The sequence below is a fragment of the Salvelinus fontinalis genome, chromosome 12 (genome assembly GCF_029448725.1).
Source record: "Salvelinus fontinalis isolate EN_2023a chromosome 12, ASM2944872v1, whole genome shotgun sequence".
Classification (NCBI taxonomy): domain Eukaryota; kingdom Metazoa; phylum Chordata; class Actinopteri; order Salmoniformes; family Salmonidae; genus Salvelinus; species Salvelinus fontinalis.
In genome coordinates, this window is record NC_074676.1 from 24,149,784 (window position 1) to 24,271,679 (window position 121,896).

At 41.7% G+C, this 121,896-nt stretch overlaps 3 protein-coding genes and 1 long non-coding RNA gene across 6 annotated transcripts; 3 read left to right on the forward strand and 1 right to left on the reverse strand.

Moving 5' to 3' along the window:
• Positions 1-3,565: 3,565 nt before the first annotated feature.
• Positions 3,566-5,043, forward strand: LOC129867034 (uncharacterized). The gene is made up of 3 exons (XR_008761572.1): positions 3,566-3,672; positions 4,136-4,207; positions 4,566-5,043. It is a non-coding gene; the product is annotated as an uncharacterized LOC129867034 (long non-coding RNA).
• A 3,379-nt stretch (positions 5,044-8,422) lies between these two features.
• On the forward strand, positions 8,423-11,679 carry LOC129867030 (peroxisomal membrane protein 11A-like). Its single transcript, XM_055940135.1, has 3 exons — positions 8,423-8,620; positions 9,168-9,283; positions 9,642-11,679. Exons 1-3 carry the CDS (start codon positions 8,565-8,567, stop codon positions 10,208-10,210), a joined length of 741 nt encoding a protein of 246 aa, XP_055796110.1. The 5' UTR covers positions 8,423-8,564; the 3' UTR covers positions 10,211-11,679.
• A 1,886-nt stretch (positions 11,680-13,565) lies between these two features.
• LOC129867021 (RNA polymerase II elongation factor ELL2-like) lies at positions 13,566-66,936 on the reverse strand. Its single transcript, XM_055940121.1, has 12 exons — positions 66,600-66,936; positions 58,946-58,993; positions 46,440-46,567; positions 38,956-39,116; positions 32,553-32,797; positions 31,574-31,698; positions 28,893-29,010; positions 28,050-28,506; positions 27,174-27,237; positions 19,455-19,626; positions 19,282-19,326; positions 13,566-19,119 (listed from the first exon to the last, which is right to left on the reverse strand). The coding sequence occupies exons 1-12, from the start codon at positions 66,735-66,737 to the stop codon at positions 19,009-19,011; spliced, it is 1,812 nt and encodes a 603-aa protein (XP_055796096.1). The 5' UTR covers positions 66,738-66,936; the 3' UTR covers positions 13,566-19,008.
• LOC129867025 (peptidyl-prolyl cis-trans isomerase FKBP8-like) lies at positions 65,586-121,695 on the forward strand. 3 transcript variants are annotated; one of them, XM_055940130.1, is made up of 10 exons: positions 65,586-65,684; positions 66,700-66,818; positions 69,544-69,971; positions 70,386-70,555; positions 70,915-71,003; positions 113,560-113,777; positions 116,021-116,205; positions 116,414-116,491; positions 120,872-121,009; positions 121,114-121,695. In XM_055940130.1, exons 3-10 carry the CDS (start codon positions 69,548-69,550, stop codon positions 121,198-121,200), a joined length of 1,389 nt encoding a protein of 462 aa, XP_055796105.1. In that variant the 5' UTR covers positions 65,586-65,684; positions 66,700-66,818; positions 69,544-69,547; the 3' UTR covers positions 121,201-121,695. The 3 variants fall into 3 exon arrangements, with proteins under 3 accessions (XP_055796105.1, XP_055796103.1, XP_055796102.1); XM_055940128.1 differs by having other exon boundaries at positions 66,700-66,750; XM_055940127.1 differs by lacking the exons at positions 65,586-65,684; positions 66,700-66,818 and having other exon boundaries at positions 68,009-69,971.
• The last annotated feature ends 201 nt before the right edge of the window (positions 121,696-121,896 follow it).

A 121,896-nucleotide genomic window follows, 5' to 3' on the forward strand; every position in this document is an offset into this window, starting at 1 on the left:
GCACTCCCAGGAATCCCAGTTCCACAACAAATGTTTGTTTTGTTCGATAACGTCCATAATTTATGTCCAAATACCTCCTTTTTGTTTGAGCGTTTAGTTCGAAAATCCAAATTGATGACGCACAGGCCAGACGAAAAGTCAAAAGATTCCATTATAGTTCGTAGAAACATGTCAAACGATGTTTTTAACATAAATCTTCAATAATGTTTCAACCAGAAAATTCCTTTGTCTTTAGAAAGGAGAAGGAACGCAGCTACCTCTCACGGGGGCGCGCCTGAGTGAGCTCATGGCACTCTGCCAGACATCTGACTCAATCAGCTCGTATTCCCGCCTACTTCACAGTAGAAGCCTGAAACAAGGTTCTAAAGACTGTTGACATCTAGTGGAAGCCTTAGGAAGTGCAATATGACCCCATAGACACTGCATATTGGATAGGCAAACCTACAAACCTCAGATTTCCCACTTCCTGGTTGGATGTTTTCTCAGGTTTTTGTCTGCCATATGAGTTTTGTTATACTCACAGACATCATGCAAACAGTTTTAGAAACTTCAGAGTGTTTTCTATCCAAATCTACTAATAATATGCATAGCTTAGCTTCTGGGACTGAGTAGCAGGCAGTTTACTCTGGGCACCTTATTCATCCAATCTACTCAATACTGCCCCCAGCCATAAGAAGTTAAACAATTAATACTTACCTGAATACTTAAACAAGCAATGTAACTATATAGAATGCAGCCAGATGAAGAACCATTCTTTTCTTTATTTTGGTTGGCTTCTGGTTGTCTGTGTTTCGGCAGCTCGTGGGGGGGGCTGCTGATTTAAACACAATCCCAAATACACTACAAGGCTGAAAGCATGATTTCCTTAAATGTTTTTAAAAACTTTAATAAAAATGGAAAGAACCTATGCGACATGAACAAACGTGCCTGTGTCATGTGTTCTGTAGTTTTGCAATTCGGGTATTTATAAGCTCTCTGATATTGATTCCACATTGCAGAGAACTATTGCAAAATGATACATATAGCTAGTAGTGTAGTGTAAGTAAATCCTATCAAATCTACTTGACACATCCTTGAATTGATACATACTTCCAATTTCATATCAGTCTCACTGCATTATTTTAGTTGAACTTTTTTGTAATTAGCTTCATGTAGGCCAAGATTAGCGTGTAGTTTAGAGCCTTCTCTGGTTTCATATTTCCTTGAATGGGATTTCCCTCTCTCCAGCCACGCACGCACACATACAGTGCATTCAGAAAGTATTCAGACCCCTTGACCTTTTCCACATTTTGTTACTCTACAGCCTTATTCTAAAATTGATTTTTGTCAACAATATACACACATGTAAATAAGGTATTTTTGTGTTTTCTATTTAGTAAATTTGCAAACATTTCTAAAAACCTGTTTTCAATTTGTCATTATTGGGTATTAAGTATTCAGACCATTTGCTATCAGACTCGAAATTTAGCTCAGGTGCATCTTGTTTCCATTGATCATCCTTGAGATGTTTCTACAACTTGATTGGTAAATTCAATTGATTGGACATGATTTGGAAAGTCACACCTGTCTATATAATGTCCCACAGTTGACAGTGCATGTCAGACCAAAAACCAAGCCATGAGGTTAAAGGAATTGTCCGTAGAGCTCTGAGACACGATTGTGTCGAGGCACAGATCTGGAGAAGTGAACCAAAACATTTCTTCAGCATTGAAGGTCCCCAAGAACACAGTGTCCTCCATCATTCTTAAATGGAAGACGTTTGGAACAACCAAGACGCTTCCTAGAGCTGGCCGCCCGGCCAAAATGAGCAATCGGGGAGAAGGGCCTTGGTCAGGGAGGTGACCAAGAACCCGATGGTCACTCTGACAGAGCTCCAGAGTTCCTCTGTGGAGATGGGAGAACCTTCCAGAAGGACACCCATCTCTACAGCACTCCACCAATCAGGCCTTTATGGTAGAATGGCCAGACGGAAGCCACTCCTCAGTAAAAGGGTCATGACAGCCCGCTTGGAATTTTCCCAAAGGCAGGTAAAGACTCTCAGAACATGAGAAACATGATTCTCTGGTCTGATGAAACCAAGATTGAACTGTTTGGCCTGAATGCGAAGTGTTAAGTATGGAGGAAACCTGGCACCATCCCTATGGTGAAGCATGGTGGCAGTAGCATCATGCTGTAGGGATGTTTTTCAGTGGCATGGACTGTGAGACCAGTCAGGATCGAGGGAAATATGAACAGAGCAAAGTACAGAGAGATCCTTGATGAAAACCTGCTCCAGAGCGCTCAGGACCTCAGACTGGGGCGAAGGTTCACCTTCCAACAGGACAACGACCCTAAGCACACAGCCAAGACAACACAGGACTAGCTTCGGGACAAGTCTCTGAATGTCCTTGAGTGGCCCAGTCATAACCTGGACTTGAACCCGATCGAACATCTTTGGAGAGACCTGAAAATAGCTGTGCAGTGACTTTCCCTATCCAACCTGACAGAGCTTGAGAGGATCTGCAGAGAAGAATGGGAGAAACTCCCCACATACAGGTGTGCCAAGCTTGTATCGTCATACTCAAGAAGACTCAAGGCTGTAATCGCTGCCAAAGGTGCTTCAACAAAGTACTGAGTAAAGAGTCTGAATACTAATGTAAAAAAATACATTTTGCTTTGTCATTATGGGGTATTGTGTGTAGATTGAGGAAAAGATTATTGAATCCATTTTAAAGTAACGCCGTAACAAAATGTGGAAAAAGTCAAGGGGTCTGAATACTTTCCAAATGCACTGTACATGTACGCACGTCATAGTTTGGTTCTCTTTTAAATACACATTTCTGGGTTATAAAGAGGGAGGGGCTCACCTCATTTGCCACTAGTAACCAAAGAAGGCACACCCTATCTGAGAAATAGGCAGTGCAAAAAATGAAACTAAAAGATGGATGTTGATGTAAACAAAACAGACAAAGAAAGAAGTAAAGCTTGCTGACACACACACGCACACACAGACACACACACACACACACACACACATACACAAACAAACACACTGTCACGATCGTCGTAATGATGAGACCAAGGTGCAGTGTGACTAGAGTTCCACATAATTTTAATCAACTGAAACTCACCTATTAAAACAACAAACAACCGAACGAACTGTGCCGCTACAGGTGTGCACTCAGGCAACTCAAAGTAGACAAGATCCCACAACACAAACGAGGAAAAATGGCTACCTAAATATGATCCCCAATCAGAGACAACGATAAACAGCTGTCTCTGATTGGGAACCATATCAGGCCAACATAGACATACAAAGCCCCTAGACATACAACACCCCTAGACATACAAAAACCCTAGACATACACAAAAACCCTAGACATACAAAAACCCTAGACATACAAAACTAGCGTACCCACCCTAGTCTCACCCTGACCTAACCAAAATGTATAGAAAAACAGAGATATCTAAGGTCAGGGCGTGACACACACAGTGCAGGCTGCTTGTCTGAGGTGCTGTCAGACAGGGCTAAAGAGTTCACGGTATAGGATGAGGGAGAGTAAGAGGAGGAGGAGGGAGAGGAGGAGCAGAAGAGTAGGAGGAGGAGAAGATGGTTCTCAGGGTTTATAAGGAAGATGCAGCGATTCATCTGTCCTTTCTATCCTGCGGATATGTCTGCTGAAGGATTCAGGGGTGAGTTTTATCTTTATAATGATAAAGAACTTACTGTAAACATTGACCTGTGTTATTTGACCTAATGAATATTTAGTACAGTTTACATTCATTTCAGTATAATTATTGCTTTACACTTTTTAAAGTAAAGTTGATATGACAAACAGGAATGTTTTTTAAAAACATTTAAAAAACTTTAAATACATTTCCCGTATTATGAATAAGAGCAGTACAAGTAGAAGTTTAATGTGATGTACAGTAATGATCATATGACAACAGCCTGTTGTTGTTGTTGTTTAGTCAGAGAGTAGCAGATTTATTGAGAACATATGAATCATAATTCAATGAATAGCTTTTGAATTATTGATAAACCATGTAATACATTGAATTCAGAATCAGAAAAATAGTCTGATCAAAGGGAAGTGACCATGTTTTGTAATTACTGACTGCGTCACATCTAAGTCTGTCATTCCTTGTGTTTCAGGGCTGGTGACCTTAATTAACCCTTTAACAGGTCACCCATGGAGTCCCATTCTGTCTGCTTGCTATGAATCATGTAAGTATCTCTGTTTGAAGTATCTCTGTAAAACAATATATTACTGTTCAGAGATGTCAGGTCCTAGATAATGTATCTGTAAAAAAAGGAGACAAGTACAGACTTCCTTTTTATTGCTGTAAATCAAGCAATTTCTCACAACTACTCAGAACCGTTGTCTCAATAAGTCAATAAGTCTGTATTGGAACACGTTTCAACGATACGTATCAAGACCTCTACTGCTGCTGTTTTCTCTGCCACTCCCTTGCATCACCAGTGATAAAGTACTATTTGATAAAGGTTTATTAACAAATGTGAAGGTTTTGCTGTGGTGAAGGTTTCTGAATTGTAGTACTGAACACAATCTCTCTTCCCACAGTGAGGAGGAGGAGGAGGACAAGGAGAAGAAATCCTGGGCTAGACTAAGGGCGGGTCGCGCCTCCCCCACGACCGTCCCGACATGAGAACACTACACATCGGGTGCGGCCTTCACTAGGGAGTAACGCAACAGTGGTGCTGCCTACCGCAGGTACAAGGCCGATGCGTCGTGTTCCCATACCGGGCCAGCAGGGGGTGACGTGTGCAGAGCCAGTGCTGCAGAAATGCAGTGACCTCGAAACAACTAACCAAAACTCAGACTACAGAAGCAAACCACAAAAGCCAAAACTACTTTCCACTTCCCTTTTTCCCTTTGGCTTCTGGTGGTCTGCGTGCTTGGTTAGGTGGGCTTGAGGGAGGGGCCTGCTGATAAACACAATCCCATAATAGATTCATCTAAAAAGGCTGTACGCAACAATTACTGTAAAAAAAAACAATGAAACTGTGAAAATAAAAACTGTAAACACATGCAACTTTAACATGTTTTGTCCAGTGTCTGTTGTTTTCTATGTGTTGTTTATTCCATATTATAAACCGAGTGGTTTGAGTCTTGAATGCTGATTGGCTGAAAGCTGTGGTATATCAGACCTTATACCATGGGTATGACAAAAAATGACTATTTACTGTTCTAATTACATTGGTAAGAAGTGTATGACAGCAATAAGGCACCTTGTGGGATTGTGCTAAATTGACAATTTACCACCCCTCCTCGTGCCTTATTGCTTAATTGTATCCTTTCACCAAAATATAGTATGTTTGAATTCGATGTATTGTTAGGTTGACCAAATGAGTCTTCTCCTCGTCGGCCCTACTAGTATTAGTTCAATTCAAACATAATAATGGTTTATATGAATTGTTATAGTAGGTTTCGTTTTTATAGGAGTTTTAGTGCCAATGATGTTACAGACAGGAGAACAACAGAGACATAACAGTACAATAACATACATATAACTATGAGAACTGTCATTTGCTCAATATGGGCACAAGGTCACTAGCCATTAGCAGATATAAGGTGCACTAGTGGGTGGGTGCCAGCTGGGTAGTCAAGAGTGACAAAAGCCTAGTTTACATTTAGTAACATCTGTAGTTTTAGAAGGTCTCATCATGACACTCGAGGCTCATGCACCCCACTGGTGTGACTTTTCAAATATGTCCAGGGGAAATAAATGATTACAAAGGAATGCAAAGTACAATTACACAATATTTGATAATAACATAATATTAATCATCAGATAATGTACAGTGTAACTTTTTAAAGACATTAATGTGTGTGTGTGTGTGTGTGTGTGTGTGTGTGTGTGTGTGTGTGTGTGTGTGTGTGTGTGTGTGTGTGTGTGTGTGTGTGTGTGTGTGTGTGTGTGTACATTTAGTATGCATTGGGCTCAGTCGCACTTCACTGAGACACACCCCTTTCTTCTTTCCCATCTGTTTTGTTTTCCAGAAAGTGGGTCTGAGTTTCACTTCACAGGGGAGGTGGAGACTCAGGTTTTGTTGCTACCCTGCAGTATAAAATCCACCCACTGCTCGCTCTGCTCAGTCCTGCAGTCCCCTGCTGAACGCCATTATGGTAAGCTTTATGTTTTTTGATTTGCTTCAATGACAACTTCTATTTTAGGAACAGTGCAACATATACCAGCAACACATAACTACTTACACTGTATTACATTGTATTGCTACAAAATACTGTTAGTTTTAAATTTGATATTTTGTAAAGTGATCAGTTGTATCATTCTCACTCAAATGTACAGTCAATATCACATGATAAAGGATCTCTCACACACACTGCATAACTGATATACATGTTCTATCTACAGACGACCACAGGTGAGCAGGATGAAGAGGAAGATGATGATTATGACGAAAAGTATGAAGTATAATTACTTTTTATAGTGTACAGTCAGTCTACTCCCAAGGGTAGCACACCGGGTTTCTTTGGCCCTGCATACTGCACGAATACTGTAGACCATGTGTGGGGGGTGGAACCGGTGGGCAGAAGTCCATCTGAGGCACTGAAACAGGCCTTAAAACTAGGAGGTGGAACTCCTTCCAGATGAGGAAGGACTTAAACTTGAACAAAACAGACAATCACTATCACAATGCTATGTGAAGGTACTTGAAGGGATTTCTGAGTGGCTCAGAACATATCAGGGTTGCTTCTTTGGCTAATGGTTAGGATTGCATAACTTACTATATGAGGATATTATGGTTGTAGATATCTTTTCAATAATGTAAGATATGTAGATGCATCTAACCTCCAAACCCAGGATCTCTCCTGAAATGAAGCCAGAAGTCTAAACTCCCATCTTCTGCTGTGTGTCATGCAAAAAAGCATCACAAACCGCTGAAAGGCACAAAAGAGAGCCACTAGGAGACAGGAGGGCAGAGTTCCACCTGAGGTACTGAAGATAAGACAAGATGTCTACCAGGCCTTAAAGGGAGAAGCGGCGCCTACCAGATGAGGAAGGAGGACTTAAGCCTTGAAACCTTGAAGCGAGAAGACTTTTACAATATGAAGGCAGTTTATTATGCTAATCATAACATGATTAACATAATACATAATTTCTGTTGTACCTTAAACATATGGACATACTGTATGTTCAACTAACGCTATGTGAAGCAAAGTGTCTCAGAAAATTTCAGGGTAGCTGCTTGCCCAAAATGGTCAGGATTGCATAATTTCCTATATGAGGATATTATAGTGGTAGCTCTTTTCAATGATGTAAGCTATGCATCTAACTGATAAATGAGGAAAAAGTCCTTCTATACTTCAAGTGAGAAGGCACTCACAATGTGAAAGCATACAGTTACAGGGTATAAATAACATAATAAAATAGTATGTTTATTATCAAACCATGTTTACTTGTGCTGTTGTAACCGATGTGAAATGGCTAGCTAGTAAGCGTGGTGCGCGCTAATAGCGTTTCAATCGTAACATCACTTGCTCTGAGACCTTGAAGTAGTTGTTCCCCTTGCTCGGCTTTTGTGGAGCGATGTGTAACGATGCTTCAAGGGTGACTGTTGTCTATGTGTGCAGAGGGTCCCTGATTCGAGCCCATGTAGGGGCAAAGAGAGGGTTGGAAGCTATACTGTTACACTGTTCTACTTTTAACATAGGGACTATGTTAAACGATATCTATAAGGATTTCTGTCGCTTGGTTTTGTGGCTAAAGGGAACATTTGAGGGTAGTTGTTCAGGATAAAATGGTTATGATTGCCTATATTTTCATAATGTAATATGAACATAATTTAGGGTGATTACATATGTTCATATATAATGTATATGTAGATACAACTAACTATCAAAACCAAGTTAACATCTCCCTTCACTTGGAGCCACATGTTGAATGTCCCTTCTTGTGTTTTACTTGTTTTGAAATAAATGTTTTCTTTCATTCTAATATTGTCTGTGCTTTGTATTCAAATTAATGTAAATCCTGTGAGATTAATGTGTAAGTACTTCCATGCCTATCATTATTGCTGAATCCTGTTGAACCATGATATTACTATGCCTAATTTACTTGCTTTGTTACATATTACTCGCGTAAGATCAGTGAATCTTACTCCAAGCAAGGAAATAATAAAATTATTATTGTTAAAAGTATTCGAAAGGGCCGTTTGACAAACCCACTTGTCCGTCTGCAAAACCCTCCGTACTGGAACGTAAATTCTCTAGCTATGATATGAGAGCAGTTGTCCATAGAGAATGATAGAGACCAAAACGCCATTGAGGGCGTTTGTGACCATTTTGGGGTGATGTCCAACTGGGTCATCAGGAGGGTGTGTCACCAGGAGAGGTCAGCCAATCGTGAAGAAGAAAATGTTCTACGTCAAAATTGTGATTGCCTCAATTGTCCTACATATGCTGTCATATACCCTAAAATTGCATAGATACAAAGATGAGCCCTCTATCTATCTCTATGCAGTTGCCTTACTTTAGCTTCGGCTTGGCTGCAAATTTGACATTTTATCTTCTGTTTGAAACAATAAGGCACTGGTCGCAATGGAGTCTTTTGTTAAGTTCACAAATCAAAGTCAAGGAAGGGATCGTATTTTCAGGTATGTCATTGGTCTTTGGTAAGTTAGCTAGCTAAATCGTCTTATTTAGTAGAAAGCTAACGTTAGCTGTCTGCAGTAATTTAGCTAACTCATAACTTAAAAGTTAAGGTTGAGCATAATTCCAACCGTAGCTAGCTAACTAATGCCAATGTTATCCATCATTCATTTGCTGCAACAAGTTACATATCTTTGCTAATGTAGCTTGCTGACTGTCAATTTAGCAAGTCAGATCAGCTTAGTTTGTATGATGATCTCCTTTTCAGTCTAACGTTACTAGATACAGATTGCTCCCGAGTAGCGCAGTGGTCTAAGGCACTGCATCTCAGTGCTAGAGGCGTCACTACAGACCCTGGTTCGATCCCGGGCTGTATCACAACTGGGCCGTGATCGGGAGCCCCATAGGGTGGTGCACAATTGGCCCAATGTCGTCCGGGTTAAGCCGTTATTGTAAAATAAGAATTTGTTCTTAACTGCCTTGTATAGTTAAATAAACATATAGTTGCTGAGATGTGTCTAATGGTCATAATGTCTAATGCTTGTATTTCAGGACAACCCAATATGCATGTGCCTTGGTGAAGTATTTGCTTCGCAATAATTCTGCAAGGAAAGAGCTTGTTGTCAAGCTGCAGAGTCTGGAGTCCAACATGAGTTCTGGAAGGAAATGTGAGTTTGTACAACCTTCACCACCACCAACTACTACACTCCCCAGGGACATACTGTAGCTAACTAACCGTTAGAACAAGTGTTTTTGAAACGAGCTGTAGGCTAATTATTATTGGATGGCTTTATTGACTGTAAGTGGAGAACATTTTGGGTATCAGACCTTCAACCACTCGGAAGAGTAGGATCACTAGGCTGTTTATGCAATTGCATAAGACATAGACAGTTAATAGTTACATAAGCAGTGATTTTTCACCAACCATAGGTCATATAGGAAAGTCAATCAGTCAAATGTAGCTTACTTGAGAACTGTTTTCATGAGCATGTGCTGAATTCTGTCCTTTTATGTTCTTTGTTTCAGTGTTCAGACTGGGGAACACTGTGAATTCCATTGACGCTGCCAAGCGAACCTTGCAGCTCTCTGACCCTGTGTTGCGCCTCTGCCTTACTGTGGCAAACCTCAACCGCGCCCTTTACTTTATCTGCGACAATGTGCTCTGGGCCAGAAATGTTGGCCTTGTCCCTGGTATCGACAAGGAGCGCTGGAGCTTGAATGGCTCTTGTTGCTACTTCCTGTCCCTGGTTATGAGTCTGACTAGAGATGTTTACGTAATCACCCAGACTATGGTTCAGAGAACCAGAGATAGGCAGTTTCAGCAGAAAATGGATCAGCACCTCAACGACAACCCTGATGTGGCTACTGTTATTGTTCCTCAACTGGATGCTTTTCTGTTCCTGCTCTTCGAGAGTCTTAAAAGCCATCCCTCGGTTGCCCTTGACACACTGAAAAACATTTGTGATATTTTCATTCCACTGGACAGGCTGGGTGTGTACCGGTCAAACCCAGGAGTGGTGGGCTTTTGTGGGCTGATTTCATCTCTCTTAGGGATAGTGTCAGTCTTGCACCCCAGTTTGAAAATTCAACCGTAATCTAGAGTTGAAGGAAAATGAAAGGAGCTAGAATTAAGAGAAGCCATACACAGTACTGGCATCTGCCCATTGTACTAAGGTTTATAGTCATTTTTCAGGGGTACTATCCTACTTTGAATGTCACTTCAGGGGAAGTTGCATGCTAGCAGAAGTTCACTGATGACAGCAACCCCTTCAGATAGAAATTAGGAGCTTAAAGAGCAAACACTTATGAGTAGCCAATGTGTATGATTACTGTTAGGACCAGCAACAGCTCATAGGTGGATCCATATGTACCTTTTTAGACATTTTCAAAATTAATATATTATAAAGGGAACTTTGCAGTAGTTTAGGGAGCACAAAGACACGAGGCTGGACAGGGATCTTAGTCAACTTTGTTTGCTAGGGTTTAATTGAGCCCGATGAGGTTTGTGATATATGGCCAATATACCACGGCTAAGGGCTGTTCTTACGCACGACGCAACATGGAGTGCCTGGACACAGCCCTTAGCTGTGGTATATTGGCCATATATCATAAACCCCCAAGGTGCATTATTGCTTTTATAACTGGTTAATGTATTTAGAGCAATACAAATAAATGTTTTGTCATACTCATGGTATACGGTCTGATATACCATGGTTGTCAGCCAATCAGCTTTCAGGGCTCGAACCACCCAGCAATTTATAATTGAACATAGAGCACTGTAGGTGGGGGCCATAATGCTTTATTAACTAAATAACTTGACGGATCATGAGTTGCGTGATTCAGCATTACCACACTTATCCAAACCCACCAGCTGAGTAGCACTGTCTTCTGTATGTCTTTGTTTCCAAGGCCACTTTGTATAATCATGTGAATTTGCACAGCCTGTGCAATTGATAAAAGGAAGCATTCACTTTGGAAATAAGGACCTTATGATGTAGCATATAACTGATTGAATTGAACACAAATTCAAGTGTACTTTAGATTGTAAAATGCTCCAATTAGTCACAAACAAGTTTTGTTAATGTCTTGTGTAATTGTCAAATCATGTGTAGTATTTTTCTTTATTGTATTGTTTAACTATATACCAATACTTGAAACACTGATGTTTAGGCCACTCCTGCCTTTTTAGTTACAATAATCTTCCTCTTAATAGAAGCTGTTCAGCATACATAGTCTACCTCAATTTTTAGATGGTCTACATTTTGTATTCTGCCTGGGATATGGCCTAGAAATCAGTATTTCTCCAGCGCTTTGAAATGTTTGTAACAAACACTATGGTTATAGAATGAAATCAAAGTTTCAAAAGGTTCTAATGATTAACACTAATCAATAGTTGTAATGTTCTGTTTATCATGAGAAAAGTACGAAAGGTCTATGCAAATAATGTATTCCATAATGGAAGAGCCTTATTAATACTTATTAATATATTTCTATGCATAATGCAATGTAACAAAATGGATTGAATTCGATCAAACCTGTTCAATAATAAAATGGATTCTGTTGACGTTTATGCTATAATTCACAATGCATATGCGAGGTCCTGAGTTGGACAAAGTTATAACATAGTTAAAAACCAACCATGTTTGATAAATGGGGCCCGTGGGACAGAAAAATATTGCAACACAAAGTAGATGGATGATAATTTGGGGTTGAAATGCACATTTTTTATTGGATTTCAAAAGTTCAAAGTAATACATTATTGCTCAAGGTTCCCTTTCCCCACATTGCTAATATTTACCTAATTTTCAAAGACAATAACCAAGGTTATCCAAACATGGACAATATTTGTCGTGATTGATTTTATCTAAATTTGTGCAATTTTCCCCTAACTACTCAGCAAAAAAACTGTCAACTGTGTTTATTTTCAGCAAACTTAACATGTGTAAATATTTGTATGAACATAACAATATTCAACAGCTGAGACAAACTGAACAAGTTCCACAGACATGTGACTAACAGAAATTGAATAATGTGTTCCTGAACAAAGGGAGGGGCCAAAATCAAAAGTAATAGTCAGTATCTGGTGTGGCCACCAGCTGCATTAAGTACTGCAGTGCATCTCCTCATGGACTGCACCAGATTCGCCAGTTCTTGCTGTGAGATGTTACCCCACTCTTCCACCAAGGCACCTGCAAGTTCCCAGACATTTCAGGGGGGAATGGCCCTAGCCCTCACCCTCTGATCCAACAGGTCCAGATGTGCTCAATGGGATTGAGATCCGGGCTCTTCGCTAGCCATGGTAGAACCCTGACATTCCTGTCTTGCAGACAACCACGCACAGAACGAGCAGTATGGCTGGTGGCATTGTCATGCTGGATGGTCATGTCAGGATGAGCCTGCAGGAAGGGTACCACGAGGGAGGAGAATGTCTTCCCTATAAACGCTCAGCGTTGAGATTGCGTGCAATGACAACAAGCTCAGTCCGATAATGATGTGACCCTCCACCTGCAAAATCGATCCCGCTCCAGAGTACAGGCCTCTGTGTAATGCTCATTCCTTCGACGATAAACACGAATCCGACCATCACCCCTGGTGAGACTAAACCGCAACTCGTCAGTGAAGAGCACTTTTTGCCAGTCCTGTCTGGTCCAGCGACGGTGGGTTTTTGCTCATAGGCGACCTTGTTGCCGGTGATGTCTGGTGAGGACCGGCCTTACAACAGACCTACAAGCCCTCAGTCCAGCCTCTCTCAGCCTATTACGGACAGTCTGAGCACTGATGGAGGGATTGTGTGTTCCTGGTGTAACTCGGGCAGTTGTTGTTGCCATCCTGTATCTGTCCTGCAGGTGTGATGTTCCAATCCTGTGCAGGTGTTGTTAAACGTGGTCTGCCACTGCGAGGACGATCAGCTGTCCATCCTGTCTCCCTGTAGCGGTGTCTGACAGTACAGACATTGCAATTTATTACCTTGGCCACATGCCTCCTTGCAGCATGCCTAAGGCACGTTCACACATGAGCAGGGACCCTGGGCATCTTTCTTTTGGTGATTTTCATAGTCAGTAGAAAGGCCTCTGTAGTGTCCTGAGTTTTCATAATGGTGACCTTAATTGCCGACCGTCTGTAAGCTGTTAGTGTCTTAACGACCATTCCACAGGTGCATGTTCATTAATTGTTTATGGTTCATTGAACAAGCATGGGAAACAGTGTTTCAACCCTTTACAGTGAAGATCTGTGAAGCTATTTGGATTTTTACGAATTTATCTTTGAAAGACAGGGTCCTGAAAAATGGACGTTTCTTTTTATGCCGAGTTTATAATTGACTAAAGTAGAGAATTGTGTGATGTACAGTCAATATTCAAGATGTAGGCGGCCTATAATACTTTGTGATGCAAGGAATTCCAATAAAACTGCTGCAATGTCACCACCTTAAGGAAATATAGGAATTTTAACTCAATTCTTGATGAAAAGCTTTATTCTTTGTTTGAGACAATATATGTTGTAGGCTTTTTCTAGAGGAAAAGGTGGTGATAAAGCATCCCCCCCCACTGAAAATTGCAAAAATATATATTCCATTTGCCTTTTTCCAAGGAGAGGCTTCTCATCTGCCTTTATAGACTGAGAAAAGTGTGCAAAGGAGGAACCAAAAAAAGAAAACATTAAAAGCAATAAATAGTTACAAATGTTCTCATAGGTTGACTGCAGTGACATACTGGACGAGATTTAATTTCACATTTCTTTTGAGACGTTTAATTTACCAATATCAACAAAGTAAACGCACCAGCAAAAGCAAGACAATTACCTTAAAATAATCTTAGAGTTGTTTGATTTGTAAGCAGTATTCAGATGAAATTTCAAGAGCACATTGTGGGTGTCTTAACAGTTTTTAAAGGATCTTTAGCTACGAAGCTGTAAGCCTACACATGAAAAATACAATGTAGGGACCAATAATTTGAGTGCATACATTTGGTTTCAACTGCATGTTATGCAATAATATCAATTATGAAAGATAACAACATTATGTAAACACCAATGTGACTCAGATTTTCCTATTAGAAGGCACCTAGCTAACTCCTGCATATATCACAATTAGCACTTATTCAGATGACCAGCCTCTATAGCTCAGTCCAATACTGGACACAGAGACAGTGGTATATATGCTGGTCTCATATCTGATCATGTGCTTTCCAGATTACCACAGTAGCATACATTTCATTTAGGACATTTAGAATTCAACATTAAAAAATAAACCAAACTGACAGAAGAACTCTGACATTTACATGTCAGCGGTGAATCTGGTCGAGTCAAGCACTTCTGACAGACCTTTCGCATAGACACTTATACATAGCTCTTGAACCAGGTGGTTTGTGACAGTGGTGCAGAATTGTATTGGATGAGAAAAGGCCTTTACCACAATCACAATAATTTTTTCTACTCTATTCATGATTATCAAAAAGATCCACAGACCACTCATTTGGATGAGGGAAATGAACAGAAATGAACCTATGACAAACACAAAAGGATGAGGGGCTCTATTCAATCTAACGCTGAAGCATTATAGGCTGCGTGAGAGAAATGTAAAGGTCATTTCTGATAGAGATGACATATGCAGCAATTACCGTAAATACAGTCTGCACTAACGCTGGAACATTGCCTTTAAATTTCAATCACTCTGTAATGTTGACTCATTAACCTGGCTGATGCGTGACCCACGTGACAACACAGCGAGCTGTGACTCTTACTTGATGTTAGTAAGACTAAGGACTCACATGGTAGAGGAGGAATACATCAACATTGTATTCTAACACAAAAAAAATGCTCTGACATAACGTAATATTGAAAACAACCATTAACATAAAATCAGAATTTCCTTAAACCTAAAAATAAGTGAACTAAAATACATGATCCTGAAACATCTGTGTATGTGCAGATAAATAAAAAGTATAGAAAATTCATATCAGAGACATGGAAATGTGTGATGGGTATGTTAAGGCAAAAATGAACTTTATCTTCCCATTTACACCCATCTTAAGACAGCAATTAAGTAGCAAGATTGTGTACACTGACAGTCACATTGACTTCAATACTGCTTAAGAGTAGTCTCTGAATATATATATATATATATATATATATATTTATTTATTACACACACACACACAGTACCAGTTAAAAGTTTATACAGCTGCTCATTCAAGAATTTTTATTTTCACTATTTTCTACATTGTAGAATAATAGTGAAAACATCAAAACTATGAAATAACACATATGGAATCATGTAGTAACCAAAAAAGTGTTAAACAAATCAAAATATATTTTAGATTCTTCAAAGTAGCCACCCTTTGCCTTGATGACAGCTTTGCACACTCTTGGCATTCTCTCGACCAGCGTCACCTGGAATGCTTTTCAAAAAGTCTTGGAAGCATTTCCCACATATGCTGAGCACTTGTTGGCTGCTTTTCCTTCACTCTGTGGTCCAACTCATCCCAAACCATCTCAATAGGGTTGAGGTTGGGTAATTGTGGAGGCCAGGACATCTGATGCAGCACTCCATCACTCTCCTTCTTGGCCAAATAACCCTTACACAGTCTGGAGGTGTGTTGGGTCATTGTCCTGTTGAAAAAATAAATGAGTCCCACTAAGCGCAAACCAGATGGGATGGCGTATCGCTGCAGAATGCTGTGGTAGCCATGCTGGTTAAGTGTGCCTTGAATTCTAAATAAATCGCTGACAGTGTCACCAGCAAAGCACCCCCACACTTCCTTGGTGTCCTTTAGTAGTGGTCTCTTTGCAGCAATCGACCATGAAGGCCTGATTCACGCAGTCTCCTCTGAACAGTTGATGTTGAGATGTGTTTGTTACTTGAACTCTGTGAAGCATTTATTTGGGCTGCAGTTTCTGAGGCTAGTAATTAATGAACTTATCCTCTGCAGCAGAAGTAACTCTGGGTCTTCCTTTCCTGTGGCAATCCTCATGAGAGCCAGTCTCATCATAGTGCTTGATGGTTTTTGCGACTGCACTTGAAGACATTTTCTGAATTGACTGACGTTCATGTCTTAAAGTAATGTTGGACTGTCATTTCTCTTTGCTTATTTGAGCTGTTCTTGCCATAATATGGACTTGATCTTTTACCAAATAGGGCTATCTTCTGTATACCAACCCTACCTTGTCACAACACAACTGATTGGCTCAAACACATTAAGAAGGAAAGAAATTCCACAAATTACATTTTAACAAGGCACTCCTGTTAACTAAAATGCATTCCAGGTGACTACTTCATGCAGTTGGTTGAGAGAATGCCAAGACTGCAAATCTGACATCAAGGTAAAGGGTGGATACTTTGAAGAATCTCAAATATATTTTGATTTGTTTAACACTTTTTTGGTTGTTACATGATTCCATGTGTTTTTCATAGTTTTGATTCTACAATGTAGACTATAGTAAAAAAAAAAAAGAGGAAAAACCCTGGAATGAGTAGGTGTGTCCAAACTTTTGACTGGTACTGCAATCATGCATGCACGTATGCATGTAAGCATGTAAGTAATATAACTCTCTACAAGCCACAGATAATGAACTGTATGAAATCCCAGGTGATGATACATCCAGAGAGGCTAAGTTAATGTGGTCCAGTTTGTTGAAAGGCATTTACTCCAACACATCCACATGTTGGAATGGAACATTCACTGTTTCAAACTGAAAATAAACTGTCCTATCTTGGCAATCTTTATTGTTTGTGGAGGTGAAATCTATTTAACTGCTATAGCAACACAATAAAATACCACCGGTTAGCACAGTATTGTCCTACAAAGCGGTGTCGACAGCAAGAGTGAAGAAGTTCACACACGTCAGAAAATAGATCTGTGAGATCTCATCTTTGAACAACAGGATGGACAATCTTATTTATGAGGCCCTGAATCCAGTTGAAATCAGCAGACACCAGAAGCTTTAAGGCATTACATTTAATCACTGCATGGACACAACCCTATGTTTCTTGCTGAACTGAGAAAGCAGTCACAAGCACAAGCTTATAAAAAAGGGCTTCAGGAAGTACTGTTAAATGCTCTGGTATTCCACCCAGTCTCACAAATATAATGGACTATTGATCGAGGTAATAGAAGATTTGTTAATATTGTATGAACTTTATTACCATCAAAGGTCAGCGCATACTTGCTCAAACAATGAAAACCATTTATCCAGAAGGATAAGTAGGTAATAGAATGCCACAACAATCTTGACAAATGTTCTATTAATTGTGCTTGATTGCTGTTCTTATTCAGAATAGTGTTCTTTCAGTAACGATGTCGTGTTTTAAACAGAAACATGGGAGTATACTGTATGACTATGGCACTTTCCTCTATCCTACACATTTCTGGGGGCAATTCCCCTTGCCCATATTTGATGAAGCAGAATGCCATAATTACTGCCAACAGGAACCATAGACTGAATGTGATGTTTGGGTTAGAGGCAAATGTATAGGATGTTTGACTGGCATGTCCGATTAATGACATGCACTGTATCATTAACTTTAACAAAGAGATCAATTATCAGCTCAAACAGTTAAGTTCATAGATGTCTAAGATATTTCCACAGAACATTATGTTTAGGCCACTCCTACCCTTTTACAATATTCCTCTTAATATCTGCTGTTCAGCAGTTCAGCATACATAGTCTACCTTATTTTTTAGATGGTCTACATTTTGTATTTTGCCTGGGACATCACCAATGGCAGGGATATGGGCTATGAGGCAGTATTTCTCTACAGCGCTTTAAAACATTTGTGAAATGTTTCTGTAACAAACAGGATTGTTATAGAATGAGATATACGTTTCAAAGGTTCTAATGATTAACACTATCAATAGTTGTAGATGTTTTCGGTTTATCATGTGAAACGTAGAAAAAGTCTATGCAAATAATGTATTCCACAATGGAAGAGCATTACTAATACTGATTGAAGTGAACAACAAGTTCAAGTGTACTTTAGATTGTGACCAATTGGAGCATCTACCAAACAAGTGTTTTTGTTAATGTCTTAGCTAATTGTCAAACCATGTACAGTATTTTTCTTTGTAATTTTGTATTGTTTAAAAAAAATAAAAATGTATCAATACCTGAAATGCTGATGTTTAGGCCACTCCTACCTTTTTACAGTTACAATATTCTTCCTCTTTATAGCTGCTGTTCAGCATACATAGTCTCTTCTTTAGATAGTCTACATTTTGTATTCTGCCTGGGACATCAACAATGGCAGGGATATGGCCGAGAAGTCATGTCTAAGACATTTCCACAGAACATAAAATATTTTCCAGCTTTCCCTAATCTTAATCCAGTGATTACAACCCTCTCTATAGGAATGAAGACTTTATATAATTATTTTACATTCAGTGAAACAGCAAACAAATTGTACTGGGTACTTAAATATAGCATTGATAGAAGACTGGGTATGAAGAGCATCTGTTCTTATCTGTCCTTATGATTGTACCATCAAACCAATATGCCTTTGTGTGTAGTCATGATAATAGACCAAACGATAAAAGCATTTGGGCAGGAGAGTTCATGTACATTTTGCATTACGGGTAGAAAAAGGAATTTGGCTTAAATTGTGTCATCTTATGATTTATACGCCACAACAAATTCTAGTCATTACAACACTCGCCCTCAACAACAAAAACATTAAAGGGTTTCAATTGCTCACAAGTTGCTGGTCTTGGCCCACTTCATATAAGAGAACATCCCTCCTCTCTCCCATCAACACTGGGAGGAGTGAAGTGAATTTGTGATTCATATGTGATTCCAGGTCACTCCAGGACCCAGGCTTGGCTGGGCAGTCTTTTGGTCCATGGGGAGTCTTTTGGTCCATTGATACAGTAACACCCTATGGCAGCAGGGTGCAGGCCAGTCACTATGAAGGGGCCTGGGTACGGTCATAGTCCAGGATCAGACCTTTGATGTGAGAAAGTTTCTGATGCAGATACTCGCATCGCTTCTTCTCTTCCCGATAACCAGGGAACTTCTGTAAAGTCAATGCAGAGGGGTGTCAGAGAGCTGGCATTACGGTGACATGGTCAAGGCAGAGGGGTGAAGAGTATTTTATTTGTGATATTCATACAGGCTACAGTAGACAAGACCGGCTATACAATAATTAAATTATATTTCCTGCTCATGCATTACTTACTTTCTTATACTTTCTGTATTTCTGCAGTATTTGCTCTTCCATGAGCTGTGAGGGTGGAAAAATACAAGACATTTAGTAAGTCCTTAAAAGTACATCAAACCAGGTCTTCAACTGTTTAACCAGAAGTGTTTTGTATTGTGTGAGTGGAAGTGATGTCAGTTCCTTGCTCATACCTTGTATTCCTGTGTACCGGGGGACAGAGTGTTTATCTTGGAACCCAGCTGAACAAACATCTCAGTAATGGTACCGATCCGGTCGTGCAGGGCCCTGTACTCATCGTACTCTGCACAGAAATCCTGCTTGTACTGTTGTCGCTGTTCTGAGGCTGTGATGGTGTTGTACTTTCTGGAAAGATAGACCAACATCTTGTGAGCTGTCATTTCAACAACCAACGTGGAATGGCCACATCAGGAGGTAGAAATAGAAACATTCATGGTTCTTTCCAGCAGGTGGCACTGCAGATTAGCAGAGTGATGGCCTACGACTCCCCAAAGATTTCATAGAGATTTAGAAATGTAAGACAGACACTAATAATTAGGTGCTTACATTTGTTCCATTTCACGTACAAGTGTGTATTATACACGTGTGAATTGAACATTTGTTTTTTGCATATCCCACTCCCCCTGAGATACCCTCAGAGTGGGGTCACGGCCAGGGATCTGCCATTATAGATGGCGACCCTGGAGCAATTAGGGTTAAGTGCCTTTCTCAAGGGGACATCGATGCCTAGTAAATTTTCGATTGCTGGCCCAACGCTCTTAACTGCTAGACTACCTGCCGCTCCTAGATTATTTGTTTTTCTAAGTAACTCACTTATTTTTTAACACAAAACATAAAAATAAATAACAGCATACAGATGCACACAAACATCAATGACATCCGACCTACCCAGACCCCCCCCAGCTCTCACATCACTCTCCGCCACATGGCCTCAAACTGCATCATTGTTTCTCTCTATCACCCACGCACTTTCAACATTTGACCTTTCCATTGTGTTAAAGATGGAGGACTGGTTGATTTCCAGTTTAAGTATACGTTTTTTCAAGATGATTGACAAGAAAAGTATCATCCAAGACATCGGGTATCTCACTACTCACTCAGATGCATGTATTGAAATATGCAGACAGATGGATTAAAAGTACATTTGCATTGTAATACTTCTGACAGACAACTTTCTAACTCTGCCCATAACTTTTAGACTTCATAGCATTCCCAGAAGGCATGGATTATTGAGTCATTGTTAGTTTTACACTTATTAAGACATGACTCTGCCTTTGTGCTGTAGGATTTGTGAATTTTGTCTCTTGCATAATAAATTCTACACATTTTCATTAACTTTCCTCCAGCTTGTGCCAATATCAGTTCTTTTTAAGTATTGGTTCCAATAGTTAAAAAAAATAAAAATTCTAAGAGATTGTCAGTTGGATAGGCTGTCTGCAAGGTTTTGTATATCTTAACTACACTACATGACCAAAGTATGTGGACACCTGCTCGTCAAACATCCCATTCCAAAAGCATGGGCATTAATATGGAGTTGGTCCCCCCTTTGCGTCTATAACAGCCTCCACTCTTCTGGGAAGGCTTTCCATTAGATGTTGGAACATTGCTTCGGGGACTTCATTCAACCACAAGAGCATTAGTGATGCCGGGCACTGATGTTTAGTGATTAGGCCTGGCTCGCAGTTGGCGTTCCAATTTATTCCAGAGGTGTTCGATGTGGTTGAGATCAGGATTCTGTGCAGGCCAGTCAAGTTCTTACACGCTGATCTCAACAAACCATTTATGTATGGACCTCGCTTTGTGCACGGGGACATTGTCTTGCTGAAACAGGAAAAGGCCTTCCCACAAAGTTGGAAGCACAGAAATGTCTAGAATGTCATTGTATGCTGTAGCGTTAAGATTTCCCTTTACTGGAACTAAGGGACCTAGCTCGAACCATGAAAAACAGCCACAGACCATTATTCCTCCTCCACCAAACTTTACAGTTGGCACTATGCATTGGGGCAGGTACCGTTCTCCTGGTATCCACAAAACCCAGATTCGTCCGTCAAACTGCCAGATGATGAAGCATGATTCATCACTCCAGAGAATGCATTTCAACTACTCCAGAGTCCAATGGTGGCGAGCTTTACATCACTCCAGCCGACGCTGGCATTGCACATGGTGATCTTACGGTTCTGTGCAGCTGCTCGGCCATAAAAACTCTGTAGTGAGTCTTGCAACCGAGGACAGACGATTGTTATGCACTACAGACCTCGGCGGTCCCGTTCTGTGAGCATGTGCGGGTTAAAACTTTGCGGCTGAGCCGTCGTTGCTCCTAGACGTTTCCACTTCACAATAACAGCACTTACAGTTGACCGGGGCAGCTCTAACAGGAAAGAAATTTGACGAACTGACTTGTTGAAAAGGTGGTATCCTATGACGGTGTCACGTTGAAAGTCACTGAGCCCTTCAGTAAGATCATTCTACTGCCAATGTTTGTCTATGGAGATTGCATGGCTGTGTGATCGATTTTATACACCTTTCAGGAACAAGTGTGGCTGAAATAGCCAAATCCAATCATTTGAAGGGGTGTCCACATACTTTGTGTGTGTGAGTGTGTGTGTGATACAAATATCATATGAATATCCTTTGACTCAAATAAGATTCCCTCAAGATTGCGCTGATCTCCAAAAGATTTCAAATCGAAATTTCGTGATATGAAACTTTTAAGTTGCATGCATTTAATAATCTGCATTGGACAGACTAAAATTGCATCTTAATTCTGTAATGGAAATTATGTATTTCCTACCAAGTAATTTATGGTTACTATGCCTTTAGTTTTCCATGTGGACCAATTTTAAAATCAGTGAATTATGAAAAGCTATCCAAGAATTGTTCCATACGGTTGGGTTTTTAGGGAGTGATATTGGCTCTTGTAGAATAAGTTTAATTTTCTTCCATATTGTTATAGTGTACTTAACTAGGAAGTTCTTAATGTTCTTAGCTTTAGCTTTTGAAAATAGACACGTGAAAAGATGAGCATGTGCATTTTCAATATGTATGCATTACTCTTCTTTAGTGCTTTTAATGATATGGTCACAAGTAAACACCTTGGGTGGCGAGTTGATACAATTCCAAGTCTAGAAGGTAAAAAACACCCTCAGACTTAGAAAGATGTAAAACATTCCTTTTTGTTTTATGAGTTGTATTTGCCTATATCAAGTCTGTTATGACCGAGTATACTTTTTAAATAATGTCTTCGGTGGGGTAATTGCTATTACCGGGAATAAATATACAAATGTTGGGAGCCATGCCATTCTGAAGAGGTTTATTCTACCTGGAAGATTGTTCCATTTAATTAGATCTGTTTTCATATTGATGAGTAATGAGATAAAGTTATCTTTATACATTTGTTGTTACTTATTATGTATCCTAAGTTTGTGGTCCACTTAAAGGATTACTGTACATCATGAGTAATTTTTTTTAGTTGCCATTATTTCAGGGGTTTTCCATGTTAATTATATATCTTGAGATTTCAGAGTATTCTCAAAATATTTTTTTGCAAGTGGGGGGGCATTGAGTTTTCAATATTGGTCAGGTATATCAGGAGATCTGCAAATAAGTTTTGTTTATATTCATGTTTTCCAATACTGATTCCTGTTACCTTTGTGTTCAGTTAAATTCTTTCTGCAATCAGTTCAATTGCCAGTGGAAACAGGAGGGGGGAGAGGGGACATCCCTGTCGTGTGCCCCTTTCTAAAGCCATTTCATTAGATAATGTATTATGTGTACATTTTTGCTTTAATACATTTATATAAAATTTTCATGAAATGTATTATTTCAGCTTGAAAGTTACCAAAGTTTTGAATAGAAAGGCCATTCAAGATGGTTGAAAGACGTTTTGGCCTCAACAGCCATTATTGATCAATCTATATCTTGTTTTTTTGCGTATTGTATGTGTTAAACTGAAACTTGTTCTTTAATTTGCATACATTTTTTATATACCCTGTTTGATTGATAATACCTTTGCCATTGTACTGCTTTTGAGCTTTGTTATTATTTTGTCAATTTATAAAATGTATGGGTCTGTAATCAGCAGGGGGTTTTCCAGATTTTCCTGGTTTTGATATAACTGAAATAAACTATTTGATACATGGAACTAGGAAGCACTGAATTGAGTGACGTGCGCTGTCATTTGTGTAAATAGGGTGGCGCACATTTGGCCCAGCATCGTCCGGGTTAGGGGAGGGTTTGGCCGGTGTAGGCCGTCAGTGTAAAATAAGGATGTTCTTAACTGACTTGCCTAGTTAAATAAAAGATTAAAAATATATATATAAATATTTTTTTTAAAGGGCCGTTACTTTGTCCCAAAATGTTAAATAGAATTCTATGGGAAAGTCGTCCATTCCTGATGCTTTTCTCCACGCAAATACTTTATTAGTGTCTAATATATAATTTTGTCTGATCTTTGTTTTTAGTGATTATTTTGGCCTACTGATAAATGCTTCAGGGTTGTTGAGTCTACGGCTGTAGGATCAGTCCAAAAGTTGTTTAATTCTGATTTATATAGATTTTCATAGACACTTTTAAAATTGTCATTAATCACATTGACTCTAAATAACACATTTGTATTTTAATCTTTTAAAATTGTAACTGGTTTGGCATGTATTCACTTTGTGAGGGCTGCGAGATGTTAACCAAGCTTATTTGCCATTAATTAATATGCTTTATTTGAGTTTAACCTGTAGTTGTTGGCTCTCTACAAAAGTAAAATATCATATCGCTGCTTAAGTTCAGACATTTAATTTTCTTCTTTCCAATAAGTTTTATTTTTAAATGGGCTTAAAAAAAAATATTAATAGTGATTTTCTGGGCCTCCCAAGTGGCGCAGTGGTCTAAGACACTGAGGCATCACTACAGATCCGGGTTCCATCCCGGGCTGTGTTGCAACCGGCCACGACTGGGAGACCCATGAGGCGGCGCACAATTGGCCCAGCGCAGTCCGGGTTAGGGGAGGGTTTGGCCAGTTGGGCTGTCCTTGTACCATCGAGCTCTAGCGACTCCTTGTGGTGGGCCGGTGCGCTGGCGTCAGTCACCAGCTGTACAGTGTTTTCTCTGACACATTGGTGGGACTGGCTTCCGGGGTAAGTGAGCTGTGTGTCAAGAAGCAGTGCAGCTTGGCGGCGTTATGTTTCGGGCGTCGTGTCTCACGACCTTCGCCTCTCCCGTGTCCGTACGAGAGTTGCAGCGATGGGACAAGACTAACTACCAATTGGATATCACAAAAAAATGGGGGAGAAAAAAGGTAAGCACTTTGTGACATCTGCTCATGTAAAATGGGCTTTATAAATAAATGTGATTGAATTTGATTGCTACAGTAGATGGCAGCATAGGCCTCTCCAACCAAGCTCCTCTTTAAATATTACATTTCACATAGAAAAAAAAAAAAAAAACTATTGCAGGAAAACCACATCTGCTGACAATCTCTTTAAGTGTTCAAGAACCATATGCTTTTTCTTATTTTTTTTAATGGAGCCTGTGCACATTCCGTTGGATTTTGTTGGTCTTTACTTGTATAAAATCAAAGTTAACCTTGTCTGTTCTGTCGGTCATTGACGAACCAGATATAACATTTTAGCAGACATGTCATATGAGGGTGGTGGGCATTCCATGGAATGTGAGAGTCATAATATGAATACATAGTCATTATATACATTACAAATGCAGTGTAGATTGTGTGGGCATGTGGGCTGAGCAGACATTTAACAGAATACACAAACAACAAAGTTGTTATTTTTAGGGATTTTAAACTCCAACTCATTTCCTAATGTACCAAAAGCCTGTGGATTATGTAAATTATATAATGGAGAAAGACTACCACTTAAGTATTGTGGTCAGTTTGTATTGCCTTGTAAATTCAATTAAAGTATAGTGGGTGATGGGGCTCTACTTGGGGAGAGAGTGAGTCCACCAAGAGACTGAAGTGAGATGAGTAGAGGCCCCACACAAAACTGTCTGATGTCCTCCCAGTCACCTCGTCCCAATCCCTCGGATTGAGCCTCTCTCCACTCTCACCAATAGCCACCATTGAATCTTAGCTATAATCACAAACAAGGACTAATAATGACTCGACATACTCTCCTAATCTGTCCAGAACCCTTATTTTATAGCAGGTTTGCAAGTCACAAAAAAAAATCTAATTACATTGTAATATAGTTAAATCCTTCTGACTCTCTCCCAAGCCCATTCCTCTCCACCTCCCCCTCCCAGTTTTTCACCCCCTTTACCCCACCCAAGCAAGCTTGTCCCAGCCTCCCATCCTTACCCACCCAAGTTTGCCCCAACCTCCCATCCTTTCCCACAAAAGCTAAGGTTGTCCCTCCCTATCTCCCACCCTTGCCCATCCAAGCCAAACTTGTACCAACCTCTCAACTTTTCCCACCCTTCCTACCGCTCAGACACACTTACACCCATCCACTTACTCATCCATTCTCATTGTTTCCCGCCCAACATCCATCCTATGTATCCACACACCCATTCTCTCCCATACCTATTCACCATCCCTCACTTTTCCCAGACACACCTATTCACCATCCTTCACTTTTCCCACACCCACACTTCCCCTTTTGACTTGTCTTTTCAGTGTCCATGTAGCCCATTGGCATTGGCTACTTCTGTATTTACTTCATAGAGGAAAACAATTACTTGGAGAAAGTATAGGTTGTATTGGGGGAGGAGGAAAGGATATTGTCTCAACTTAAGATAAGCTGGTGTTAGGCATCACTGTATGTAGCCTAGTGCGCTCATCGTTTTTCAACTGGGAAGGTTTCTTGTAGCTTGACTCGGGATTCACCGGCGCTTATGAATTCCATCCTTTGCGTTCCCTTCGATACCCACAGCACTGCCGGGAAGCAGAGCTGAGACTTGATCCCCTTTTTCTCCAGTGTCTGATCGAAATGTATTCCTTTGTCTCTCTCATCCTAGCAGACAGGTTGTAGATTACAATGATTGGGTATTTAGCGTTCTTCTATCTTCTGGTGATAGATTCACATCAAGGACAAGGACAAAACACTCATGTTCTTTCGTCCAATTCATCTTCTAAATTTTGCAACTTGGTTTCCAAAAGGCTTATTTTGTCGTCTTGATCGTTCATGTGCACGCCTTGTTTGTGTGTGACTGACACGATAGCATCTATTTTCTTTTTTAGCAAATCTCATTTTGTAATAACATATTGTAGCAGTTTGTTTTGTTGTGCATGGAGAGCATTTTAGCCATGTTTTCCTAGATAACCTTTAACTGTTCATTACACACATTTGCATCTCCAAGTTGCTCCTTGTCTTTTCCTCCGGGGGAAGCCATGGCTTGTTGGACTCGTGTCACCACGCCACTTTACCAACTGATTGGTTCGCTGTTGTACATAACTGATCGCTCACACTCACCCACTTGCTTGGGGATATGTTGATTTATCGATTTTAGAGGCTTGATTTAAACATTGTCTGGTTTCTACATATAACATTTGCTACTCACACCTCATGCGTCCTATTGGTACGCGCTTGCGCCTCATCTTTTTAAGTCATTCTCAGTGAAGCTGTGTTATCACTGCACATTTGATAGACCATTTAAAACTTAAAAATGTTCCACTATTTATGTGAATGTTTTCAAGCCGAATCCAGACCTTTTGGAACAAATAGCTTTCCTTTCACAACAAAAGTGACTAAAGTAGTCATACCATTAAAGAAAAACATTGAAGCAACAGATGGCAGAAACAGAACCTGAGACCACATACTGGTTTCACTTGTACCATGTTTACAGCATGAATGGGTTTCACATAACTTCAACCTAGAAGTACAACTCAGCAACCCAGGGCAATTCTGGAGAACTTGTGAATGAAGCAGTGTGTTTAAACTTACATTAAATAGTCGGGCAGCTCCTCCGGTGATGTACGAGTGACAGGTGTTTTAGCCCCCTCATTGTCTGGAGATAAAAACAAGCAGAGAAAAAAAAAGGTTCATGTAATCTGCCAATGCAAACGTGATAAAACTCATATCATACCAAGGCTGATGGAGTTTATCACTACTACGGATAAGAGACCTGCTACAAGGCAGGCGGTGACGCCAGAAGCTCCCCAGATTGGGAGTCAGAGCAGCCTGCTGACTCGATGAACCGTGGGTCACCCAGCTGTTCCACAGAATCATCTACACACTAGCCAGGGAAAGGGATGGGGGTTGCTAGCGGAAGCTACATACACAGCACCCTTTCCACTGGAAATTCTCTTCAGATCATTGATTTGTTGTCACTCTGTTTAAAACCTACAGCAATTCACTATGAGCCGTATATCTAGATAAGTCACCTATGCTATTGAGGACCGATCCCTTTGATGTTTCAAAATACTTTTCCAGAGCATGTCGTTTTTTTTTTTACTACTGTAACAAATATGGGTTAGGAAAACAGACATTTTGACTGGATTTTGACTATTTTGCAAATGGAAAGTTTTAATGACAGTGTTTATGTATATGGAGTGTTTATTTGTATGTATACAAATACTGGGCAGTCTTTCCTGTAATCTTGTTGGCTCAAATACACTGATTAGATGGTTCTTGTAAATTATTGAACTTCTCTGATTTCAATGTGGTCATAGACCAGTGGTGCTGTAAATATATCCTTTGATGTCATTACTGTATCATTATCAACATGTTCTGTTTCTGCTATCATTCCAGTCAACAAGGCCTCAAAATGATAGAATGTAGTTGAAAATTACATAGGGAATGAGATTGTGATTGTCTTACCAGTGATGTTTTCCTGGTTCTGTTTCAGGTCGGGACTGTTCTCTATCCAGTCCTGTTTTAAGCGCTCCCTGTCCTTGTCTTTGTGCTTCTTGGACTTCTTCTTTTTGTGCTGGCCGTTGGCTAGCTGCTGGTCAGTGCAGATGGAAGGCTCAGTCTGTGGGGGCTTGGGGCTTGGTACTGCTAGGCCTGGCTCTGTCCTCTCCAGCTTGGGAATACTGGAGGAGCAACCCAGTTTATGCCGTGTGTAGAGACCATTAGGGCTTCCCTGGACGTGATTGTTGGTGCTCTCAAACTCTGTTTTGGTCTGTACACTGGTGTTGCCTGGACCAGATGAGCTACGGACTCCAAAGGGACCAAGCTGTCCATTGGAAGGGGACTGCAGGGATAAACTGTGGTCTAATAGTCTTTGCTTCTTGGGGGTCTGATAATCGGATAGGTCGGAGGGCACGGGGCGTTTCTATGAGAAGGGTAAAGAAGAGGATTTACCTGTAATACTACTTAGCGAAGACCAACTTACCCTACATTTGAAAGGAATGGCTCCGCTACATTAAAACATCCTAACTGGCTCCTGAAAATGTCAGTGACTGAACTGCCTCCAGCACTCCAATGAATAAAAAGCAGATGCTACCAAACCAAGAAACGTTCCTCTCATTCCTCCTTTACTCAAGCTTATTCTGCAGTAGGCCCAAGTCAAAAGGCATAGCACTATCCAAACATAAATTATTTAACCCTTGAAATTAATCTGTGCATTCTCTTATTTCTAATCAATGTCAAGTTTAAGAAAAACAAAGAGTAAGGGCAGGATGTAGAAATTCTTTTAGAGTTAGGTAGGGGAGTATTTACCACAGAGGGAGTCTTGACCGGGCTGAGTTGTGACGGAGAATCCGCAGGGGTTTTGTGGAATGAATGGTTTGACTGGAAACTCTTCAACTGGCTACTGCTGCTCAGTGGCTGCAGTTTCCTGCAACATTAGAAGGGGAAGACATTTTTACTTTGCTATTCCGTTTATGTTAGGGCAGATAAAATGAGTTAAGCTTGAGTTGACAGATGTATTCGTTTTTATACAGCGCGTAGGTCTAATCCGGAATGCAGACTGGTTAAACCCGCATTTTAGCCGGTGTCAATTCCACAAGTTATGGGAATGCAGACTGGTTAAACCCGCATTTTAGCCGGTGTCAATTCCACAAGTTACCACCGGCTAAGTCTATGACTTTAAAAAGACCCATTTACTCTGTTCCATCTGCGCAATCCACTGTCTCATCAGCCCAGGCAGGGAAGTTATAAACTTTATCTCCACTATAAAAAAAAAAGCATCTAGACATGATCACATTTCTTTTAGACTAACATTTAGTTTTCAACAGTGGATATTTGTATAAACCTTGCTGTCTGTCTCTCTGACATTTGCAACATTGTTTCAATATTCAAATTCGATCTTCAGCTGTCCCATAGTACTGTTGAACGTGTCGGGAGTCGGGACGAGACACAGGCAGGCAGCTGTTCTCATCCAGTCGACATCAGCATTGCTCTTTGTATATATCCATACAAATGATCAATAGAAAACATGAAAAATGAAACAAAGTGCGGCTAGTTTGCCTTCTGTCCAGTTTGAAGTGATTGTGTTAGCTAGCTCCTCTGAACAACAGTGTGCTGATGAGCACATTTTCTACGGCAGGCGAAGTTGCACATCATTACCTCTTTTATTTGAGTACATCCATAATGTCACTAGAAAACAGCTTAAACAAACGCAAATGCCGCTACTTCGTTGTTATTCTGGCTGAACTAGTGTTTGACGTGGCTGTAAATTAGTCGTAGTTGGCTCGCTAGCAAGCAAGGGATAAGAATGTTGCCAGCCAGGATGGCAGTGGAACATTTAGAAGGAACGACTGGGTCGCGTTCATAGATACAGAACATAAAGACTGAATGAGTCTGGCAACTGAACCGATAGAACGCCGCTTGGGTAGCAACCCTACATGTGTGTTGGGACTATTTCTTGTGGAAGAATGAATTAGTATGAATAAATTAAAACATGTTTTATGACAATATGTAAATCATTATTTTAAAATGTTGGTAACCGGTTGTATAAAAGTGATAATGCCCTCGAAGCCGGTGTTTGGAGGATATATTGGCACGGTTTTCCGGACCTCAACTTTTTCTCGGGCCTAACAGCCGTGCCAATATATCCTCAAAACACGGGCATCTGGCATTATCACTTAAGTAAATAATGGTTCAAACTCCAATTGCAATTGCATGGTTTACAGAGAAGTGAGAGAGGTGGGGCCATGTTAACAGAGGAAAACAGAACACAAAACAGGTCAAACCGGTTGGTTACTGCAAAGTCCACCTTGATGCAGCTGTTCACATGAATATTGCATTAGAACAAATAGACCACATTGTCAGACAGATGTTACACTCCCATTATCTACACTTGACCTCAGGGTGAAACTGACATGTTTTTCAGCATGTTTCAAAGTGTTAGGCTGTATGTAGTGTTTCTAGGTTACAGAACACAGATTACATCTGCAAGAGGCAAGCACTAAGACAGAGCGGTGTCCAGTCACTTCAGTGAGGAGAACAATGGTGCCAGATGCAGGCTCTGTTAGGCCAAACACTCCTCTCTCCACTGGCAATCTGCTTCCTCCAGCTCCTTCCTCACAGAAACCTCACTGAAATCAGAGGTCCATCATACCTCCCTCAGCAGCCACATGACCTTTTCAACTACATGATCAATGGAATCTCCTGGAAGCACCACTGGCTTTCAGGACATTCCAGACATGAGACCCTCTGACAGACTAGGCTTCCAGCAATATGGTTGCTTTCTGGGATAAACTATAAGTAAAGGCTCTGATATCAAAAACAATTGGTTTTAAAAAAAGACGGTCATACACTGATGAGCCACATCAACAGCTACCTTGCCCTGTACATGCAGCAAAACAACATGTCCACTTCCATTCAGAGCTCTCTTTAGAACATCTGAGTAGTGTAAACAGAATGGAACAATAAGCAGGCAGGAGGTCCATCCAACAAGCTTATGAAACCCACCCCTTAACTGACCAGTGGCAGGATAGGACACGTACTTAACGTGGGATGACGTCCACTCTCATTCTGAACAGCTCAGCCATGCTACCTTCCTCTACATTAATGCTATTTGACAACACCAAGCAGAGAATATTTCTCTCCCCGCTTTGATGTGCCCATTAAGAAATTCATCTGTGCAGAGAAATAGTCATTTAGAGTCTCTCCTTTCACCATGATCACAGCGGCCTGCCACAGTAATCCAGTAGGCCTGCAGTCTCAACGCCAGCACGTTGTCAAAAAGCATCAGAGCATCCCGCTACTGAGGAGAGGTAATCATCCAATTACTGACGCTTAAAAGGTTAAATGAAGATAAACTACAGACTAGGGGACTCTCCGCCATGACACCAACATGATGACACAGGTAAATATTTAAATATTCAGTGGTGAAAATGTGAAGGAGAGTATGATGGTAGAGAAGACAGGTGAGTAGAAGTACAAGCCACACCCACCTGGCCAGGAGCCTATGGATGAGCGGCTTCTCTTCCTCCAGGTAACCGGGCCAATCCTTTTGGACAAGCCTGTAGAACTCATCCTTCAGAGTAAAGCTGTGATCTTTGTGGTTCAGTTTAGCAACCTGCAAATCAATGACAAACACATTTGAACCCTCTGTCCCTGTAGCATTAAATAGACTTTTGACCCCGGTTAAAAGAAAGGCTCAACTGGCAGGCTGTCAGAATAATTATACATTGTTCACCATTAAAGTAATTGATAGCAAACACAGCAATTACACTAGCATTGTGCCAAGTTAGTCACAAATACAGTACCAAATCTAGTCTACCCAGAGAGCATTTGTGACAGACAACCATTTGTCAGAGTAGTACTGGCCTGCCTGGAAACACCCCACCCTCCCCGGTGGAAACACCGTCTTCTCCTCCAGACATAATTAAAGCACAGCTCTAATTACAGCTACCAGTAGAGGCAGTAGCAGCAGCGACACAGTCGCTCCTTGTATGACTGCACTGGGACTCCCAAACATACCCAGAACAGGAAGTACGCCTCAAATATACCAACTGAGATCACTTAGCTGCTCAACATTTGGTTGTAAAAGGAGCCATTAGCATTAGATTCTGAGTGGCTGTAGAGAGCGGGCGAGGGAGACAGAGCGGCTACTCTACAGTGTTTCCATTTGGAATCCCTGGAGGGATTTAGAATTGCTTATAGATGCAGCTGAATCTCAGAGGCACTTTTAAAGACCCTGTCCTTTCTTTCAACATGAAAGTTGCTGTGATGTTTCAAATGTTTCATTTACAAAATAGATTGTTTATTCATTTCAAATGCATTACAATTGGAATACAATATGCAAAAGTTGTGCATTATTGAGTTATATCTCCACTTAGTGAAACCAGCACCTACCATGTACATTTATCTGCAGCCTAGTATCTGAGTACAGTTTTAGTGTTGTGCCGTGTTGCGTTCTACAGGTCTCACCTCATCCAGTACTGCTCCCAGGTCAGTCTTGTCCTTGGGAGTGGCCCTCTCCCTCTCCAGCCACAACAGCAGCTCAGGCTTCCTGTAGGGCTTTAAGGCCAGGACGTGGATGATGCGGTCTCTCAGGGGCCTGAGGGCTACTGGGCTGGGGGCCCCGCTCTTCTTGTTGTTAGGGGAGTGCTTGTTGCTGCTGCTGTCCATGCCTGACGACAGGCCCTGCTTCCTCTGGATCTTCACACATTTACCTGACAGAGAAAAGGAGATGCACAGAGGCGCCATTTGACGAGAAAAATATTTAGTCACTTACAAACTATCTTTGTCATAAAAGCTACCTTCTTATACTGCACACAGGAATGGCACCTTGTGTCCCTAGTAGGAAATAGCGTCTTAAAATATTTAGCCAGATCTCATGAAAGCCTCCTGTACACATACACACTAACCCTTTGATCACACCAACAGCATCCTTGCGCAAAATAGTACACAGCATCATCTGGATATGTATGCAACAAAAGTTCAACATTCACCTTCTGCTACCGTTTCTGTCAAGCCGTCTACACATACAGGTTTGACGCGTACGTTCGATAAATCCAATGCATGCACCACACCGAACGCACTGCAACACACTGCTCCAAGACAAACGCATCCTTTCATTGGAAATGAATGCAATTCTGGTGTACCAAACCGCAATGACGCTGTCGGTGTGATCGAAGCGTTAAGTGTTGGTACGCAGCACTAGGCTCGGAGTGCAGTGAAAGGGTTGACAGTAAGGTTAGCCAGTTACTGTGCAAACAGAGGAGCATGGAAACTAAAGCACCTTGCTCACTCACACAGAGACCATTTTTCCTGTTGCAGCACTAATTAACCTGGCTCCAAGCCAGCAGGACATGGTGGTACTTTTACTGTATGTACATGTATCTCCCAACCTAATCTCATTAAACGTTTAAGATCTGCTTTCAAGGTTGCTATAGGATGAAAAGCACAGCCTCTACGTGGGAGCAGCGTGGTTCTGGTATCATGCATCTACTGCATTACGTAAAGTATTGTACGTGAAAGAGTTGATCTATTATATTTTATTTAACTTGGCAAGTCAGTTAAGAATAAATTATTATTTACAATGACGGCCTACCCCGGCCAAACTCAAAGGACGCTGGGCCAATTGTGGGCTGCTCTATAGGACTCCCAATCACGGCCTGTTGTGCCTGGAATCGAACCAGGGTGTGTAGCGATGCCTCTAGCACTGAGATGCAGCGCCTTAAACCGCTGTGCCACCCGGGAGCTAGAGTAGGTTTAGATATGACAATCTAAATAGTATTTTACGGAGTATGTAAATTATTTGGCTCCATGCACTCAATTTCACATTTCTAAAAAGGCCATAGCTGTTGCACAACTGGAATGTAATAATGTTAAAGATATTGAATAACAACTCACCAAAATGTCTCTATTCATATGCATCAAACATTATACATACAATTCATTACATTTTCTTAATGTGAAAAATGACAATATCATCAACATATAATATGAACCCCAGCAACAAACTATTTTTTTTTAATCAACTCTGGGCCTGAGGGTAAATCCGAGGGTAAATCTCTGCTTTTGCCAAATGCAATGTAGTTTCGAGTGCTTGTCGTAACAGCTACCCTGGTTCAAGACGCATACATTTTACAGTCCAATATCTTCCTGTCGTGTAGAGAAATAGCCTGTATTGCCTCATTTTAAACAAGCAGCGACTAGACGCTAACAATAAATTAAATCTGCTTGTCATGTAGTTGGTTATGGGAAAGTTTGTAAAACGCTATTCTGTCTTCTGTATAGCCTTTACATAAAACCAGCAGAACTGCACATGCTTGACTGAAACATAAGTTGCTTTTCAGAAATATGATATGGGTTGTTTTCCTTGTTTGTAAAAAAACATTTGTTCAACATCATGGCGTACAAAATCAAAAACAGTAAATAAAATAGATTAGGGTTGTCACGATACCAGTATCGCGATACTCAAAAGGTATCGTTGCAAGGAAACAAAACATGAAGCGGACTAAATTTCCTGAGTCCTATTGTTGGAAACAAGCTGCCTTATATTGTCACCCAGAATCACATTTATTTTCCATGCTAGCTTTTTTAAAGGACCAAAGAGTTACGTTTGCTTTGTGTTCTCCTGTTTGCCATGGAAAATCAGGTATTGTAGTATTGCGATACTGGTATCATGACAACCCTAAACTAGATAGTCATGTTTTGATACACCAATGTTTATCACATTGAAACCACAACAGTAGCATTCATCCAACATGTATAGTTACACCGAAGACCATCATAACTCAGTTTGAGATTATTGGGTGTTCCTCATCCAACCTGTCACCAAGGTGTAATGCATTACAACAATATGTAATGTACGTCAGACTGACACCAGACCAAGCAGAGAAGTGAGGAGTTAGTGAGCATATAACAGGCTTAGGATGAGTTCTCCATGGTTCACAGGTTGGAGTTTAGCCAGGAGGGCGGGGTTAAGTTCTACTCTAGCATTAAGTGCCATAGGATCTTTAGTGATCACAGAGAATTATGATCTTGGCTTATCATCTCATCTGAAAGACAGCACACAGTTTGTGGTATTCCTCACTCCTTGGGTGTATTGGCATGTCCTACTGCTACCTGATGTTCTCCTTACCAGATAAATGAGTCTAACCAGACCCAACCATAACTGGACTAACCAAGCCTAACCTTTCTTAACCTCAATACTAGCTAGTGCTGAGCGATTAACAGACATTTTGGGGGGGGTTTCGGTTATTAATTAAACAACTAAGTTAATTGACATGGGAAACACCAAAAAATATATACATTCCTACACAAATACACTGCATGACCAAACTTAACTGTTTTTCAGTTAATTACCATGCCTGATATAGTTTGGGTATGTGTATATTTATGCTGTATATACAGGGCACATTTGTAAGAGACATACACTGCATGACAAAAAGTATGTGGACACCTGCTCGTCAAACATCTCATTCCAAAATCATGGGCATTAGTATGGAGTTGGTCCCCCCTTTGCTTCTATAACAGCCTCCACTCGTCTGGGAAGGCTTTCCATTAGATGTTGGGACATTCCTGCGGGGACTTACATTCATTCAGCCACAAGAGCATCAGTGAGGTCAAGCACTGATGTTGGGCGATTAGGTCTGGCTCGCAGTCAGCGTTCCAATTCATCCCAAAGGTGTTCGATGGGGTTGAGGTCAGGGCTCTGTGAAGGCAAGTCAAGTTCTTCCACACCAATCTCAACAAACCATTTCTGTATGGACCTCACATTGTGGACAATGGCATTGTCATGCTGAAACAGGAAAGGGCTTTCCCCATACTGTTGCCACAGAATCGTCTAGAATGTCATTGTATGCTGTAGCATTAAGATTTCCTTTCAGGGGCCTAGCCTGAACCATGAAAAACAGCCCAATACCATTATTCCTTCTCCACCAATATTTACAATTGGCACTATGCATTCAGCAGGTAGCGTTCTCCTGGCATCCGCCAAACCCAGATTCGTCCGTTGTACTGCCAGATGGTGAAGCGTGATTCATCACTCCAGAGAACGCGCTTCCACTGCTCCAGAGTCTAATGACGGCGAGCTTTATACCACTCCAGCCGACGCTTGGCATCGCGCATGGTGATCTTAGGCTTGTGTGCGGTTGTTTGGACTTGAAAACCCATTTCATGAAGCTCCCGATTGACAGTTATTGTCCTGACGTTGCTTCCAGAACCAGTTTGGAACTCGGTAGCGAGTGTTGCAACAGAGGACAGACAACTTTTACGCTCTACGTGCTTCAACACTCAGTGGTCCCGTTCTGTGAGCTTCAGTGGCCTACCACTTCGCGGCTGAGCAGTTGTTGTTCCTACATGTTTCCACTTCAGAATAACAGCACTTACAGTTGACCGGGGCAGCTCTAGCAGGGCAGAAATTTGACGAACTGACTTGTTGGAATGGTGGCATCCCATGACGGCACCACGTTCAAAGCTCTTCAGTATGGGCCATTCTACTGCCAATGTTTCCCTATGGAGATTGCATGGCTGTGTGCTCGATTTTATACACCTGTCAGCAACAGGTGTGGCTGAAATAGCTAAATATACTAATTTGAAGGGGTGTCCACATACTTTCGCATATATAGTGTAGGTCTCAATTTGTTGTCAGACAGCTCTGTAGCATACTTAGGCAGGCTAGCCTAGCTAAATAGGATGACTAAAGACAGAACGGGGACCACAGAGATAATGTTAGATGGTCTGGCTGGCCAGCAGCTACTCCCTGAGCAGAGATGAGACGATGACATTAAGGAATTCAAAATAATGTCTTAAAAGTACAAAATAATATTTAAAAGTTACATACAAAACTGCAATATTTTATTATTTCTTAGCAATTTTCTATTTTCTACTGATGTCTACCAAATTTGGACTTGACAGAGACAATGGAATATTTTCAATGTTTTGGCAATTTAATATTTACAACTTTTGGCTTTGGAATTTCTATTAAAAGACATTCTGTGTTCGAGTCCAGGCTCTGTCGCAGCCGGGAGACCCATGGGGCGGCGCACAATTGGCCCAGCATCGTACGGGTTAGGCCGGCAGGGATGTCCTTGTGCCATCGCGCACTAGTGACTCCTCTGGCGTGGCGGGCCGGGCGCAGTGCTGTACGGTGTTTCCTCCGACACATTGGTGCAGCTGGCTTCCGGGTTAAGTGGGCATTGTGTCATGAAGCAGTACAGCTTGGTTGGGTTGTGTTTTGGAGGACGCATGGCTCTCGACATTCACCTCTCCCGAGTCCGTACGGGAGTTGCAGCGAGGAGACAAGACTAACTACCAAATGGATACCACAAAATTGTGAAGGAAAAAAAAGTGGTAAAAGTAACAAAAAAATAAATAAAAATATATCTAAAATCAATGTAATGTCATTATTACATAATACAAATCGAAACCATGATAAAAAAAAAAAATCTGAATCCAACCAAAACAGAACCGACCTCAACAAGTTGTAATCATAGCATACAGGTGGTGGGAGATGGGGCTGCCAATGAGTTTCCAGATATAGCTTGCCAATACTTTTATCACTACTGAACATGTATTTAGAAACATGTCAGTTTGTGTGCTGCGTAGCGCATATGACGTATAGTTTATGACCCTTTCATTTAAGTTCCCTTTGATATCAAGTATATGGGCACCTTACGGTCCCGTCCATGCTGTGGGAAAGTGAGCCCAGTTGTGTGCCTTACACCTGATGAAACATGAGAACCAATGTCAATATTCCCAGGCTAAGACTGCAAGTGGACTTCTACATTTTTACTTGATAAACTTTAATGTAAAATGATGTATTTGGATAAGAAATAGCTCTTTGTTTTGTACTCATTCAGCAGAGATATTACACAGCAAACATGCCAGCTACATTTAACAGGGTTGTGCAAGAACACTCAAGAGGCCCATTTTCAGCAGCAGAGCATGGGAGGTAATTTGTGCTGCTTGCTTCAACAGCTGTAGAAAATGGCTTGTGCAGTAATTACCATTAATGTTATGTTGTAATTATGTTTTAGGCAATATGTGTAAAACTGTCAGTGTGTGCAAAGATGAGCTCCATGTGGCTTAAATCCACTAGTATAACGTCATAAACGCAGCAATTTTTTTTATGTGTGTCCAGGTTATAATACACAGCATCTGTAACATGTCCCTTCAGACAACAAGACATAACCCATCAGAAGACACAGAGGTATGCCTGTGTTTACACCCTCCTCCTGGATGAAATATAACTAATGCACATTCCAACGGTCCCACTGGTTCAGATGCTGTGTAAAGACATGTACAGCACTGGTATGCTCCCACAATTATTTATTTACTTTGTGGCGCAAATAAACATCGTTTTAATTTGCATCTTCATTAGTTCTTAAGTTCTTATGATGAATTATGGCCTTTGCTTCAAAGAATCTGCATACATGATTCAGTTTTTCAATAGATGAAAACTAATTGAGTCGCAGCCACTGTAATTAAACTCAGGCAAAACTTCATCCACTCAGCATGAGACTAGTTAGTGCATACTTCTGGCAAACTCAATCACATGAATGGAGCTGGTAGGCAGGTTGGCAGCGTGCCTAAGCAATCTGGTCAAAATGAAGGGAAAAGAAGAAGAAAAAGAGGCCTTCCCTCTCGCATGAATAATTGCAACCCAGTACTTTGATCAATTATGTGAAAACTTCCACACCATATGGCAATTATCAGCAGGACAAGATGCTAGAAGGCGATGGATTAGAAGCTTTCCGAGAACATTAAACACCTCCATTATTTTTCCCTTGATCCCCAGGCAGCAAAGGGCTCAGTATGAAGCTGGTTTGGACCCAACTCAGGCAGCATAGGTAAAGGCAGCCTGTGACTGCAGACTTACCATGTGTGGTGCCTGGTTTGATCTCGATGGCCGACCTGCTCATGATGTCCTTCTCAACCTGAGACATGCGCTCCCGGGTCATCTGGTATGAGTCATCAGTGGCACACACAGTGATCTTGTCCTGAATACTGCCCTGGCCCTCCAGGTGCTCCCTGCCCTCCCTGAGGAGAACACAGGATCAGACTCACATAGCAGCAACTGGTAATGTACAAAATATCACACAGTACTTCCCACTCAATAGAGCATTTTGTGAAAATGTATTTGTGTTTCTGTCTACGTGTGACATATGCCTCACTCCCATGACCGGTTCTTTGACTTCTGTCCTCATGCTCATTCCTCACATCCTATGGCATTAAGCTGTACAACAAGTGAAGATGCCTATGAGCTGTGGTGCAAACAGAGCAGCACAGAGCTACCTTTGACCCCTAAATGACCACAAACACTGATCTCACCATTCCCTGATCTCACCGTTACCCGAAACATGTGCAGTGTTGCGGGTAACGCGTTACAAAAGTAATTTTTATTTATTTATTTCACCTATATTTAACCAGGTAGGCAAGTTGAGAACAAGTTCTCATTTACAACTGCGACCTGGCCTAGATAAACCAAAGCAGTTGACACATACAACAACACAGAGTTACACATGGAGTAAAACAAACATACAGTCAATAATAAAGTAGAAAAATAATTCTATATACAATGTGAGCAAATGAGGTGAGATAAGGGAGGTAATGGCAAAAAATGCCATGGTGGCGAAGTAAATACAATATAGCAAGTAAAACACTGGAATGGTAGATTTGCAGTGGAAGAATGTGCAAAGTAGAAATAGAAATAATGGGGTGCAAAGGAGCTAAATAAATAAATACCGTAGGGGAAGGGGTAGTTGTTTGGGCTAAATTATAGATGGGCTACGTACAGGTGCAGTAATCTGTGAGCAGCTCTGACAGCTGGTGCTTAAAGCTAGTGAGGGAGATAAGTGTTTCCAGTTTCAGAGATTTTTGTAGTTCGTTCCAGTCATTGGCAGCAGAGAACTGGAAGGAGAGCCGGCCAAAGGAAGAATTTGTTTTGGGGGTGACCAGAGAGATATACCTGCTGGAGTGCGTGCTACAGGTGGGTGCTGCTATGGTGACCAGCAAGCTAAGGGGGGACTTTACCTAGCAGAGACTTGTAGATGACCTGGAGCCAGTGGGTTTGGTGACGAGTATGAAGCGAGGGCCAGCCAACGAGAGCGTACAGGTCGCAGTGGTGGGTAGTATATGGGGCTTTGGTGACAAAACGGATGGCACTGTGATAGACTGCATCCAATTTATTGAGTAGGGTATTGGAGGCTATTTTGTAAATGACATCACCGAAGTCGAGGATTGGTAGGATGGTCAGTTTTACAAGGGTATGTTTGGCAGCATGAATGAAGGATGCTTTGTTGCGAAATAGGAAGCCAATTCTAGATTTAACTTTGGATTGGAGAAGTTTGATGTGAGTCTGGAAGGAGAGTTTAGTCTAACCAGACACCTAGGTATTTGTAGTTGTTCACATAATGCGTTACGTACTCCGATTACTTTAACTTTTTCAAACTGGGTAATATTATAATGGTTATGTTGTCAAACAATGTGTGTGTTACTTTCAGAATCAAATCAAATTGTATTGGTCACATGCTTTGTAAAAAACAGGTGTAGACCAACAATGAAATGCTTACTTACAGCCCTTCCCAACAATGCAGAGAAAAATAGGCAAATAAATAAATAAACAATGAGTAACGATAACTGTCCTTTATACAGGGGGTACCAGTACCGAGGTGATGTGCAGGGTTAAAAGGTAATTGAGGTAGATATAGGTTGGGGTAAAGTGACTTGGCAACAGGATAGATAAAACAGTAGCTGCAGCATATTAAATGAGTCAAGAGTTAGTGCAAAAGGGGTCAATGCAGATAGTTTGGGTGACTATTTGGTCAGCTATTTAGTAGTCTTATGGCTTGGGGGTAGAAGCTGTTCAAGGTCCTGTTGGTATCAAACTTTGTGCATTGGTACCACTTGTCGTGCGGTAGCAAAGAGAACAGTCGATGACTTGGGTGGCTGGATTCTGACAATTTTTAGGGCCTTCCTCTGACACCGCCTGGTATAGAGGTCCTGGATGGCAGGAAGCTTGGCCCCAGTGATGTACTGGGCAGTACACACAACCCTCTAGTGCCTTGCGGTTGGAGGCCGAGTAGTTGCCATACCAGGCAGTAATGCAACAAGTCGGGATGCTCTCAATGGTGCAGCTGTAGAACTTTCAGGATCTGAGGACCCTTGCCAAATCTTTTCAGTCTCCTGAGGGGGAATAGGCTTTGTCGTGCCCTCTTCACGACTGTCTTGGTGTGCTTGGACCATGTTAGTTTGTTGGTGATGTGGACACCAAGGAACTTGAAGCTCTCAACCTGCTCCACTACAGCCCCGTCGATGAGAATGGGGACGTGCTCTGTCCTCCTTTGCACCGACAAAGTGTATTCCTTTGTAGTGTTTTTCTGCAGTATTACTTTAGAGAGCCTTGTTGCAAACAAGATGCAGGTTTTCTATTTATTTTGTATATGTGTGTATTCTTCTTTTCACTATGTAATTTAAGTCATTATTGTGGAGTCACTACTACTACTACTTCCGGCGCCGAGCGAGATGGCAGCCTCGCTTCGCGTTCCTTGGAAAATATGCAGTATTTTGTTTTTTTATGTGTTATTTCTTACATTGGTACCCCAGGTGATCTTAGATTTCATTACATACAGTCGGGAGGAACTACTGAATATACGAGTAACGTCAACTAACCACCGTTCCTACCAGGAATATGACTTTCCCGAAACGGATCCAGTGTTTTGCCTTCCACCCAATACAATGGACCTGATCCCAGCCGGGGAGCCTACGCGACGCCGTAAAAGGGGCAAACGTAGCGGTCTCCTGGTCAGGCTTCGGAGACGGGCACATCGCGCTCCACTCCCTAGCATACTACTCGCCAATGTCCAGTCTCTTGACAATAAGGTCGATGAAATCCGAGCACGGGTAACATTCCAGAGAGACATCAGGGATTGCAACGTGCTCTGCTTCACGGAAACATGGCTAACTCAAAAGACGCTAACGGAGTCGGTGCAGCCAGCTGGTTTCTTCACGCATCGCGCAGACAGAAACAAACATCTTTCTGGTAAGAAGAGGGGCGGGGGGGTATGCCTCATGATTAACGAGACGTGGTGTGATCATCATAACAACACTCAGGAACTCAAGTCATTCTGTTCACCTGATCTAGAACTCCTCACAATCAAATGTCGACCACATTATCTACCAAGGGAATTCTCTTCGGTCATAATCACAGCCGTATATATTCCCCCCCAAGCAGACACATCGATGGCCCTGAACGAACTCTATCTGACTCTCTGTAAACTGGAAACCACACACCCTGAGGCTGCATTCATCGTAGCTGGGGATTTTAACAAGGCTAATCTAAAAACAAAACTCCCTAAATTCTATCAGCACATCGATTGTCCTACCAGGGCTGGCAAAACTCTGGATCACTGTTATACTAACTTCCGCGACGCATATAAGGCCCTCCCCCGCCCCCCTTTCGGAAAAGCTGACCACGACTCCATTTTGTTGATTCCAGCCTACAAACAGAAATTAAAACAACAAGCTCCCGCACTCAGGTCTGTTCAACGCTGGTCCGACCAATCTGATTCCACGCTTCAAGACTGCTTCGATCACGCGGATTGGAATATGTTCCGCATTGCGTCCAACAACAACATTGAAGAATATGCTGAGTCGGTGAGCGAGTTCATTAGGAAGTGCATTGACGATGTCGTACCCACAGCAACGATTAAAACATTCCCAAACCAGAAACCGTGGATTGACGGCAGCATTCGCGTGAAACTGAAAGCGCGAACCACTGCTTTTAACCAGGGCAAGGTGACCGGAAACATGACCGAATACACACAGTGTAGCTATTCTCTCCGCAAGGCTATCAAACAGGCAAAGTCCCAGTACAGAGACAAAATAGAATCGCAATTCAACAGCTCAGACACAAGAGGTATGTGGCAGGGTCTACAGTCTATCACGGATTACAAAAAGAAAACCAGCCCCGTCGCGGACCAGGATGTCTTGCTCCCAGACAGGCTAAATATCTTTTTTGCCCGCTTTGAGGACAATACAGTGCCACTGACACGGCCCGCTACCAAAACCTGCGGGCTCTCCTTCACTGCAGCCGAGGTGAGTAAAACATTTAAACGTGTTAACCCTCGCAAGGCTGCAGGCCCAGACGGCATTCCCAGCCGCGTCCTCAGAGCATGCGCAGACCAGCTGGCTGGTGTGTTTACGGACATATTCAATCAATCCTTATCCCAGTCTGCTGTTCCCACATGCTTCAAGAGGGCCACCATTGTTCCTGTTCCCAAGAAAGCTAAGGTAACTGAGCTAAACGACTACCGCCCCGTAGCACTCACTTCCGTCATCATGAAGTGCTTTGAGAGACTAGTCAAGGACCATATCACCTCCACCCTACCGGACACCCTAGACCCACTCCAATTTGCTTACCGACCCAATAGGTCCACAGACGACGCAATCGCAACCACACTGCCCTAACCCATCTGGACAAGAGGAATACCTATGTGAGAATGCTGTTCATCGACTACAGCTCAGCATTTAACACCATAGTACCCTCCAAACTCGTCATCAAGCTCGAGACCCTGGGTCTCGACCCCGCCCTGTGCAACTGGGTCCTGGACTTCCTGACGGGCCGCCCCCAGGTGGTGAGGGTAGGTAACAACATCTCCACCCCGCTGATCCTCAACACTGGGGCCCCACAAGGGTGCGTTCTGAGCCCTCTCCTGTACTCCCTGTTCACCCACGACTGCGTGGCCATGCACGCCTCCAACTCAATCATCAAGTTTGCGGACGACACTACAGTGGTAGGCTTGATTACCAACAACGACGAGACGGCCTACAGGGAGGAGGTGAGGGCCCTCGGAGTGTGGTGTCAGGAAAATAACCTCACACTCAACGTCAACAAAACAAAGGAGATGATTGTGGACTTCAGGAAACAGCAGAGGGAGCACCCCCCTATCCACATTGACGGGTCAGTAGTGGAGAAGGTGGAAAGTTTTAAGTTCCTCGGTGTACACATCACGGACAAACTGAATTGGTCCACCCACACAGACAGCGTTGTGAAGAAGGCGCAGCAGCGTCTGCTCCGCCCACAACCGTAAGGCTCTCCAGAGGGTAGTGAGGTCTGCAGAACGCATCACCCGGGGCAAACTACCTGCCCTCCAGGACACCTACACCACCCGATGTCACAGGAAGGCCATAAAGATCATCAAGGACAACAACCACCCAAGCCACTGCCTGTTCACCCCGCTATCATCCAGAAGGCGAGGTCAGTACAGGTGCATCAATGCAGGGACCGAGAGACTGAAAAACAGCTTCTATCTCAAGGCCATCAGACTGTTAAACAGCCACCACTAACATTTAGCGGCCGCTGCCAACATACTGACTCAACTCCAGCCACTTTAAAAATGGGAATTGATGGAAATTATGTAAAAACGTACCACCAGCCACTTTAAACAATGCCACCTAATATAATGTTTACATACCCTACATTACACATCTCTTATGTATATGTATATACTGTACTCTATATACTCTACTGCATCTTGCCATCTTATGTAATACATGGACCACTAGCCACTTTATACTATGCCACTTTATGTTTACATACCCTACAGTACTCATCTCATAGGTATATACCGTACTCTATACCATGTACTGCATCTTGCCTATGCCGTTCTGTACCATCACTCATTCATATATCTTTATGTACATATTCTTTATCCCTTTACACTTGCGTGTATAAGGTAGTAGTTGTGGAATTGTTAGGTTAGATTACTTGTTGTTATTACTGCATTGTCGGAACTAGAAGCACAAGCATTTCGCTACACTCGCATTAACATCTGCTAACCATGTGTATGTGACTAATAAAATTTGATTTGATTTGATTTGACTACAATGTTGATCCATCCACAGTTTTCTCCCATCACAGCCACTGAACTCTGTTTTAAAATCACCAACGGCCTAATGGTGACATCCCTGAGCAGTTTCATTCCTGTCCTGCAGCTCAGTTTAGAAGGACAACTGTATCTTTGACGTGTCTGGGTGGTTTAATACATAATCCACAGCATAATTATTAACTTGATTATGCTTAAAAGAGATATTCAATGTCTGATTTGTTATTGTTACCCATCTAACAATCACTGCCCTTCTTCATGAAGCTTTGTAGTTGAATCTGTGCATGGAATTCAATACTTGACTGACTATGTATGGGGGGGGACAGAGGAAGGGTTAGTCATTCAAAAAAATGATGTCAACCCCTATTATTTCACACAGAGTGAGTCCATGTAACTTATGTCATTTTTTTAAGACAAATGTTATTCCTAAACTAATTTAGACATGCCTGAACATATGGGCTGAATATTTTAGTTATGTCATTTCTATTAATGAACTTTGACAGAGTATTTTGAGTAGATTGTTGACAAAAAATGACAAGTAACTTTTAATTCTGCTTTGTAACAAAATGTGAAGAAATCCAAGGATATGAATACGTTTGCAAGGCCCTGTAGGTCCCTCTGTTGTGTAAGTACAGGACTTTGTCAATTTTTCCCATTTAAAAATGTATGTAGTTATGTCCTTGAGCTGCACTTGTCTATTTATGTTTTGTACCATGTCATGTTTTATGTTTTGTGTGGACCCCAGGAATAGTAGCTGTTGCTGAAGCAACAGCTAATGGGGATCCTAATAAAATATGAAATACTAATACACTAGCATTCAAACTTCAGGAACACAGCACGCTAAATAGGTGCTTACAGTAACTCAAATGAAAAACAAGACCTCAACAAATAGTGCTTACTTCAAAAGGTCAGAGGTTATGAGTAGTTCAAAAATAAGACTGAACTATACATGGTAAGAAAAACAGTCTGGGATAAGCTGTCATTGGTTTCTAGCGGTCAGTCACATGGGGACAAGGGTTACTTGCGTTAGCAATGAAAGATAGAGCGAGAGAGAGAGAGAGCAGTGTCTCAAAATTCCCTGTGGTCCCAATCTGACTGAACTAGTTGGGGCGATATGGGCACAAATACATATCATGATAAACTGCCTGAATTGATGCCATAACAATAAATACAATAAGTTAATAAAAATGAGCACCACTGTTCTTTAAAATTATCCTTTAACCTACTACTACTAGTTTGATGGTTGTAGCCATCAATTGTCCAATTAACAATCACCCATATTAGCAAACGTAATTCATTTCCTATTTTACATTTCTCTAGTATAGGCTACTTATCGTAATATACAATATCAGCAAAATGTCTACAATAAGTGATCGGTATGGTCGGTGTCGAAAATGTTTGGTTTATCGTCCCAGCTCTACTGTGAACTGGCTTAGAATTCCATCTGTGGTTGACTGAAACAGTAGAGTGGGATTACCCTGAGACATGCTGGTGGATGCAGTCAAAGCTGGCCTGAGGTTTGTCCTTGCTATCACTGGACAGGTAGAAGGAGAAGACCCGGAGTGCATCTGGGGCTTCTGGGGACGGGGCGGGGATCTTGATATACTGTTGTCAGGGGAAAACAGAGAGAGCATTAGATCACTGAGGAGACCATGTGTAAAATTATTAAATGTTTATGACCAAGCAGTTTTAGCATATTAAACTGTGCTTTCGGTTTGCATTTTCTACATTTGAGTAATTTAGCAGATGCTCTTATCCAGAGCGACTTACAGTACAGAGTACATACATTTCAATTATTTTTTTGTGCTGGTCCCTGTGGGAATTCTAAACATGCTAAATGAAAAGCCTTGGGTTTGTGTGACACAATCCAAAGTGTTTTGGTAACTAATGTATAAAGGACTGCAAAGGATGAGCCTTACGTTAGTCATCAATTAGGCTACACATTTAATTGGAGAGCAAAACAGGATAAATAGGAAGACTGAGGTCATTGACATTATGTATGAGTCAAGTGTTCGGGGTGACAGCCAGGCAGTCTCGGGCTTCATGCCATTCCAAATAAAGCCCCGTCTGAAGCATATGAAAATCAACTAGGCATAGCATATCACTTTTACAAACTATTTCCAAACTACATCAGCACACATCTTGAAAGCTGTGCTGTGGCTCTATTCTCATCGATTACACAGTATTTACTCTGTGGTTGCTAACTGAATGCTGTGTCCACAGCAATTAAGTTCATCAGCTTGCACTTGCTCTTCGCAGCCCGGTAGAGAACAGTGTGTACTATATCTTTATCAAAAAAAGAAAATATTTCTATGAAAAACACTTTCCCTTCTTTTGTCTTAAGGTAAAGCCTAAAAGAGATTGTGTGCTTGATGTGAGCATGTAAGACTCCTTCCTCCACACCAATATTCTGACCGCTATGCTCAAATAACCCAAGATAATTCTGTACGCACTGTGCACAAAAAGTCTTGAAATATTTTTATCAAAATTAGTTTTGGGGCAGAAATGCCTTCTGGAACATATGGTCTTTCATGTGCCTTAATATCAAACATGTATGCCATCTGTAAATATGAATACAATTGTTAAATTACGGGCCTAGTTGGTTTAGCCATGGAAAAAGTCCCGCTATCCATGATTGGCTGAGATAATGAGTTGGCTGGACATGTCGAAAGAGGAATTCGGATTGGTCTGCCATGTAGCACACTTCGGTCTATATTATGAGCTGGTCAGTATGTGTAGGTAGTTTCTAATGTGGCTTTTTTGAAAGATATCACGTAGTAGAAATGTTACGTGTATCAGAGACACACACACACAGACTCGGGAGAGGCAGAGGCAAAGGTGGAGAGCTGTACGTTCTCCGAAACACAACCCAGCGAAGCCGCACAGCGCCACTCGGGAGGCCTGTGTAGTAATATTATTTGTATTGGTAGTTATATCCTAATGTTAGCTAGCTAACATTGAACCTGGTTGGTTAGCTACCTGCAAATTCATGCAGGGTAGTAACATTATGAGCTGGGATTATAGCTCATTGTTTAGCTAGCTACATGTCTAAACAAAAGACTAACTATTTCAATAGAATGTTTATGATGTCACTGCAACAACTGTCGATAGCCAGAGCGAATTTACCAGCTACGTCTATCTACTCCAATATCAGAGCACTCTCGTCTGAGTGTAACAGAGCGCAAAATAGCTGACGAATAACTAAATTGTTGCCAGCAGCATAGTTGCAGTCACCAACGCTCTGGATAACATAAAAACAGCCTAACCAGCTCTGCTATGGAGAGTAAAAATGGTCAGAGTAAGCCATTCTCTCGTTTGTATCTGGAAGTAGCTAGCAAGCTAGCCAACGTTAGCTGGGTGCTTGACTGCTGCTGTTAGGTCAGAACGCTCAGATCATCCCTACTTTTCAGCCAGAGTGTCCAGTGTGCACTCCGAGAGCGAAATGTTCTGAATTTATGAACGACCAATCTGACAACGCTCTGAATTGACGAACGCCTAGAGCACACTCTGGCACTCCAGATTACATTTACTAACACATCCGTAGTATAAACCAGCCTTTAGTCTTGAAATCTTTGGTTGTTTTGTCCATAGCCTCACACGTGAATCCTTAGAGATGGGTGGGGCTAAAGCTTAAAAGGGTGTGAATGATGCTGAATGGGTGTTGACAAAGAAGCGCTCTCCAGTAGGTACCATAAATTCAAGGGACTTTTTCTCAAAAGTGATGTTACAAGTTAATCAACTTTCCAAGGAGAATTGCTTTCCCATTGTTCCTCAACTGTAGTGTATGATATACCATTTTCTAGCTCTGAGTCTTTACTTTTATCCAATGTAAAAAAAGACCAAATCAAGTCAGTCGGTCACATTTAAGGGTATATTGTATATTAATAATATTACATTGTATCTGCAACTTTTCCACATACCACTTGGCCAAATTTGTTTAATCTGCTAGCAATATTGATATTTAAAAAAATGAAATGTAAAAAAACAATAATAATTAAATAAAATCTCTGGCCTGGACCCCCTTCTGTACCTCCGTGAGCTGCAGATCGTACTTTGGGAACCACTGCTTTTATCAACCTTGCAGCATTGCTGTTTTGATGTTATTGCTTTGGAACAACACACAGTTGTAATGTAAGTGTAATGAGTACCTTTTTTTTTTTTTTTTTTTATCTCCCCAGAAGTTGATTAGAGTAAATGTAATCTAACCTTTCGGTTACTGGCCCAACGCTCTAACCACTAGGCTACCTGTATTGATATGAGAATGAGCTTGACCCTCCGATGTTCAAGCCATAAAACTGACCTAAATAAGCCACTGGTTAAGCCAATAACCCAGGCCACGTGGGACCTCCTATGTCCCAAAGTGGCAACCTCTAGTCAGCCATTGGAACAGTGAGGCTGATATCCTGGCCTTAAACAAGGTAATAGTATCCCACTGTACTGTCCAGAGCTCCCCTGGAATCAAACAGACCCACGGGGAGCTATGGGGCCCTAAACCAGCCAATGAAATAGCCTAAAAACCTACTTTCACCGAATGGCCAATTAAAACACTGGAAGTCTAACCAACAGGTATTGCCGTGTACTTGAACACATTGGGTGCCAACTGCCCTTTTATTCCAGCTGAAATGGACAGTTTTGTTGATGCTGAGCCTGTGCCCTAGATTCAGAGGACAAAACGAAAGAGACAGAGCGATAGATGGTCCACAGAATGATTATCACTTCTTTTGACCCAGCATGATCACTGACTGACTGACTGTGCACAGCCATATATTACTCAGAAATTAGGAATTGTTTCCAAATCATCTGAAAATAAGTCACTTTCACTTCCCTAGTGTTCTCAGACTAGGGTGAGATGGCTAACACAAAAAGACAAAAAGGGCTCCATGTAACATTTCCCTTATATTATGAGCACTAAGACAAACAGAGGACAATCAGTGGGCCTTGAAACAGGCTCTTTAGCTTAACTGTGGAAAGTGATTGATTCCAGTCTGACTGATAGAATGCACAGTGCCTGGGGCAGATGTGGCAAGCAGGACTCTAGCTGTCACAAATGCCCAGTCATGCAGTACAGCCAAAAGCAGTTTCTGTAGCGTGTAGCCAATAAACAGCTTCTCTTTCAACACCCCACCTCCCCCCCACCCCTTCTTCCACTGAACTCCACAGCGAGCTTTGCACTCTCCCCCCATCACCCTCAGCGCTCTTAATAGCACCAAACACACAAGCCAACCATCGCAACACAAAGCACAAGGCAGCCCACAAAGCCATGGACACTTTTGATATAAAACTGACCATTAGTTATGTTGACCTATATCTGTCCAGCCCTTCAGATGAAGTGGTGGGGCAGGATTCAACTAATGTCTGCTTCAGGTTTCCACTAATTAACTGTCATCAACCAAAAAAGCATCAAGTAAATAGGAGCAACAGAAGAGCCATGCCTTCAGGACCTATTACCTCAAGACGCTGTCTAAAGTGGTAACGGTCTTGACCAAAATGCCAAGCAACAAGTCAGAGGCGCTCCAGAAGTAGGTCAAGGCAGATAGCACTGCAATGGAGAATGATTTCTTTCAAACGGAGATGCTGATAAACAGCTTGGCTGCCCCCAGGCGAGAGCACAGCTCAGGATTTACAGTCTTAGCTGTGCAATCACCTCCCCCAGAACCCCATACCACCACCACACCCCCCTCAGTCACTATGTGCCTTTGGTTCGAGGCAAGCACCCCCCCCCCCCCCCAGCCAAGCGTTAGAATCACCCTCCCCTCCCCATCCCCGCCACCGTGCACACATCATATTCTAATTCTAATCACTGTTACTCAGGTCAGTCCATTCTGAAGTTGACCCCGTTTTATCCACTGCTTCCTTCTCCACCTTCATAAGCATATGTCATTAGTTCCCAGCTCTATGCTTCCTGGCTCATGAGGAAGCTGCTCCTGGTTCCTTTTAGCCCATACATTCCCTTATGTGAAGATTAAGGCCCCCCAAAATGAGGCATTCCAGTTAAAAGCTCTGTCTGAGCACACAGGGGCCATCCTTGACTTGCTACTTTTCTCTCTCTCTCATCTTCGGATTACATTTCCCAGGACAGTTGTTCATGCTAGAGGGTTTTCGAACAAACAATCAAAAGAAAGGAAAACAAAAGCTTAGACCTACATTTTGTAGGCTTGTGTGCATACAAAAAAAAAGGTATAATCTATAAAAATGTTCATCACAAAAATGCTGTTGAAATATTTATAATTTTTAGAATGTCATTCAATTATTTGTGGGCTCCCATTTCCAAACTGACAGAAATCTACCATGACTTTTCCCCTCATACCAATCTGTTCCAGAACCACAACCCACATTAACAGGTAAGTCTAATAGTGTGAATAACAGAGGTGTGTATTTCCATAGAACTGACGACACAGGGCAGGGCGGCTGTACCATGAAGCTGCCCTTTCCATCCCTTATTAAGCCAGGGGAGTCCCACACTTCCGCAAGTCACATGGAAGGACTAAGGTCAAACATCTCCTAAGTTACGCTGCAGCCGTATGCCACACTTTAACCAAACATCAACATCAGCGGTCAATGCCTCCAACTAACGCACGAGGCCAACATGGGAAACTAGTACTATTTAGCATTCCCTAACTGCAGGAATTAAGGTTCACCCTTCGGGTCTGTACTCTTAAGATATCTTATCTGCCCATTCCTAAAGGGACATTTATAGTAAGCTATGCCATATTACACCAAATGTTTATTGTTCAAATCCTTGTACAATATCTCATGACAAGACAAGTTACATTTTTTGTGAGAATGGATAACATATGCAAATTATTCTAAAAACTCCCCAGCAGAACAAATGGAAGTCACTGTGCTACAGTGTACTATCAGGAAAGTGGTAGGTCAGTCAGCTTTGCCCAGTAGTGTATATCCTGTGAGCTGAACTTGGCAGTCGGACAGTTAGTGTCATCCTTGCCAAATGGCATCAGATCGACAATCCTCAGCACCTTGTCAGAAGAGCCTCTCTACAGGGTGCCAGGGCAGATACAATAGCCCCCTCTGTGGACCGGGCCCAGGCACATCTGCTGCAGCCTGCACACGGCCGGGGCCGGACGGCTCTGTGTGTTTGGAGATGTCAAATACTTTCAGGCTGTTGTAAGGTATGAACTGGACAGGAACGGAACAACTTGGCGTGGGTTCTGCCGTTAGAGCAGGACCAAGGGCACCCTCACTGGTGTCCATGAAAAATTCCCCCTTACACCATTTAGTATTTATCACCTTTAAATCAGGTTTAATAATGCTCTTCTCCGGCCTTACGTTTGGTGGCAGATGAGGAAAGAATTCTGGTAAAGAGATTGTTTCCTACAACTAACCACACATCTGCTAGGAAAGATTAAGTATTTTTTGGTGATGTTTTTTCTTCTTCTTGGGTCTGTAGACGTAAGCGGACAGGCAGAGATCCCAGCTCTTGTATTTAGCATGGCAGCAGTGATGAGAGCAAGCGCCTAGATATACAAACGTGATTTACTATAGTCTGTGCCTCCTGCCTCTGTCTGTACTGACACTGCTTGCCATTGTCCTCTCATCCCAGTCTGCCTCGGTCTGTACTGACACTGCTGGCCATTGTCCTCTCATCCCAGTCTGCTCAGTCATGGCTGCTGTGAGCTGCCTGTCTTTTGTTCTTGCATCTTCCCCCACACAGCTGAGTGCAATGGCCCGTCGGCCCGCCTGGATTATTCATGAACAGCATGGACGTGTGGTTGGCGGGCGGGTGGGAGAGGGGGACAGCACTGTCACGGTGTGGCTCCCCGCGCTGCTCGTGCATGAGGGATAGCACTCCACAGTCCCCGCTTTCCTCTCCCTCTGGAATGTGGTCAACACTAAAGCATCCCAGCAAAGGGACAAACAGAACAGAAAAAACTAGTCTGAGAGGAGGGGAATGGGTAAGAGCTGGTGCGAAAAGCATTCCCTCTCTGCATCTCTTCACAAACAGCCATATGGACACGCTGGATCCATGTGTACTATGGGGAAACACTACTAAGACATTCACAAAGAAAGGCAACGTTTTTCCTCTGGAGGCTCCACACAGAGCTATTGGTCAAAAAGGAAAAGAAAGCTTACAAGTGGCATTTAAAAAGGAAGGCATAAATCCAGTGACACATGCAGACAACTATAGAAGGCAACACAGGCAGACAATGCCTCAGGGAATATTGATATTAATTCCTGCTCTCCACAATCCTCCCACAGTTTACCGTATGATCAATGACTCTGTGGTGACTCAGATTGTGAATACAATGCGTTAGATCACCTCTCCTTTAAAAATCAGGCTTTTAGTGAGGCTGGCTTTTTGTTCCTGTGCTTCAAGTCAGCCTGACCGTTGAGGGGGTTGGTAGAGAAAGACTGAAGATCCACAGAGAGGAGGAGTGGGGGTCTGAAGGGGGTTGTGAGGGGAGTAGGGGGTGGGCAATTGTTGTGGCTACAACATCCCCCAAGGTATTGGCTCTTATGCCAAGCTAAATTTGCCTTCTCCAAGAGAGGCTGGGCTAATCTGTCAACCTCAGCAAACACATGGGTCACCAACTCACCCCCTCCCCTCCCAGCAGTGTTCCTGTCTGAGTGGATACACAGATAGGGGGGTGGAGAACACTGATGGCAGGCTTCATAGACAGCCCATTTCAACATTACATGCAGACACTTTTCCACTGGTTACTATAGTTACAGTGTTTGAGGATTATGTAGGCCCATGTCTCTACATAAGGCTTGGGGGTGGAGGGGCCCGTATGTGCTGTGTGATGTCGTGTTTTAATCAATTGTTTAATTACAGTGATCATGACCAACTTTAAGAATGATCCAAATACGCCCTTTACCGGACCTTGATTCCAAACAGTCGGTAATCCTTTAACAATTCCCAGATTGTAACATGGGAAAGTACATCCAAATCTGATTAATTTACGCAGAGCCTCAGAAACAAGACAAAATGGAAAACATGCACCGAGCTGTGACGTGGAAACCCAGTGTGAGCAGATAAGCCTTGCCTAGTGTATGACAAACAAACACTCATAAACTATCACATGCCCAAACACACAGTGAAACCTCAGTATACACCAAAGTCCTCTTTGCAGGCAGAGTATATCTCCCACTGTCAATGTGGTAAAGACTATCTTAGGTTGTTATTCTTCTTTAGGTTAAACAATAGCTCAGTCTGTAGTACTCTAGTGATTTGAGCCCTAAAAGAACACAAACTCCACACTGCAGACAAACTCTGCCCTTTGACCATTCCACTTCCCTAACCATGTTTGTTTACCGGGGCAGCGTTGCATGCATCCTGTTGTGCTGCATTTTGAAATGGCGGAAAAAGAATGGATGTGGGAAGAGTTCGAGGAACAGAGGCTTGCTCTTTCTTACATCACATACTGCTTTCCACCCTCGCTGATGGACACTTTGTAGCACTAGTGCTTTCAGTGATGTTATTACCCTCCAAATAGGTAACTTCTGGGTCAGTCCTTACTGGTTTACAGAATGGTGAGGCATCTTCCATGAATGGGATTAGATCCAACAGGATCTCATTGGTCTAGCCTATTCTTGTGATATCATTTAAATAGCCATCATGATCCCAGTTAGATGTAATAAGCATTTGCTAAATTGGCAAGACTTCTCACAGACGTATTTAGAATGCCTACATTCTAAATTCTACATTGATTATATGTCGGCCAGGCATTCTATTCTGATGTCTCGGCAACGTCTTGCCAATGTGAAAACACTCTCCAAACTACATATTCCCTACGCATTTTGATACGTCGGCCAAAAGGTGTGCGTGCTTTTTGGGATATTCCTAACACTGTTATTGGAATGTAAGGAGAACACTGAGACTGTACAAAATTGGGGGCTGGGTGTGTCAAGCAATCTTTCTAGTAGATTTTTGACCTGTGCTAATAAACAAAATGGTTGACCAAATACTGTATGTGAGCTGAGCTACAACAACATCCTGGAACCGATATTCATCCTGGTGAGGATACCCCACACACTGAGGCTGTGCCAGGCCAGACAGATCAGTGCTGCTGGGAATCAACGGTCTCAGTTCAATGCGCCAAACAATCAAAACTCTATACCTTCAGTTCCATATCAGTGTTAAGTTACATGTTTAATTGCTACACAAAAACGAGCTAAAATATGCTCGCTAAAAGCCCTTGTGCGATAACTTGGATAATGTCATCATCAAATGACTACTTCAGAGCTACATTAGCAATCTCAATATCAGAGGAGCTTGCTAAAGAAAGAGAGCCAGTCTTCCCTGGACTGGGAGATGTCTCATGAGGCTTGTCCCTCCGATATGTGATCCCAAAATGGGGCCAACAGCTTTGCCAGTCAAAACAGTGGGACTCAGACATGCAGGGCACGCAGGGCTTTTTGCCTAGCCTGACACATCTGGATGAATAGAGCGGCGTGTGCCCTTTCAGGCACACGTGGGACGACTCCCCCAACCTCTGGCTGAGCCACTGGGAAAGGACCTTGCTCTAACTGCATTCCTCTTATTGTTATTCTAATTAGCGTTCGGGGGGAAAAAATACTGACTGACGGGCGTGCAGACACACACACACACAGAGCAAGAGCTCATTTGCAGTGAGAAAGGGAGGCGGAACGCTCTGGGTGGGGGTAGATGTCTCCCAAGCCAAGGCACGGGGCGAAACGGCACAATAATCTGAGGGGCAGACGGGAGGGGGCAGCTAGCTGATCCTTCACACACAGTCGTCATGAGAAGATCTCTGGGAAGAATGCTCCCTTCCTCTACTCTCCTCCTCTAAGCCCCAGCCAGTCTTCAGTTCGATAATATCTGGATGGTCTGCCCAGCAGCTATGTATATCAACTCTTATATGCAACGCATTCCCCATATCTGGAGGGGGATGAGATCACCATCAATGTGACACAAAACACAGAAAGAGACTGCTCTGCAATATATAGCCCAGACAGATTATAGAGCGCACACGTTTTTAAAACTGTGGCTGTAACACTGTATTATGGCATTTCTGGCAAGAGCAGAGATCCCATTTTGAGGGCATACTGTACCAGCAAAACAAAGCTTAACCCAGATCCTTTTTCTAGTTCTTATTTGGAAAGCTGAGTGGGAAGCAAAACAGGAATCTCATCATTTGCAAGAAGATTTCTGGAGGCAAACAGGAAAGTGATCACACTGCAGGATTATGTGATAGAATTCTATCGCCGCACAACAGAGCCATGAGGAAATAGTGTGCCAACCTAATCCAAAAATCATCACTATCCAATCTCACAAATTGCAATATCTCTACAATGAATATCTCTACATTGTCACCATATGGCACAAATACTGTAACAGGGCTCATTGGACAGAACTCTTGCTAATAAATACAGCTGCTCCCTTAGGTGTGAAAATCAACTTGAAAATAACACGCTGTTCATTTGTGTACATGCACTCGACATGAGAGATGGATAATATGTCCAATGCTGTGAAAACGCAGTAAAAAAAATACAAATCACCACGTGTCCTATAATTGGAGACCAAAGAGAGCTAAGAGCTAATAAAGGATTCCATTTCTACTAAGCAGACATAAAACATGCCAGCTAAAAGACTACTTTGCCAGCACTGAAGGAAAATAAGCACTAGGATGTGAAATTCCAGACCATGAGAACCCAAACCTACACTGAATAAGTTCCTAGATCCCAAGTGACGATTTCAAAGTAATCCAGACCTGAATTCCTTTTAGACTGAGAGCTTTTGTGAAATGTGAAAAGAATTTCACATAACCCTCTCGTCTTCACGTTTATTTCTTTACAGTTGCGTCACCCGCTCCACTTTTAATTTGTTAGCTTACATGACAAGGTTGTTATTTCTTTAACCACTGCAACTGAAAGCTCTTTACTGATCAAGCTTTCACATTTTCTTCCCTTCAATAACGTTCTGAATATGACAAGGGTAGCTAGTTGTTATGAGCAAATGGTTGGAACCTTATCACTGGGGGGGGGGGGGGGACACACACACAATGTGGGCACTTGTCAAGCATGAGTGACTACACATCACCAGGTGATACATAGTTGGCCACATAGCCAGAGGAAATCCGTGTGTCAACCACAGCATGGCATTGCTTGATATGGGGACTAACTCCTAACACCAAAGGTGTTGGAGAGAGGCCAGCAGAGTGGTTATGGGAATTCCCTTGGCTTAGTGGCACTGGAAATGGAAATGTGACATGAGCTAGCAAGCCCTGAGACAAGAGCAGGTATTGTTTGAACTGGTAGGGCACGTCTAAGAGGACACTGCCACCTGTCACAAGAATCGCCCCACTCTTCATCTAGGCTAGTAGGTTTTTGTAATATGCTCTAGATGAGATGGGCAAGGACACTTTACTGTACTGTTGTAAGGCACCTTAGCGCCCACTGGTCCCCCTCTGTCTGGTGTACTCCTCCAGTCTGCCATGTTCACCAGCCACCTCCCCCCCACCAGTAACAGCTTAATCTGCTCTCCCTCCAACGGCTGCAGATAGCTCATTAATGCCCAATCGGCCTGCGCAGGGGGGCACTGTCAGAGGGGGAGGGAGCCTATACTTGAATTCCGCCAAAGCAATTTGAATATGTAATGTGCCAACAAATATATAATCACAAAATCCTATTCAGTGATTAAAGCACACTTCAATTACACACTAAACAGAACGACTGACGTTCCCTATCCGTATTCATCTCGTGTGTTTTGCATATGTTCAATTACACTCGCTGGTTTGCATATGCCTTAGATAGGTAAAAACAAACCTAAGCTACATTCTGTATCAGAGTACTTTATTATTTTCTGATGAAGCGCCATAAAGAACAGTGCAGACAGAGGGAGAACAATTCCATGGCTGCCATAGCATCCCCCTTTCCTCATCTCAGCTCTTTCATGTCTACACAGAGACAACAGGCGTGGAGACATGGGGCTCCCTGGGGTTCACCAACTCCCCAACCTCCTCCCCCTCTCCAAACAAAGCCTTTCCAGTTGCCAGCCTGACCCAGTAACCTGGCTAGCTGCCTGAGGGTATGGTGTACCCTCTCTTAGGGCTCATGTGAGCGCACAGGCCAGCGTTTGTGTACAGAGCGAAGTCACTTTCGTCAATGCAATCGGCTCTTGCAGGGATTAGAGCAGCTCCTTTTAGACAGGGCTGATTGTGTGGTAAATGTGCAGTAGGCTAGCAGGCAGCGCTGCGGAGGCTGCTCTAGTGCCCCGGCTAATCTGGTTGGACACAGGCATCTTTCTTTACTGCGGTTTCACAGGAATGTCTTCTCCATTTCACTGCCAAGTGTTTCTATAGGTGATGTACTAGCTCTGACTACACTCAGCATCAAGGATAATATGACACAGAGCTACATTCAAACAAACCTGCATTGCAGTATTTATGCAATAGCAATATTACCTTTTTCCCCTGTAGCCAGATAAAAATCACAAACATGGTCCTGGAATATTGTGAAAATACCAGCTATAGGCTTCCAGTTTTCAGAATGACTGGCAGTACTGTACTTGTGTAAATAAAGACTCTGTATAAACATTGCTGTGGCAGGACCGATTAAATCCTGTTCTAAATATAACATGGAAAGAGCTATCTGAAACATAAACCTTAACTCACATGCCACAAATGCAAAAGGAGGCCACATTAAACACTGATAGTCTCTTTGTGAGGCAGTCAAGCTTTTAATGTATTTATAATGACAAATATGAGAACTGCTCCATTCTACTGTATATCCCTGTAAGGCAACAATAACCACCAGCTGAAGAATAGAACAATATCCTCACAATATGTGCAATCTAATCAGGCAGGCCTTCAGGGTTTAGTCAGTGGATGCACATGCATGCAACTGAACTGGCCTCCTGTTTCAAGCCATTGGTTTTGGATCTCATGAAAAATGCAGCGGAAGAGAGGTTGCGAGTGCTGCCTGTACGGCAAAATCAGAACTAATTAAAGCATTTCATTTCTAAAGCCTTAGAAAGGGTGTGCAAAAACACATTCATCTTACCCCCTGGCTCCCCTTGAAGCAAACTGCTGGCTGATTTGGTAAGGATCCCTGGGAAGGAGGAGAGAAAAGGGGAAAGTGGTTATCATTTAATATAACAGACTCAAGCGTTACAGGTAAAATACAATTGATCCTAAAACACATCAGGTAACATTTAAAATGTTGAAAGGAAATATTGTTATTTCATATCTGGTCAAGATAGGCTAGCAAATACCTTTTCTACAATTGCACGCTAAATACTGTCAATTTCTCACAAAGCAATCACCCTTTATTCATCAAGCTAACAATGTATTACAACAGTACTACTTAGTTCAATTAGACCAGCGGGGAAAATTATACCCATTAGCAAACTATCACAATAATTAGAGCTTCCTTACGCTTATTTGCCCCAATGACCAGCGTACAACTTCTTAAGTGTTCATTCAATAATAAAATGTGCTGTTAAGGCTTTGTGAGTGTGCTCATATCCGTGGCCCCTCGCCAGTATCATGGTTCTATACGGCCAGGTCCACAGATCAAGGGGCTTCACTGCTAATCTGCACTGGAATGTGTCTGATTAATCAATCTAGAGCACAGAAACCTTGTTTCACTCAATCAGTTCTCATAGTCAATTGAAAATTGGAGACAGAGGGGGGGAGAGAGAGAGCGCGAGAGAGGCGTATCAACGGAAAAGCCTCATCACAAAGCTTTTAGAGTAAAATCCCTAATCACTTTCTTAGCTGATTACTAATTGTACCTTCGTTTGCAAGTGGGCTACATTTGATCAGCCGTTAGGTTTGTGCAAGTCACAATACAGTCGTTCATGTACAAAGCTGTCCCCCAAATAAGCCTTTATCTAACCGTAAAGAGGTGACCATGCTGTGCATGCTTCAGGAGTTCCTCAACAGTCAAGCATCAGTACCTTCATATGACCAGAATGTAACATTGAAGAGAACAAAAAAAACTCTTCTCTGCTCTCTGAGATACTCCTAGCGATGGTACAGGGTCAAGAGATAAGAGTCACTATCTGAAAGTTACAGCTGCAGCCATGGTCAACAGGCCTGTTTATCTATTATAGATGGTTTTGGGAGAGATCATCATGCTTCTTTCTTTCCCTCTGGTCATTGCTTAACAGGCCTACAGCTCACCTTGTATTTTAAAGTGTAGGCTTATTAGAGATCTATTTCTTTTCATGGGTCAGAGTTGCAGGATAAACGTCATTAACAGAGGTTAGGGGCTGGCACTTTGCTCCTATAGTCGGAGTGAAACCCATAACAACCAGACGTGACCACCTTTGCTGCTTTTCGACTGTAACACCAGTGTTACACTAGAGCAAAGCACTTAACCCTAATTGCTCCAGGGCCGCCATTGATAATGACAGACCCTGGCCGTGACCCCACTCTCCGAGGGGGGGGGGGGGGGGGGGGGGGGGGGGTTGTGATATGCAGAAAACAAATATCCTGAAATAGGACAATATATAAGCACCCAAATTATTTTTAAAAACATTTGGGGAATGTGTGTATACAATCTGATGTTATACTAGGGAAATTGTGTTTGTATCTAGGGCTGACAGTGAAGACCTGTGAAGAGCAGAATCAACAACCTCTGGATAATCAAAACAGTTGCTTTGTGAGAAGGTTTTAACCGTTGAAGGAGTGCGCCAGTCTGCTGAATGAGGAATATGATCAGGGCTCTAAAGTCCACCCCTTTTGGTCACATATGCTCCAAAATATTTTTCTACAAGAACTTCCATTTTAGTTAAATTTTAAAAAATTGCTAGGTAGTTAGCCAGCTGTAGGTCGGCTGTACCTGCGCCAAAACTACAGTATTTCTAATTTTTTCTCTAGTTTGTTCTCAGTCTTCTTTAAAAAAAATGGTAAGCCAACATGTTGTCAGCACAGTTATTTCCATGACTGATCAAAACAAGTTCTCATGGCTCTCTCATGTCCCTCTGCAGCAGATGAGCAACTTGAGTATTTTGGCGAGTAATTTGTTTGGAGCATCGAATTGCAATACAATGCCAGTATCGAATCGCAATAAATATAGAATAGTGAAAATTGCAATACATAATCGTATCGGCATCTAAGTATTGTGATAATATCTTGTCGTTAGGTACCTGGCAATTTCCAGCTCTAATTATTAGAGAGAAACAAATTGTTCAGAAGATATGACCTATATGTAGGCACTACATTTTTTATTTTGCACAGTGGTGGGCCGCATTTACACATTCATAAACCATGTCGCGGGACGTTTTAAAACTACTCGTGGGCCACTAATCATTTGTTTACACCTTGTTCGGTTAGCTAGCTGACAACAGTAGGAAAATGGTGCTTTTACACAATGTAGAAACCTAATAGTCCACAAATGACTAATTTCATTAACAGGTATGTGTGTCAACATTTTAGGTTATAATTAACAATGTCTAAAGGGTTTTTCATTTCTAAGGCACAGCATGATGTGCTTCAAAAAATAGCTAGAGTTCATATAGGCTTTATCTCAATCAATGTAAAAATCAGCTTTTCTGGTGCTCCTAAATTTTATGTTGTGCTCCTAACTTTAAGTTGTGAGTGCCAGTGCTACCAATGATATATATATATTATTTTAGAGCCTGGCATACAATCAACTAAAACCCACAAAGAATTTATACATGAGCTATACATATTTGGTTAAGAGAAGAAAAAAATATATAATAATAATCTACTTTGACTGTTGAAATGAGAGCAGAATTAGTCTACATTAGTTAGACAAAACACCTGTATATTTTACTCTGTATCTGTTTTTACTGCAGCAGCCTACATTGGCCTTCAACAGATGAGGAAGTTACCATGCATTGTCATTGGGGAAAACAACCCCTAGTTCTACACCACCTAACGGACCAATAAGCTCTGGAATTGAGCGTGGTTTCAAATGTTTAAAAGGACACCAGAGGACAATGCCACCCCTATTTCAATGTAATTCCTGTTCTAGAGCGGAAATGCTCGTTTAGGTTCCACCTCCGAAGAATGACGCAGGCTACTTACACACATTCACGAATTGGGGAAGGGAAGGTGGTTTCCACGTGGAGTGGAGAAACATCAATAAATAGCTAGCTATACTGACAGCTGTCAGTACCCTATCTTGCTAACCTTATTTAGCTAGCTTTTGTTATCGGTTGTTGCTGGGATTTTTCTTTACTACACCATATTCAGAAGATTAGCCAGCTGGCTAGGCTGTGGCTGGTGCTGGATTTTTCATAAGCATTTAGGGAAAACACAGATGGAAACCAGTATCTTTGACTTCGTCATCTATTGTCATCTCCAAAGTTTTTGGCATTTTCCATAAATTGTGGCAACGAATCCACCACAGAAAAAGTAATAAGATGAAGCTCCGGTAATATGGATAACTACTGAAAGGTTTAGAGACATGCGTTTTTCTACATTGTAATGGACACGGTGCAACCTTTGTTGTAAGTGGACTGAGAACACATTCTCATTTACAGCAACAACCTGGGTAATAGTTACAGGGAAGATAGGCTGCTGGTATGTGGGCTGCTGGCAGGCTTTGGCTGCTGTATAGTAAAGCCAAATCAGCTCATGGTTCACAGAGGAAAATAAATGATGGGCTACAATGACTTTGCCCATGATGCACTCTGCAAATCACATGTAACAACACCCTGAGCGCATCAGACAACACCAATACAAATGTAAAATAAAATAATAAACAAGTTCCTTCAAATGTCTTTCGCAGGTGCTTTTTCATTACAGGACAGACACTTCTAGTTTCTAGCTGCACCAATCAAAGCAGTGGAGCGTGTAGTGAAGTAAAACACTGGTAAAAACCATTTATCTTGACGGGGGGGGGTGGGGGGGGGGACGGTTGGGGGGGGGGGTCAGATATGCAAAATGCAACTATGAAAATTACGAAAATTTTCTGATAAAGTGGCGCTGCAAAAACATTCGTTTACATCCCCTATTTTAATTTGCTCCACGGCTCAGACGGCTAAGTGGACTCAAGGCTGTTTGGCTCAGCTCAGTCACAAAGAGGAAGAACTTTGCAGCTGTTTTTGATTAAGAAACAATGCCATGCTCAGGGGTGGTAAGGAAACACACGACAATGACACAGATTTCTACAAAATGTCCCACTTCGGATTTCCTACTTCAATTCCAAATTAGCGCAACTGGCTGCAAGATATCCCTATTATTTATTTTACGTCGTTTGTCACCTTTCGCCCAAATGTAATGTATTCAGCCGGCAATATCGCATGTCCTCCATGGACCGGCTCGTACATAAAACATCCCCCGCAAAGGCGTCAGTTTCCTCAACTCGATTTATGGCTCGTTGGTGGAACAAAAAAAAAATGAAAATATTTCTGCTGTCTTAGGAAAAAAAACATTTTCCACAACCGTTTTTGGATTTTCCAACAACTTCCGGATGTTGCACGCCACGTCAGTCTGTTGTTCACTCCTGGCTGAGCTTGCACCACAACATCAGGAAGTAGCATTAGCCACCCTAGCACGGTGATGGAAAATAGTTTATTAGATAGTACTAATATTTTCCCTGTTTTTCCTCCCACCGACAAGCCATTAAATCAAGTTAATGAGGAAACCGATGCACCTTTAAAGCCTGAATGGAGGCTGTTGTGTACGAGGTCCATGGGGACACGAGTGTATTACCAGCTGGGCTGAATGAAAAAAACGCCTAGATGTAATACTTCATCAGGAAGAACTACGCTCTCTAGAGGTCTTGGCGCTAAAGCCCAACTATTTCATACTTTGACTAAAACGATGACTTAATGACTTACCCATAATGTTGCACAACGATTTACTGTAAGGTCCGGGCATCGTGTTTCAGTCTAAAAAAAAGTGAATTTTCGCTCTGGTGGCACTTTAAAAATGCAAAACAATGAGGGAGTCCTATTAACCTGAGTTGAAGAGCAACAGTATATAGTCCGTGACGTGAACAGGCAAAAGTGGTGAGGGAGGAGCGCACTTCTCAAATCAAACAGTTATCTGCACTACTCTCAACAAGGCAGCATGGTGCATCATCTGGCAACAAACATCATATCTTTTCCATCAAATATACACTACCGTTGAAAAGTTTTGGGTCACTTAAAAATGTCCTTGTTTTTGAAAGAAAAGCACATTTTTTGTCCATTAAAATAACATCAAACTGATCAGAAATACAGTGTAGACATTGTTAATGTTGTAAATCACTATTGTAGCTGCAAACGGCTGATTTTTAATCGAATATCTACATCGGCGTACAGAGGCCCATTTCAGCAACCATCACTCCTGTGTTCCAATGGCACGTTGTTAGCTAATCCAAGTTGATCATTTAAAAAAAGTCTAATTTATCATTAGAAAAACTTTTGCAATTATGTTAGCACAGGGGAAAACTGTTGTTCTGATTAAAGAAGCAATAAAACTGGCCTCCTTAGACTAGTTGAGTATCTGGACCATCAGCATTTGTGGGTTCGATTACAGGCTCAAAATGGCCAGAAACAAAGCATTTTCTTCTGAAACTCGTCAGTCTATTCTTGTTCTGAGAAATGAAGGCTATTCCATGTGAGAAATTGCCAAGAAACTGAAGATCTCATACAACGCTGTGTACTAATCCCTTCACAGAGAACAGAGAAAACTCAAATGTGGCTGTTCACAGATGAGTCCTGGTTTCAATTGTACCGGGCAGATAGCGTAGCGTGTATGGCATCATGTGGGTGAGTGGTTTGCTGATGTCAACGTTGTGAACAGTGTACCCCATGGTGGCGGTGGGGTTATGGTATGGGTAGGCATAAGCTGCGGACAATGAACACAATTGCATTTTATCGATGGCAATTTGAATGCAGAGATATTCCTTGACGTTATCCTGATGCCCATTGCCATGGAAGCCATTACCTCATGTTTCAGCATGATAATGCATGGCCCCATGTCGCAAGGATCTGTACAAACTTCCTGGAAGCTGAAAATGTCCCAGTTCTTCCATGGCCTGCATACTCACATTAAATGTCCCCCATTGAGCACTTTTGGGATGCTCTGGATCGATGTATATGACAGCGTGTTCCAGTTCCCGCCAGCAACTTTGCACAGCCATTGAAAAGGAGTGGAACAATATTCTACAGGCCACAATCAACAGCCTGATCAACTTTATGCTGAGGAAATGTGTTGCGCTGCATGGGACAAATGGTGGTCACACCAGATACTAACTGGTTTCCTAATCCACACCCCTACCTTTTTTTAAAGGTATCCTGTGACCAACAGATGCACATCTGTATTCCCAATTACTTGATTTCAATTGACTGATTTCCTTATATGAACTGTAAATCTTTGAAATTGTTGCATGATTGTTGTTCTGTGTAAGTGCACGCACATGACACTTTGGCAAAAAAGATGGCTTTATATTGGAGTTGCGCCTGTTGTTCACGAGTATCTGCACTCATTGTCTAGAATGGTCCCACCGAATCTTGTCTCCTTCCGCCTGCCTTACATCTTTGAGGACATGTATTTTCATTGTTAGAGGGACTATCTTTTCAATATAATAGAAACTCTTTGGCCGTGGGCTTTGAACAGAGCACTTGGCTCGATCACGCCTGAGAGGCAGCCTGGTTCCAAAACAACTGCAATCACCTTTCACCCGTAATAAACTCCTCCCACCAGCGTTACCGGGGCCAGATAATCGAATCCCCTCACGGCACAAAAGCACAGCAACAAAACTGCCCTGCCACCACCACCCAATAGCAACAAGAGACTCCAGGGTTGGGGTGACAAGTTTTCATGTCCTAAATAAGGTATTTATTTCTCACCAAATACACCACGTTTAGAATAGATATCCTTTGGAAATTTGAGTAATTTAGAAACGCGTACACATTATCCATGTCACATAGGCATATTGCTATTAGGCTAGGCCTACACATTTTTCTAAATGACAAACTGCAACATGTTATCAGAAACCATAACAGGTCATGTAGGCTGTTACTTTTGAAAGTAACACCATTGCTGGATAGATTAAAGCCTACTTTCGATGACCTACATTTATGTTACATTCAAGCTAAAAAATTAAAATGTTAATTGTTATATTTAGAGCCATAATAATGGTGGCTATGTCGCCATGACCTGTCTGAGACTATCCTAATGTTAAAAAGTAGACTACAAAAGTTATGAAACGACAATGTAGTTAGGTGCTTTATTCCAACATATCACGATAATTTAAAATACCTGCATTAAATTGTTAGTTTCTCAATTACGAATAGATAGTCCAAACATGTGAAGGCATATAAAATATGTTTACTTTAAAGCACCAATGGATCACATACATACGCTAATAATCTACACGACAAACATGCATCACACAAATTACATTTCTCATTATTTTTAGCGAAATCGGTGGCATTTTCCAAGCAATTTTAAAACAACCTCAAATTGTGTATTGGATGCTATGGCATTATTTCTATGAAGTCCCATATAATCAAGCAAACATAGCCTACTAAAACGGCAAGCTTTCCCATCGACCAATAAACCTTACACCTATACAGTGCAAGCACAAGGAAGTGTACAATCACCACATAGGCTACTGTGTCGCTGACACTTTTTGAACTTTTTACCCCAGTGGTCTACCTCTTTTCATTGAGATTAGACTAGTCGGAGGAGTATCCAATCAAACAAACACCTGCGCGAGAGTAAATAAAGAATTGTCTAGGACTTACCTTAAGATTCTGATAGGCTTCAAGCGTTCGAATGGCGGTATCGGTTAGTTTGACGTGAAAAAGAGTTTTATTTGGAGCTTTCTTGTTGATTTTTGCACAGGAGAGCCCATACCGATGCTCCTGCCTCAGCGCTGCCATGACTTCAACTGGGGTAATTTGGCGACATTCTCATTGAAACGTCACTTGGACCTAGGAGGAGTTAACATTGCCTGCGTTGCCGTGAGCACGTCACACACACACAGACACACACACACACACACACACACACACACACGAATTGTTAATTTGCATGTCTTTGAATGTCTTTGTTTTGATATTATAATAACAATGTCATATAGCAGGTTTGCATAATAATCCTTATCAGTTTTTTTCTACTAAATGAGAGGGGAAAACATATTGAAGAATTGCTTGTGACAAATTTTTGTTGCTGTTATGCTTCTATTGTAAATAATAATGAATATTAATCATAATCATTGTTATTACTATATTGCATAAAGTGAAATATATCATAGCATCTCCTTTCTGTGTAGCATACTACAGATAACTCTGTTTATAACCAAGGTTCTGATTCATTCTACAGCCCTGAAGTCAAAATAAATAAAAACATTATTATATCTTTTTTTCATCTACAAAAATAGCCTATAGTCTGTTGATCAGCTGGGCCAATCCCCTGCTCCTAGACAGATAAGGTGAAACGGACAGTGATGAAAAACTAGGAAATTTGGGTTAATTAAAGGTGTAATCCCTAACAGACAAGATGCTTTGGCAGTGGTTAAGGAGGTCTATCACAGCATTAATGGAGTCTTTTAGCTTGTCATATGGCCATTTGAGGTTCTCTATGACTATCTGAACCAGACTATCAACAACACATGCATCACAGCAAATGTACAGTACATAGCCTAGTGCAGTATGTTGTCTTTTGGCAATAATGTGAGAGGAGATAATGAATTCAGACCCCAGAGATTATCACTGTGAATGTTCTTGTCGGTTGTAGCTACTATGTGGGACAATATACCTCAGGAGATTTAACAACCCCGATCCAAACTCTCAAGTGATGGTATTACGGAATTGTAGAATGCAAGTCTGGCTCTTGCCAGCTGTGTATTAGTCTAATAAGGGTCTTTTCAGTAAATGGCTCTAAGCTGTTTTGCAGTGCTACAGTATTAAGGGGGTTGGGGATAAAACAGAGGGGGATCATCAAACCATATGTAGGTGCAATTAGAAAGCCTTGTTCATGTTGCGTTTCCACACAAACAAAAATACATAATACGCACAAATCATTTTTGATTCATACAGCAAAAAGTAGATACTTTGCATTGGAATTTACCTTCTTTAGTGCATTTCATTTAAATCAGAAAATAATTTCCCCATTGGATGCAAAATGTATTAATCTAACATTATTTAGAGATTTTCTATGCAGATAATATGCATCATTCTTAAATCAGTCTATACATAATTGATAAACAAGACAAGTATATCCTGTCTATCTCAATACCCATTTCAGGTAAATAATCATAGCATTCACTGCAAAGCTCATTTTCCCTTTAGTCAAGTATATTTAGTTTAGGTATGACAGTATTTCTGGTTCCCTTTTCCTGTTGCGACATGACCAGAAACAACAATGACACACACACACACACACACAAACTCAAACAAGAAAATGTAATAACTGTATAAAATGAATGCAAGATCTCAGTTCATTTATCCTTGTTAAGATAACAAAGACTTTGTATTATATTGACACAGTGCCAGAGGATACCTGACAGACACTCCAAATCATGAATGCAAAAAACATTATCTTTGTGTCACTGTTTAAAAACCAAAGCTGTTTTCATTTAAATTGTGAGTGCATTTTGAATTGAGGAATGGTTTATGATTACATGGGTTGTGGTTGTATATACTGATCTTCGTTGAATTTGCAATTCAATGAGTTATTAAGCTAATACACTCTATGAGACACAGTGTGTAGTCATTATAGTACTGAGGCCTGTCTTGTCTTGAAAGTGTTGCTTACTGGCTCCTGTTCCACAGAAAGTATGTGGTAAACCTAGAAAAACCTGTTCTGTTTTCAGAAATGTATTACCCTCAGATCATATCAGATGATAATAATATCTCGTTTGTGCCACACAAATGTTGCTGTGATTATTTTCCCCTTCAAACGTATAAAAGGATTAAAGGTGTGAAAGAAAGTGCATACATTGTTGATTATTAGTATATAAAGGGAAATCCACTCAACTCAATCTAGCACTCAATGTCTCACATAGGTCATCAGGGCCATCCTAGGAACCTTGGGTCCCTCTCTTAACGCTTGACTACTTAAAAAGGGAAAATAAAATCTCGCGCCACAGAATAAGACAGAACTAAGTCCAAGACAGCAGTCCCTAAGATCCTATTGGTGGAAAGCATTCATGGAAACTGCATTATGGGGCAGCGCGATGAAGTCATTAAGAAGCTTACAGACGTTCTGCCAGATTAGATTTTGCTCTCCTAATCCTACAGATTACAGTCGCGCAAGCCTGCTGACCGAGTGTGCTTCGTTGTGTTGTACAATTTCTTTGCATCGATAATTTCTTGTTGCTCCTAACTCACTGGAATATGTAGGCTAACAAGGAGTAGCAGGATTGAGAGGAGGTTAAGGTGAGACTGTGTACAGCTCTAGTTGATAAGACAAAGCGCTGGTAAAAACTCTTGATGCAACTGGGATTCAGTCTAGTTATGGATGTTTTTAAATTGGATTTAACAACCGTTTATGTGAATGTTTGGTTTTCATAAAAACTACAGACCGTCTCTAATGGATGAAGGCACATCTCAGCTGTAACTAGACCGAGCAACTGCTTCCACACTACAGAACCAACCAGCCAGGCAGGCAGTGTGGGGAGAGATAGGTGGAGAAGGATCATCTCTTTGGGAGGCTTTCACAGATGGTGTCCCTTGCTCCCTGTAGTGAGATGGAGACAGAACCCTGCCCTGGAGAGCAAGAGAAGCGGATGGTGGAGACCAATGAGCCAGTGTTGAAGAAGGCCTACACAGTCCCTGGTGACAATGAAAGTCAGGAGGAGAAGGAACTGTCCCATGGGCCTCAGCAGGAAGACAAGGAACCCCATGGGGAGGGAGACCCCAGGATAGGCAGCCAGTGTGGAGGGAAGGAGGGCACTACGTTAAACCCGCTCCCTATGTCTGAGATCCCCTGTGTGGAAGAGAGGAAGCTGAAGACCCCCAGTTTTGCAAAGACAGTGCGGTTCAGTGAGACAGAGTCTGTGGAGGACAGAGAGAACTCGGAAGAGGTTCTCTTCCCAGACCATGAGATGGTGCAGTGGACCTCCTCCAGCTTTGAGGAGCTGTTCCTGGCTGAGGACTGGGAGAACATCACAGGTATGATACTCATTCAACACTGTCACGTCAAAGTTTTTTAGGAATGATGAAATATTGAAATGGTTGTTGAAGCAATATTGCTCTCATGGTAAACATTTTTGTTCTATTGTTTCTCAATTGTTGTGGCACTGCCAGTAATTTGCTTGCCAACAAATTCTACAGACATTGGAAGTTACATGGAGTATTGTCTATGTAATTCATTTAAATCTATTTAGTCAAATTCTATTCTATTTAGTTAAACACCGGCATGTAACGGCTTCTGAAACGGTATTACACAACATTATGCTCTTTCCTAATAGTTGTTTTGTCTCCAAGTGTCTGTTGATCAACAACAAGCAGAATAACCCCCAACCTCCTTCCTCCCTCTTTCTCTCCCCCTCCGTCTGTCCATCCCTCGCTCACTCCTTTCCCCAGATGATCGGCTGTTGAGGAAGAAGGTGCTGGTGCCTGGCCCCCAGCAAGCTGAGCACCCATCCTGGGGTCAGGAGGTCACAGTCAAAATGCAGGGAGTGCTGGAGGACAGGACTGTGGTGGAGAAGGACCCTAAACTGGTGTTCGTGATCGGAGAGGGAGATGTAAACCAGGTGGGCCCTACAGACATTCTGACTGACGACAGGACAGGTTCCAGCACACCTGTCCTCCACCCTGTCACACACACCTGCACCTGCTAAACATAACACAGGGTTGGCCTGCTCCTTCAGAGAATGTACATGTGATATCTACAGTATAGGTTCCAGTATAGCCACAACACAACAGCATTGTAAGTTATGTATTGGTATTCTATGTGGCTATAAGGTTTCAATGTATGCCATCGTAACACTAGACATTTGAGGTAAATGAATCACTCTTCATTAATAGATTTTCATAATTATTATCTAATGTGTGTAAATAAAGTATTAACAGTGAGAGAGCTGTGGATAATACAGTGCTGTTTGACACACAGGCCCTGGAAGAGTGTGCCATAGCCATGCAGCAGGACGAGATCGCATTACTGCTGGCAGATTCACAGTACACCTATGGACTTCTGGGAAGGTAAACACCGCTGGGGGAAAAACACATTCATGATCCACGGCACCACTGTAGGGCAAAGACACAATCACAATACTAAAAAAAATGAAGATATGGTTAAATTAAACTTGAGTCCTGCCCCTCCTCCGATCTATAAGGAGGTTGTGTTATGGGGGTGAGGGTGTAAAAACCCCAAAATAGATTTGTTCATCTATCACCCCTCATTTAAAAAAGTAATGTGACATATATCATCACACTAAGGAACTGAGTCCTATTGTACCTGTTGATCAGAGGGGAGCCTGGCTGTCCCAAGTATTCTGACTAATGAACCACAACCCGAAGCAGATGGCCCCCTCCAAACACCATTCACACATGGCTAGAGGCCTCTACCCTCCCTCCCACCCTATGGTAGGACACCACTCAAATGACAGCCAATGGCTTGGATTTACAACACATGCCCCATTAATGAGCCATTGCATGCATAGAATTTAACGCATTGAACCTGTGGTTCTGACACAATGATACTTCACATGCATTGTTTACTTCAACATGCCACTGTAACGTGATCCAAATTACCACTTGATTTGCAAAATATATATATAAATTTTTTAAAGCAGTTCACCAGCCGTAAATTCAGATATTTGCCGTATGTCATGCTACCTTTTTCAAAAGTATACCATAATGTTGTTCATGCACGGGCATATAATTGTGTGTTTCTAACAGGTAAACAAAACAGGATAAAGCTCATGAATAGAGTGTCATGTCACACAACATGTTTAATCTCCCACACAGATTACCAAATCATGTTGTTTAGGATCTTCCTCTGGATATTTACATTAAACCCAACGGAGCTAATCAAGATGTGACAATATTTTTGGACAAAACAGCATGAAGATAATACAGCTGTCCTATATGCAAAGAGTTATCCGTTGCACTCTATTTGCATTTTATAGTTTACATCCCAAAATATAGCTGTTTCAGAGGATCCAGGGGCAAGGGTGTCCTCCGACTGTGGCATGTGTCTGTGTGGTCTTTTATTTCTTGCCAGAGCCTGATGCAGTGTAATGAGCATGCAGTGCACGTCTTGGCCTCTATGTGTGGTCCTATTCTATGTGTGAGGTCTTGTAAGTATTGAGTTTGTGGAGCTCTAGAAAGTAGTTGTTCAATTCTGTTTTAGCAGAGAGAGGGGTGAAAGGAAGGTGATCCTCTGAGGAAAATCTCTACCTCTGTCTGTTCCTGAGGTGAGTCCCCTGGTCTGTTCCTGAGGTGAGTCACCTGGTCTGCGTGTAGACAGAGAGAGCTAGAGAGGCCAGGCAAGCAGGCAGGCAGGAGCTCAGTTAATGATTGTTTTGCTGCATCTGGTTAAGGCTGTGTACTGTGGAGTCAAATTTAGCCCTTCCCCTGAGGTAGTCCTCCTGGGCACCACGCCAGCTCCTAAAAGGGTGGTGACAAAGCTGTTTAAGTAACTTCTCCCTGCTGTGATGTCCAACAATGAAAGACAGCTAGTGGTGTCTCAGAAAGACTTCCTAAAGTAAAATATTACAAAAGGAGTGACATAAATGAAACAAGGTGCCGTTGTACAGTGCTTTTTATACCATGATGTGATTCAAAGACAGTAATACCACTAATATTGTACGTTGGAAAAACAACTACTTTTTTAAAATAGCATGCAAAATAATGTCATTACCCTCTCCCCATCCTCTAATGGATACATTGATTGAAACTGTCGGTCGCCTGTTGCAGACAGCGGCACTGTCTCTGCTGAGAGCACCTCACAGCTATTTGTCTGAACATTTTGCTGACACGCTGATTCGCTGGTAGGGATGCACCATGGCGTGTTGTGGGTGTGCTGCTGCATCTGATCCTAAAATACTTGGTCTGTTAGGATTATTTGACTGATGATGTTACAGTATGTTAGGATATGGCCAATGAAACCCCTGGAACGGTCTCCATGAGCAACAATTTACCTGGTTCGATATCTCAGACAGGCTGGTGAAAGGTTTATGGGATAAATCAAGTGTAAAGCACACTGACGTTTGTGTTGCCAGGAAGGAGCCATGGAACAAGGCAATAAAGAAGTGACTCCATCATCATAGCCATCTCTGACACAAGTAACATACGCCAAAAGCATCCAAGTATTTCCAGGGAGATACAGACTGGACTCTGTCATTCACCACATCCTAATCATAAACCCATGGAGAGCAACATCTGTGGATCTGTGTTCAGGGCCAAGACGAACACAGTCGGAAAGTCCTGGGGGGGGCAACACCCCCTCAGCTTCTCATAGACCCAAAGTCAACAACATAAAACATGTGCACTGACAGCTGTTGTGATGTGCAAGGGTTATGCAGGATAAATGTAGTCTTTGCAAATATTAGGAAAATGTATACAATTCATTTCGGGTCCTGCCTGACTACTTGACACCTATGTATTTTGACATCTGTACAAAACACTATGAATTCCTAACTTTAATATAACTTTTGTACTAGAAAAAGGGCTACACTGTGTCAGGATTGCGAGCGGAAGTTGTTTGAGAAAGTCCTATTCAACAGAACCTTATGTCCCAGCAGGGATGGGGTGACTCTAGTATCATTTTTGGCAGATATTTGTTTTCTTGGCAGAGATGAAAGCAATGTTAATGATGCTTCTTAGAGAGAGCAGTGTTTATTTTCTAGGATATTGGGACATATTCTAATAATTCTAATAACTCAAACATTCTAATAATTAACACACCTCAGAGGGCTTGGTCTAGTCAAACCAAAGTCTGATTTAAGGCGCTGTATAATAGCCAAAGGGTGAGGAATTCTATCCATTTCAAATCAAATAACTTTTATTTCCTGACAAGCATAGAAGACAAAAACAAGCAATCTATGCAACCACGGACTATATACATTGAATGTAGAAAACATTATGGACATCTTTCCATGACATAGACTGACCAGGTGAATCCAGGTGATGTCACTTGTTAAATCCACTTCAATCAGTGTAGATGAAGGGGAGGAGACAGTGTAAAGAATAATTTTTAAGCCTTGAGACGATTGAGACGGATTGTGTATGTGTGCCATTCAGAGGGTGAATGGTCAAGACCTAAAGAGTCAAGTGTTGAATGGGTTATGGTAGTAGGTGCCAGGTGCATCGGTTTGTGTCAAGAACTGCAAAGCTGCTGGGTTTTTCACGCTCAACAGTTTCCTGTGTGTATCAAGAATGGTCCACCACCCGAAGGACATCCAGCCAACTTGACACAACTGTGGGAAACATTGGTCAACATGGTCCAGCATCCGGGTGGAATGCTTTCGACACCTTGTAGGGTCCATTCGCCGATAAATTGAGGCTGTTTTGAGGGAAAAGGGTAGAGGGGATGGGGAGGTGCAACTCATTATTAGGAAGGTGTTCTTAATATTTTGTAATCTCAGTGTAGATACTGAATAAGAACTTAAAAAGTTCAGGAGTTTGATGAATGTTGGCACAAAACTAGAAGCTGCCCTCTTAAACTTGTATGCCAGAGATATACTTCTGCAACCGGAGGGTAGGGGGCTATACTGGTCATGGAGTGTGTGCGTAATGTCCAAGGCTATTTGTTCCCCCTTCTTCCTCACTCGTTTTTTATAGATGTCACTGAGGGCTTCCTGGCTTTCTCCAATGACCTTCCTTCCCACTGATTTTTATAACCTTGTTCAATGGGTTCTGACTAGTGTTCCCTAGAGCAGGGGTATTCAACCGGGGGTCTGCGGCAACCTAGGGGTCCGCAGAGGTATTTCAGGGGGTCTGTCAAAATAATATACACTACATGTCCTCTGTTGCAACACTCACTACTGAGTTCCAATCTACCTCTGCAAGCAACGTCAGCACAATAACTGTTCATTGGGAGCTTCATGAAATATGTTTCCATGGCCGGGCAGCCGCTCACAAGTGTAAGATCATGCAAGGCGTCGGCTGGAGTGGGGTAAAGCTCGCCTCCATTGGAGCAGTGGAAATGCTTTCAATCTGGGTGTGATAAATCTGGCAGCCCGACGGACAAATCTGGGTTTGTCGGATGCCAGGAGAAAGCTCCCTGCCCCAATGCATAGTGCCAACTGTAAAGTTTGGTGGAGGAAGAATAATGGTCTGAGGCTGTTTTTTTCGTAGTTCGGGCTAGGCCTCTTAGTTCCAGTGAAGTGAAATCTTAACGCTATAGCATACAATGACATTCTTGACAATTATGTGCCACCAACTTTGTAGCAACAGTTTGGGGAAGGCCCTTTCCTGTTTCAGCATGACAATTCCCCTGTGAGGTCCATACAGAAATGTTTTGTCAAGATCGGTGTGGAAGAACTTGACTGACCTGCACAGAGCCCTGAGCTCAACCACATCGAACACTTTTGGGATGAATTGGAACGCCGACTGCGAGCCAGGCCTAATCGCCCAACATCAGTGCTCAACCTCACTAATGCTCTTGTGGTTGAATGGAGTCCCAGCAGCAATGTTCCAACATCTAGTGGAAAGCCTTCCCAGAAAAGTGGAGGCTGTTATAGCAGCAAAGGGGGGACCAACTCCATATTAATGGCCATGATTTTGGAATGAGATGTTCGATAAACAGGTTTCTATATACTTTTGGCCATGTATTGTATATATACAGTACCAGTCAAAAGTTTGGACACACCTACTCATGCAAGGGTTTTTCTGTATTTTTACTATTTTCTACATTGTAGAATAATAGTGAAGACATAAAAACTATGAAATAATTTAAGGAAAAGTGTTAAACAAATCAATCTATTTTATATTTGAGATTCTTCAAAGTAGCCACCTTTTGCCTTAACAGCTTTGCACACGTTTGGCATTCTCTCACCCAGCTTCATGAGGTAGTCACCTGGAATGCATTTCAATTAACAGGTGTGCCTTAAAAGTGAATTTGAGGAATTTCTTTCCTTTTTAATGCATTTGAGCCGATCAGTTGTGTTGTGACAAGGTAGGGTTGGTATACAGAAAATAGCCCTATTTGGTAAAATACCAAGTCCATATTATGGCAAGAACAGCTCAAATAAGCAAAGAGAAACAACAGTCCACCATTACTTTAAGACATGAATGTCAGTCAATCAGGAAAATTTCAAGAACTTGGAAAGTTTATTCAAGTGCAGTCGCAAAAACCATCAGGCGCTATGATGAAACTGGCTCTCATGAGGACCGTCACAGGAAAGGAAGACCCAGAGTTACCTCTGCTGCAAAGGATACATTCATTAGAGTTATCGGCCTCAGGAATTGCAGCCCAAATAAATGCTTCACAGAGTTCAAGTAACAGACACATCTCAACATCATCTGTTCAGAGGGGACTGCGTGAATCAGGCCTTCATGGTCAAATTGCTGCAAAAAAAAAAACATTACTTAATTAAAGGACATCAATAATAAGAAGAGACTTGCTTGAGCTAAGAAACACAAGCAATGGACATCTGGAAATCTGTCTTTTGGTCTGATGAGTCCAAATTTTAGATTTTTGGTTCTAACCGCCATGTCTTTGTGAGACGCGGAGAAGGTGAACGGATGATCTCCGCATGTGTGGTTCCCACCGCGAAGCATGGAGGAGGAGGTGTGATGGTGTAGGCGGTGCTTTTCTGGTGACACAGTCTGTGATTTATTTAGAATTCAAGGCGCACTTAACCAGCATGGCTACCAAGGCGTTCTGCAGCGAAACGCCACCCCATCTGGTTTGCGTTAAGTGGGGCTATTATTTGTTTTTCAACAGGACAATGACCCAATACACCTCCAGGCTGTGTAAAAGCTATTTGACCAAGAAGGGTGGTGATGAAGTGCTCCATCAGATGAGCTGGCCTCCAGAGTGAAGGAAAAACAGCCTACAAGTGCTCCGCATATGTGGGAACTCCTTCAAGACTGTTGGAAAAGCATTTCTCATGAAGCTGGTTGAGAGAATGGCAAGAGTGTGTAAAGCTGTCAAAGGCAAAGGGTGGCTACTTTGAAGAGTCTAAAATATAAAATATTTTGATTTGTTTAACACTTTTTTGGTTACTACATGATTCCATATGTGTTATTTCATAGTTTATGTCTTCACTATTATTCTACAATGTAGAAAATAGTAAAAATAAAGAATAACCCTTGAATGAGTAGCTGTGTCCAAACTTTTGACTGGTACTGTATATAAAATAAGGGAATCATTTTTGTAAGATGTTTTTATGAATATCACTAGCAACAACAGAATACATACATTTTAAATTACATACCTACAGTAGAAAAGAGGATAATATATTATTTCTAATATCTGACATAGTAATGTAGGGATGTCAAAATAATGAAATACTATGTACCAAATCTATTCATTTTAAAATGTTGATTACTTCTCCTTGCCATTATCCTTCACCTGATGATAGGACATGACAAGATATTTGTTTGTTTGTTTGTTGATAAAGTATGTGTCCCTGGAGGAAAAAAGGTTGAAGACCCCTGCCCTACAGCACCAAACCACCCCACAGTATTAAACCACCCCACAGTATTAAACCATAGGATGGATTGTATAAAGCATTCATGCTTGGAGTATGGATTGGTGTATATTAAACTTCTTAATTTCCATAAAATGAACAGCCGTTGTTGACGTTTAGAGTGAATCTGTTCGGTGTTCGTTTTTTAACTCATGCAGAAGAAGGGATTACCACGTTCAAAACATGAGACCCGCAAAGGAAAAGTGGATACATGGTCGAGGATTCACAGATGGCTATCATTATCAGAATTCTGCAAGGAGCAAAGCAAACTAGTTTGTCCCAAGAGATGAGGAATATCTCCTGCATTGACCTCAGGGAGCCACTGGAGCATGGGGATGAAAACTGCACTGACCAGTTAGTTGGGGTGGGGCTGAAGCTTGTCTTAAGTTTGGTGTTGTTCATCTATAGGTTGAATGTTTACCTACCTTGAGGCATGGTTAAATAGCATTGATTGGTCAGTTAGTTGTTTAAAGTGCCACCCACAGTAAGCATAATGGTTTGATAGTGTCTATTTGCTGAATCGTCTCGTTTGGAAGATAAGAAAATTATACATTTTGTTCAGTTTCTTCATTTACCCAGAAAAAACAGGTAATTTGCATGCCACTCCAATTTGCATACTGCCCCAACATATCCACACTGCCTTCACCCACCTGGACAAAAGGAATACCTATGTAAGAATGCTTTTCATTGATTACAGTTTAGCATTTAACATCATAGTCCCCTCCAAGCTCATCACCAAGGTCAGGACCCTGGGATTGAACACCTCCCTCTGCAACTGGATCCAGGACTTCCTGACGGGCCGCCCCCAGGTGGTAAGGGGAGGCAACAACACATCCGCCATGCTGACCATCAACATGGGAGCCCCTCAGGGGTGTGTGTTTAGTCTCCTCCTGTACTCAGTGTTCATCCATGACTGCATGGCCTCGCAAGACTCCAACACCAAGTTTGCTGGCGACACGATTGTGACAGGACTGATCACAGTAACGATTAAGCAGCCTAAAGGGAGAAGTTCAGAAACCTGGCCGTGTGGTGCCTGGACAGCAACCTCCTCTCTCAATGTAAACAAGACAAAAGGAGCTGATCGTGGACAACAGGAAATGGAGGGGCGAACGGTACAAGTGCACCAAATCTGGAACCAACAGGAACCTGCACAGCTTCTACCCCCAAGCCATAAGACTGCTATATAGCTAATCAAATGGCTACCGGACTACATGCATTGACCCTTCCTTGTACTAACTCTATGCGCGCACACTCACACTCCAACACACACACACACACACACACACACACACACACACACACACACACACACACACACACACACACACACACACACACACACTGCTACTACTGTCTATTATCTATTCTGTTGCCTCGGTCACATTACCCCTACCTATATATACACATAGCTACCTCAATTACCTCGTGCCCCTGCACATCGACTCGGCACTGGTACTCCCTGTATATAGCCATGTTATTTTGACACTTATTCACGGTGTATTTATTCCTCGTATCAGTGACATTCTTAGAAGAAAAGAGAGCATGCGGACAAAGTGAGCCACAAACCACCACCATGTGAGAGTTGTGGGTTGGGTTGTGATGAATGACTTGTCTAATGAGTGAGGGTATCTGTGGGTGTTGCTATTCTCAATGAAAATGTAGAATTTCCAATTGTCATATGACACACACACAAACACACACAGACAGACACACACACTTTGTGTGAAAGTCTGTTTGCAACAGGGATATGAATCGACACATCCAGCCCTGGTGACTCCCATCCTTTCCCAAGCTTTGAGAAAGACCAGAACAACAGGAGAAAAGAACTGGCCACAGCTTGTTCTCTGGCATTAATAACAATAGACTCAGCTGTCCAATTGGGTATAGTCCCAAGATTTGAATGGTAGTAGTTTTTCAAATCCATAGCCACAAGTACAGCCAGTAATAGTCACATTTGGTAAAACATTAATTCACAACACTAATTCACCTTTGGTACTTACACTGTAATACTAACTTGGTGCAGTCGAGAAGCAATGCTCTGAGTGTGTGTTTGTGCGTGCATGTATGTATTTGTGTGAATGCGTGCGTGTGTGTCTGTCTTACGCTCAACCCAGTGTCATTGTAAAATGATATGGCCCAGAACATACTTCTGTTTTACGTTTGGAACACTGGTAAGAGGATATGTATTGGAATAGTGTACTACAGTAAATCTCTCACGGAAATGGTTTGCTTATAAACGTTCCTGCATGCGTGCGCATGTATATGTGCGTGTCTGGCTGAAAGGCCCATTAGATTAAATGAGCTGTCTGCCGTGACGCATCATTCCAGAGGTGCATCATCCCAGAGATGCGTAAACAGGGCTGACCACAGAGGGGGACGTGTGATCGAGGAGAGGCTCTCTGAACCCAAGATAGTGTGACTCACTCCCCATCGTGACATTAACAACTACACTACCAGGGTCAAAATCAAGTTCTGACACCTCCCGAGCCGCCATGGATGACTTAAAATAATAAACCAGTTTTACAAACAGAATGAAACATGTTCAGAAGGGTTTAGCAAGCTAAACCATGGTCAATGGGGGCAATGACTAAAGACAGGGAGTAGGGTGGATCATTTTCTGCTGAAAATATCCTTGTATGAGGTGACGTCATTCATTGACGGCCTAGAATTATTGTAGCATGATTTTTGAACTCGTGTGTGTATGTGCAGTCAAATGTCTGAGAAGATAGAATTTTAGGACTGTGTTTGTAGTTTTCCTGGCATACTAGCAGCAGGCAGAGAAGAGGCCACACCCAGCTGTCATGCAGCAGGAGCATGCTGTTTAGCACAGACAACAACAACAACACACACACACACACACACACACACACACACACACACACACACACACAAGCAATATTATATCTGTATAGTCTTCAGGTCAGCAGCAAGACTCAAATATAAGTTTATCAGGGACGCAACGTTGCTTTTAGAAGTGGGGGGAATATACACACACACACACACACACACACACACATATATATATATATATATATATATATATATATATATATATATATATATATATATATATATATATATATAGAGAGAGAGTTGAAGTCGGAAGTTAACATACACCTTAGCCAAATACATTTAAACTCAGTTTTTCACAATTTCTGACATTTAATCCTAGTAAAAATTCCCTGTCTTAAATCAACAACTTTGGAAGTATGCTTGGGTTCATTGTCCATTTGGAAGACCCATTTGCGACCACGCTTTAACTTCCTGACTGATGTCTTGAGATGTTGCTTCAATATATCCACATCATTTTTCTACCTCATGATGCCATCTATTAAGTGAAGTGCACCAGTCCCTCCTGCAGCAAAGCACCCCCACAACATGATGCTGCCACCCCTGTTCTTCATGGTTGCGATGGTGTTCTTCGACTTGCAAGTCTCCCCCTTTTTCCTCCAAACCTAACGATGATCATTATGGCCAAACAGTTCTATTTTTGTTTCATCAGGCCATAGGACATTCCTCCAAAAAGTACGATCTTTGTCCCCATGTGCAGTTGCAAACCGTAGTCTGCCTTTTTTATTGCGGCTTTGGAGCAGAGGCTTCTTCCTTGCTGAGCGGCCTTTCAGGTTGTCGATATAGGACTCGTTTTACTGTGGATATAGATACTTTTGCATCTGTTTCCTCCAGCATCTTCACAAGGTCCTTTGTTGTTGTTCTGGGATTGATTTGCACTTTTTGCACCAAAGCACGTTCATCTCTAGGAGACAGAACGCGTCTCCTTCCTGAGTGGTATGACGGCTGCATGGTCCCATGGTGTTTATACTTGCATACTATTGTTTGTATAGATAAATGTGGTACCTTCAGGCTCCCAAGGATGAACCAGACTTGTGGCTGTCTACAATTATTTTTCTGAGGTCTTGGCTGATTTCTTTTGATTGTCCCATGATGTCAAGCAAAGAGGCACTGCGTTTGAAGGTAGGCCTTGAAATACATCCACAGGTACACCTCCAATTGACTCAAATGATGTCAATTAGCCTATCAGAATCTTCTAACTTCATCTGTATGTGTATATATATATATACATATATATATTTTAATTCAGTCGGATAAACACTCCAAACTGCCTACCTGACCTCTTGGAGGCATTTGCACACCGTTGCCTCATTCTGTATCACATTCCAATGCTATAACTTGGGGGGGACAAAAATGCAATTTCAAAATGTGGGGGGACATGTCTCCCCATCCCCAGTGAAAGTTGCGTCCCTTGTTTTTATGCCCCTTTTACTTTTGTTTTCGTCAAGGCTAGTTGTTTGGTTGACCTGCATGCATTGCAACAACAAATATCTGCTGTCAGGCTGTGTGTGACCTCTGCATGTGCTCGCTGGATGTTTATCTTTTAGACTTCTTGCTAGCAGCAAACCCCACACTTATCGCTCCCATCGACACAGCCCACATTGTAATACGATACTGCCTTGGAACAGGTCAACTTCTGCTCTTTATTTTTGGAATCTGTGTTGAGAGGATATTTACTGGGATTCTAAATCTCAGAGTGGAATCTCTCAAGGAAGTTTAGTTTCTGTGAGAAGAGTTTAAGTTAGAACTCTCACTAAGTTAAGCTGTTTTGTACTTGACTGACCAAAAAGTATTCACTTGTGCCTGCATCAGACAACCAACACAGTTTAATTGTTGCTGTTAAAATGGCAACATGATATATTGATGATTCTTTAGTTAAGACCATGCTTTTTCAGCCAAGATGTTATGATAGTAAGAGCTGGGGTCATTTTGAAAGTATGTCACATGAATCCTTCACAGTACCATTAAAATAATTGCTTGTTTCTCGTAATGTCAACATGCTCTGCTATTAAGCTGTTTTACATTGTGAAAGTATAGTATTGTCTGGATGGGTGCCAGATCAAGGAGATAGACAGTCTGCTGCTCTCCTGCTGACCCACTGTTAAATAAACCCTCCCCTTTATCTTCACAGTTTAATAGCCAGTTAGAGATAGGCAGTCCACAGTATCAAAACAAGCTGTTTGGACTGAAGCATAAAGAGAATATTATTTTTCTGCTTCAGTTATTGAAAGCCCTTTTTAGTCCATTGTTACACTCGCCCCAGCATGTTGGGTCTACACGGCCATGTGGCGGTGCATCATTGAGAGCGACATGCATAGGAAACACGCGGAGGTGCACACGTGAGGTAGCACTCCACCTCTAATCAAGTGTAGCTACCTGCTCCTCCTCGCCTCTCTGTGCCATTCTCTCCCCAACGCATAGCCAGTAAGGGAAGGAGATTACTGGTGCATGGCAGAGAAGAGGAGCACATGAGGCGCCAGGATCAAATCTGCCACATCCACAGGAACCTGATGTCCTCTCCAGGCACAGATGAATATGTGTCAGGACCCCAGACATTCTCCACTATGGTTGAGGCTGGGGGAGGTCTGGGCTCTGGGGGATACAAATAATGATTTGAAACTTGAGGGTGTTATATTTTCCTCCTCCCTGGTTGCTTTTGAACTGTTTTCTTAATCGCAAAATACACTTCTACTCTTGCACAAAAGTTAAGAAAAGTGAGAGGTCCACACATAATAGCTAGCCCCGAAGTGCTACACCCTTTAGCACTTGAAAAGTAATTGCGATATTTGTCTGTGTTCTGATTAAGGCCAAGACACCTAAAGCATGTAACAAGAGGACATGTATGCTCTGCCGTTCCTCTGTGTTCATAGCTGGTTTCCATCCACCTTGTTATTCTCCATACACAGTAAGTGTTTAACAGACTTCATTTCTGGGACTCTTTCACTCCAGGGCCACCCTGCTTCTCTCCTAATTTGTGGTCCACCCATGTCAACTCTTATTATACTCTTACATATAATTTAAGGCATGGCTATCAACCCCCTCCCCAGAATGCTCCCTTCTCATAATCTGACCTGAGCTAGACCCTTTTGTGATAACAGACGCGTAGTTGCTGGGCAACTCATAAACACACCCACTACATGAATTTTCTGTTTGTAGCACCATTATAGTGGAAGCAGATGGGAAAGTGTGTGACCAGCTGTTGTTAGCAAGAGAGAGCGACACAGAAAAACATGCACACACACGCACATACACACAGTAGGAGCTCTGGGCAAGTCCTGGCACTCTGGTCTGTATTTAATAGCTATAGCATGTTGACTGTGTCACACACTAGAGTTTATATGCAGACACAGTCAACATGCAGAGAATGACCCAGTGATGTGAGCTGTTTGTGTGTCTCTGGCAGTACAGTGTGAAGTGGGAGGCTGGGAGGCAGGGAGCCAGAGAGGTAAACTCATGTCAGAGCAGCCAGTGCCATGGAGGGCCCCCTCCGTCAGTGAGGACGTGGAGTAGGGGTGACTCATGTGAGACGTCAGCGCTTCGTCACCAGCCGTCTGCATCTGCAAAGCAGTCAATCACTGAAACTCTGTGCTCACACTAACAAAATATCTTCAATGGGCTTTCTACCTATTAATTCATCACTAGCAGGCTCCATCTGACTTGTGTGATTATAACACTAAACCTATGTTTTTAGGATTAGTTCAGTAGGTCTTAATTATCACAACCAGAATTGTCTTTATAAAGTGATACAATAATGAGTATTCCAGTGTCAAACAGCACATAATATGTATGTTTGTATTCTGTAAAACACCTGAGTCTATATGGTAAAGAAGACGTATGATAATTATATTTTGTATGCTCAGTTAAATGGCTACACATTTCTCCTAATTGCTTGTGAGGCTTTCTCTCTGATGAATATAATCCAGTGCCATTGCCTCTGGTCAATAAAGTCAAGTCCTTTCTCCTCCTGTCTAATGACTGGTGCTCTGGGTCTCATCCCTCCTCATGGTGATGATCTGAGGGAGTGAAGGAGAGAGTGTGAAGAACCATGCCAATGGCAGTGCTATATTAAGTGTCCAAGATGTGTAGATAGAGTTGCAAAGCTACCCGTGATTTACTGAAGTTATCAGAATCTTTAATAATTAACAGGTAATATATGGTAACTTTGGTAATTTATACTTGAATAACTTTAAAAAATAATAATAATCTTTTCATATACAATGCCTTCAGAAAGAACACACCCCTTGACTGTTTCCACATTTTGTGTTAAAATGTATTATTTTTTAACGGTCTACACAAAATACTCTAATGTTAAAGTGGAAGATTTTCTTTTAAAAATATCAAAAATAAAACACTAATATACAGTATCTTGATACGATAAGTATTCAACCCCCTAAGTCAATATACAAGTCCAAGCCAAAAGTTGACACACCTAAATCATTCAAGGTTTTTTCTTTATTTTACTATTTTTTACATTGTAGAATAATAGTGAAGACATCAAAACTATGAAATAACACATATGGAATCATGTGTGTTATTGTCACGATCGTGTGGGAGTGAGACAGACCAAAACGCAGCATGAGGAAAATAAGCCATCTTCATTTATTATTGAAGAAGGCAAAACGAAACAAAACACTTTCAAACTAACAAAACAACAAACGACCGTGAAGCTATAAACGTAGTGCACACACACATGCTACAAACGTTCAACATAGACAATTCCCCACAACAAACTAAAGCCTATGGCTACCTTAAATATGGCTCCCAATCAGAGACAACAGAAACCAGCTGTCTCTAATTGGGAACCCATTCAGGCAACCATAGACTTTCCTAGACAACTACACACAACATAGACACAGCTAGACAACTATACTAAACATAAACCCAACTACTCTAAATAAACCCCCTAAACCTTACAATCACCCTGGACACTACAAAACCCACATAAATACCCATGTCACACCCTGACCTAACTAAAATAATAAAGAAAACAAAGAATACTAAGGCCAGGGCGTGACAGTTATTAAACAAATCAAAATATATTTTAGATTCTTCAAAGTAGCCACCCTAGACAGTGTCACCAGCAAAGCACAATCACACCTCCTCCTCCATGCTTCACTGTGGGAACCACACATGCGGAGATCATCTGTTCACCTACTCTGCATCTCACAAAGACATGGCGATTGGAACCAAAAATGTCAAATCTGGATTCATCAGACCAATGGACAGATTTCCACCCTTCTAATATCCATTGCTTGTGTTTCCTGGCCAAAACAAGTCTCGTTCTTATTGGTTTCCTTTAGTTGTGGTTTCTTTGCAGGATTTCGACCATGGCCTAATTCATGCAGTCTACTCTGAAGAGTTGATGTTGAGATGTGTCTGTTACTTGAACTCTGTGAAGCATTTATTTGGGCTGCAATCTAAGGTGGAGTTAACTCAAACTTATCCTCTGCAGCAGAGGTAACTCTGGGTCTTCCTTTCCTGTGGCAGTCCTCATGAGAGCCAGTTTCATCATAGCGTTTAATGTTTTTGGCAAGTGCACTTGAAGAAACTTTCCAAGTTCTTTACATTTTCCAGATTAAGACGTGAAGGTCAGTCAAAGTAATAATGGACTGTCGTTTGTTTGCTTATTTGAGCTGCTCTTGTCATATGGCAAATAGGGCTATCTTCTTTTTACCACCCCTACCTTGTCACAACACAACCGAATGGCTCAAATGCATTAAGAAGGAAAGAAATTCCACAAATTAACAAGGCACACCTGTTAATTGAAATGAATTCCAGGTGACTACCACATGAAGCTAGTTGAGAGAATGCCAAGAGTGTGCAAAGCTGTCATCAAGGCAAAGGGTGGCTACTTTGACACATTTTTTAAAACTGTTTTTTGGTTACTACATGATTCGATGTGTTATTTTATAGTATAGTGAAGACATTAAAACTATCTATAATGTAGAAAATAGTAGAAAAAAATATGTTAAACTGCAATGGTATTCACTAAGTTGATGGTTTATATTTAAGATAATATTTTACAGCTTTGGGGAGGGGGGGGGGGGGGCAGAGGGAGCCTCATAGTTTAAAATTAGTTCATTTTGTGAACTCTAGTTCAATTGCCCGTTTTATCAGTTTATCCAAATGAATCTTTCTGGCACTGTTTGTGATGCTATTGGACCCAATATTGCTTGATTTACAAAGTAAAAGATCAGCATAGATATAAATCAGTCATGGCAGGTAGGCATCCTGGTGTGGGATGCATGATTAACACTTGTTATGTGTCCAATCCACTGGGTGATATTCTAGACATGGTGACATTTCTTTGATCACCATTTAGTCTCTGGTCCTTACCTTTGAAATTTTTTCAATACATGCACCAGTAGCAACTTTGAAAGAAAGGAAAATATTTTTGGGGTAATATCTATTTTCATGACATTTATTCTATTCTCAGTGTCACACATAAATGACTAAGCTGCATGTGGTCACAATGTTTTGTCATCAGAATTCACAGAAATCTATTAGGAGGTGATTGTATATTAAAGTGTGTGTCTGTCTCCCAAACATAGCTAAAATGTGTAGCGGTAGTGTGAGGAAGGCAGTTTGAAACCTTGTTGGATGAGGATGATTTATTTTATTCATTACTACAATGTTGTGCTGTTCATTTTTCACTCCTCTCTCTCAGATACATACTAAATGGCATACCACCATTCTGTAGTTCACTGGATATGCTGGTGCCAGTCTAAGAGGAAAACCACAGCACGTAGCTTAATTAAACGACAATCCTTGTGACTATGTAGATCAGGGATCCCCAACTTGCGGGCCAAATTCTGTACTTGTTTTATTTTCATTGTTGAACAAGACTGTAAAAACACCGCCAAATCAGCTAAAAATGATTTAAATAAGAAATCTGTTCCCAAGTATTCCCACACATAAGAAAGAGACACGTAATCGTATGCAAATGTAAGGTTTGAAATTATTATGTTTAAGTCAAACATATCTTTGAGCTTCTTGCAATCAATTTGCAGTCTACAAATGATTTGTAATTATGTTCCGGCACCCCAACCATCCGCTCAAGAAAAAGAAAAAAAGAAAGCTGAATCTAGTTGATGATCCCTGATGTAGACAGTATTTGACACACTTTAGCATCCATCACATTTAGTACTTCCTTGAATCTTGCAATTATTGGGTAGACTTTGAGAGTCAAGCATATGCCTAACTAAATTAATTTGGTGTTGACATTTACCTCACTAATAAATATACTGAACCAAAGGTTCCTCGGACTGCACTCAAACTAACATATTTGCCTAAGTCTAGTCTTAATCAATCCTGTAGTCAAATCTATTGTGCAAAGTACCAACCCAAAATTGCAATTTAATATCCCTGAAATGGGATGATAGCCTCTGAATTCCCCTCCAAAATAGGTCTCCTTCCGACAATACTTTCATTGAACAACCCATGATAAGGATTGTATTTGTATGTTCCAATCAGTTAACACCAGTGAAACAGGATGTACTGTATTCATAACGTAACCTGTAGTCACACCTTCCTTCACAACATCTGTGACATTCCAGTGATGTGGAGCAGTTGTTACAAACTGTACTTGTGGATCAACTTGAAAATGGAACGTATGATTGATTCATATTTCATGTACAAAATGCAGCCTAAAAATGCATAAATTGTTTGGTGCAAAACATGGCAATTTTTTTATTTATATCGGTGACTTTATTTAACTAGGCAAGTCAGTTAAGAACAAATTCTTATTTACAATGACGGTCTACACCAGCCGACGCTGGGCCAATTGTGCGCCGCCCTTTGGGACTCCCAATCACGGCTGGATGTGATACAGCCTGGATTTGAACCAGAGACTGTAGTGACGCCTCTTGCAATGAGATGCAGTGCCTTAGACCGCTGCGCCACTCGGGAGCCCAAAACACACCCGCCGATCAGTGTCATGTCTCAAAATGCTAGCATGCTTGGCGATACCCATAGACCTAGTTAGCTAGTTAGCATTGGCTTGCGAAATTACATCGAATTTCCTTCGTTCTGGACACAGAGACATAAAAATGGTATCCACAAGTTCATCTGACTCTGGGGAAGTAGATAAAGGGACTCATTACCAAAATGCTGAAGTATCCCTTTAGTCACTGTGTTGACCCATGTCTCCCTAAACCACAGACAGAGTCGTCATGATATAACTGAGGTTCTAGCAATCTGCCTCCATCAGCTCGTCTCAGATCGGCCCAGCACACAACTGCCAATAAAAAGATACTGTAGCACTGTAACTAGCCCCAGGCCTGAGATTGGATTCATTTTAACAGGCTAAGAAGGCCTGCTCCAGATTATATGAGGACTTTTGAAGAGCTCACCCCCAGGCAGTGGGTAGGAACTACCCTTGATGCCTGCTGTTGTTTTCTCCCTCATTGGATTTTGTGGACGAGGGAATAAAAATAAACAACGTAGTAAACACAGAGGCATCAGCCGAGTTAGACGTACATAGTTGACAAAATAAAACGTTGGCTAGTCCTTGTATCATAGGACAGTAACAGAGGGCTGTTTTGCAGTAAATTAACCGCTTAGGCGAGGCAGAAAAACAGCTGTGACGTTTCACTGAGGGCAGGATTAGAGCTAAGCTCCTTTGTGTGCTTGTTTTGATGTTGTGTCCAGAGCTGCCAAAGTCTCTTTAAAGAGCAAAACAGAAACAAATGAATGTCTAGTGGACAATCCAATTGATGTGTTTATCACAACATTAAAGTGACTATCCTCAAATCTTCCACCCTGTGATATTAGCATACGATTTGTACAACACATCTATTTTTATTACTGGCTTGTACTATGGTAGGTTATCTCCATAGCAACCGCAGTGAGACACTTTCTGGGCATTTCCATCATTTAAAGACGCATGATAAAAATGGAGTGCCTGACGTCAAAGGGACTTCTGTTTTTCCCCCACCGAGGTATATTTCCTTCATTCACACTGACAAGGTGTCTGTCTGCCTGACAGATAACACTATAAGTCAGCTGCATTAAGTTTGCATTGCAGCTCTCGGTGAGACAAACAGACCGGTCATGGATGCATGCATCCCATAGAGATGACATGGGGAGAGAGGAAAACAAAACGTTCATAAGTGAGGACCATTATCCAAACAAACACTATGGGATGGCAGGGGTTACACACATTCTATTGACCTGCCTAGTGTATATGAATTGCATCAAGATATTTCTCTGCTTAATTTGAATGAAGTACCGGTCACTTGCACTAAGTGTAAGAAACATGTAAGAAACATGCCAAGCGTTTACTGTAAATTTTGCCTCTCCCTACAGGCCTACACTTTCCCTTTAATGGAGACTGATAACATACCTCAACAGCCCCTGGCCAGACGATGCTGCCCATGTGACTCACTCAACCTGTATACCTCTCAGCACCACTAGCAGACTTGCTGCTTCAGCTAAATCCTTGTCCTAAGTCTCTTGTAATTTTACTGCTATCCTCATCCATCTGACCCACCTCCAGCCTACCCCACACCCACTCAGCTCAGTCACAGTGCTTAGGGTCAGATCTTTACCAACAGGACAGGGTCAGTCCTAAAGGTTAAGTCTACCTGATGTAGGGCTTGAGTAAGTGTGTTACTATTCCGCCGTTTATTACCCCATCACATTTCAAAGCTTGACAACTGCAATCAGCCTGTAGAAATGTAGACGATGTAACCTATTTTCTCTGGTCTCTGTCAATAGCTACTCCAAAAAAACTCAACTACACACATACCCCTCTTCTGGCTAACTGTGGGTGTCTTACTTTTCTGGGCTTTAGACTTTAAAAAAAATTCAGTATATGTGTGAGAATCTAATGGACTCTTTAGGCTACAACACCGATCGGTTGTGTGCCAGGCACTGCTAGGCTTAGCCTCGAAGGTCCCTGGGTTAGTGTCAAATGAGTATGTCCCACTGACCAGCCTGTGTTTCCTGTCTTGTAATTAGGCCCTGGGGGCTCATTCACTGCGCTCAACATACCAGAGGCCGGTTATGGGGCTAATCACTAGTGCCCTGTGTGACACTGTAAACCCAGTGGAGTTGTGATCTCAAATGACAAATCTCTGACAATGCCTGTTTGGTTTGAAGAATGTAGAGTTGAAGTCAGAAGTTTACATACACCTTAGCCAAATACATTTAAACTCAGTTTTTCACAATTCCTGACATTTAATCCTAGTAAAAATTCCCTGTTTTAGGTCAGTTAGGATCACCACTTTATTTTAAGAATGTGAAATGTCAAAATAATAGTAGAGAGAATGATTTATTTCAGCTTTTATTTCTTTCATCAGTTTACATATACTCAATTAGTATTTGGTAGCATTGCCTTAAACAATTTAAACTTGGGTCAGATGTTTTGGCTAGCCTTCCACAAGCTTCCCACAGTAAGTTGGGTGAATTTTGGCCCATTCCTCTGCTGGTGAAACTGAGTCAGGCTTGTAGGCCTCCTTGCTCGCACACACTTTTTCAGTTCTGCCCACACATGTTCTATAGGATTGAGGTCAGGGCTTTGTGATGGCCACTCCAATACCTTGACTTTGTTGTCCTTAAGCCATTTTGCCACAACTTTGGAAGTATGCTTGGGGTCATTTTCCATTTGGAAGACCCACAAGCTTTAACTTCCTGACTGATGTCTTGAGATGCTGCTTCAATAAACCCACATACCTTTCCTTCCTCGTGAGTTAATCTATTTTGTGAAGTGCACCAGTCCCTCCTGCAGCAAAGCACCCCCACAATATGATGCTGCCACCCCCGTGCTTCACGGTTGGGATGGTGTTCTTCGGCTTCAAGCCTCCCACTTTTTCCTCCAAACATAACAATGGTCATTATGGCCTAACAGTTCTATTTTTGTTTCATCAGACCAGATGACATTTCTCCAAAAAGTACGATCTTTGTCCCCATGTGCATTTGCAAACCGTAGTCTGGCTTTTTTATGGCGGTTTTGGAGAAGTGGCTTTCTCCTTGCTGAGCGGCCTTTCAGGTTATGTCAGTATAGGACTCGTTTTACTGTGGATATAGATACGTTTGTACCCATTTCCTCCAGCATCTTCACAAGGTCCTTTGCTGTTGTTCTGGGATTGATTTGCACTTTTCACACCAAAGTACGTTCATCTCTAGGGGACAGAATGCGTCTCCTTCCTGAGCGGTAGGACGGCTGCGTGGTTCCATGGTGTTTATACTTGCGTACTATTGTTTGTACAGATGAACATGGTACCTTCAGGCTTTTGGAAATTGCTCCCAAGGATGAACCAGACTTGGAGGTCTACAATTTCTTTTCTGAGATCTTGGCTGATTTCTTTAGATTTTCCCATGATGTCAAGCAAAGAGGCACTGAGTTCGAAGGTAGGCCTTGAAATACATCCACAGGTACACCTCCAATTGACTCAAATTATGTCAATTAGTCTATCAAAAGCTTCTAAAGCAATGACATCACTTTCTGGAATTTTCCAAGCTGTTTAAAGGCACAGTCAACATAGTGTATGTAAACTTCTGACCCACTGGAATTGTGATACAGTGAATTATAAGTGAAATAATCTGTCTGTAAACAATTGTTGGAAAAAGTACTTGCATCATGCACAAAGTAGATGTCCTAACTGACTTGCCAAAACTATAGCTTAACAAAAAAATTGTGGAGTGGTTGAAACACGAGTTAATGACTCCAACCTAACTATATGTAAACGTCGACTTCAACTGTAGGTGCAATTCACAGCCGTTCATATTTTGGGGTGAAAGAAAAAAGACTTGTGATGTTGATGGAACTTCAGCTTTCAGCTGTAGGCTACACAATCCACTTTATGTAGCCTGGCAACAAGGGGGTGGCCAATTTTGCCTTTCAACTTCCGGCGCATTGACACAGCTGGTGATGTCGTTAGAAATTACATTTGTCAAACCTATACAATAACGTGCACAGAATTGGAAAGTTATCATAATTTTCTGGTGAGAATTTTTTTTTTCTATTTCAAACGTTTGTTTTCCCTAGTGGAGGCTCCTCAGAGGACCATCTACAGTTAATCTCATAAAAAAATATATTTTTAAATGTTTAAAAAGGTATCCTTTTAAGACAAACCTATACTAAATATATTCACGTCACCAAATAATTGATTTAAACACATTGTTTTGCAATGAAGTTCTACAGTAGCCTCTACAGCACTGTAAGGTAGCATGGTGTAGCCGGAGGAATGCTAGCTTCTGTCCTCCTCTGCGTATATTGACTTAAATACAAACCTAGGAGGCTCATGGTTCTCACCCCCTTCCATAGACTTACACAGTAATTATGACAACTTCCGGAGTACATCCTCCAACCTATCAGAGCTCTTGCAGCATGAACTGAAATGTTGTCCACCCAATAAAAGGATCTAGATTCATTCTCTGTACTGAAAGCATAAGCAACAACTAGCTAGCACTGCAGTGCATAAAATGTGGTTAGTAGTTTACTCAAGGAGAGGCAAACAGTTGAACAGTTTTGAACAAACACATTTTTTTCACAGTTTCACTGAGCTAACAAATGCAGCTAGCAAGTTGAGCCTACTCAGAGTGGTGCTGTGTTAACTAGCTGGCTATGACTATCCAAGACAACACTGGAGCTCTTCCAAGTCAAGGTAAGCTTTTGGTTTTACTAATTCATTGCCACCGGGGCCCGCCTGTGTAACTGCTGCTAAACTGCTTACTGGCTATACACTAACGTTACAGCATGATTGTAGCGTTAGTTCTATTAGCTATGTTGAGTATGAAGTTACTTTAGCTAATATGATGACAACGATGTAGGCTGTGTGTAGCGGTTATGATAGTGTTTGGCTTGGAAAGGTATTTTCGCCTGGTCACATACAGATGTGTTGTGCTTTGAAGTCCACAAATGGAGGGACAAGGTGAGAGGAGAGTACAGATGCGAGAAGGAATACAACGTGACTGCTATGAAAGTGAACTGTGTTTTACGCGATTAGGGGTGTTGAATTTTTTTGGGGAAACCAAGCAAGATACCTGCATCTGTCCAATAGAAAATCTAGTTGGCAACTTTTGGACTAATGATTACACCCTAGATGAGCTAGATGGAGGCAAAAGTGTGCAAGGCAGTATTGAATGTGTCTCACTCTCTGTCCATGTGTCACTTCAAATGTTTCTTGACATGTGTACAACCGCGTTGCAAACTTTCATTCATAGGCTAGGGTTTAGCAACCCCATGATGGGTGTAGGGAAAATTCTAGTATCATGTAGTAGCCTAAACTTATCAATGTTACATTGAACTGGGTGAATGGAATATGAATGACAGTCATCCAATATGCTGTAATAGAAACAAGGCCATGCTCATGAAAAACAAAATCGTCCTCCCTCATCATAAAAGGCACTTCCCATAGGCATTCCCATAGACTTAACATGGCCGGTTAGCTAGCTAGCTTTGTAGCACAACAGATTACAAATATCCAACCTTATGTTATTGCCTACCTAATGTTATCTACATCAAAATATCTTTGGGGGTAAATACATTGAGATAAGTCATCCTGTCCGAGAGAGATTTACATGGTTATCAAAATGCCACGTCAGGGTAAGTCTACACGAAACATGGCCCATATTTGAAGTGTTTCTCAAATTCCCTATGGGAACAATTAATGGAGCTTCCACTGTGTGGCTCTATAGGTAGTAGCTGTGGTTCATATTCTATTGATGTGGCTATGTTTTAGGAGCACACAGCACCGGTGCATTAATCAACCAGTGAGTTTACCCTAACTAACTGGACGCCTGTTGCACAGTGATCTGCTTGTCTTAGCTAGTCAAACTGGCTGGTGAGAGGCTGTATTTGTTTCTTCAATACAGTCCAGTGTTTCATAATGTAGCCTTTGGACTATTGTGAAATGTAGTGAGATAAGAGCAGAAAGAGAAAACTCCAAGGCAAAGAGAATCAAATCACTGTTCTAGTTTGTCTATTTATACATTCTCAGCAATTGTTGTCCATCCTGGTCAATGGATTTACATGGAATGTGTGACCAGAATGAGAAGGGAAAAAAACTGTCACTCATGAAGGTGAAATGCAATGACATCAGTTGTTGGGCTGTTTTATAAATGAATCAACTATTCACATTTCCATTGGTTTATCACATAGATAAATAATTATAATGCCAGTGAGGACTTGTACAGAAAGGTGATGGACAGATTTATGGCAGATCATGAAAGGATACTTCCTCTGTAGTAAGCTCCAAAGAGGACATACAATGGGTGTTTCTCAATATGCATACAACCGTGCTCCACACTCTTGCTCCAAGTATATTCTCCATGGACGTTCTCTTGAGTACGTCCTTGTGAGGACGAGTGTAGAGAATGCATAAAACACTACATTTGAAAAGCACTCGCACTCCCTTACTGTATTACCTCATGCTGCATCTCCCCATTCACTGAACCTTCTTCCAGCCTGGACAATGGCAACAACAGACAAAACAAGATATACACAAGCAAACATTTTATTTCAAAATTATCCGCTAGATATACAGTATGTGAATCGTTGTAATCTAGCCAGCCAGCTAGCTAGTTAAACAGGCAAAACTGACCTAAAACTAATGTTATGCAAGGTACAGTATATGTCAATTCTTCGTGGGTAGCGAGCTAACAATTAATTGTGGCCAGCTAGCTAGCTAGTTTGCCCAATTGACTTACCCATCCACTGAACCTTCCTTCTTGCCCTTGTCCTGGCTATAGAGACGAAACAAGTTACACAAAGCAAATGTTTTACTTCATAACGATGTGAATCGTAACATTGTCATTCATTCATCTGTTTAGCTGCAATGAATTACATTTTATTTGTGTGTCAAATCACCAATTGGTAACCGATCCCTCATGGGATTAATTGACACAAACAAACATTACAATAATTTACTGTGATAAGTAAGTGAGAATTATTTTTCCAGGTATTCTCTGCAGTGAAAATAAATTGTAAATAAGCTTATACAAACAATAATTATAAATTCAGAAAAAATAAAATGAAGGCATTTGAACCCAGTCTGGCACAAAGAGAAGATTCATGTGTGAGACAGGCCTATACAGTGAGGGAAAAAAGTATTTGATCCCTTGCTGATTTTGTATGTTTGCCCACTGACAAAGAAATGATCAGTCTATAATTTTAATGGTAGTTTTATTTGAACAGTGAGAGACAGAATAACAACAACAAAAAAATCCAGAAAAACGCATGTCAAAAATGTTATAAATTAATTTGCATTTTAATGAGGAAAATAAGTATTTGACCCCCCTCTCAATCAGAAAGATTTCTGGCTCCCAGGTGTCTTTTATACAGGTAACGAGCTGAGATTAGGATCACACTCTTAAAGGGAGTGCTCCTAATCTCAGTTTGTTACCTGTATAAAAGACACCTGTCCACAGAAGCAATCAATCAATCAGATTCCAAACTCTCCACCATGGCCAAGACCAAAGAGCTCCCCAAGGATGTCAGGGACAAGATTGTAGACCTACACAAGGCTGGAATGGGCTACAAGACCATCGCCAAGCAGCTTGGTGAGAAGGTGACAACAGTTGGTGCGATTATTTGCAAATGGAAGAAACACAAAAGAACTGTCAATCTCCCTCAGCCTGGGGCTCCATGCAAGATCTCACCTCGTGGAGTTGCAATGATCATGAGAACGGTGAGAAATCAGCCCAGAACTACACGGGAGGATCTTGTCAATGATCTCAAGGCAGCTGGGGCCATAGTCACGAAGAAAACAATTGGTAACACACTACGCCGTGAAGGACTGAAATCCTGCAGCGCCCGCAAGGTCCCTCCGCTCAAGAAAGCACATATACATGCCCGTCTGAAGTTTGCCAATGAACATCTGAATGATTCATAGGACAACTGGGTGAAAGTGTTGTGGTCAGATGAGACCAAAATGGAGCTCTTTGGCATCAACTCAACGCGCCGTGTTTGGGGGAGGAGGAATGCTGCCTATGACCTCAAGAATACCATCCCCACCGTCAAACATGGAGGTGGAAAAATTATGCTTTGGGGGTGTTTTTCTGCTAAGGGGACAGGACAACTTCACCGCATCAAAGGGACGATGGACGGGGCCATGTACCGTCAAATCTTGGGTGAGAACCTCCTTCCCTCAGCCAGGGCATTGAAAATGGGTCGTGGATGGCTTTTCCAGCGTGATAATGACCCAAAACACATGGCCAAGGCAACAAAGGAGTGGCTCAAGAAGAAGCACATTAAGGTCCTGGAGTGGCCTAGCCAGTCTCCAGACCTTAATCCCATAGAAAATCTGTGGAGGGAACTGAAGGTTCGAGTTGCCAAACGTCAGCCTCGAAACCTTAATAAATTGGAGAAGATCTGCAAAGAGGAGTAGGACAAAATCCCTCCTGAGATGTGTGCAAACCTGGTGGCCAACTACAAAAAACGTCTGACGTCTGATTGCCAACAAGGGTTTTGCCACCAAGTACTAAGTCATGTTTTGCAGAGGGGACAAATACTTATTTCCCTCATTAAAATGCAAATCAATTCATCAAATTTGACATGTTTTTCTGGATTTTTGTTGTTGTTATTCTGTCTCTCACAGTTCAAATAAACCTACCATTAAAATTATAGATGGATAATTTCTTTGTCAGTGGGCAAACGTACAAAATCAGCCGGGTATCAAATAATTTTTTCCCTCACTGTATACAGTTGTGGTCAAAAGTTGAGAATGACACAAATATAAATTTTCACAAAGTCTGCTGCCTCAGTTTGTATGATGGCAATTTGCATATACTCCAGAATGTTATGAAGAGTGAACAGATGAATTGCAATTAATTGCAAAGTCCCTATTTGCCATGCAAATGAACTGAATCCCCCAAAAACATTTCAACTGCATTTCAGCCCTGCCAAAAAAGGACCAGCTGACATCATGTCAGTGATTCTCTCGTTAACACAGGTGTGAGTGTTGACGAGGACAAGGCTGGAGATCACTCTGTCCTGCTGATGGAGTTCGAATAACAGACTGGAAGCTTCAAAAGGAGGGTGGTGCTTGGAATCATTGTTCTTCCTCTGTCAGTCATGGTTACCTCCAAGGAAACACGTGCCGTCATCATTGCTTTGCACAAAAACGGCTTCACAGGCAGGGATATTGCTGCTAGTAAGATTGCACCTAAATCAACCATTTATCAGATCATCAAGAACTTTAAGGAGAGCGGTTCAATTGTTGTGAAGGCTTCAAGGTGCCCAAGAAAGTCCAGCAAGCGCCAGGACCGTCTCCTAAAGTTGATTCAGCTGCGGGATTGGGGCACCACCAGTACAGAGCTTGCTCAGGGATGGTAGCAGGCAGGTGTGAGTGCATCTGCACGCACAGTGAGGCGAAGACTTTGAGGATGGCCTGGTGTCAAGAAGGGCAGCAAAGAAACCACTTCTCTCCAGGAAAAACATCAGGGACAGGCTGATATTCTGCAAAAGGTACAGGGATTGGACTGCTGAGGACTGGGGTAAAGTCACTTTCTCTGATGAATCCCCTTTCCGATTGTTTGGGGCATCCGGAAAAAAGCTTGTACGGAGAAGACAAGGTGAGTGCTACCATCAGTCCTGTGTCATGCCAAAAGTAAAGCATCCTGAGACCATTCATGCGTGGGGTTGCTTCTCAGCCAAGGGAGTGGGCTCACTCACAATTTTGCCTAAGAACACAGCCATGAATAAAGAATGGTACCAACACATCCTCCGAGAGCAACTTCTCCCAACCATCCAGGAACAGTTTGGTGACGAACAATGCCTTTTCCAGCATGATGGAGCACCTTGCCATAAGGCAAAAGTGATAACTAAGTGGCTCGGAGAACAAAACATCAATATTTTGCGCCCATGGCCAGGAAACTCCTCAGACCTTAAACCCATTGAGAACTTGTGGTCAATCCTCAAGAGGCGGGTGGACAAACAAAACCCCACAAATTCTGACAAACTCCAAGCATTGATTATGCAAGAATGGGCTGCCATCAGTCAGGATGTGGCACAGAAGTTAATTGACAGCATGCCAGGGCGGATTGCAGAGGTCTTGAAAAATGGTCAAAACTGCAAATATTGACTTTGCATCAACTTCATGTAATTGTCAATTAAAGCCTTTGACACTTATGAAATGCTTGTAATTATAATTCAGTGTTCCATAGTAACATCTGACACATATCTAAAGACAATGAAGCAGCAAACTTTGTCTAAATTAATATTTGTGTCATTCTCAAAACATTTTGCCACGACTGTACACACGTGCCTGTAAGGTTCTGCTTTTCTTTGTCAACCTTGTGTTCTTTTTCTTTGTGTCTTTCATTTTTGTTCTTTCATTTCACCTGTGTTCGTTTCTCACTTGGTCTCATCAGCTCCCTATTTAGTTCAGTTAATTCTGTTTGTATGGTTGTGAGGTGTTGTTTGTTTTTGACCATTGCCTGCGAACACGATTCCGGCAAAGGCTTAATAAACATCTGCCGCACCTTGCATGTGAATCTACATCTTTGTCTCCTTGAGTATTCATTAGTGTCATTTGTCACAGAAGCAAATTTTTATAATTGAATTATAGGTAGCCCATTTATTCCAGGCTTTATCTAAATATTCCGCAAATGGAAATACACAAGACAAAAAAAAGTTTCTTTTCATCGCTCACCCACATAATGCCAGGGTATATCTTGTGTGCTTTCTGTAATAAGATCAAGCATATATCGTGGTAGAAAGGGCAATAGAGGATCAAATTAGTTTAATTCTCAATTTCTTTGAGGTCACAAGCGTTAGTCTTTCCTCTTCCATTTCACCAAAATACAATACTGTGCACTTGGCGATCTCTTGCATTTAGATAGTTTATACATAATATACAGTGCATTCGGAAAGTATTCAGAGCTCTTGACTTTCCACATTGTGTTACGGTACAGCTTTATTCTAAAATGGATTTCATTTTTTTCCTTATCAATCTACACACAATACCCCATAATGACAAAGCGAAAACAGGTTTTTGTAAAATTTACATAAGTATTCAGACCCTTTCCTATGAGACTCGAAATTGAGCTCAGGTTCATCCTGTTTCCATTGATCATTGAGATGTTTCTACAACTTGGAGTCCACCTGTGGTAAATACAATTGATTGGAGAGGATTTGTAAAGGCACACACCTGTCTATGTAAGGTTCCATTGTTGACAGTGCATGTCAGAGGAAAAACCAAAACATGAGGTCGAAGGAATTGTCTGTAGATCTCCGAGACAGGATTGTGTTGATACACAGATCTGGGGAAGGGTATCAAAACATTTCTACAGCACTGAAAGTTCAAGAACACAGTGGCCTCCATCATTCTTAAATGGAAGAAGTTTGGAACCCCCAAGACTCTTCCTAGAGCTGACCGCCCAGCCAAACTGAGCAATCGAGAGAGAAGGGCATTGGTAAGAGATGACCAAGATACTGATGGTCACTGACAGAGCGTCAGAGTTCCTCTGTGGAGATGGGAGAATCTTCCAGAAGGACAACCATCTATGCAGCACTCCATCAATCAAGCCACTCAGTAAAAGGCACATTACAGTCCACTTGGAGTTGGGCAAAAGGCACCTAAAGGACTCAGACCATGATTCTCTGGTCTGATGAAACCAAGAGTTAACACTTTGGCCTGAATGCCAAGCGTCACGTCTGGAGGAACTTGGCACCATCCCTACGGTGAAGCATATTGTTGGCAGCCTCATGCTGTGGGAAAGTTTTTCAGCAGCATGGACTTGGAGACTAGTCAGGATCGAGGGAAAAGATGAACAGAGCAAAGTACAAAGAGATCCTTGATGATAACCTGCTCCAGAGTGCTCAGGACTTCAGACTGGGGCGAAGGTTCACCTTCCAACAGGACAACGACCCTACGCACACAGCCAAGACAACACAGGAGTGGCTTCAGGACAAGTCTCTGAATGTTCTTTAGTGGCCCAGACAGATCCCGGACTTGAACACGATCGAGCATCTCTGGAGAGACCTGAAAATAGCTGTGCAGTGACGCTCCCCATTTAACCTGAGAGCTTAAGAGGATCTGCAGAGAAGAATGGGAGAAACTCCCCAAATACAGGTGTGCCAAGCTTGTAGCATCATACCCAAGAAGACTTGAGGCTGCAATTGGTGCCAAAGCTGCTTCAATAAAGTACTGAGTAAAAAGTGTCTGAATACTTATGTAAATGTAATTTCAGTAAAAAAATACATTAGCAAAATGTCTAAACCTGTTTTTGCTCTGTCATTATGGCATATATTGTGTTGATTAATGAGGGGGGGGAAACAATTGAATCAATGTTAGAGTAAGGCTGTAACATAACAAAATGTGGAAAAGTTAAGGGGTCTGAATACCTTCTGAATGAACAAACAAATTCACCCTTAAACCCAAATTGAGAACCTTTCGTTTGATTATGATTAATCTCCTCCACCCATTTTTTCATATTGCATCAGTTGTTTTTATATCTACATAAAATTTGGTTTTCTTACAGATGTTCCGTCTGACTGGTATATAGTTTAAGAGGCAAAAATGACCTAAAACCAATGTTATCCAAGTTAGTTGTCAATTCTTCGTGGGTAGCTAGCTGACTGTTCTTTGTGGCTATAAGGCTAGCTAACAGTAGTAGCTAACTAGTTAGATAAATTGACTTACTATGAGCTTGTGAGCATCGCACACTACAGTGGGAATTGTAGGCAGGTAACCATGCAAAAATGAACACAGAATTTATTTATTAACATATCAAGATAAAATATTGTAGTCAGGCAACATATGAGATGTGAATAGGCAACATTTCATGCGAAGTCAGTGTATTTTCTCTCGCTTCAGCTCAAATAATGTCTGACATTGATTTCAAGAATTTGTGTCATTTTTTACGTGGTTGTATCATATTCCCTTGAAGCTTGTGTCAATGCATGCTTCAAAATATGTACAAACGGAGTACGCATTCGAGACATGCCCTCCGTTCTCAGTTTCACATACTTTGATTTGGACTCATACGCCGACCCTCCCGTACTGCAATTTGCGTGCTTGGAACACGTAGTATGCATTTTGAGAAACACCCATTATATCCCACCCAACATAGCCATTTATTACGGTTTCCAGTAGTACTGAGATAGCACAATTAACTTTTGTTTCAAAACCACAGGCAGATCATTAACACAAATTCCATCTCACATCTGTGCTTATGGATATCTGCCCAAGACACTGAAAGGGGAATTAACTCTTAGAAGGGTCTTGTCCCATAGGTTAATAACTACTGAAAGGGCCTAGGGTCTGTGGATTCACATACAGTAGAAGGGCTGTTAATGCATTTATACAGGTAACTGCCAAAATAAAGGAAACACCAACAAAGTGGGTTAATAGGGCGTTAGGCCACCACGAGCCACCAGAACAGCTTCAATGCGCTTTGGCATAGATTCTATAAGTGTCTGGAACTCTATTGGAGGGAAGCGATGCCATTCTTCCATGAGAAATTCTATCATTTGGTGTTTTGTTCATGGTGATGGAAAAACAGTCTCAGGCCCCACTCCAGAATCTCCCATAAGTGTTCAATTGGGTTGAGATCCGGTGACAAATCCACACACAGCTTTTTTTAAATGGATTTTCAGGACTTCTTGGAGAGTAAAAATGTATTCCCATAGAGCCCCAGAGTGGAGTTGTCATAATACCCATAAAACCTAGAGGTCAAACAGGGAAATGGTTCCTATCGTTTTTCCACCATTAATTTTTCCCATAGGCTCACCCTGGCGTGACATTTTTGATAACTGTGTAAATCATGTAATCTCTCTCAGACATGGTGATTTATCAATATAGTCGGATCTATTTACTCAGATTCGTAAATGCTAATTAGCATCAAAGTACACATTATGCATACCTACAAATCCCTGCACGTCATCTCCAGCCGATACCTTTGCTAAAAAGTATTATGTCAATTTAAAACTTGCACAAGACAGTTCACAGAATTGTCAATTTAAAGAAAAGTAGCCTATTTACTAATTACAATACTGAACAAAAATATAAACGTAACATCTAAGTGCTGGTCCCATGTTTCATGAGCGGAAGTAAAAGATCCCAGAAATGTTCCATATGCACAAAAATCTTACTTCTCTCAAATGTTGTGCATAAATGTGTTAACAACCCTGTCAGTGAGCATTTCTCCATTGCCAAGATAATCCAGCCACCTGACAGGTGTGGCATATCAAGAAGCTGATTAAACAGCATGATCATTACACAGGTTCACCTTGTGCTGGGGTCAATAAAAGGCCAATAAATGTGCCATTTTGTCACAACACAATGCCACAGATGTCAAAATTTTTGAAGGAGCGTGCAATTGGCATGTTGACTGCAGGAATGTCAGACGAGAGCTGATGCCAGATAATCTAATGTCATTTTCTCTACCATAAGCCTCTTCCAATGTCATTTTAGAGAATTTATGTCCAACAGAATGTCCAACTGGCCTCACAACGTTTATGGCGTTGTGTGGACAAGCGGTTTGCTGATGTCAACATTGTGAACAGAGCGCACCAAGGTGGCAATGGGGTTATGGTATTGGCAGGCATAAGCTACGGACAATGAACACAATTGCATTTTATCGATGGCAATTTGAATGCACAGAAATACGAGATCCTGAGGCCCATTGTTGTGCCGTTCATCCGCTGGCATCACCTCATGTTTCAGCATGATATTGCACGGCCCCATGTTGCAAGGATCTGTACACAATTCCAGGAAGCTGAAAATGTCGCAGTTCTTCCATAGCCTGCATACTTACCAGACATGTCACCCATTGAGCATGTTTGGGATACTCTGGATCGACGTGTACGACAGCGTGTTCCAGTTCCTGCAAATATCCAGCAACTTCGCACAGCCATTGAAAAGGAATGGGACAACATTCCAGAGTCAACAGCCTGATCAACTCTATGTGAAGGTGATGTGTCGCGCTACATGAAGCAAATGGGGGTCACACCAGATACTGACTGGTTTTCTGATCCACACCCCTACCTTTTTTAAAAGGTATCTGTGACCAACAGATGCACATCTGTATTCCCAGTCATGAAATTGACTGATTTCCTTATATGAACTGTAACTCAGTAAAATCTTTGAAATTGTTGCATTTTTATTTGTTCAGGGTTCACTAGCCAACATTAGAAAGTTAATCCAAAGATTCTTACATTTGCCTCGATTAAGCCGTCTCATCCAGATTATTATGGCGTTTGTAGTTCTTTATGATAGCCACATTAGCATTTCATTTTTGGGGGGTAAATACACGTGAATAAATCTAATCGTTTGTCACATGTGCCAAATACAACAGGTGTAGACGTTACAGTGTAATGATTACTTACAAGCCCTTAACCAACAATACAGTTTTAAGAAAAAAAGTATTTACTAAAATAAATTGAAGCAAAAAAATTACAAAATAAGAAATATATTGATAGGTCAGAGATTTACAAAACGTGTATGCTCGCCAGGGCAAGCCTACACGAAACACAGCCCTTACTTTACGTGTTTCTAAAATCCTCTATGGGAAAAATGAATGGTGGAAAAACGATTGGAACCATTTCCCTGTTTGACCGCTAGGTTTTATTGGTATTATAACTAATCTATTCAAAATACTAATTTCCCCTAACCATAACCCCAAAGCGGCATTTTAACAAATGCAAGACACTTCTCAAAATTTATCGTTGTCCTGATAATGCCTTTGAGACCCCTCTTTCAAAGTCACTGAGATCTGTTGTTCTGGCCACGGTAGCCAAAAGTAATGGGCAACTGGGCATTTTTGTACATGACCCTAAGCATGATGGGATGTTAATCGCTTAATTAACTCAGGAACCACACCTGTGTGGAAGCATCTGCTTTTAATATACTGTAGCGACCCGCACAGACATCTGTGTGTTATGTGTTAGGCTAGTAGGTGGTTGTGTTGTACTTGCCAGTACCCAGTGTTCGCTGGGTCCGATATGCCAATCAACCTGCTATCTGCCAATCACGGGAATGCCTGGAATGTTCTGATGCCGGGCATCCTGGCGGTTGGCGGAGTGGCGTGGAGGGGGGTTGGGCAGGGGGATGGAGCATTGGAAGTTAAGACCAGGTTTAGCCTTTGTTCTCTCTCTTACGTCTGGGCTTCACAAGAGAAGGTCACGGTTGGCTTGTGGTTATCTTTCATTTATTTGGCGTGTGCTACGGCCAAACAGTAGCCTGTGTAAAGTGGGTTAATAAACCGTCAATTCGTAAACTCAATCCTCAATCTGGACAATTGTTCCTTTATGATCTAGTCAGGTCATTACAATGCTTTGTATCCCTCATTTACTCAGGTGTTTCCTTTATTTTGGCAGTTACCTGCACATCTACATATGCTAAATATGACTATTCTACTACAGGGATGGGCACCTCCAATCCTTGGGGACCTGATTGGTCTCACACTTTTGCCCCCAGCCCCAGCTAACACATCTGACTCCAATAATCAACTAATCATGATCTATAGCTTAGAATGCAATTAGTTTAATCAGCTGTTGGCTAGGGATGGGGAAAAAGTGTAACACCACTCCAGCCACCGAGGACTGGAGTTACCCATTCCTGTTCTACGAGCTAGTCACCATCACTAATGGTGGAGTCTGACTTCTAAAGTTATTTCCTCTTTTGTCTACTCATCCAAAGCCTAAACATCTTTGAATGCCCCTACTTCCTCCGATCCCAAGGGATCCATCTCATGTTTCCAAGGCCATAGCTCATCTGCTACATGCTCCTGCATCATGTAACACTGGATGTAGTCCCTTGGGAGGAGAGGTGAAATGGTAACCCGATTCCACCTGCTGACACAGGCACTGCTCCCCTGCTCAGACATTGCATGCATCACCAATGGTTGCGTGCCACGTCATCGACTGTGTCGTCAACTGACCGATTGCTATAACATAATGATGTGGTTAGCTGAAACTTAAAATACCTATTCACGCATTGTAAGATCTGGCATGCGTCAGCAATGCCTGGGCAGAGGAACGCGCCCAAAGACTGGTGCTTTGCTAATTATGTTAGACAGACAAATTGTGTTATTGACACAAACAATTTGAATAATTCATGATGTGACACACTACAGTGCTATCACCTTGCAATACAACTACCAGTACCAGACCTTGCTATGACAACTGGACTTCAGTATCAGACTTCATTTAAAATCTCTACTTTCTAGAACCGAATTTCTAACATGATTCGATTAGCTTTTTTCTTTCTCCTTTTAAAGTGAATTGAGTTTTACAACTTTATTTTGGCATATGACCGTGACATACTTAAGACCCTATAAATCAGAAATGCACCTTCCAATTATGCCTTTATATTGAATGAGGGATGATAATAAGACAGGGCTTACCACTTTCACTATAATTAAGCAAGGGGTGTGCACTATACCATCTAGATGTTGACATATGGTATGGGAATTGTGGAGCTCTCCTCCCAACTCCCGAATTCAAGTCAACCTACTGCTCCCTCTGCTAAACATAATCAATTAAGTGAGCCCATGTCATGCACGCTCCATTGTGTGCTATGGGGTCACAGGTATCAACTGGAGAACCAATTTAACTTTCCTTTTGAGTGACTCTTGCGTAAGCTGAAGGCATCAGTAAATTACAGGTGTAACTAACAGGTGGACCAGATTACATTTCTTGCCAGTTTGGAGGGATTTGAATACCCTCCCAAGTTCACAAATCCTAGGGCTTGAGTTGACTTAGATAATAAACTTTAATTCACTGTAGTAACACTGCCCTGGGAGAGAACAGCTGTCAAGTGTGAACCGACAGGAATATATACAGTACCAGTCAAAAGTTTGGACACACCTACTCCTTCAAGGGGTTTTCTTTATTTTTACTATTTTGTAGATTAAAGAATAATAGTGAATACATCAACACTATGAAATAACAAATATGGAATCATGTAGTAACCAAAAAAGTGTTAAACAAATCCATTTTTTTAAATATATTTTGATTCTTCAAAAGTAGCCACCCTTTGCCTTGACAGCTTTGCGCACTCTTGGCATTCTCTCAACTAGCTTCACCTGGAATGCTTTTCCAACAGTCTTGAAGGAGTTCCCACATATGATGAGCACTTGTTGGCTGCTCTACTTTACTCTAGAGTCTAACTCATCAATTGGGTTGAGGTTGGGTGATTGTGTAAGCCAGGTCATCTGATGCCACACTCCATCACTCTCCTTCTTGGCCAAATAGCCCTTACACAGTCTGGAGGTGTGTTGGGTCATTGTCCTGTTGAAAAACAAATGACAGTCCTACTAAAGCGCAAACCAGATGGGATGGCGTATCCCTGCAGAATGCTGTGGTAGCCGTGCTGGTTAAGTGTGCCTTGAATTCTAAATAAATCACTGACTGTGTAACCAGCAAAGCACCCCCACACCATCACACTTCCTCCTCCATGCTTCATGGTGGGAACCACACATGCAGAGATCATCCGTTCACCTACTCTGCGTCTCACAAAGATGGTCTCATCAGACCAAAGGACAGATCTCCACTGGTCTATTGCCCATTGCTCGTGTTTCTTGGCTCAAGCAAGTCTCTTCTTCTTATTGGTGTCCTTTAGTAGTGGTTTCTTTGCAGCAATTCGACCATGAAGGCCTGATTCACGCAGTCTCTTCTGAACAGTTGATGTTGAGATGTGTCTGTTACTTGAACTCTGAAGCATTTATTTGGGCTGCAATTTCTGAGGCTGGTAACTCTAATGAACTTACCCTTTGCAGCATAGGTAACTCTTTTCTCCACAGGAAAGGTCTTCCTTTCCTGTGGTGGTCCTATGAGAGCCAGTTTCATCATAGCGTTTGAAGTATTTTTGCGACTGCACTTGAATAAACGTTCAAAGTTTTATAATGTTTCGTATTGACTGACCTTCATGCTCAAAGTAATGATGGACTGTCGTTTCGCTTTGCAAATTTGAGCTGTTCTTGCCATAATATGGACTTGGTCTTTTACCAAATAGGGCTATCTTCCGTATACCAACCATACCTTGTCACAACACAACTGATTGTCTCAAATGCATTAAGAAGGAAAGAAATTTCTCAAATTCACTTTTAACAAGGCACACCTGTTAATTGAAATGAATTCCAGGTGACTACTTCATGGAGCTGGTTGAGAGAATGCCAAGAATGTGCAAAGCTGTCATCAAGGCAAAGGGTGGTTACTTTGAAGAATCTCAAATATAAAATATATTTAGATTTGTTTACACTTTTTTTGGTTACTACAGGATTCCATATTTGCTATTTAGTAGTTTGATGTCTTCAATATTATTCTACAATGTAGAAAACAGTAAAAATAAAGAAAAACCCTTGAATGAGTAGGTGTCCAAACTTTTGACTCGTACTGTACACACACACACACACACACACACACACACACACACACACACACACACACACACACACACACACACACACACACACACACACACACACACACACACACACACACACGACCAAAAGTATGTGGACACCTGCTTGTCAAACATCTCATTCCAAAATCATGGGCATTAATATGGAATTGGTCCCCCCTTTGCTGCTATAACAGCCTCCACTCTTCTGGGAAGGCTTTCCACTAGATATTGGAAAATTGCTGCGGGGACTTGCTTCCATTCAGCCACAAGAGCATTAGTGAGGTTTGGCACTGATGTTGGGCGATTAGGCCTGGCTCCCAGTCGGTGTTCCAATTTAGCCCAAAGGTGTTTGATGGGGTTGAGGTCAGGGCTCTTTGCAGGCCAGTCAAGTTCTTCCACACGGATTCAACAAACCATTTCTTTATGGACCTTGCTTTGTGCATGGGGGCATTGTCATACTGAAACAAGAAAGGGCCTTCCCACAAAGTTGGAAGCACAGAATCGTCTGTAATGTCATTGTATGCTGCAGCGTTAAGATTTTCCTTCAATGGAACCAAGTGAACAGACCATTATTCCTCCTCCGCTAAACTGTACATTTGGCACTATGTATTGTGGCAGGTAGTGTTCTCCTGGCATTCGCCAAACCCAGATTTGTCCGTCGGACTGCCAGATGGCGAAGCATGATTCATCACTCCAGTGTCATGATGTGACTATCATTAATGTGATTACTGCTATTTATTTAATAATTACCTACTACGTTGAATTATTACTCGATTCAATTAATCATATAACAATGAACTCATTAGGAATTTGGGGCACCACGGGAGAAGTTCTTTACCGAGTTACTATCTTCCGACTTAAAGTCTGGTTCATCCTTGGGAGCTATTTCCAAACGCCTGAAGGTACCATGTTCATCTGTACAAACAATAGTACGTAAGTATTAAAACCATGGGAACACGCAGTCGTCATACCGCTCAGGATAGAGACGCATTATGTCTCCTAGAGATGAACGTACTTTGGTGCGAAAAGTGCAAATCAATCCCAGAACAACAGCAAAGGACCTTGTGAAGATGCTGGAGAGAACGGATACAAGAGTATCTATATCCACAGTAAAACGAGTCCTATATCGACATAACCTGAAAGGCCGCTCAGCAAGGAGAAAGCCACTGCTCCAAAACCGCCATAAAAAAGCCAGACTACGGTTTGCAACTGCACATGGGAACAAAGATCGTACTTTTTGGAGAAATGTCCTCTGGTCTGATAAAACAAAATCAGAACTGTTTGGCCATAATGTCCATATTTTTGGAGGAAAAAGGGGGACGCTTGCAAGCCAAAGAACACCATCCCAACCGTGAAGCATAGGGGTGGCAGCATCATGTTGGGTGGGTGCTTTGTTGCAGGAGGGACTGGTGCACTTCACAAAATAGATGGCATCATGAGGATGGAAAATTATCAACCTCTCAAGACATCAGTCAGGAAGTTAAAGCTTGGTCGCAAATGGGTCTTCCAAATGGGCAATGACCCCAAGCATACTTCTAAAGTTGTTGCAAAATGGCTTAAGGACAACAAAGTCAAGGTATTAGTGTGGCCATCACAAAGCCCTGACCTCAATCCTGTAGAAAATGTATGGGCCGAACTGAAAAAGTGTGTGCGAGCAAGGAGGCCTAAAAGCCTGACTCAGTTACACCAGCTCTGTCAGGAAGAATGGGCCAAAATTCACCCAACTTATTGTTGGAAGCTTGTGGAAGGCTACCCGAGACGTTTGACCCAAGTTAAACAATTTAAAGGCAATGCTACCAAATACTAATTGAGTGTATGTAAACCTCTGACCCACTGGGAATGTGATGAAAGAAATGAAAGCTGAAATAAATCATTCTCTCTACTATTATTCTGACATTTCACATTCTTAAAATAAAGGTGTATGTAAACTTCTGACTTCAAATGTGTATATGTATATATATGCTGCTCAAAAATAAGGGGAAACACTTAAACAACACAATGTAACTCCAAGTCAATCACACTTCTGTGAAATCAAACTGTCCACTTAGGAAGCAACACTGATTGACAATAAATTTCACATGCTGTTGTGCAAATGGAATAGACAAAAGGTGGAAATTATAGGCAATTAGCAAGACACCCCCAATAAAGGAGTGGTTCTGCAGGTGGTGACCACAGACCACTTCTCAGTTCCTATGCTTCCTGGCTGATGTTTTGGTCACTTTTGAATGCTGGCGGTGCTTTCACTCTAGTGGTAGCATGAGACGGAGTCTACAACCCACACAAGTGGCTCAGGTAGTGCAGCTCATCAATGCAAGCTGTGGCAAGAAGGTTTGCTGTGTCTGTCAGCGTAGTGTCCAGAGCATGGAGGCGCTACCAGGAGACAGGCCAGTACATCAGGAGACGTGGAGGAGGCCGTAGGAGGGCAACAACCCAGCAGCAGGACCGCTACCTCCGCCTTTGTGCAAGTAGGAGCAGGAGGAGCACTGCCAGAGCCCTGCAAAATGACCTCCAGCAGGCCACAAATGTGCATGTGTCTGCTCAAACGGTCAGAAACAGACTCCATGAGGGTGGTATGAGGGCCCGATGTCCACAGGTGGGGGTTGTGCTTAGAGCCCAACACCGTGCAGGACGTTTGGCATTTGCCAGAGAACACCAAGATTGGCAAATTCGCCACTGGCGCCCTGTGCTCTTCACAGATGAAAGCAGGTTCACACTGAGCACATGTGACAGACGTGACAGAGTCTGGAGACGTCGTGGAGAACGTTCTGCTGCCTGCAACATCCTCCAGCATGACCGGTTTGGCGGTGGGTCAGTCATGGTGTGGGGTGACATTTCTTTGGGGGGGCGCACAGCCCTCCATGTGCTCGCCAGAGGTAGCCTGACTGCCATTAGGTACCGAGATGAGATCCTCAGACCCCTTGTGAGACCATATGCTGGTGCGGTTGGCCCTAGGTTCCTCCTAATGCAAGACAATGCTAGACCTCATGTGGCTGGAGTGTGTCAGCAGTTCCTGCAAGAGGAAGGCATTGATGCTATGGACTGGCCCGCCCGTTCCCCAGACCTGAATCCAATTGAGCACATCTGGGACATCATGTCTCGCTCCATCCACCAACGCCACGTTGTACCACAGACTGTCCATGAGTTGGCGGATGCTTTAGTCCAGGTCTGGGAGGAGATCCCTCAGGAGACCATCCGCCACCTCATCAGGAGCATGCCCAGGCGTTGTAGGGAGGTCATACAGGCACGGGGAGGCCACACACACTACTGAGCCTCATTTTGACTTGTTTTAAGGACATTACATCAAAGTTGGATCAGCCTGTAGTGTGGTTTTCCACTTTAAATTTTGAGTGTGACTCCAAATCCAGACCTCCATGGGTTGATAAATTTGATTTCCATTGATAATTTTTGTGTGATTTTGTTGTCAGCACATTCAACTATGTAAAGAAAAAAGTATTTAATAAGAATATTTCATTCATTCAGATCTAGGATGTGTTATTTTAGTGTTCCCTTTATTTTTTTGAGGAGTATATGTCACGGCTCCTCCTCTGCAGTGCAGGGGGCGGTTCCTCCTGCAGGCAGAGGAGGGTCGTTAGTGATTGGAGCCACCTGGGCTCAGGGTATAAAGCTGTCACTAATCACTTTTTTCTCTCTCTCTCTCTGCTCCTCCAGGTATGCTCATGATTTGTTTGTTCCTTTGTAGTTTTGCATAGTTTTCACTCAGTCATGTTCACACACACATATTCAAGCACCCATGCACTTTACATACACCTTACATTATGATACATCCACACCTCATTCCTTTTTCTTGGTTTAAGTTAATAGTTTGTTTAATAATAAAGAACACTTTTAAATTGGCCTATACCTGTTCGTGTCCCCTCATTTTTGTCACAGGCTATGAGCCGGCTTGTGACAAGTGGGGGCTCATCCGGGATAGTAGTTAACTTGGGTTAGTTTAGTTCAGATTGACAATTTTTTTTGTTTGAGTGGATGTTTTGGTTGGGCCAATTTTGTTGAAGAGTGCGTTGAGAGCCATGTGTTCTTTTGGTTCAGTTAGCTTGGTAGCTAAGCAATTCACTGGGTTTTTCTGGGTTTTGTTCAGGTGGGAGTCCTCTCCTGTTCAGGCATATCAGCAAGTGTCCATAGGAGGCTTGTGGTGATTTTGTTTTAGGTGGCAGTGAACGTGGGTAGAGCATCCCTTTCCCTTTTCCCCTACATCGGCTCGGGAGCACCTCCGTGGTTATGGGAGGGCCGCCAGTTTCTGGTTGTCTTTTCCACTCCACTGGTTTTGTGTGCATAAAACCCCACCACATGTGACTGCACGAAGACCAGGGCCAGTTAGTTAGTAGTTTTGGAGGATAGTGGGTTGTGGCTCCTGTCCTTGAACCCAGATTGACAGCAGGTGAGTTGTGTTTTTTTGAGCATTTGTAATAGTTGTATTGGTTGAGGAAAATGTCTTCCATTTTGTGTAGTTTTGTTCAAGCTCCTTCAGAGGTAGCCTTAGAGTTGTGTACTAAGGAGCAGTTAATTGAAATTGCTGAACATTATCAGATTGATATTGTTGATAAAAAAATTAAAGAGACTGTTAAAACTATGCAAAACTACAAAGGAACAAACAAATCATGAGCATACCTGGAGGAGCAGAGAGAGAGAGAGAAAAAAGTGATTAGTGACAGCTTTATACCCTGAGCCCAGGTGGCTCCAATCACTAACGACCCTCCTCTGCCTGCAGGAGGAACCGCCCCCTGCACTGCAGAGGAGGAGCCGTGACAGTATATATATACACACACAGTACCAATAAAAAGTTTGGACACACCTACTCATTCCAGGGTTACCTCTGCTGCAGAGGATAAGTTCATTACAGTTACCAGCCCCAGAAATTGAAGCCCAAATAAATGCTTCACAGAGTTCAAGAAATAGACACATCTCAACATCAACTGTTCAGAGGAGACTGTGTGAATCAGGCCTTCATGGTCAAATTGCGCAAAGAAACCACTACTAAAGGACAGCAATAAGAAGAAGATACTTGCTTGGGCCAAGAAACACGAGCAATGGGCAATAGACCAGTGGAAATCTGTCCTTTGGCCTGACGATTTTTGGTTCCGACCGCCCTGTCTTTGTGAGACGCAGAGTAGGTGAACGGATGATCTCTGCATGTGTGGTTCCCACCGTGAAGCATGGAGGAGGTGTGAGGGTGCTTTGCTGGTTACACTGTCTGTGATTTATTTAGAAATCAAGGCACACTGAACCAGCATGGCTACCATAGCATTCTGCAGCGATACACCATCCCATCTGGTTTGCGCTTAGTGTGACCATCATTTGTTTTTCAACAGGACAATGACCCAACACATCTTCAGGCTATTTGACCAAGACAAAGAGTGATGGAGTGCAGCATCAGATGACTTATCCTCCACAATCAGCTAGGCTGTCATCAAGGCAAAGGGTGGCTACTTTGAAGAATCTAAAATATATTTTGATATGTTTAACACTTTTTTTGGTTACTACATGATTCCATATGTTATTTCATAGTTTTGATGTCTTCACTATTATTCTACAATGTAGAATAGTAAAATAGTAAAAATAAAGAAAAACTTTAGACTGGTGCTTTAACTAGCTATCTATCTAGCTTAGAACACAGTGACAGTTCCCTGTCGATCAGATAGCAGAAATTGGTTGTCTTCTCATACATATTGCAGGTGAAGTCACCAATCAATATACAGTCCAATCAATCAAGATGTAACCGAAACAACTTAAAACTTAGTTGTGGTATTGGAAAATGACTGGCACATGGAGAATGACTTCAGACAACCATTCTGGTGATGTCAACAACATGAGTGATATCATACGCACTGACCCAGCATATTTACACACAATCAAAGTGAGATGTTGATGCAGATATTTAGGCTATCCATCCCTATTGCTCCAGTCTGGGTGTGATTAAAGGTTTGTGTATGTGTGTGTATTTGTTTTTGGCAGGGAGACAGATATTCCAGCCTGGGCCCCCTTACTCTACCAGCTGCAGCTCCTGGACATCAGAGAGAAGCCCGACCCTCTGATTCTCCCCATTTCGGACCGTATGCGCATCGCAAACCAGAAACGAGAGCGTGGGAACTTCCACTTCCAGAGGGAGGAGTACAGCATGGCTGCCAGGGCTTACTGGATGGCTCTTGATGTCCTTACTACACATACTAGAGGTAATCCTTTCTTTCAATACGTGTGTCACGCTACTCATGCACGCAAGCACAGGGGCACGTGCCCCCTCAGATTTGTCCTGTTAATAAATAAATACACTTTTTTTTCTGTAATACTACTAGCCATCTACAGATGTAGGATCTTAATTTGAGCCAGTTTGCTAAATCAGGAAAATAATCCTGTGGGAATAGGAAATGTGAATTATTATGTGGATTATAATGAATTAACATTTTTGTAGGGTTCGATACATTTTTCGTAAGGGAAAATCAAATGTAATTTCAAATTGGAAATTACAAACTTCAGAAGACTTTTTAAACCTCATATACACTACACATTTTAAAATGTCATGCATTGCAGGAAAGTTCTCCTGCAACAGGGTGATCAGATGAAGTTCCTACATCTGTAGTAATTTTATGAAGTTGGCTTTAGCTAGCCGAGATAGGTTTCCAATCCCTCAACCTCATAACTAGCTACCAAGAAGACATTTCAGGATATCAATCAAGTTAGAGTAGCTAGCTTGTCTAACTATCTTAACTGGCATGCCTGCTGGCAAGGTTGGTAGACTTTAGAAAAGCAAACAATCACAAAATGTACTGAATAAGACTCACATTTTTTTTTACAGATGCAGAGAAGCATATTTATTTTTATTTTTTATATACCAATTTTAGTATAGAATTAAGCATAATGATTATGACTCTAGATTGCAGGAAAAGGCTGTTTCAGGTGTTTAAAAAATGATAAATTCTGCAACTTCCGTCCCACCCCCAGCCATCCTCACGTACTTTGTGCCCCCTCAGATTTTTGGGTCGCCCAACGCCCTGCGCACACACACAGCTTTTAGTTAACTAGCACACTTCAGAAAAATACAGTGTCCACATTTCCAGCACTCAAAAGTCGTTCTGCCCCTGAACAGGCAGTTAACCCACTGTTCCTAGGCCGTCATTGAAAATAAGAATTTGTTCTTAACTGACTTGCCTAGTTAAATAAAGGTAAAAAAAAAAAAAAAAAAAAAATTGTCTGATAGTCTCTTAATGGCTTACTGGTCGTCCATCTCAGAACTAATCATGCTATCATAATGAGGAGCATATCCAGCAGAGGTCACTGTCATGAGAAATGTTATTGTTGATTCTTAATCAAACCTAATAAACATTCATGTTAATTCAAGGTCCTTAATAATGTTCATTGCTGGAAAGGCAGGGTGGACCCAAGAGAGACATTCGACAGAAATGAGTCAGTGAGGAGAAGAGCGTGGGCTGCATCTAAATGTATCAATGATGATGGGCCAATGGCTACATTTTACTCAGCACTTAACAAGAAATGATTATATTCAATGCAAAAAGACTGCGAATTTAGCAGGTTAGCATTTTTCGTCATGAATCTTGTTCTGGAGGCAGTTCTGCAGATTGTGGCTGCGCCAGCAAATGACCAGTCATAAAATCCGATTTTAAATCGAACCCTAACCTTAACCACACTGATAACCCTAACCTTAAATTAAGACCAAAAAAGCAAATTTTTGTTTTCATACATTTTTACAATATAGCCAATTTCGACTTTGCAGCTGGCCCATCTAGCGGAAATCACTCAGTTCTGAATCCAGGGCAAGATTCATGACAATGCTTGAAGTTATCAAATGTGGTAATGCAACAGAATATTGAGAAATTCAATACATGGTGAAAAAAACACCATTATTGAATATCTGCATTAGAATTATCACTGAATATTCCAACGGATATAGGTTTCTATACCACTGATTTACATCTATCGTGATCATTCACACTTAAATACACAATGGCAATGCACCAAACTTTGGATTATGATGACTTCTTCATGGATTTTAGTGAGATTAATTAACTTTACCGTCTCTATAATATACGGTAAATCCTTGAATCTCTCCCAATCCTCCCAATCTAATCCTAACTTAGCTCTGCTAACAACAATCCCTCACAGATCTTAGACTAATAACTCTCACTTCAGCTGTAACAGAGAGAATTCCAAACTCATAGGAGTGTCAAAGTCAGCGCTTCCATAATGGCGCTAACAATGAATTTTTACTGAGGCAAACAAACACACAGATGTCCTTACAGTACATCAAATACCCAAAGTCTCGCCTCCCTTTAGTTCCTGTGAGTATATAATTCCCCCTAACACCCAGAGAGACTGGGGCTCCAAGGACATATACATGACAATAGCCCAGGTGTGAGGCTGTGTGGCCTGTTTCTCTCTCCCCCCCACCCCCCCTTCATAGATGGTAGTAGTGATGTGCTGTTGGAGGGGGAGGAGGAGGAGGTGCAGGACTACCGTGTGAAGTGTCTGAACAACCTGGCAGCGGCTCAGCTGAAATTGGAGCAGTACGATGACGCACTACACACCAGCCGGGATGTTCTGTCCCTTGATCCACAAAACGTCAAAGCCCTCTTCAGGACAGGGAAGGTGAGGGACACACTGTAACATTACCTGTCCTTCACAAGTCTATGGTGCCTGGTTGGAAGGGGAATTCTATTCTAAAACCATATTCAGACATTTTAGATGGGTGTAAAGATTTACTGCCATTCAACATGTACTACTGAAACATGTACAGTATTCAGCTGAAGGATGATTGTTGATTTAGCTGTTCAGATATATTGCAATCTCTTTGCAGCTTCTGTCAGACAAGAGCGAGTACAAGGAGGCAATGGAGATCCTGAAGAAGGCCCTGAAACTGGAGCCGTCCACTAAGGTGAGATGGCCTATTTAAATGAGGTTCAACACCTCCACCTCTCCCTCGCCTCTAGACTGCTAGTGAAATCCACAAACAGATAAAGGGTCAATGTCACTACAGGTCCCTGAAATCATTCCCCAATCAAACACACTCATATGACACTAGGCCAGAGATTCATGATTTTATTTCCATAATATTTTGTAAAACTGCACGCAATACTCAACAAGTTCTTAAACCATGTCTGGAGTAGAGTGTGACTCACAGTTCACAATAAGTTTACAGAGTTATGTACTATTACCCAATACTGCCAATATTAAAGTATTGCCAAAAATGAACAACCTTTTGGCATGGGTTTGTGTTGTATTTTACAGCACTTAGTGTTGGATTTGCACAATATAGTTCAGAAAAGCAAAGCCAACCAAAGGTATTAGAGCCTAACACTTTGCAGATATCATTTTGTGGTGTTACTTCCATAGCCACAGTGAAGACCTGTTCTGTCTTGCTCCTAGTGCTGTCTGCTAAATTCTCTACTCAGCCACAAAGATTTAAGACCCCGATGTCACACATTGAGTGATAAAGCAAATTAAAATTGTTATTAATTTAACATGTTTTATTACTTCAGTTAGTTCCAACTCATTCTGCTAAACAACTCCAATGCTACCAAAATACAAAGTGTGAATAACAACATTTAGAAACGTTTGCCCTTGTGGGTAGAATTCAGAATATTGTGTGTTTGTTAGTTTTTTTAACCCATGCTCTGAATGTGTTTTTCTGTGGCCTCAGCCCCACTTGGCCTGATCTGCAGTGTGCACTGCTGTCATGGTGAGACAGTCTTGTCTAGACAAAACTAAAATATCTGCTGACTTGGTAATTACACCCGTGTCTTGATGGAGAATAAAGTAATCTTTCCCTTTAGAGACCTGATTTAAGTGTGTGGGTAAGGCATTGAAAAACAGAAACATGATTCTGAATCCGAATTATATAGAAAATACATTTTGGGCTATAGGTTAGTCCAATAACCAAGGGTTGGAACCAGTTCAGGGAACAGAACCGAAAAATAACAATTTTTCAAGGAACAGAAACAAAAGTGATCCATACCAGTATTTTAAAAGCATGGGAAACGGTTAATAATGTTATTTTATGTTCCAGGCAAATCTTTGCCAGTGTGTGTGTGTTCAGCCTACCTTCCTGTATTCCCAGTCATGTGAAATCCATAGATTTGGGCCTATTGAATTTATTTAAATTGACTGATTTCCTTATATGAACAGTAATGCAGTAAAATCTTTGAAAATATTGCATGTTGCATTTATATTTTTATTCCGTGTAGTTAGAGAAGAATGGATTAACTTTTTCAATGCCAGTTAAGGATACTATAGGCCTATTTATCACGTTTCACATTGAATTTATTAACTACAAAAAGGTAAGAGGTGTGTTGTTAGCTAGCTCAAATTACATTCAAAGTTTCTCCATAGAAGCCGCTCCTACTACACTGCTCAAAAAAATAAAGGGAACACTTAAACAACACAATGTAACTCCAAGTCAATCACACTTCTGTGAAATCAAACTGTCCACTTAGGAAGCAACACTGATTGACAATACATTTCACATGCTGTTGTGCAAATGGAATAGACAAAAGGTGGAAATTATAGGCAATTAGCAAGACACCCCCAAAAAAGGAGTGATTCTGCAGGTGGTGACCACAGACCACTTCTCAGTTCCTATGCTTCCTGGCTGATGTTTTGGTCACTTTTGAATGCTGGCGGTGCTCTCACTCTAGTGGTAGCATGAGACGGAGTCTACAACCCACACAAGTGGCTCAGGTAGTGCAGTTCATCCAGGATGGCACATCAATGCGAGCTGTAGCAAAAAGGTTTGCTGTGTCTGTCAGCGTAGTGTCCAGAGCATGGAGGCGCTACCAGGAGACAGGCCAGTACATCAGGAGACGTGGAGGAGGCCGTAGGAGGGCAACAACCCAGCAGCAGGACCGCTACCTCCTCCTTTGTGCAAGGAGGTGCACTGCCAGAGCCCTGCAAAATGACCTCCAGCAGGCCAAACATGCTCTGGACACTACGCTGACAGACACAGCAAACCTTTTTGCCACAGCTCGCATTGATGTGCCATCCTGGATGAACTGCACTACCTGAGCCACTTGTGTGGGTTGTAGACTCCGTCTCATGCTACCACTAGAGTGAGAGCACCACCAGCATTCAAAAGTGACCAAAACATTAGCCAGGAAGCATAGGAACTGAGAAGTGGTCTGTGGTCACCACCTGCAGAATCACTCCTTTTTTGGGGGTGTCTTGCTAATTCGCCTATAATTTCCACCTTTTGTCTATCCCATTTGCACAACAGCATGTGAAATGTATTGTCAATCAGTGTTGCTTCCTAAGTGGACAGTTTGATTTCACAGAAGTGTGATTGACTTGGAGTTACATTGTGTTGTTTAAGTGTTCCCTTTATTTTTTTGAGCAGTGTATGTATAATTCTGTGGACCTAGCTATTAAAGCGTGCCAGATTGTAGTCCTAAAACACGGAAATAAATTACCTCTGGTTCGTTCAGTCATCCCTATGGAAAGAATGAATGGGGAAAGAATAGTGTTTTGGAATAAACACCGAAAATAAAGTTAACACAGGTTTAGGATATTTTTTACGTTTTGTTATATGAGATAATAGCAATCAATTAACATGCCCTTTATGAATTATGAAGCCTTTGTCATTTATGTTTTATTATTATTATTATATAAATGATCAAAAAGTGAGTAAACTGATGAAGATTATCTAGAACAAAACGTATAAAATCTCCTAAACGTATTTACCACATACCTCATTTTCGGCGTTCCTAAGCGTGTGTTTACCACATACCTCATTTTCGGTGTTTATCCAAAAACGACATTCATTTTCCTTATAGGCTTTGTGCAACAAACCATGGTGGAGTTGGTGCCTACAAAAATACGCCCTTACATTTTCACTCTATTCAGATAATGCATATCATAACAAGATGCCCAGCGCTTCAAGCCTATCCCTCAAACCTTTCTCGGGTAATAGCTAGAAGGGATCCGGCTTTATTTTGTATTTTATTTAGAATTTTAGCGAACCCCTCACCCTTTTCCTAACCTGTTACATTCATTATCCTAACCTGCTGCGAAAAGTCAAATCTGACGTTAATTTGACAAAAACTGGATCCCTTCTAGCTAAGACCCCTTTCTCGCTCTCTACCCACCCGACAAATTTCAATCGCATTTTACGCCATAGGCTACACTTGTCTGTCCATCAAGAATGTTAACAACTAGTTTGCCTGCTCTATCCGCACTGATTGGTGAAGTCATTTAATGAGCAAAATTAAGAAGAAAAAAACTGTTGATTTCACAGGTTAAAAAAGGAACAGAAATGGACGATATAACTGGTGCTTTTTAATTGTTTTCCGGTTCACGACTTTATTTGCCTGGTCGGGAACAGTGGAATGGAACGGGAAAAAAGTGATGGTTCTGTTCCGAATTAAACGATTGGGAAATAGTTTCGGTTTCAACCCCTGCAAATAACAGTTCGTTTTCAGGTTACACAACCCCCTCCATTAGGTTACCAAGAACCTATAGGGGTCAAGATGCAAAGAAATGCGGAACAAAGTAGGCTACAAAACAACTTTGGTTATGAGAGCTTAACTGGTTAATATTTGTTGTGTAATATTTGTTGAAAATACTTGTTATGCATGAAAGATAATCAAATTTTGTTTATCAACGGGATCTGATTCAATTATTAAGTCGAGCCTGAGATTGTTGCATTTAATATGATCAATGCTGTCATCTACTGGACAACTTCTAAACTACAACATCACTCATTCACAATCCACCCCGCCCTCTACTGCTAAAATACTAAACCTAGACTACTTTACTGCTGACATAATAAATTGTATAGGACTTTGTATAAGGTTATTAGGATAAGTTGTCACTACAGTCTCTCTTACCGGAGTGCCAAATCTAGGACCAAAAGACTCATTAACACCTTCTACCCAAAAGCCACAAGACTGCTGAACAACCAAACTTATCAAATGGCCACCCGGACTATTTACATTGGCCCCCTCGCTTTGTTTTTACACTGCTTCTACTCGCTGTTTATTATCTATGCATAGTCACTTTGCAAATTACCTCGAATAACCTGTACCCCCGCACATTGACTCGGTACCAGTACCCCCTGTATATAGCCTTGTTATTGTTATGTACATTTTTCGTTACTTTTTGATTGGTTCAATTTTTTTACTTTAGTTTATTTAGTAAATATTTTATGAACTCTATTTCTTGAACTGCATTGTTGGTTAAGGGCTTGTAAGTAAGCATTTCACAGTCTACACCTGTTGTATTCGGTGCATGTGACAAATACAATTTGATTTGATTTGATTCCCAGGCCATCCATGTTGAGTTGTCCAAGCTAGTGAAAAGGCAATCAGGAGGCAAAGATACCCAGAAGTGGCAAGCCAAACCTGCCCAGCTCCTCGGAGACAATATTGCCCCATTTCTGACTCCTTCTAAAAAGAAGCCACCTGTAAGCCACAGAACTTTCCCTGTGTGAAATGTTTTGGTTTAATTCAGTTCACGAGAAAAAAAACATTTGACTGTTTGTTGACATTGCGTCACTTGGTGTTTCAGGGAATTTCATGGACGTTCCTGCTTGGTGCTCTGGTGGTGGCCTTGGGCAGTTTAGTGACGTCAGTAGTTCTGACTGCAAGAAACTGACGTCCTCTACACAAGTCCAGCTCATGAATACTAAACTGAGTTGTCTACTGTGAATAAAATAAAGATTGCACTGAACAATAAAAAAAAACTGTATCAATGTTCACTGACATAAGGTAGCAGCACTGACATTTGCACCACAGATTGTGTTTGAGTGTAACAGAATAAACGAATGGCACTTTTATTTTTTTGAACAATGAAAACAAAATAGCTTTGTGTTGTAATTGTTTAGTACAGTTATTAGCTGATAAATGTCCCCAAATCCATAGAAAAACTAATTCTGGAATAGTCACATGGTCAATGTTCCTCCACAAAAGATTAAAGAGAGCAGTATTCTCGTGTTACAGCTTTTAAATGTATTGTATGAATAAGGTTTTTCTGTAATAACAGGTTGTGTCCAAATGAATAATCTATGTCAATGGAAAATCAAATAAAAAAATTGTAGGCCTACTGTCCGTTGATACAGAAACAACATCAATAAAGCTGCATACTGTCATAGCTATGTTCCAGTCATTGCTTATGAAGGGGGGCCAATGAAGTATATACAGTGCATTCTGACCCCTTCCCTTTTTCTACATGTTACGTTACAGCTTCATCTAAAATGGATTAAATAAAACATTGCCCTCACCAATGTACACACAATACCCCGTAATGACAACGCAAAAAGTTTTTTACACATTTTTTGCCAATTTATAGACA

Excerpts from the sequence above, each read along its gene's own strand:
- LOC129867030 (XM_055940135.1), top strand. The coding sequence starts at position 8,565 with ATGGAGTCTTTTGTTAAGTTCACAAATCAAAGTCAAGGAAGGGATCGT. Across the intron at positions 8,621-9,167 it reads GGAAGGGATCGTATTTTCAG|GACAACCCAATATGCATGTG; the intron begins GTATGTCATTGG and ends CTTGTATTTCAG. Across the intron at positions 9,284-9,641 it reads CATGAGTTCTGGAAGGAAAT|TGTTCAGACTGGGGAACACT; the intron begins GTGAGTTTGTAC and ends TCTTTGTTTCAG.
- LOC129867021 (XM_055940121.1), bottom strand. The coding sequence starts at position 66,737 with ATGGCAGCGCTGAGGCAGGAGCATCGGTATGGGCTCTCCTGTGCAAAA. Across the intron at positions 58,994-66,599 it reads AAGCCTATCAGAATCTTAAG|GGATCCTTACCAAATCAGCC; the intron begins GTAAGTCCTAGA and ends CCTCCTTCCCAG. Across the intron at positions 46,568-58,945 it reads GCTTCAAGGGGAGCCAGGGG|TATATCAAGATCCCCGCCCC; the intron begins GTAAGATGAATG and ends CCCTGACAACAG.
- LOC129867025 (XM_055940127.1), top strand. The coding sequence starts at position 69,521 with ATGGTGTCCCTTGCTCCCTGTAGTGAGATGGAGACAGAACCCTGCCCT. Across the intron at positions 116,206-116,413 it reads CCCTCTTCAGGACAGGGAAG|CTTCTGTCAGACAAGAGCGA; the intron begins GTGAGGGACACA and ends ATCTCTTTGCAG. Across the intron at positions 116,492-120,871 it reads AACTGGAGCCGTCCACTAAG|GCCATCCATGTTGAGTTGTC; the intron begins GTGAGATGGCCT and ends TTTGATTCCCAG.